A 122,681-nucleotide genomic window follows, 5' to 3' on the forward strand; every position below is an offset into this window, starting at 1 on the left:
AACAGATGCCTATACTACTGGTTATCAAAAAATTAAAATACACTTATAAAATCGTTGATGAAAATATTCATCAATTGACAGTTTCTGTCATTTTTTTCTTTGTAAGAATGCATGATGATTTTGAAAAATCAGAATTCAATGTACCAATAGGTTGGTCATGGTAAATAAACTGAACTTGAACTTGATAATAGCTTTTTCCATCATTTATATATTCAAACTTGAATAATTGCAGAAAAAAAGAATGATAAAATTATTGTTTTACATTTCTTCTGAGATCATTTACGTGTTTTTTTTTCTTCAAACAGATTTTATACAACCAACAACAAAACCGAACGAGTCATCTAAAAGCATTGCAAAAGGTTAGTGTCCATAGTGATTCATTAATTGAGTTATTAATTAAAAAAAACAAAGATGGCAAGAAAAACAATAATATATGTTCATAAACTCAAATGTTACTCGGGGTTCTAGAATTAATTATATGATATAATATTTAGAAGGTACCTATGAACACTGAAAAAAAAATTTAAATATGAATTGTAATGCTAAATTACAATGAAGAGACCCGATTGAAGTAAATGCTTTCAAAATGTTCAATATTTGGTATTATAATTTATTAAGAATTCAAAAGTTAGTGCTTAGAAATGCATAGTTGGTACATGCATTATAATTCATTAATTACCCAAATGAATGAAATAATTAAGGTGGAATGCCACACCAACTTTTTATTTTATAGATCTTTGAGTCATCCTTTCAAAAGAAGGGTTTCAGCATTGAAAGGTCGATATTAGCTCTTAATTATTTTATATGAATTTTTTTGTATTATTTCAAATAAACTGAAAAAAATTAATTAAATTCAACTAAGATGTTTTCGAGTTAAAAGTTTGCTGTAAATGAATGTATCATATTAATATCTAATACAATATGTGAAGAAAGGATTGTTAGACTTTTTAATTTTTTTTTTATATAAAAATATTTATGAAAATAAAACACATTATTTGTGAATATTTTTTAAACCTTTGATTAAAATCACTATAAAACTAGTCACAACTGAGGACAACATGTTTGTCAATCATATTTTTAAAAGAAATTGAAACGAAATTGAGAAATTTTAGAGAAATTATTTTTTTTTATATTTGGACCTAACCCGATCAAAATTATACCGATCCCGATCAAAATTAATATAAAATTAATAAAATGCTAATTTACTGTATTTACAATGAAGAAATCTATTTTATTGTCAGGTTCATTAATGTTTTAATCCTTATTACACTTAATCAGACTAGTGTTCTTGGGGAAATGTATTTATTTCCAATAAATATACAATTATGGTTGGGATCGGTTTAATTTTGATAGGGATCGGCCAAAATTAAAAAAAAATAATTTCTCTAAAATTCGGCCATTTCGTTTCAATTTCTTTTATAAATATAATTAATGAACATATTCTTCCCAGTTGTGACTGGTTTTAAGAAAATTTTAACCACAAATTTGAAAAATATTCACAAATTATGTATATTATTTTCATAAATATTTTCTTATTTTAAAAAATGTAATATCTATACAGCTTTTCTACACATATTTTATTAGATGTTATTGTGATGCATTAATTTACAGCAAAAAATATACAAGAAAACGTCTTATTTTGATGGAAATAATTTTTTTCATTTTCTTTGAAAAAATACAAAAAAAAATCATATAAAATAATTGAGAGCCAATGTTGGCCTTTCAATGCTGAAACCATTGTTTAAAAAGGTTGACTCACAGATCTATAAAATAAGAATTTGATGTGGCATTTCTCCTTAACTGCTGCCCACAAGTCAAAAACGAAGTATGAAATAGCTTAAATTTATTTTTGGTTTAAGTCAATTCGTTTGTCAGTATATTATTTTTAGATGGTGATTCTGGCAGTAATTATGTAGAGATTGTCTTTATTGTACTTGGGGTTGTGTTGGGATTCCGCTTGCCTGTCATCATTATAGTGTTTTATACCTGGAATCGTCGGTAAGTCATTGACTTTTTGATTCCTTTACAATAAGTATGTTATTGTGGCCATACACGTGCATTATTGTACTAAGTCTTGTCTATTTCTACTTATTTTAAACAATCTTCAACTTAATATCGTATTACCGGTATCAACAATACACAGGTACAAAACACATCGTTTTTTTTTAAATTTCATTTTTAAAATATAAAATTTGATTTATTTAAAAGTGAAATTTTCAAATAAGTTGCCGAAAAAATAATATGTCTCCATACTTTGTATAAATGAAACCTAAATCAGATTTAAATTAAATTAAATACAGTGTTTTATCTTTTTGGATTAATGTTTATTTTACCGCAGTTAATACGATCTTATTTAACTTGTTTTAAAATACCGGTATGTGGGCTACGACAAAAAATATTAATGTTTGAAGTTTCAATACAATTTTCTACAATAGGTTTCTTCCCTTCGAGCGACAAAATATACACATAAGAATGTTGCTTGTATTTTTTTCATTCAGAAAAAAGCAGTCAGGGTTGATTCATTACACAATAATCACTCAAATGAAGGAGAAAACTACTTGTCATCCACAGCATCTGAAAATGTTCACCAAACATCTGAAATCTCAAATGAAGGTGAAAATTCGCGATCCATAGCTTCTGAAAATGTTTCCCAAACACCGGAGATTCCATATTTGTCTCGAGATGAAATAGCCCTGTCAGTGGTTGATGTTTCCAGTAGCATATTAAATTTACCTAAATGCATTAAGCCTAGGAATCAAAGAATTCGGAAATCATCATTAAGAATAGAATCTGTGAATGAAAATACCATTTCCACTAACCAAGTGTAAATTCTTAATAAATGAATTCATGTGTGATATTTGTTTCGTTTCTCATGACTTCTTTCATCGCATATACTTTGCATCAATCCGTCGGTGTAGAAGAACAGACTCTTTGCAATTCAGACTACTGTTTTTGCTTGCAAAATTTAAAAATGCTGTCAATGTCAACTCATTCTGAAATTCACCATTTGAAGGCACTTAGAAAATCAAAAGGTCTAGAGAATCAGTGAAACTCGTAGATGAAGTATTACAGTATACAATTAAACTTTGTAAAATTAATTCCTGAAATCAAAATAACCCTTCATAATTAAAAGCTAACTTTGCTTAAATATTTTAAAAACTTCAGTAGCTTATATATATATGCATTTGAAAAAACAGAGAAAGAATTTCACAAACAAAATGTTACAACGCAAGACTGAGGCTAAAAATCAGAGATTTAGAAAAAATAATATGTATAGTAAAGAAAAAAATATTTAAAAAGTGTTGAAAATAGGTGTAAATTGCCATAAAAATCATACAAAAGAAAAACTGGGGGAAAAACTGGGATCAACAAATCCGAAAGAATACTGGGAAATAATAAAAACCAAGGCAAAAAAAAATTAAAAGAAATATAGGAAATATGCCGAAGAATTATATGAATTTGCTTTTAAAGATTTGAATGCAGAAAAAGATAAACGATAATGAAATACATGTACCTGACTATGTTTTAGGAAAAGAGGATCTAAATACTCTCTCTAATTTACAGTGTAATGAGTCTATAATTGAGCCAATGACTTGTGGTGAAATAATGCAAAGTATAAAAAGTTTTAAAAGAAACAAATCATATGGAAGTGATGACATATACAATGAAAATATTAAAGACTCGTGCAACATATTGGTACCCCTCTATCAAAAAATATTCAACAAAATGTTTAAATGTCTATGGTTGTTTACACTCCGAGTGATTCTGTCGTTATGTTTTAATATACAATTCCAATCTTAATTCTATTTATTGATTCCTTGTGTTTTGATTGGACGAGAACAAATTCAAGAAAAAGTTTACACATCGATGAATTTTTCAACCAGAACTACTTTCTTGACTGTTGTAAAAACAATGAAAACAGATACTTCTAGTCCGTTTTAGCTAAATTATGATTACAAGAAACTTATAATAAAAAATGAATGAATGAATGAATTATTGAATGAAAAGGGGATAAACAGAACTGACAGACGGGAATATTATGTTTATGTCACTGTCGGATCACGAATGTGAATTTTGGAAATCGCTGATCCATTTTCTCGACGTTTCATATCAGCTCAGTTGGAATCGTTGTGATAGGGAAAAGAAACGTACCTCAGACTCTTGCCTTTTCAGCATCAAATTCATATATTTACATCCTACAGATCCCATATTCTCCCTAAATCTTTGAAAGAACCAGAGCAAATTGAGGACGTCGTCGGTCTGCAACTTGACGTCAACATGGCCATGGTCAAAAAAAAAAACAAAAACAAAAAAAACAAAAAAAAACCCCAAAAAACATGGCCATGGTCAAGGACGAATTATTTTGGAGAATACGCGTATTTACGATATTTTTTGACTTAACCAACATTCAATGAGTTTTTATAAGTTTAATTATTGATTGTTTTGACACTTAAAGTTGGATTTTATCTATATTCATCTTGACTGTATACGTTTCTTTGCGGCATAAAGTATTCCTACGCCGTACAAAATAACGGATTGTATGGCGGCCTCAAAGAGAAATAATTTTAATAATTTTAAAAAAATTCGTAATTGGAATTATAAGAGTTAAACGTTCTTTTTTCAGAATTTATCGATGTGTAAACTCTGCCTTTTTACTCACAAACTTTACATAGTTCAGGGAGAGGTTTTTTTAAGTTGCAAGAACCAATCCCATTGTATAAATTATACAATAAAATATGTTCAAAACTTTACATAAAACTGCTTCGCACTTTTATTCAGTTTGTGAGTAAAAAGGCAGAATTAACACATCGATAAATTCTGAAAAAAGAACGTTTAATCCTATAAAAAACAAATGACATTTACAGGAATAAGTTCTGCTTACCAAAACTATTAACCAAATAACTTTCAAATCATTTATCTTTATCAGCATTCATAATGAAAAAAAGAAATATTCTACAAAAGATTTTAATTTTGATAAACATTGTACGCATGACTTATAAATAAAATGTCTACATTGATATTTAAACAATAGAATAGATGAATCATAAACGATAGATATCTCGTTCAATTAGAATCAATATTAATTTAAACCTCTAGTCTATATTCAATTTATTTCCAGAAAAGGAAGTAAATTGATAAGATTGAAAAAAAAATCATATGTATTCCTATGTAAAACTTTGATTTTTCGTTGTGGCCCCGCTCTATCCCCGGGGGTCATGATTTGCATAAATTGATTTTACACTACCTGATGCTTCAACATATGTTTTATTTTTTCTAGCCCAGAGGTTCTTTAAAAGAAGATTTAAAAATATTTTCCTATATATTCTTATGTAAAACGTTTCATTGTGGCCCCGCCCTAGCCCCAGGGTTTAGGATTTAAAGAAACTTGGATTGACACTACCTGAGGATGCTTCCATATAAGTTTTATCTTTCCTGCCCCAGTGGGTCTTGAAGATTTTTAAAAAAAATTCTATGCATGTTATTCTATGTTAGAATATGATCCCCAATTGTGGCCCCACTCTATCCCGGAGTTCATGTTGTGCAAACATAAATCTTCACTACCTGGGGATGCTTTCACATGAGTTTCCTTTTTCCTGGCCCCGTGGTTCTTGAGAAGAAGATCTTTAAAAGTTTCCATTATTTTTTTTCACTAATTCATGATTATCTCCCCTTGGAAGAATTCCTTTTACCTAAAGATACTTTGTGGCAAGATAAGTTGAAATTGGCCCAGTATTTCCTAAGAAAAAGATGAAAATATGAAAAATTTTAAACGACAACGACAGACAACTGACAAATTTTAAATAGAAAAGCTCACTTGAGCTTTCGGTTTTTTATTCGTGACCATTGTTTTCTGTGCATCCAACCCAGAATTATTTTGCTACCAGGATTCCTGGATTCTAGGAAATAATTCTGGGTTGGTTGCACAGAAAACAGTGCTTCATGAATATACAGATTTTAATTTGAATTTTCTCTGTCCTTACAGGTTAGTCTATTGAGGTCACTGCCCTCGCTGTTTTTGACGATATTAACGAATTAGATATCTAACAAAATTTTAGTTACATTTTTTCGTTAATTGAATACCTCTATTCTGTCTAAAAATGTCTGAGTATGTGGTTTAAGGAATCTCATTAGATTGTTTAGAATTGATAAATTAGTTATGGAATGGGTATTCGGGAAGTATTAATTTATGCTTCCTTATCAAGAAAACCATTTCCCTCGGCGACCCTCTGCCTCGTAAAATAGTTCCCTCCCTCAAGGAATCAAAATTTTTTATTTCCCTCATACCCATACGTATATCCGTATTTTATTAGCTTTGCGTCAGATTAATAAACCAATACTAAATGATGTCATATTCTTTTTCAAACCACTGAATCAATTGTTATTACAGTTATGACTGACAAATATACATTAATTCTTGAACAATATTTTTCTTTGCTATCTGATTATAATGTTTTATATGATAGGTCAATTCAAGAATTGTTGAGAGATGATGTCACACAGTAAAATAATCATAAAAAGAAAACTCACAGTTTCCAAATTTCATTCAAGCTTTCTGGATTGAATAATCCCTTTAGGTATACATCAACACAAGTGTCTTTTAGATTTAATATTAAACCTGGTTCTCTGAACTTTGTTATGGTCATTTGTGTATTTCTTTCTTGTTAAGTATAACTTTCCATGCATGTCCACCAAAACACACACTTGATTTTAAAATGTTCATAATTCCTGATAGTTTGATCATTGAAAATTACGATTAATAGAAATTATCCCTACCTAAGTGGTCTTAAATAGTCAGAAAAAGTTGAATAGATACAGGCATGGATAGACTTTTTCTTAATTTTTATTATTTTATTATAATTTTTTTTTTTTTTTTGCAATTTAACAAGTTATTAAGCCTCAAAGAAAACAGCAAAATAAAAGGGGGATATATAACAAATGATAAAACTCACGAGACAAGATCTGTTTGATATAAAAAAAATATTGTGTAGCTTGTATAATCTTCAAACAAACCTTATGAAACAGACCTTGCTGTGATTACTTGCAATTATAATCATTATTAACTATGTTTCCAGTTTAAATTATCGGTTCATAGTTATAATTTGTTTTAGATAATATATAAGAAGTATTTAAGAATTAAAAGAATTTTTATCGTTACAGAACATATTCTGATGGCTTTGGTAAAATCTACTTTACCTCTTAATCATAGTTGAAATTGATTTTTGCCGTGGTAATACAGTGTATGTCTTTTTTTTAATTAACAACTTTAACTTCCATATATTCCGTACGCTGGATAGATTATTGGTTTAATTACATCTACTTTTAAAAGAATTAGTTGAAATTCTGTCCGTCGGAAAGATATTTGGTCAAATTTCATTAGTTTATTAGTGAAACAAATGTCCACTATGCACAACAATAACCAAACTTTCAAATAAGTTTCAAATGATTAATCTTAATAAGTATTTATAATGTAAAAAGAAATATTTGACAATCGATCTAAACTATGTACATTTATTTATGCACATGACTCGTTGAATGTCTATATTGATTTTTAAATAACAGAATTGATGTTTTATGAATGATAGGCATATTGTCTATCTAGTGACATAATTAAATGTAACCTCTGGTCTATATTCAGTCTAAAAGTATTCCAGAAAAGGAAGTAAAGTCGTCTAATAATATGACCAAGAAATGTAAATTCCAAGTTTCAGTATGTTTGTATGGATTTTCTTTGGATTAAATTTGCGTGCCTTTATATAACAACTTTCTATCCACTTGTATTTTGTAAGTAACACGTTGGTTTAATATATTTAACCTTAAATTTAAAAAGAAATTAAATAAAAAGGTTTTTTTTCGTAATTGGAGGAATGATTCAGACTTTCTTTTACAACCAAATCCTATTAATACTTTACCATAATACCATGAGTTAACAATAAGTATATTACAACAAGAAATGGAAAGGGGGGTCAGCCATTCAAAGACGATTCCCAATATTAACAAGTCAGAAAAAGAGCATTAAAAAAGTGTAGACAGTCCCTTTCGGTGCCCCAGTTATATATTTTTCAAAGTTCTGCTAAGGAGATTTGATACATAAATTAAGGTCTTTCCACCCTCACAATTCTATTGGTTCAAAGTACAAAAATTGCATCTATTTTCATTTATCATACTTTAAATTTTCTGAATATGGCAAAAATGTATAGGTTGCCATATTATTTAAGATGGGAGACATAAATAAACAGAAAGATATGTCAACATAAAAAATCGCACATTTTTTGTACACAATATTATGAAAAAATATGTAAAAACTGGTTAAAATGGATAATTCTGATGCTGAATGTTCCTAAATACTTCCTACTTATATATACTTTTGAATTGTGAATATCAGGGAAACTATTTTACATTAGAAGTACAATATAGCAAATGCCTGAATGAAGAGACGTGAGAAGGAGTTATTGCCCTTGTCAACATTTTTAAAGATTAAATAATTGATTAAATAAAGAAAATATGCATTTTATAAATTATTTCACTTTACTATATTTATCAGTACACCTATTGTAAAGCATTTTTCCAAAAGATATTGTTGTAGTAGGTATGAATTTAAACTAATAACAGTTTTTGCAAAAACCTATGACATCATAGGAGGGTGGAATTACCTTAATGCCATCTTTTCAATCATTAAAGCTAATCCTTGTACGAATTTTACCACTTTGTCGGGTGAAGTCAAGAGATCTTCCAACTACATTTTACCAATTGACTCAACTGCAATATGTGACAGTTTCCTGGAGGAGACATGGTACAGAATAAACAGCACAGTGGGTAACGACATCGTACAGACATGTCAAAGTATGACCCACTGTGGCACAATATACCCGTTGTGGATGAATGGTAAGTCAATTCATGTAAGGAAAGAATAGTTTATTGATAATTTAATTTTTGTGGTTTTCTTATTATGCCTGATATTATTTTAAATACAAGTTTTAGTGAATAACGTTAAACAGAATGCAATTCAAGTTTGAATCAAACTACTAGCATAGACATTTAACATTACCTATTTACAATTCAAGTAATATTTGAATTCTCTAAGGAATGCTTCCTCTTGATTCTGATGGTGAAGTGGATCGGATGGTATGTCAAAGTGGTATTCTTGGATGTTGTGAGATTTCACTTACTATCAAAGTGCGTAACTGTGGGACATTTTACGTTTACTTTCTCAAAAAACCGTCTGGATGTCCTGTTTCTTACTGTTTTGGTAATTAGCTTCCCGCTTTTTTTATGTACTGAGTGTTTACACTTTTGAGAATTTAGAGAAACAGCGAAATCAATTTAAAAAATTCTTTACAGGTACACAGCCTATAAACTCAACAGGTGTTACAGCTTCTAGTTCACAAACAACTGATGTAACAACTATACAAACAACAGATGAAACAACTACAGAAACAACAGAGGAAGCAACTAGACATACAACAGATACCTATACTACAGGTAACCATTACATTAAATAAATGAAATATCCCTAATGAATTAATAATGAGAATCTTTAACAATAGACTGTTTTCAGCAAAATTTATTTTTATAACTAAAAGATAAATGATTTTGAATAAAAATCAAAATTGATTGTTCATTTGCAGTTCTAGAATGGATCTTAACGTTTTATGTCCTTTAGATTTTTGAATACATGTATCTGTAAATGTAAAATACATTGAAAAAAATCCATATGTCTTATTTTTCTGCTGAGATCACTTCTGACTATTTTTAAACATATTTTATACCATCGACAACAAAACCAAACGAGTCATCTAAAAGCATTCTAAATGGTAAGTGTTCATAGTGATCCATTACCAGTAATTGAATGTTATTAATTAAAAAAAAACAAAGGCAGCAAGATAAACAATAAGTATATTCATAAACTCAGATGTAACTTGGGGGAATTCTACAATATTAAGAAGGTAGATATGAGCACTGAAATAGCACTAAAAATGTTAAGATGCTAAATTACAATGAAAAGACCTGATTGAAGTTTATGCTTAAAAAACTCAATATTTGGTGTTATACTAGAGTAATTTATCAAATTAAGAATGCAGTAATTAGTGCGCAGAGATGAATAACCAAAATGAAGGATATAACTATATCTGCAATACATATTAAGTCAAAATGAAGCATAAATTAACTTTATTATAGGTATGAGTCAGCTTTTTGACAATATATCATTTTTAGATGTTCATTCTGACATTATAGATGTAGAGGTTGTCGGTATTGTACTAGGAGTTGTGTTTGGAGTCCTCCTCCCTGGTATCATTATAGTGTTATACTGTAGTCATCAGTAAGTCATTGTTTTTTTTTTTAATTCTTGACAATATGTTTGCCATACTTTTCATACATGATTGTATCAATTCTTGTTTAATTTTACATATTTTTGTAACAATTTCCACTTAATGTCGTACCAATACACAGATACAACTGACAGCGCATTTTGAGTTCTTCCCTTCTGTATTTGTTTAAAATTTGATTATTTTAAAAAGTGAAACTTTCAAATCAGTTACAGATGCAATGTTTTGATTTTTAGCTATTAAACATTAATCACATTTAAATCAAATAGTGTTTAAACATTTTGGATTTAAAAGTATTTGAAAACAGTAAATGCGGTCTCATTAATTTGTTTTAAAAATGACCAAAAAAAAAAATCGGCAAAAAATGTTTATGCTAAAAGTCTTAATTTTATTTTCTACAATACGTTTATTTACACGACAAAATATATACATCATTATGAATATTAATGCTACTTGTATTTTTTTTTCAGAAAAAAGAAGTCGAGGGTGGGACCATCCGACGGTTATCAGCTAAATGATGTAGAAAACCAATTGTCACTAAACACATCTGAAAATGATTCCTCAACAACTGAGCTTCAAAATCCAGATTTGGGACAAACTCCAGCTGGGGACGATTCCACTAAATCTGAAATTCCAAATTCGGATGCGGAACAAAATCAGGATAGAGGGGATTCCATAACATCTGGAAATCCGGATTTGGTACAAAATAAGGGTAGAGAGGAAACAGTGTTGTCCATGAAGGATGTTTCCCCTAGCCTATTTCCTACCATAGAACCTATTAGAAAACGAATTCGGAACTAAGTACACTGTTCATGAAACTTCAGTTTGCTTTGATTTGTAAGAAGTTTTTTTTATTATTTTTTTATTGTGTCTTATATGTTTTATGACAAACATTTTGCATCTATAAGACGTCGCGCAAAGTATTTGGGCTGATTTTGTAACGTCAAAATATATATTTCTGACGTTGTTGCGTACGTCGTCTAAGCGTTAAAACGTTAAAAAATTAATGGCGTAACAAATCATACTAGACATCCAATTTTTACTCTCGTTTTCTTACAAGAATGATAGTCTATTAAAAGGTCCACTAGCATCTAGATGTGTATAGGGTTTAAAAAGCGCATTTCTTAATTCCATTCACAAGAAGATATTAAGCAAACAATTTTATTTTAAACAGATTTTTTTCTCTTTGAAATTAATTATAAGGCGAATCAAAATGCTTAATATATAAATCAGTTTAAATTCAACTTACTTATACGTACTCTTGAACTAAGTCATTTTTCATGATGAGGTACAGTTACTTATGATCAGGCGCTGAAATTGGTATTGGTATTTCTAAAAATCAATTTTGGTCTATCGTTTAGAGACCAGAAAATCTCATGTATGAGGTAGTGATGTTCATCCTTTTGTCTGTCTGTCTCCCATAGTTTAAATGTGAATTCAATAGAACTTGGCACGGGCACAAAAGTAGACAAGAGAACTCTAAAATGCTTAATTCTTTATATGGGTTTTTGATTTCAAGGAATAAAAAAATAATTCTGTAAAAAAAAACATTCAAAACGCTACTTCTTCTAAAGATTTGGTCTGATATTAAAATAACGACATGGAAGCAAATTACACACAAAAAATAAATCTTGCCAAGAAAGGAGACTGAACCAAGTTGAACAACCGTTATTCTATTTATTGATATGTCCAAGTTCTACGTTCTTTGGCGTGAAATGAATGCAGAATTACATGTGTACCTATCTTTGATATGAAAAATGAATACGATTCTGAATCAAGAGGTATATTAATATTAACTAGCGTTTAAAATTATCAGTTATGCACAAGATAATGCACTGATTATTGATAGATTAAGAAAGTTTTATTCTATTTGTAAATTTGTAACTTAATAGAAGAACTATTTAATGTGTAATAATAAAGAAACAAAATATCTATGTTCTCAATATTTATAGAGGATGAAAAGAAATAAAGAGAAGCTTATATCATAAAACTTGACGATTTTCTGGGGATTAAGATATCTAGATATTTATCACCCTTCCCTCAAAAATCGTAAAATTAATGGTGTGTGCACGCTAAAGCCTCTTTCAAATCTGTGGTTATTTTTATACCCCCCGCAAACGAAGTTGGGGGGGGGGGGTCATATAGGAATCACCTTGTCCGTCTGTCCGTCCGTCTGTCTGTGCAATCGTGTCCGTTCCATATCTTTCTTACAGAGAATCTACTACTCCACACTAAGATTGCTCATGACCTAAGGGTGTGTCATGACCTTGACCCAAGGTCATTTTGGGAAGTTCAAGGTCACTGGAAGAAAAATTTCATAATTCGTGTCCGGTTCATATCTTTCTTATGGATAAACTTGGTAGGTTCTCATTTCACACAAAGATTGCCCATGACCCAAGGGTGTGTCATGACCTTGACCCAAGGTCATTTGGGAAAGTTCAAGGTCACTCAAATAAAATTTCATAAATCATGTTTGATACATATCTTTTATGGATAAACTTGGTAGGTTCTCATTTCACACAAAGATTGCCCATGCCCAAGGATGTGTTATGACCTTGACCCAAGGTCTTTTGGGAAAGTTCAAGGTCACTAGAAGAAAATTTTCATTATTCCTGTCCGGTCCTTATCTTTCTTATGGATAAACTTGGTAGGTTCTCATTTCACTGAAAGATTGCCCATGACCCGAGGGTGTGTCATGACCTTGACCCAAGGTCATTTGGGGAAGTTCAAGGTCACTGGAATAAAAATTTCATAATTCAAGTCTGGTCCATATCTTTCTTATGGATAAACTTGGTAGGTTCTCATTTCACTGAAAGATTGCCCATGACCCAAGGATGTGTCATGACCTGACCCAATGTTATTTGGGGAAGTTCAAGGTCACTGGAATAAAAATTTCGTAATTAGTTTTTGATACATATCTTTATTATGGAAAAACTTACTTCTGAAAAACCCAGCGGGGGTATTTTGTCCTGTTTGGACAGTTCTAGTTTTATCTGCATTACATTGATTTTTCGATCAGTATTATTTTGCTTGACTCATTTTTTTATTTTGGAAAAATTTCCACAACAATTTAGACATATATTTATGTATATCAGTCTCAATTATTTACAACAACTGTTTGAACAATAAAACACCACTGTTTCCAAGTATTTGTATGATGGCAGAGATTCAGGAAATTATATTCATATAAATATTTTTTCATAATCAGGTTAGAAATTCATACAATTTTTATTTTTTCTATCTCGGTACTCTCTTTGTCCTTGTTGTTAGCAGGGGCGTTCTTCGGTTCTGGAATTGATTTCTTGTCCGTAGGAGATCTTTTCTTCTTATAGTGACTACTTCTTTGGCTGTCTGTTTTGCCTACTGTGGTTTTTTCCTCAGATTTCCCCTGATGAACAATTACACCACTGCCAGCTGCTGATTGAGGCGTGCTTCCTCTCCTCTCCGCCGTGGTCTGTTTTTCTCCCAGATCAAGACACGCAGGAATATCTTCCTATATTCAGTAGCCGATTACCCAGGTAAAGGGCCGGTGTAAAGACGAATAATGACCCCTATCGAATAATGACCGGGGGTCATTTTTCGACAGCGAAAAATGACCCCCGGTCATTATTCGCCGTAGAAAAATGACCCCCGGTCATTATTCGCCGTAGAAAAATGACCCTTTTGCCCGTAGAAAAAGTGTCACCACCCTAAAAATTTGCAGAGCCCACGTGAAGAAAAATGACCCCCTGTAGATTAAAGCTAAAATTCTTAGGGGGCAAAAAAATTAGATAAAGAAGCATATTGGCCAAAATGCTCACCTGAGCTAATTGGGAATAAATTGATGATATGTTGATCTCATAACATTATACAATTATAGCTATATTTTAAGGTAAATGCAATGATTCAGAATCTAAAGGAGTAAAAGATTTTTTAAGCCTTAAGGGTTAGGTAAACATTGTTTTTTGATTGTGGAAATCATCGAACTGACAGAAAAAATCAGCAGTATTATATATTATTATATCCTCCGCTTGAAAAGCGGGAGGGTATATAGTGATCGGGATGTCCGTCCGTCTGTTACGCTTTGAGGTATCCATCTCTTATCCGCAAATCCTCATATAAAAAAAGATGTGTTTGTGAAACAGCTATGCCCCTGTATGGCAACATAGCGAAGATTAAACTTTTCTTAAATGTAATTTAAATATATTGTTACCCAAAGTAGGGTCTTCTCACAAGAAATACAACTGCAAAATAGGAAAGCCCTAGCACCACTTATTCAAAAGTAATGGCTAAGGATAAGTTTTTGAAAGGTAGGTCAAACTCAAAGGTCAAAGTTGATGATTTCTTAAGAAAATGTTTAATGTAACAAGGATTACTTATGTGAAGTATGAATACCTTAGCCCTTACCGTTCAAAAGTTATGTCCAAGGTAAAAAAAATCATAAGTACGGAAATCTCCAAGGTCAGGGTCACAAGGTCAAAGTTTTTAGCATCCAATGAAAGGTAATGTCAAAAAACTACATATTTGAAGTATGAGAGTACTAGTATCTACCGTTTAAAAGTTATGGCCAAAGTAAAAATTTGGCATTTTTGTGTAAAATGGGACAAAATCCAAGGTAAAGGTCAAAAGGTCAAATTTGGTGGTACCCAAAGTAAGGTCTTGTCACAAGGAATACACATATTAAATATGAACGTCATAGCTCCAATAAATGAAAAGTTATGATCAAGGTTAAGGTTTTTGCTGACAAACAAACCGCCAGATAGACAGACGGACATACAGACGAACTCGATAAAACTATATACCTCGGAATCTTCGATTACGGGGACATAAAAAGAAATGGTCTTCAATAAACTTTTCATATTATGATACATTTAAAGAAGACGTTACAACAATGAAAATATTTGTTCTGATTTTCATATTAAATTCTCTGAAAAATATACTCAGAACTTCATGGCTTGAGTAAAACAGAACAGGCTGTGAAACTTGGTATGGTATTTACACACTGCGACTTCACATTTTCAAATATTTTTAAGGGGTACTTGTCATAAAGGGAATATGAAAAATCACAAAAATACTTCTTCAAACATCGTCGTTTATAAACTTTATTAACTGAATAATATTAAACAATATTTTATCAAGAACAATTTCTTTTTAATTCAATGAACATAAAAGATAAGTCCACCATTAAAAAAAATAGTCAAATGAACTATATTATTTTTAGTCAATTATGCACCCTACATTTGTAAATATTTTTTAAAAGTCTTTGTCACAATGTTTTCAATCTTTAATATGATGAAGAACATGGCCAAATGATTACAAAAAGTGATTAAAATATATACCTTTCCCCTCTAACTAATGAAAGATAGGCTATTTACCGATACTCATATTCTTGACCTTTTTGCACTTACATGGGATTTAATAATTAAATGATTGTTTGGGGTTACTTTCAGATTAAATATTTATCAGAAATTGTACTTTTACTTTAAAAAGATCATATTTAATAGAAAAATTGTAATCAAACACCAAGAGTATGAATAGGTAGCAAATAATTGTTAAAAGGAATGCACATCATTTCATTATACATATCACAAAAATGTACACACGATCAAACGATCTACAACACGTACATCTTTGACTTAGACACATTTCATCAAGATATTACACTATATAGCTGGCAACTAAAGATTTATTACGATTTATGCATTGCTTCAAAATGGTAACATACCATTCAAATTATTACGAAAGTTGTATATGTACATTGTAATTTCATTACACTAGATACTCAGTAGTCTTGGATTTGTCAACTTCAGGTCTAGATCTAGTAGATAAAAGGTGCCTACATATTTTCTCTTATTCCAGAAATATATTGCCATTAAGCATTTTAAACCAAAAATATATGAATTGAATTAAGATTATGTTGGCATGATTGAATTCTGCGAATTTCAAAATGCAGTATTTTCTACCATTTCTATTGAAGGTGTCAAGTACGGGAAAAAATGGCATTGAATTAATTATGACGTCTTAATGGGTTAGCACAGGTTAAACACATAAAGTTACCAGTTATGATGTCTAGGTTCTACGTTAAAAGAAATGTAATGAATACTGTGTGCTAAATCAAAAGTTTATGTCTACATGTATAGTTTTTGCACTAGAATGACTATGTATTTTACACTAGCCCATAGCTTTACAGAGCATATTTTTAGGTTTTATACTTACCCCACCCCCTTTCTTATTTAGGAGGAAGTCGATATTGAACAAAAGCAAAAAAAAAAAAACAAACAAACAAAACAAAACAAAAAACACCCTACCTTTATATTTCTATACGAAGGAATTAAAAATAAGCTTAAAATAATCTACTATTCTACTAATTTTTAACTGTTACTTTGCCACAATACTTTCAAGTATACCTCCACCTACATTTAAAGTATGCTTTAATCATGGCGAAGTAAATTATGATATGATAGTACTTGTGTGAAGGCTTAACTTCATTTCAATATTTTATCTAGAGCCTCTTTCAGATTTAATGGGGGGTATAGAGTTTTATTTATATTTTTGCTTTTCATTTATTATTATTATTTTTTTGTTTTGATTTAACGTAATGTTCTTTTTTTTGGAGGGGGGGGTCAAAATTTCCTCCTCTTTCATTGTCAAATAGGATTTGCCAAACTTAAACAAGCTATAAGTTGAAATGACAAAAAATTTAATTTTTCCTATAAAAGAGTATTTAAACCTGATTTTTGCATGGTTTGATTTCTAAAAACAAGTGGAATATCATTCTTTAAGCAAACATTATAAGGAGGAATATTAAAAAGAAATTTTATTTACTTGACAATAAAGAATCTCTTTTCAAACACAATTTTAGCATTGAAAGACTACGTGAATCTCTTAATTATTTCATACGACTTTTTGTATTTTTCTGGTTACAGAAAATGTAAAAATTAGCTTCGCTGTAAAAAAGATATCAAAGAGTGTATATTTTGTATCACTTTAAAGGGGGTCATTTTTCAATGGGGGTCATTATTTTATAGGACTAACATATAAAATAATGACCCCCTAGGACTCTTTTTCTACGAAAAATGATTTTTTTCTACGGGTGGGGGTCATTTTTTGTCGTTGAAAAATGACCCCCGGTCATTATTCGATGGGGGTCATTATTCGTCTTTACACCGGTCAACACACTCTCAGTTTACAAGTATCATTTTTTCATGCAGTTAGTTGTGATTAATTTGAAAGACTCTTTTGTCTACGTTCTTAGGATATCCCAGGTGAACTTGGCCCCCTTATGAAGTACTTGTACATACCAGCATACATCGATACAAGCTTTTAGATACTGTTCTAATCTCTTATTATCTTGAATCACAATTTTTCCTTTTCTGTTCTTTAATGAATCATAGGGAAATTTCTGGGGGGAAAATGAGAATAGGTTTTGGAATTAATGCACGTCGAACGTGTTTTAGTAGAATACCTATATAAATATATAACAGAGATCATCTTTATCCCCTATCCCAAGCATATCGTTTCTTTTAACATCTTAATGTCTTGTTTCTTGAGGAAGTATTTTATTGATAAATGAGTTTAAGGGGATTTAGAAAATTAAAAAGAAAATGATAAATGTAAACGCATATTAGATATATAAAATTATTAACCATTGCAGTCTCTGACTGAAACAAAAAAACACATTGATAATTTGATATATATTGAAATAAATAGGATAAAGCATTCAGAAAATCATAATTATTTTTTCTTGAATGTAAAAGTGTCTAAATCAATGATTTTATTCACAATAAACCCTTCACCTGAACTAAGTACTGTGTGACATCAGAATCCTCCTGAAAAACTCTTGCTGCTTCAGTCTGGTGTTCGGATAAATTGTTCATTCGCGCAAATATATATATACATATACATGTAATATACATAGGCGTCAGAACCGGGGGGCTTACCCCCCCCCTTCCCGACATTTTTTTGTAAAGATAGACATAATGTAGGCATTGAACAGGCGTGTTGCAGTTTAGGTCCAAAAAAGGTACATGTAAGTGGTAGTGTTTGAAAAAAAAATGAAAACTGGTACTGATAGAAGTTCTATCCTATCCCCCCCACGAAATAAGATTTTCGTGTTAAGAAAATGGACATATTTCCCTTTTTTCAAATTTCATTTTTTTGTGTGAAAGCTACTTTTCAATACTTTGAACTACATATGTATACACTCTTCAAAAAGAAGAAACGCATTGTAGAAGCGTTAAGCCCTGAAATATGTAAGATAGTTTTGTCATTCAATATTTTAGATGGATGCCAGTATATGATTTATTATAGCAAAATGTGTTTTTTTAGGCAATCGTTAACTGTACAGCCATTATTCAAATCTTACAGACAAATAGACCTGATTTTGCAAAAATTCTGAAAAAATCATTTCAATTTTCATTTGCTGGTTTCGGATGCAATTCCTTCTAGCACAAAGTACGTTCTCCACATTTTGTTTCTGGTTTTATCTGAAAATTGACGCTATCTAAAACTGCTGCATCTGAACGTTGCATAGCATAAAAAGGAAAATGGCCAACTGAAAGCATGTGTATCACAGTCTAAAATTGCGAAGGGTTTTAATGTTACGCAAAAAACCATTTTTAGCCTATAAAACATAAAGCATTAAGGTTTCGTCAAAGGTCAACATGTTCAAAAAATTATTTTTACAATAGCCCCAAAACTATGTGAGATATAAAGTTGAAACTTTTACAGTCTATAAAGTTTTCATCGCTTAATAGATGAAGTGTCGCTTAATAAATAAGATACCTGGAAAAAATATTGAGAAAAATTCTTCTTAAAAATGCGTATATTTTCAATAAATACACGTAATTAATTCCGTGCTTTTAGTGAAAACCATCATTGCAGAAATAAAATATGTTCATCAATGAAAGCCAAGTTGGACTTGGATAACCTCTGGAAAGTTGTTTTCCTTGTTTATTTTTTTAAGACTTGAAAGTGAAAGTACATTGCAAATGGTGGATTCTATAGGGTCTTGTCTTTATACATGTCATGCTTTCAATAACAGCCTTTCAGAGACCATTCACGTCCAACTTGCCCTTCAATGATAAATATATATTATTTTTGCAATGATGATTTTCACAAAAAGGACAGAACTATGCACATTTTCTGATAAAAATTTTTCTCGAAAAAAAATCTTTTTAAAATATTTGTTATCAAGTGATACTTTATCTATTAATCAATGATATATTTATAAACTGTAAACGTTTTGACTTTATACCACACATAGTTTTTGGAGCTATTGTAAAAATAATCTTTTAGACATGTTGACCTTTGACGAACAATGTTCGCAAAAAATACGGCAGACCACATGTGCCATCAGCAGCACAGGATCGCTGAATAGAGGATTACGTTAATTTCATGAATATTTCACAATGTCCTCATTTACAGCATTAGCTACATGTATCCCTGAACTGCACAAAACATCTAACAAGACTATGCAATAATTAAATTATTGCCAGAGGATTATCCATGCCATTGTTTCGACACCACAACACTCCAAATATCGACTTCAAAGATCTGAGATCAACAGAGCATAGCCACAGCAACACCGCTGAACATTTTGGTTTAGCTACTAGTCCATGATGTTTATTGCAAAACCTGTTAAAAAAGTTTAAAGGGACATGGACACAGTTTCAGCTAAAATGTTTCAAATTGATTTTTCCTTTTTTAATGTTTACAGTAGAAAATTGTGCCCATGTCTCTTTAAGAGTGCATAAGCTTCGTTATGACCGTTAGACAGAAAACTGTCTCCAGGACGTTGAAAGATTTGGTGGTGGCAGTGTAATGAAATTAAAAACGGTATTACATAGAAGTAAGACTGATTTGCTTCATATTCAAAGGACTTTGATGGAAAAACGTACTCTTAGGATGTTCTACCTACACAAACCTTTTCAAAGAACTTTATTCGGTACTAACCAATATTTGCCCCCAAAATCAAACTTTGATGGAGATATATTTAATTAAGTTCTTAAACAGAGGGGTATATGTCGACTTCAAAGCACTGAATTTATTCTTAAGTAATGACGTCATATGTACGTAATGACGTCACAAACATGACGTAAATTTCAGTTTTTCATGAATTCTACAGAAAAATGTATATTTTTCGTCGATATTTTGAGTAAAAGTCGCATGTGTGTTCAGGATCAATATTTTGATATAATGTGTCGAATGATAATATCAATGAAATATGTCAATATTGTTCCTGAACAAACATGCGCTCTATAAATTTTAAAGCTAATGTGGTTGAAATTTTGTCCATTTTGTCCTCTTTCCGAAAAAAACATAAAATCGGACTAGTTTATGACGTCATAAAAACAAAAATTGTGAATAAACTACTTTGAAACTATAATATGTTCTGCTAATTTGAATTTCTCATACAATTTATTGAATTCAGCACATTTCAGCAAGTTTTCAAAATTCTTTGTCATTTGTTTTTAAAATCCGACTTTAAATAAAAATTTCTGATTCTGAATACCCAGTTTCTGTTGTTGATTACCGGTATATTCATTTTCACTGAGCATAAACAATGCATTTTAAGAGTTTCATTGTTATTAGATTCATGTGCATTTTAAATTTCCAATGGATTTCAAAAGAGAAAAAAAAATCACCGAATGTAAATTAATATAATATAATATTTTATTTGCCTTGGGGCTATATCTTAGTGCTCTACCCAGTTCTTTCTGTTGCCGATCATGTTCTTTACAGCAAAAGTCGAATGACGTCTGAAAAACAAGAAAAACATGTTACATTTCTTAACTTCAGAAAATTCATTAAATTACTCATGTTTAGAGGTCCGTGTCTGCTCTGCTCCGTATTGGTTTGGTTAAATGGACTTTTGGACTTAATTACTGTTCGTTACTGTATCTACATGTATGATATATGTCATTTAAAAAAAAATTAACACATTTTCTCATAATTTTTTTTATCTTTCATATTCCTTTATTTTACAGTAATAAATGTTTTTTTTATCAAATGAATAACAATCACAAATATTCAATTAAGCTATTTTAACTTTATTATAATCAAGAAATAAAAAATCAAGTTTCGGGATATAATATTACTTCAGCAATGTTTTTAAGGTAGTTGGACTCCTTTTCGGAGATAACGAAGGTGCCCGAGGTCTCAGTTTTATATATAATATCTATCAAAATATGTACGTTTTCGGAAATAAAATAAACATTATAGAGATTTTTCTTTCAAATGAAAAATATTCTAATATAATGACGAGTCAAGTTAAAACTACATATATCATTTTGAAAAATAATACTATAAGATAATATTTTCAACTAACCTATATAATATTGACCTTTAGATAGTTTTAAAAAATATACCTTTTTAGTTCATTGACGATCCCATCTGCAAAGGTGTGTAATCATCGAGGAAATGTGGTTTTAAGGAATTAGTTTCACCTTCACCCTGGCATTTAACCGTGAAAATTCAAAGTTCAACTGCTGAGGTTTCCTTTGACAAAGCTATTTAAAAGTTTTAAAATGATGAAAAAGTCTGTTTCAATAAGACAATATTGTTGAAAATATGTTGTGGTTTAATGAAATTGATTATTTTCTGTTTACTACACTCCTTTTAAATTGGTCATATTCAGTAAGTTCTCAATCAATAAATATTAACTTCCATAGTCGCGATTCATCTTAATGTTAAGATCGCATATTCAACGTTATTTTACTCGTCTCAATAAAACAAATGCCCTTTTTGCATATGACTGTTTTACTACTAGAAGTTAAATTTTATTATTATTATTTCGGTTAAATTTTCGACTATCTTTAAAATAAAGGTTGACGATTTTTTTTATTTTTAACAGAAAAAGAAAGTTTTAGAAAAGCGTTTTTTAAAACAATTTTTGACATCATTTTTTGGTAAAAAATAAAATGCTCATAATCTTATTGAACATATATATTCAAGACAATATTTATCATATTCCAAGATAAAAATTGGCCACAACTTCAATATTTCTGATATATATAGGGACATGAGGAACATGTTCAAGTACTTTCTCAAGAAAATGTGGTGATAAAATAAATAATAAATAAACCCCGAGATGGTTAAATGCCTAAGGTTTCATCTACAAACCAGTGAATAGGAAAAGGGGTCAAATGTATTGAAAATGTCTAGCTCATTGCCTCTTAGCTACATGTATATGATTTCTTCTAATTCATGTAAAGATGCATTTAGTATTCAATTTGGTATGCATTTGCTTACTATTGATCCTGTGTAATGTTTATTCCTCATTTTCAATTGACCCCTTATAAATTCGGAACAACTTTGATATACATTTTTAATAAAGATTAGTAAAAAAGAGTAAAATATTAAGAATACCAAGTGTGTGTTACATTTTATAAGTATCAAAATGAAAATTCTACAGGGTCAACAATTTATACAAATAATCACTATATCATTTTTTTTTCATAAGCGGGTTTTTTTTTTCAATTATCCAGTGATTCTTCATGCTTTGGTTTTCCTTTCCATCAATATTTTTGCCATGAAATTCTTCAAAAATGTCATTGTTGTATTATAACTTTCCTGAAAATAAATACACAAAATAAATAAATACATGTAAATGAATAAACATCCTTTGCTCGTTAGATGAACATTCACATATTTCAAACAATATTAATATCTTAATTTATAATTAAATTATAGTCAAGTTAATGGTTATTTTCAAAATTACAAAATTGACATCAGTCCTCCGATCTCATTTAAAATAACACGACGCTCTACTCCGGAAGTCACATCAAAAGCATGATCAAAAGGATATAATGTCAAATACAAAATTGTGTTAAGGCATGAAAACGGGTTTATCACGATATAAAAATTGTTGACAATTTTTACCCTTAAACGGTTTATTTTGTTTTCACGCTTGAGGTCTATGGATTCTTCAACATCTACACACGCATTGAAATCAATGTTAAACTTTTAAAGAAGAAATTGTTTTAAGGAGCTTTAATTATATCATAACTATGTTGTATATCATTATCTTACGCCAGATCGGGATATAGACAAAACAATGGACCATATTACATACAAGATTTAAATTCTACTTTGTTCTCTATAGAATTTTGAAAAACGATTTCCATAGAATTCAATATACACTGTAAAAATAAACGTTGACGATATGCAATATTTTTGCACCTTATACTTTTAGCTTACTCTTATTTTAGTAACGATCTTGTACTATAATTCTAAGTTTTAGGGTTTTATGAATATTATGTACAATGTAGTTTTTAACTACTTGTATATCAGAGACACTGTCTGTTCAGCGCCCTAGAGTAATTTATTTTAAATAGGGCGCTATATACATGTTATTATCATTATTACAATTGCAATGTAAACTTAAAATGGAAACTAAAATTTGTGTAAGCCCTTCGGTTATCTTCAGAAAAGCTTTTTAATATACAAATGTATTTAATGTACTTTGATAAAGCATAGAGCTATATTCCACGATTATGTTACCTGTCCAACAAAATCAGCATCCTCTTTGGTATAATCAAATGTAAGGGTTCCTATGTAATGCGAGTTCAAGCCAACTGTACGTGGGACATCTGAAGCCTATGATAATAAGTATACAATTCATAGGTATTCAATTTATGCTATATTTGTGCAGTATTATCTGTCAACCTCCATTTTGACAGGTGAAAAAGACAAAAGAAAGAGTACAAAGATTTATGAGAAAGGTGTAAAAACATACCGAGAAATGTCAATTACTGAATTAAAAAAATGTTTATAAAATTTGTGTGAAATACCTGTGTATGAATCACAAGGATTTGTCAGGTAGTCATATTTTATGAATTGCGTGTATTTATTTATTATGTCAAGTTTATAAGCAGCAAAAATATGGCTTTGCCAAAAATTTTATTTTATATTTCTATGCATAATTGTATGTGAAAAAGACATTGAAATCAATTTCATAGTTGGTTAAGTAGAAAAACACAACAAATGGAATTATTTGATATATTTATATATAAACACTATACAATAGTCTGTTTCTACAAAACTTTCGTTGAAAATATGTAGTGGTTTAGAGAAATAGAATATTTTCTTATATTAACTTACTCTGACTGAAATCCGTACAATATTCAGTGACATCGTATTGTAGAGGGTCTGTAGCAAAGAGAGAAGTGTATTCACTTGTTGTCTACCAAACCCTAGTCTTCTGTGAACCACCGAGATCCCTGTTTCTTCAATGAATGAAACCAACTCTTCATAACTGATCTATGGACAAAGAAAGAAAATACCTCCTTAATATCATGATATTGGATGAAAGATATGGAGATAACGAGCAGTATATAAGAAATGAAATACACAGAGAATTTTTTCTTCATAAAATGTATCACACGAACAACAAAAAAGAAATATACGAGGGTCATTCAAAAAGTTCGTAGACTCTTGTCATAACTTCTTTATTTAACGTCATATTTAAACCAAATTCGGTACATATATTTTAACAACAGATTCATATATATTGGGGAAAGAAATTGGAAAATATTTTGATTTTTATCACAACTAGCAAAGATTTAAGACAGCAAAAATGGGGTCACGGAGCAGGATCAGAAAATTAGCTATTTACTAATTTTACTCTTTTCATATCTATAGCCATACCTCTTTAAAATTGTCCTAAAACGAAATGAAATTTGAATTCAGTATTGTTTAATTACTTCAGAAGCTAAAAGTTAATGTAATACATTTCTCCGTTTAAAAGATATCAATTTCTAGAGACAGATAGTCTTGATTGAAAAAAAAGCAAAAAATCTTAACGTCGTAGGACGTCACGGAGCAGGGAGTAGCACTAAAATTATGTCTTGCATTTGGAAACTTCTAAAACAAACTACGAAAATGCTGATAAAACCAGGAATATATATATATATATATATATATATATATATATATATATATATATATATATATATATATATATATATATATATATATATATATATATATATATATATAATTAGCCGTGTATTTGTTGATAATGGAGCACACAATTTTTGAGTGGTAAAGACTTTGAATTGGACGATGAGCGGTCTGCAAAGAAACACATTATAGTTCAAAATCTTGTCAAAAGAGTTAGTAACGGCATGATGTGGGCTTCACTGTTGCAGAATTTGTGAAAGCAGAGTTACACGGTAAAGAATTTGAAAACATTGACAATCTTATTAAAGGTACTCGAATTATTGTTTGCATACAAGGTTTCAAGTGTTATGGATACATTTTTATGAATGAGGAATACGATATAACCCATGTATAAAATGAAAAAGCACAATGAGTTTGAGAAACTTTCTCGACGTTGTTTTTTGACGCAAGAATGTTTTTAACCGTGCTCCATGGTGACAATACATGTTGCTTTTAAAATTGGCTAACATGAGTTCTTTCAAATCAAATGGAATGAAACTTCACACGTCTATAAAATATATGTCTCTACATATAAAAATGTGCTGATATTTAACTTTGTAAACATAATGTAATGATGAGGTACATTGTCTACATATTTTTTGAATGACCCTCGTACGATTAAAAAAAAGTTTACCATTCTTCAGTTCTTTTATTAGCAGGAAATTCAAAATATATTGTTTGTAATCTTTTAATTATCAAACATATTTTCAAGAGCAGTACCATAATACTTCGAAAAATCCGTCGACATGACTTCCCTAATTTCAGTGCTACTGTAGCCAAGCGCAGCCATTGTCGCCGTTATAGAGCCGACGCTAGTACCGGCAAATCTTTTTATCTTTTTCAAAATACCAACTTCCTCTAATGCCTAAGAGATATATAAATAATTTTAATGAATTAGGTAAAAGAAAATATCAAATTATAACCGTTGATTCATTTGTGTGTTTATACTTCTGATCAGCTAATAAGTATATTATTCAACCATTTCAACAAGACAGCCTATAGCTGAAATAGACCAGCTTGGGTATATCAAACCTTATCACCCAAGCATTCCCACAGATGTTCAATGAGAAAAAAATTGGACTTTACGGAGACCAGTCAAGTGGGTAATTGTGATTATTTGCGATAAGGTCTTGACAAACCCTTGCTACATTCAGCCGGGTGTAAACACGCCAAAAATTAGGCAAACGACAAGCGCTATTGGAGAAGAATTTTCAAGCGACTGCACTGCAACCCGTTGATGCCTTTGCCCTATATAACCTAGGCAATGTAAAAGCCAGGCCCAATAGAACTTCCGTCTACAGTAACACGACAGCATGAAATTAATTTAAAAAATGTGTATATATCAAGTGCAATAAATGGTACAAAAAATCTTTGACAAATTTATCGTCATCAAGCGTTGTAGTTCATATACCTCGTGAATTTTCAAAAATCAAAACCATTTCTTATATTTACATTATTTATTGATGATTTGCCACAAAATGTATGTAATTCAACTGTCATTTTTAAAGCAAAAGAGTTTGCACTATAGTTTTGATGTCAAGTGCGGTATTATAATGTAACAATGAAAATACTCATGCTCATCCATGATAGTTCATGAAATAATGAACAGTCTTCCTACTTGCAAAGAATCTTAAGGAAAATAATTTTAAAATGTAAATATTGTCGAATATATCACCTTCAATGCACCAGGATATGCGATTCCTTTTGCTCCACCTCCCTCAAAAATGAGATTTTTAAATGGATACTGATCGAGATATTCTTTTGGGTCGATGGTTTGTGCAAGCTTGTCAGTATCACTTAATCCTTAAAAGATACAAAAAATAAATCAGAAAAAATGTACAGCTCTTATTCAGACACATAATCGTTTTAAATTTTGTTTGATTGAACCTCGATAATATAGTACATGTACATATATGTTTCCCGTTCTGTTACCTCCATCGAATTCATCGTATCCATCGGTCTCATCTTCCGTATCATCGACCTCCCGTTGCAGGACTTCATCAATATATTCACTTTTGGGGTCGACCCCGACTTGATCACTTCCCTCTTTGGATACTTCTGTTCCCATTCTTGAAACTGTAAGTTAAAGAAGCCATGCTTATAAATACTGAACGTACAAGCAAAACTATTTTTGAAATGATTCAATTATTTCTTTGCGATAACTCTTTCAAAAGACGTTTTCCAAACCAAATAATGGGGTATATATATTGGATTTTTGAGATTAGTAGGTGTAAGGGTTATCAATAGCCTAGCCCTAAGCTAAATGATGTTTCAATTGTATTTTTATTGCATATCAATGTTGTAAAAATTATTATTGTACTAGTATCTTTTAATCTATATGTACAGAGGTTTAAAACGGCACAAAATACTTTGATAATAAATACTTGAATCAATTACAATTGTTTTTAATATTCTTGCAAAACAGTCAATTGAAAAATAAGAAAAAATTATACTTACTTCAGCCAAATTATTTAAAATATAATGGATGAGTGTCTTGAATACATCAGATTAGGTAAATAATCTAATGTACAATAAAATTGAACACTTAAAATGATAAAATTTAGCGTTTTAAAATGGTTTACACTTATCATTCATAATTATCTCGCTCAAAGTTAGAAATGATAAACTTTGTCGCTGATTGTACATTTATGCAGAGACGCTTTAAAAAGCAGATAAGATAATAAATGTAAATCATATTTCCAATGGGGAGGGATGTCCTGTGTTATTTTTTAAAAAAAAAATTCTTCAATAACATGATTCTCCTTAATGTTTTTATCGAGAGGTCGGATGATATAAAGGGATCATTGATTCTCATTTCTTAACTTTACACGAAATTTAATAATGGAGGCACAAAAATGTTTCAGTAGGACTGTATGCCTCATTAAAAATAATTCTAATTTTAGCTTTATCAAGAGTATATAAAGAAAAGGAGCACTGATCGATCTACGAACTATCTACAAACAAAACAAATCTCTATAAATATAGCATAAAACACAGAGATCAGGAAATTCCTGAAGTGGGATTAGGCGCCTAGGAGGAGTATAAATGCCCTATTTGCCACTTATACTCGCCGTGAGCCTTATGTTTTGATCAGGTGACAGAACTTTTGTACAAAGTCAAGGGCCTAACGATTGGTATGAAACAAGTCAGCTAAAATACGACCCAGTGATCGGTTAAATTTGCTTTACTCAAGCCCTGATTTTGTAAACACTTTTCTTTGCTTTCATTTTCCCTGACATCCACGTATGCTTGGTTTATATATGCGTTTTATTTTTAGATAAAATAAGGTACATGTACATTTTTGTGAACAATAATAAACAATTTCAATGTAAGAAAATCAACAGAATATTCTAAAAATGGATCAATGCTCTATCAGGACTAGTATTTGCAAGAAAATGTAATCCATAATTTAATCTTAATTTCATACTTAGTTTCTATACATGCCTACAATGATTTTGTAAGTTGCCTTCAACTAAATGCTCTGAGCTGTATCAAGATGTGTCCTGTACATATATATCTTAAAGTAGTTCGTACCTCAGGTTCTGAAAATCAGGCATTGAGTAATTAAAAATGCTCACAAAGATGTCTCTGAATTCTCAATGTAATGTGTATTTACAATGTAGCCACGGTGTTTTTTAAAAATTCATCTTCAAAATAAATCATATTATATAGGGAAAAATAGTAAATCTCAAATAAAATTTAAGGAAATGCGAATAAAACTACTAAATGCATATTTTCTCTTTGAAAATTGATCGACAAATACATGTATATTTCAGGAACAAAAATCCAGGCTTTTGAAGAAAATTGCATGATTATAATACTTATTCCGTACTTTAATTTCTCCTATTTACTTCGATCATTTTATAATGCATAGTGTATAAATTGGTACCTACATATATATCATAGAAAACACCATAAATCACTTCTTATTTCAGATGATTAGTAACAAACATTGGTAACTAAGGCTACACGTAGATTTAAATAATTTCGATTTCATTAAATATGTAATTTTCACTTACTTTTTTAACCCTTTCTCTTCCGGCGCATTTTACGTGATTTTGGGGGCCTTTTGACATGGCATTATTAAATTATTTCTAACTTTTTTATCCAAGGGGAAAGCTAGGCATAATGCATACCATTTTGTAGGAAATTTCTTACAGATGATATTTTATGACTGTTTAGATACTCAACCACTGACCTTATTAGTAAAAATTGAGGTCAAAGGTCAATTAAGTGCAAAATTTTATGAGAATTTTATATACTTTTTCATCTTTAAGCTAAATATTAAGTATGATGCATGTTGAAATAGGAAATTTTGGATATACCCACAAAAGAGCATTATACTGTACTACATGAAACATATAAACTTTTTTTTCAATTCTGCATATAACTACTTAAAAGGGGTTGCTAAGCAACGCAGAATTCTTTAATTTTCGGGCAGAAATTTTCATTTTTTACTCATCCTAGACACATTTATGCATCCCAGCACATATAAAAGTTTGATGCAAGGTCATAAAATTACAAGGGACATACAACAGATAAATTGTCTTAAAGTTTGACCTCATTAGAACTATTTTTAGGTGGTCAAAGGTCAAATAAGTGCAAAAGTTTCATCAATTTTTTTCAACACTTTTCAATATTCTTGCCATAATTTTACACAATGAATGCTGAAATGGAAAATTCTGAATATACTCTCAAGAAGGGATCAGAACTGCAATATCCATGCATCATTTTAGTTCAATAACTGTTTAATGACCTTTAAGTGGTTGCTAAGCAACATCATTTTAAAGTTTTTGGCTATATACATGTTTGTTATTTCACATTCTGGACACATTCTAGACACTTTTTGTATATTTCATCATATTGTTTGTAAGATATGGGCCATAAAGATGAAAGAACATTTTTGTATTAAAAAATGACCTTGACACTCTTGTTCTTCAGGGGGTCAAGGTCATATCAGTACAGAATTCTGCTTTAAACTGTAAGTTAATATCAATTTTGAAATGCTTCAAACATGGATAAATCATCTAATAGTTGACGTAATAAAAATGGTGAACAACATAATTTGCAAGCAAAGAATTCTGGTCTTCTTACAAAGCCCTAGCAAAACATGTATACTATCTTTTTGTTAAACAAGAAATCCATTCTCTTGATGCCATTAAAAATAATCTTTATTTTCATGGATTTAATCAAACAAGAAAAAAAAAACTAAATGATTTCATTACAAGATTTTTCTGGTAAAACAGAGCTTAAGGGGTACAATAAAGACTTGACATGTTATCATGTTATCTTGGAGGGAAATAATAATAATAGAAAACATTGGCAATATTTAATGCAAAACTGTTTAGGCAATAAGTTGAAAATTTGACGCTTATATCCAAATATACAAATCCAGAAATATTGCAAGATGAATTCCAAATCAGACTGAAATGTTCAACAAAATGTTGAAGAGCACTTTTACTTTGTGTCCGCATTCTTTATCAGCTGTCATTTCTCTGTAAGACTGGAGGAAATTCTTTGACTTGTCCAAGACATTATTATTTGCTGTCAAGCACAAGTGATCAAGTGAGCTTCTATCCTGTAAAAGATTTAAGTATTTTGAAACAGATACATGTCATTGTGTATATAAATTTATATTTATAAATAAAATTAAGAATGCTAAAATTACTACATTTATTTGATTTTCCTTTTAAAATTAAAATTGTATTTATTATGTGATCAAAGTAGTTAAATGATATTGTTAAGTGGGTACCTGTAAAGTGCGAAATGAAATAGAAACGAAACGAAACCAAACAAACTGAAACGAAACGAAATCTGCTGAAACGAAACGAAATCTACTGAAACGAAACGAAACCTACCGAAACGAAACGAAATCAAGACGAAACGAAACGAAATCAAAACGAAACCTGCCGAAACGAAACGAAACAAAACTTTCAGAATGTTTATATGGTCTATTTTTACTTCATATGAAATTTATATAGTTCAAGCACCACAGGCAATTGTTTAATTCGCTTCAAGTTCCTACATAGGCGTCGGAAGGAAATTGAAAGTTGGGGGGGGCTTAACCAACAAAAAAGGTTAACCCAGTTTTCAATGCCTATGTAATATATATCTTTGCAAGAAAGTGGGGATAAAGGCTACCCCCCCCCCTCCCCGCCGCTTCCGACACCTATGTCATATTTTGTTAATATCCTACTAAATAATTTACCTACTTAAAAGTGACATCGTTCGCTTAGAGAGACTTTTTACTTGTCAGTTAAATCGTTTAAGACGTCTATGGTCGAGCCTCTTTATTGCAAACCACTCCTTTCTTCCTCCAAAATTACCTCGATAAAACTAGGACCGTATGTACGTGTAGAAAGGATACACAAGATTTTGGTTGGAGTTACATGTATAATCTGATTGAATAAAAAACCAGAGACCTTGGAATGGAATACTAAATACTCTAAGCCTCTGGTTTATCCTAGGTTTTAAGACATTCGCAATACAACAGTACAGTGACTTTATTTCGACCCGTACATAAACGAGCCTTTACATGTATAACACATCAATGTTGATAGATATGTTGAAACTAGATAAATAAGGCCTGAAAATAAGAGTAAGATATAAAAATTAGAAAATAATGCACATATTGATACTATACATGCATAGTACGCTCGTGTAAGGGAGCATAATTTATCGGTAATTAAATTTTATATTAACAAGTGCTTGAAACATATGCATTTTATTTGAAGTAAAAAAAAAAGTCCACATGTAGTTACACATTTATAATTATATACATGTACCTTGATTTACAAAAAAAAAAAAAAAAAAAATTTGATAGTTTTGTTTCGTTTCGTTTTGATTTCGTTTCGTCTTGATTTTGTTTCGTTTCGGTAGGTTTCGTTTCGTTTCGGTAGATTTCGTTTCGTTTCGTTTCAGTTCGTTTCGTTTCGTTTCGTTTCTATTTCGTTTCGCACTTTACAGGTACCCATTGTTAAGTCAATGTATCAGGACTGATAATTCAACAACCTTGTAGTAAACCATCATGGTAAAATTACTGAACTAAAACAAATAGCATATATGGCAATCTGACTAAAGCCAGACCTCTGTTTACGCTATCGCAACATGTAAAAAATCTGGCATTAGATTGCTACGAAAGCCAAGAAAGGACACGTAAATTTTTCAAAAAAGTAAAAAATGATAATGAATCAAATTAGACAATCCATCCCACGTATTACTAAATTGTTCCCTCGATTTATAATATGAGATCTCGAATTACAGAATCTGATCTTAAGGATTACTAATTCGCCCCCTTGATCCATAATTTGAGATCTCGAATTACTTAACGGTAATTTGTTTTCACAGATTGATAATTCAACATCTCGATTTGTTACAACGTCCGTCTTATGATTTTGGAAATCTGTGCTCTTGAATTTCATTACATATATGTACAGATACATCCAACCATTTTAATCAATGATTTATTTTGTTTCAGCAACCGGTCGTTTGCAACCACACTAATAAAAAAATAAAAGTACATTTATTTTATAAATATTATGATTACACAGGACCCATATTCACTTTTACTATCTAGGACTTTCAATTATTCTTATATACAAGTAACACAAAAACCTGTAAGATTTTTTGCTGTACAAATATCAGTACTAGCACATGGATTTGAAAATGTTCATGTATTTTTTCTCATTTTGGACCGTAACATGTAATAAATGTTAGGATGTAAAAATACTAAAATATTCTATTTTTAAACATGTATTACCATATCCGATAGGCCATAATAAAAAAATTCCTAGATTATCATTCCCGCCCGCCCCGATTTTATACCACCGCCTCAATTTTTTTTATTTCTGTTTTTCTTCGTCTTAATTCTAATCGGGATCGGTATTCATCTACCATTCTACTTTCGTTGTAAATCCCGCGAAAGTCGACATGATTTTGACAGCTGAAAAGATGGTAATTGCTGTCATACATGCGTATATATTTTAAATAAGGGTCACATTGGTTAAAAAAGATTGGTGATGATATCGATGTGAAGTAAGAGATAATTGAAACTTTACTATGACTTTTATTCGGGTATTGCAGATTACACCGATTGACCGATTGACAAGGTCAATAAAAATCAGCAGAATTGAAAAAAATTTTAAAAAAATAAAATAAAAGCCGCCCGCTCGCCTCGATTTTTAAAAAAATTCGGATGAGAATCTAGCAATTTTTTTATTAAGGCCATATGTACAGATAAATAATTTAAACGAAATCATGGGAAGGGTTTACATTCCGAGGGAATGAATTATTTAAACAAAGAGAATGAATTATACAATCTGAGATAACGGATTGTGTAATTTGAGGGAACGAATTGATAATCTGTGAGAATGAATTGGCAATTTGTTATAACAGATTGTCAATCCGAGAGAACGGATTGTATAAATCAAGAACTCGGTTTACTTTTATATTTACATACACTGAATATTTTCTCCTTTATTTCTTATGAAACCCCATTGCGTTCATCACTGCATAAACTACAGTAGGCAGGTCGCCTTGTACAGATTTCTTAATCAGTGGCTGTTCCATCAATGATACGTATACAGACGTTCGCATCATTAATACAATAATTAATCTTTTTAATCCTACTTTAATTGATTATTTAAACATATATAAATATAAACAATAAAATTTCTTTCTTTGTTTGTTGTTACTGGAATGAACGGTCGCAGCTATTGCAGAAAAAATTTACATAACCCGCTTACGCGGGTTATGTATTTTTTCTGCAACAGCTGCTTCCGTTCATTCCAGTAACAACAAACAAAGAAAGCATTTTATTGTTTAAATAAACTTTAAAAATTCTATGTCCCTTCATGGCTTTCATAGATTTCATACCTGCATGGCTGCCAGGGTTGTAAAAAGAAAGGAGACAATAGACTGCAATGTTACTTCAGGGCAAAATTCCTGGGGCAAGGCTGTATATATATATATGTTGATAAACCATCCAGTGAGTTTGACCACCCATGTATATGATGTACCATAATTGGAAAGTGTCTGAAAAATTGAGAAAATGGAAATGCTAACCACATACTTTATGCAGATTGGAAATACAACAGCAGTCTATAAAAACAGCTTGTTCCATATCTCGGCATTCATTCAGATAGATATTACATGTTTAAATAATGTGTCTGTATGAATAATCAAGCATCATAAGTATTATGTGTTTAAAACACTTATTTTTCAAAATATAAATCGAATGTTTATAAACTTGTATGAATGCGATATCATGAGACTTTATTTTTTTGAAATCTTAGAAATACAGAAATTTTCAATACCAAAACAAAAATTTACCTGTTCATTGGTGTCCTTACATACTAACTGACCTTCGTAGTTCATGGTGGGCTTAGAAAGTGGGTATTCAATGATGAAAGTATTGTTGCATATGGTGAAAGCACCCTAAAATTTCAATGTGAAAGTTGTACATGTACACACTGGTACATAGATACTGAAAACAACTATCCATTATTATGACAACTATGATTTTACTTTGAACTTACGAGTGATTGTCAAAAGCATCAAAGTTCAAAAACAATGCAAAATTGGCTGAACGATACGAAACACGCACACTGAAACATAAAGATCTAGTACATGTGTACATTTAGTTTTCTTTTGAACGTGAACTAATGCGTTTTAAACTTAAACTTTTCAGTCAATATACACGTATTCTCACCTGCTAATACCAAAGGCATGTCCGTATTATTTGATTCATTGATGTGAGGATCTTCATCGTGAAATAATCATGAAAATTGACGTTCAGATTTCGGATCATGTTTTTGTTTAGGCCGATGATATATACACGACCGTCGTGCGCATAGTGAATAAAGTCTATTTACACGACCGTCGTGCGAATAGCTAATGCAAATTGTTGAGATATTTACACGACCGTCGTGCACATACGTAAGACAAAAATCTATTTACACGACCGTCGTGCACATACGTAAGACAAAATCTATTTACACGACCGTCGTGCAAATAGCAATCGCACATTGCCAGAGATATGCACACGACGATAATAGCTATTGTATACTATTAGTTACACAGTCAGTTAGTGACCTAATACGGATTTATACAGGGTGTGAAATGGAAATCCGTATTGGGCGAGGCGAAGCCGAGTCGCAATACGGATTTCCAATTCACACCCTGTATGAATCCGTATTAGGTCACTAACTGACTGTGTAACGAATTTATCCCGTTGAAGACCTTTTTCAATATAAAAAAATATTCTACAAATTTGTGCATATTATGAAAATATTAGTTTTTATCCAATAACAATCAACATAAAATATCGTTACGGTAACAAGAAATTTAACTGAACTACCTACGTTTAACCGTTTCTTAGCCGCCATTTTTATTTACAATAACAACGCTTCGAACGGAATCGCGTGCCCGGTTTTCATATTACGCCTCGACGGAGACGTAATATGGAAATGGAGACGTAATACGGAAAATTTCAGGGCGTCACGTGATTAGCTTTTATCCAATCAGTAATCGACAAATTTGTCTGAAGCGGGATAAATATATTTATTTCCTATCTAGCTTGTAACACGAGCTTTGATTGGTTACAAAGTCGGGTGTAAATATCCGTGCACCCGACTTGAACCGGGTGTAAATAAAACGTGACGTCACAATGCATAGTTTTTCTATAATACAAAGCAAATCGATATGTTGAGACACACTCTAAAGCATTGTTATGGGTACAAAAGAAATAAATTCGTTATCCAGGTTCAATCAAGGGTGTACGGGGATTTACCCCGGGTTGTATTCCATACACCCTTCGGCCTCAGGGTGTATGGAATACAAATTTGGGTAAATCCCCGTACACCCTTGATTGAACCTGGATAACTAATAGTACACGAATCCGGGATTTTTCGGGCTGATTCTGTTTCGCACTAAGATGGTTCGCGCCCGCACTATTCGCCCCGATTTCAGCGAACATCTCACGTTATATTTAAATATATCACTTTAAAAAAAAATATTAACTCAATATGAATATATGTTGTATGCCTGCTCAACTTCATGACTTAATAATATGCACTTCCAAAAAATAACGGATCGTAACCATGGTAACCGCGGTCTAAGCACCAGTGGTCTTAAATATCAACAGTTTATCATCGTTTAGATACACACGTCAATATTTACTACATACTCCCTACATAAACTTGATGATTTTTATTAATAAATAGTGTATTTAGGGAACTATATTAACATTTAAATATCATTATCATGATTATTGTTTAATTTGAAATTTCATGTGTATAACACTATAAAACTAAGGTAAGTAAGGTTTTATGACAATCTTTTTTTGGTTAAAAAGTGTATTAAGAAATCAATACTAAAGTAGGCGAAATGCTTATCAGCCATTCTCCAGAAATGGTTCCATTTACAGGATAGCCAATGTTGAAAAATAAACTTTTGATTTTTGTCCTAAAATTGTTAAAATATTTTACTACAACCATTCTCGGACAATAATATGAAATTTTACTCACAGATGTTTTCTCATTTTTGAAAAATTTTAATTTGAAGACAGTACTTAAAATCATGTTACGGAAGTCAGAAGTAAATATATACCACTAGTCATAGGGCGAAACACTAAAAATAAACATCACAGAACACTTTATTTGATATTTTTCTGAAGACCAATTATAGTTGTGTCAAAATCTCCAAAAATTCAACTTCAAGACATATATTTTAGAAAAATACCCTTGTTTTACTAGAATCCTTCTTTTTACATCAAAAAAGACAAAAATGTATAAATTTTCATTTGAATTTGAACGCAATCTAGGAATAAAATCTTATATTTAGGTATTTTGAATATAACACCAAATCCATGGAACACTTATGCAGAGATTTTAAGAAAAAATTAATTCACACATATAAGTTTAGGGATCTTCAAAAATACTGACCATACAAGTTACGGATGTCAGCGTGTGAATATTTTCCAGGACTTTATGTTTTAGATAGATATTCAAACTGAATAATATTGGGAAAAAAATTAAATACAGGTTATTCATCATAGAAGTAATTGATTGCTTAATGTATTTTGAATTAGAAAATAAGCACATATTTTGATTTTGTCAGTAAACAGCAATCATGAAACAAATTAAAATTGAGAATTCTGGTTTGTTTGCTAAAAAATAGCGAAATAATTGAACAAAAAATACATGCTATGGTGAATCTACCACCTATAATTTTGTTAGTTTGAAAGATAATAATATATATCTATATTTTATTGAAAATGGAAAGCTTATATATGGCTCAAAACTCTGTTACGGACGTCAGACAGTCTCCTCTTGCAAATGATTACTCTGAAGATATCTAAAGTAGTCTTGAAATTTATGGTTAACATTTTCTTCAACTACGCCAACTTCCTTTTCTAGGTGAAAAAACTGGATAAAAAACAGGAAAGGGGGGAGGGGGTATCACCAAAAGATCAGATAAATACACTTTCACATTTTCCTTCTTTTCTCTCCATTTTTTCTGCCTTTCGCATTTGTCAATAACATTTTGTAAATAATGTATATGAATATATATTGCATTGGTTTAATCTAAATTTTTTCTAAATTAAATATTTTTTTTATTTATTTAAGAGAAGTCAATTAATATTAGAAAGATTGGTGATAGGTGTCAGGTATTGTAAAACCTGACATCCGTAACCAACATTATTTAGAATAAATGTCCTACAAGAGAGTTTTAAACAATTAACTCAATCGATACACAATGAAATTTGGACATGTGCATATCAATACAATAATTCAAGGGGTCAGATATATTTGTTCATATGATATTTTTTCAAATATGTCTGATACACAAATATCCGATCACATAATTTGTAAATCAATAAGTTTGGTGCTTGAATATATCAATGGAAAGAAACATCTAAAGCATTTTACGCATTAATAATTATCACTTTTTAGACATAAAAACATAAGCATGAATAATAACATTTAGAAAATACCTTTTAAGCGCTTAAAACTATATAGGTATGGAATCTGATTTTCCACCCTGACATACGTAACGCTACAGAAAATTTCTAAAAATAATGTCAAATGATTCATTGACTTAGGTGAAATGGTTTTAGTCTACAGCAGATATACTTCTTGCAAATGAGTATAAACTAACTCAAACAATTCCACACATATCCATTCGTATTTATTCACATTTTAACACACCTTTGTCATATTTTTCTCAAACATACGTTTTGCTTCATACATTTAATCACTTAAGTTAAGTAATTTTAAAGTTTCGTCACCTGCTAACTCGTGGTCTACTTCACTAAACCATCTTTATGTCAATAATGGGAAGCCGAGACCGATATTCTTTGTTTTAAAATACTGTTACGGATGTCACACGTTGCGCCGATCAGGGGTTTTAGTCATTTTCCCTCTCTACTTACCATGTTATCATCATAATCTTTTGAAGATTGGCATAAATAGCATAAGATCAATGTATTCTTCAAACACATAACAAGTAAGTTTGCCAAATATCATTAATTTAGTTGAAAATAGCGTTACGGAAGTCAGGCTCTGAAATGTGTCAAACTCAAAATTCGATTTTGAACCCAAAATTTTTTTTAAAACCGTACATTTTCGCCTTTCAAATGTATATATTTTCATTCTAGTGTACCTTCTACTTTTAATTACGATACTATCTATATATATATATTTCTTTATTCAATCACTTCCTTTCAAATCAATCACGCGTTACGGAAGTCAGGCCTATTTCAGCGACAATATATAAATCGGAATAAATAAAGGAAGAATGTCTAAAATCCGATTATGTCTTACTGACAAAACAGGCTTTGTGATACTAAAATAATAAATAAGTTGTAAATGATAATATCTTCAAGGATATGCCACTTAGTAATACATTAAAATTGGAATATGTACTTGCGACATGCTAAAAAATGAAGACAACTGTTTTTCATAGGAATATTTGGACATACTTTAACACTTCAAATGCATATTATTTGGTACCAAAATCTTCATTTTTTGCTGTAGATATATATTCAGCAAAGTTTTAGATGTGTACCTAAAGTAGGAAAAAATAATTTTGTTTTAAATACTTGCGACACCAGTTTTACGTATTTGGAACCATTTCTGGAGAATGGCTGTTATAAATGCGTCCTGGCTCTGGTGGATAGGGTAAACCCAGACCTACCAAAATAGTAAGCAGTGGCGGATTTAAGGGGGGCGCACCCGGCGCGCGCCCCTAAAATTGTCAAAATTTACGTAAATCACAGTTTCGTCTAGAAAATATAAATATGTATACTTGGTAGACCTCATTTTTACCCTACAAAATCTCTAGAATCCAGGAGCTTCCGGGGGCTTCGCCACCTGGGCCCCCACCAGGGCTTTGCTCTGGACCCACTTTAAGGCGGCCCCCAGACCCCTTGCCTACTTTTGGAAATGCTTTGAACTTCAATTCCTGGATCCGCGCCTGGTAAGCAACTATTTTATTAATTAAATACAAATACAAGGGTAGTTCTAATAGAAACAAATTTACATAACAACGACCTGCCCATTGGACCCAAATGTCAATTAATTATATAAATTAATATCACTAAAAAAAGTTTTTGCGATGTTTTCTTGCCAAAATGTCTTTTTGTACTTTAATTACTGCGTTCCGAACTTAACTGGGGACGAAAAACGAATGCCATAATAAGTGAAGGTATGAATAAATATATATAATGGTCGTGCGACCAGCTGATAAATATTATAATAAAAAACACGATGGTCGTGCAAATAGTCACTGAAAAATTAATATACACGACGGTCGTGCAAACAGCCACTGAAAAATTATGTACACGACGGTCGTGCGAATAACCGTTGAAAAGGTAAGTGCACGACGGTCGTGCATATAGACACTGCCTTTTGTTTACAGCTATCACAGCGGAAACACGTGTTTTTTTCCATTCGTATGAACTCATACAGTGTTGAGTCGTATTTATTTATAAATACGAGTTTTTGTATTGTTAAATATAGATCTAATTAAATTGCAAATTAATAAGTATACAGTATAACAAGATACAACAATGTTAAAAATCTGATTGATTTTTTTTTAGTAAAGATCGACGTTTTGGAAATCTACAATTTTTATCAATATTGTATAGGCCCTATCACTTCATGAAAAATACATCATTAGGGCCTACATGTAGATGAATAAATCAACATTCACTGAACACAAAAGGCAGAACGAAATTATAATTTGTTTTTTGAAATCTTTTTCTTTTGTATTATGCATTTATTTCAGTAAAAAATATATTTAAATTGTCAAAAAAGTCTTATAAATGAATTTGTTGTTTCGAGTAAGACGCAACAATATCGACCTTGACGTTATATGTAAATATTGACAGATTTTTCCATAAAAACTATGCGAAGGTCACAAATTCAAATTATCGTATTTAAGAAAATACAGAGCGTAAGAAGGCCTATAAGGGCTTGTTGGAAAGGAAATTTTCTCTACTTTTACCAGCTTTATTTTGTTTTCCCTATTTCAACACAAAAATAAACGTAAAACTGAGCTTTGTTTAAATATTACGAATAAAATCGAGAAAAAACACATCAGTGCAAGAAAATTCTTGTTTTTAAAATATACCTTACAGTAATAACAATAATTTTTACATATTTTAAAAGTAGAGAAAATATGCTTTAAGAATATACCATGCTTTCTTATAAAGTTAATCAAGAAAAAAATTGTCAATCGTCTGGAAAATCGGCAATCGCTTTGGAAAATTACGCCATTTTCAAAAAGTCTCGTTTGTCTTTACAACGTAAAATCGATTAAATACCGGGAATCAAGATATAATCTTTTTAGATATTTTAAAAGTAGAGAAAATTTCCAAAAAGATGATATATAGCTTATATACCTTCATGCTACCACAAAATAGATACGGAGATCTTATTTTCGCGAAGTCGTGTTTTAACGCGCCACCGGTCAATTTGACCGGTACGGAAGTGAAGGGGTTAATGAGGTATGAATATAAACTTTTTAAATACCGTTTCTAAGAACTTCAAAGAACATTGAATCACATTGATAGGCATACAATAACATTTTTTGCATAAAAAGATTTCAATTTTAAGCTTCTTTTTGATACTTTTTGAATTAAATTATAAATTAAAGAGTTTTCCTTCCTGGTTGACGATCGGATATCCTTACGGAAAAAGTTTTACCGGTAACTTGTATTTTGTGTGTGTTTCTTCCTGTCTAGGCCTACATGTAGGTGATTATGTAATAAGTCAAATTACGTACATGTATTTCACAGCAGGTAGAAATTTTTAAAAAGTTGGTGGAAAGGTCTGCGTAACGATAACGAAATTTTAAACTAAAAGAAAATATGCTTTGAGACAGGAATTTATCATAAGTTTCTACATCATTCATTATTTCTCATTGGACTAATTAGTAAATTAATTAAGTTTTAAGTATCAAAGTGTTGAGTAAATTTTAATCAACTGACTGCACCCTTATCCTTTCTATGTTTGATCAGCTTAGGCCCTCTTACTTCAGATCTGGATTTGCTCCTGTGTAATAATTCCCATATGCATTTTACTAAAAAAATTATTTCGACGATATACTTTTTCTCCTGCAAGGCCTTAACAAACAAGAGGCCCATGGGCCTTATAGGTCACCTGAGCATTATGCAACGACTTTCCAGTGATTGAATTTGATTCATATTTTAAGCCAGATGCTATGGCATTCACAATTTTGAAAGAGCTGGCGGTCCATTGGTCATCATAACTATACACTTAGCAGTTGCTTAGTTTGGTTAGTTAATACCCATAGGCAGGGTAGGGGAACAAAAACTGCATTTCAACTAATCAGTAATATTCAGCAATAATCAGTAGTGTCCCTTCCACACATGAACCCCTGACCCTTAGGCATAGATCCACACATTGCACAATTTTTTGTACAGGCATTCTTGCTTTTCAAAAATATTTGATTAATACCAAGGTGAAGGTTTCAAACAAATCATTATAAATTATATTTTCAGTATATACATACAGCCCTGCCCCCTCTAAGGAACCCCTGACCCTGGGGCCTTGAAATTCACAATTCTGGAAGATTATCATAACTACAATGTATATAGATAGTTCATCTGCTTCATACCCAGGAGCAAAGAAGAAAATTTTCAAAGATTTAATGTATTTGCACTATATAATCAATAGAGCCCCGCCCTAACACCAGAATCCCTGACCCTGGGGCCATAAAATTTATAATTTTTAAAGAGGCATTCTTGCTCACCTTAACTACATAGGTAGACCATCTGCTTAATACCCAGGAGCAAAGAAGAAATTTTTCAAAGATTTAATGTATTTTCACTATATAATCAAAAGAGCCCTGTCCTAACACCAGAACCCCTGACACTGGGGCCATAAAATTAATAATTTTGGTAGAGACACTCTTGCTCATCATAACTATGCACTTAGTAAGGTTATTTAATACCTTTGAGCAGAGAAGAAGATTTTCAAAGAATTCATGTATTTTCACTATATATAATAAATAGAGCCCCGTCCTAACACCAGAACCCCTGACCTGGGGCCGTAAAATTCACAATTTTGGTAGAGGCACTCTTGTTCATCATAACTATGCATTTAGTTAGTTTATTTAATACCCAGGAGCAGAGAAGAAGATTTTCAAAGAATTCATGTATTTTCACTAAATAATCAATTGAGCCCCGCCCTAACACCTGTCCCTGGGGCCATAAAATTCACAATTTTGGTAAAGGCACTCTTGTTTTATCATAACTATGCACTTAGTTAGTTTATTTAATACCCAGGAGAGAAGACGATTTTCAAAGAATTCATGTATTGTCACTACATAATCAATAGAGCCCCACCCTAACACCAGAATCCCTGACCCTGGGGCCATAGAATTCACAATTTTGGTAAAGGCACTCTTTCACATCATAACTATGCACTTAGTTAGTTTATTTTATACCTAGGAGCAGAGAAGAAGATTTTCAAAGAATTCATGTATTTTCCCTATATAATCAATAGAGCCCCGCCCTAACACCAGAACCCCTGACCCTGGGGCCATAAAATTCACAATTTTGATAGAGGCACTCTTGCTCATCATAACTATGTACTTAGTTAGTTTATTTAATGCCCAGGAGCAGAGAAGATGATTTTCAAAGAAATAATGCATTTTCACTATATACTTATTTATCCCCGCCCTAGCACTGGAACCCCTGACCCCAGGGCCATGAATTTCACAATTTTGGTATAAACCTAAATGCTGATTACAATCATGCAAACAGTTTGACTGCTTGATGTCCAGGAGTAAAGAAGAAGATTTTTAAAGATTACATTAATTTTATTGCTTTTGGCCCCATCCCTCAGGCCCCAGGGGGGCAGGGATAATGAAATTCACAATTTCTGCTCCCCTTCATCCATAGATGCTTTGTGCCAAATTTGGTTGAAATTGGTTCAGTGGTTGCAGAGAAGAAGCTGAAAATGTTCAAATGTTAACGCACAACGCACGACGCACGACGACGGACGAAAACGGATAGCAATAATATAACTCAAATTCAGACACCCCGCTTCAAGCTTGTATTTTGTTAATATATCAATTATAAACCTACTTTAAAATGACATCAGTCGCTGCCAGAGACTTTTTGTCTTTAAGTGACGAACAATTAAATTCAGTATTGCTTGTTTGACAAATCTTACGTATACGTTATCAAAATTAAGTGATTTTTTAGCACTTACCTTTACTTGGTTTTCCGTGCAAAAAAGATAAATAAAATCAACTAGTTTGTTCAGTTTTGATTCAGCATTAACACTTAATAGTGACCAGGAAATCCAAAGGATAACAAAATAAGTTTCTACATCATTCATTATTTCTCATTGGACTAATTAGTAAATTAATTAAGTTTTAAGTATCAAAGTGTTGAGTAAACTTTAATCAACTGACTGCACCCTTACCCTTTCTATGTTTGATCAGCTTAGGCCCCCATACTTCAAATCTGGATTTGCTCCTGTGTAATACTTCCCATATGCATTTTACTAAAAAAATTATTTCGACTATATATTTTTTCTCCTGCAAGGCCTTAACAAAAAATCAAACAACACATTTTATAATATAAAATCCAAGGCACTTGTTTCGTATACGAGACACCTCTATACATATTTTTACCACAAGTTACCTAACTCAAATTCAGACACCCCGCTTCAAGCTTGTATTTTGTTAATATACTAGTATCAATTATAAACCTACTTTAAAATGACATCTGTCGCTGCCATAGACTTTTTGTCAACTAAATCGTTTCAGACGTCTATGATCGAGCCTTTTTATTGTAAAAAAAAACTCATTTATTACTGGAAAATTACGTAAATACAAAATAAAACCGCGTATGAGATACATCAGTTTCCGATTGAGGTTATAGATGTAGGATGAAACCAGAGACCTCAGAATGGAATTCTCGGAAGTGTCTGGTTTTATCCGACCCCCAACCGGAAGTTCTATCCAATCTACAGTCATAAAATGTATATTGACGTAATTTTCGAGGAATAATTGATATATTTTAATAAAACAAAATACTAGCTTGAAGAGGGGGTGGCTTAAATTGTAGTTAGGTTCCTTGTGGTAAAAATAAGTTGGCGGTGCCCGTATACAAAACAAGTGCATACATGTGTATAAAAAAACAACACAAAAACAACCCAGCAATTTGTTCAATTGTTCAATAAAATCCATCCTTATTCTTGGAATAAAGAAATTCGATATTACGTTCTTTATTTTAAATTCCATTGCCAGATATATCTTCATTTTTCTACCAGTGTATAAAAGGGTTTATTGGAGCAATACATTTTAAATTGATAAAAGTCTCCGGTAAATTAAGTCACGAACAACTAAATTCAGTATTGCTTGTTTGACAAATCTTACGTATACGTTATCAAAATTAAGTGATTTTTTAGCACTTACCTTTACTTGGTTTTCAGTGCAAAAAAAGATAAATAAAATCAACTAGTTTGTTCAGTTTTGATTCAGCATTAACACTTAATAGTGACCAGGAAATCCAAAGGATAACAAAATAAATGCATCTGCATTAGATAACGGGTATGTAAGCCTTTACATTATCTAATCTACTCATGCTAGCACTAATGTTTGTTAAAATTTCATCAAGGTTATGTCATGTTGACCGGATTTTATAATATTATTTGTTGTATCTCAAGCAAAGCTTGGACAAATATATTTTAATTTAAAGGTACTTGGACACAGATTTGAAGTCAATATTTTCTCTATAATATTACGACTAATATATTTTAATATTAATTTTTTGGCGGGTTTGATTGACATACAACAAATCCTTGAAATTTCACAAATTTCAACCTTATTCTCAATCCTTAGGAAAAGTGGCAATCTTGTTGTGTATTAATGAGAAATATTAAAACTTTTATCCAGAAAAATAATTTTATTCAGAGTAGAAATGTTAGAAAGCAAAACTCCTTCACAAGTATCGTCATATTCCGAACTAAGAGTTGTGTACAGAGTTTAGCAAATCGAACACACTCGTGTTATGTACACAGTTTTTGTAGACAGGGCACGAGTTCTGTTATTGTTGGTGTTTACAATTCACCGGGTGCGTTCAATCGTCACAGTCTGCTTACCACAACTGCACGGATTGACAATAAATTGCGTGTTTGTCTTGCTTTCGAACATGTCTACTCTGAATTTTCTGGATTATAGTATTAATATTTTTCTTCATACACAACGAAATTGCCACTTTTCCTAAGGATTGAGAATAAAATTAATTTGTGAAAGTGCAAGGATGTGTCAATCAAACCTGCCAAAAAATTTAAAATTTTAATATCTTTTAATGCTTTTATATGAAATAAGATTTTTGATTAATTTTTGTGTGAAGTGCAATTAAAATATGTAAGTCGTAATATTATAGAGAAAATAATAACTTCAAATCTGTGTCCAAGTACCTTAAAGATTTACTTAATTTTTACCTTAAAAATTCTTAGAGAGAGAGAATATTAATTAGCATGTCTGGAACTCGTACTGAAACTAAGATACAATTGAGTATATGTATTCAAATGTGAATGATTTCTAGAATTACAAGTACATACCTTTATTCATGATTATATATACCCAGCTGTGGTATCACTCAATTTTAATGTAAAATTCACGCAGTTAGTCATTATAGACGTATAGAAGCGTATAGAATTCAGTAAGGAAGCGTATTAGTGCCACTTGGATACTTTTTTTCCTTAATTTCTTTATTTCTACACTTTAATCTGTAAATTTTTCACTGTAATCAGTAAATTTTACACTTTAATCTGTAAAATTTACACTTTAAAGTGTAAAATTTACACTTTAATATGTAAAATTTACACATTTATCTGTAAAACTTACACTTTAAATTTTAATCTGTAAATTTTACACTTTAAAGTGTAAAATGTACACTTTAAAGTGTAAAAATTACACATTTATCTGTTCAATTCACATACTCATTAGTCAATTTGGCAACGTCATTCATCCTAAGTAACACATTTCAAAGCCAACAAACCATGAATCTTGCATGATATAATTTTGCTCTGAATTTTTATTTAACAATAAATGCAAATAATAAGCAAATTAGTATGGCTGATACAAGTAAGACTTTCATAGAATATTAGTGAAGAGCAAATCAATCACACATGCATATATTCTCAATGAATATAATATTGATATCATGATCTGCAAAATCGTTTAATGCGCTCAGTAGTTCAATTATTGAAAGCATTAATTGTATTACATTCTACATACATTACCGGCAACAATTGAATTACTTTACTTTTTGAATTGAATTTTTTTAAATAATCAATTAACATATTGATTAGTGAAGTATATACATAGATAAATAACTTGTATATGACTTTATATTAATTTTGGAACGGCAGAAATTTATATCCTTTGATTCAATGACGTTTCTTTATTGCTATGTTCAAAAATGGCCGTAATTTTAATGATACATTTTATATCATCATGATCATAGACCCATAAACTTGTAATATCAAACTGATCAGCAAATAAGAAAACAAATCTTAGAGATATATATTTTTACTGTTCGTCGCACTATATATAGTAAAACTAAAGATATATACTAGATTTATAGCAGATTCCCGATATTTTGTCCATTAGTAAATCGCCAATCCTTATTTATCAAATATACATGTACATGTAAAAAAAATTACGCAATTAATTGTGAACATCTCAGTTTATACTATTTTTCAAATGTCTTGGGTACTTGTATAACATCACGAAACGACCGTTTGATTTAACAGGTTACAGTAAAGGTTGTTCAGAATAAAGTTTAAATTTTACAGAATAAAGTTTAAATTTTACAGAATAAAGTTTAAGTTTTACAGATTAAAGTGTAAATTTTACAGATTAATGTGTAAATTTTACAGATCAAAGTGTAAATTTTACAGATTAAAGTGTAAATTTTACACTTTAAAGTGTAGAAGTTGAAAAAAATAAACTGCCCAAGTGGCATTAATGCGCTTCCGTTCGTTTTCTTATAGTAAATTTATTACCTTTAAAAAATCTGTTCTTTGAGTTCGTTGCCATGATACTAGTTAATCAATGACGTTTAAAATTTGAACAATAAAGAAAATTTAGCTACAGTCAAGGTTCTACTTGCTCAAACTCTGGCACAAAAGAGTTTTGTTTAACAACCAACTTCGTTATCTACAATCCAATACGTACTTTCTCTGGTACAGTCAAATACCAGGTACACGTTGTAAATGTAAAGAAATATATTTAGATTTATTAGCAAAATTTATTATCAAACATCCAATGCAGATGAGACATTTTATTAAATTAAATATAAACTAACTAAGATATATCAAGTATCAAAATAAACCTACTTGTTTTAAACACATCATATATAGTATTAACATTTTATTTGCATGTTTCATCCATTGTATCAGCAGCAGCGGAGTGAATTTCTTACAAAAGTTACACACGAAGAACCGTGACCCATGGGCTCTTTTTAAAAAAACAAAACAAAACAAAAAAATACAAACAAATTCCATTTCTGCAATTGGATTGTCAGTTTTTGCGTCTATTTCTGCCAAAAGACGCATTTACAGTACCTAAACGGGGATGTGACTGTGTAAGATTTGGAAAATCGTTTAATAACAATCAATAGTAAACAGGAAGATAGCTTTTTAAAAATGATGATCAATTTTATGTTAAGGTATTTTGTAATCACGCATTTCAGATCCTGGTATATAGATCGTTCTTGTTAAACTCCGGATTGACACTAATTTTAATAACCACTTGTCATGTGAAAGTTTCACAGAGGTTTTACAGTCGTATGTATATTAATTAAATGAGAAATTTGCGTGATAAATGTACGTAAAATACTTCAATCGAAATAAATTCACTTTTATCACGAACTACAAACAACAGATTTCAAATATATAAAGCATTAATCAAACTTCTTATATTGCTTAAAACATTGCTGAGTAAGAGTTAAGGTTAGTGTTCTGTGGTTGTAGTTATAGTATCTTTACTGTAGATTGTTTTCCATTGAGGTGATTTAAAGCAATATGAGCTGCATATTCGAGAATTTTATTTTGCGGGTAAAATATGCTATTATGATTAATTTGTGTGTAATTTAAACCCTTATGACCAATAAGCCCAAAATGTATCTTAAAAATGTTTCGGAAGAAATATTTCTGTACGACCTAATATACAGTATTATATAAGAAATCATTATTGTACAGGACGACAATAATTCAATTTTGCTTCAATCAAAGCTTATTAAAAAAAATTGACATCATAAATATGAACAAAAGAAGTTTATAAATATTTTATTTTTCTTTCATTGAAATATTTAATGACAAATTTTCAACAAAATTTTCTGATGTCATACATGCAGCCCATATTGCTTTAAGCAAGAGTCATTCCCCATGGCCGCCAATTGTAGGTCAACATTCCCAGATCCCTTCATCATTCAACCAAGTTCAATTTGTTATACTGGTTACTGAGGTAAAGATAAAACTATTTTTCTTATGAATATACGTTTGTTAAGGACTCAAATTTCAATTTTAAGATTGTAAATATCCCCCCCCCACATATTTTTCTGGCATGCATGTTTAAAATTGGTTGCTCAAAGAGGAAAATTCAATGCTTTGCCCTACAATTTAAGATGGTGGCTAAGGGAAGTAACTCTGATGCAAAATATGTCATGGGAAAAACATCTATTATATAAATTTTCCCCGACACACTTTGCTAAACCTTCATTAATAAGTATTTTATTTGATAGGAACAACGAAAAATGTATCGAGTAACATTCACCTCCAGCATTTTGTTTGCTTTTGTTGTGTTGTCTCGTTGTCATAGCAACTGTCAAAATTATCTTGGCGATTTTGAAAGTTGTGTTGGAACACATTTACATTTCTTGAAGAGTAGAATTGTAGCTCTGGATGAACAGATTGGAAGACTGTCGTCTACGAACCGTAAGTTAAAAACATTCTTACCTTGAATATTTATGAATAATACTAACAATGTGTGATACGAAAGAATAGATTTTCTTGGGAATTTTAGTCCAAATGATAACGTTAATAATGTCTAATTTCTAGAATCGAAAAGCTTCACAGCTTTCCAGGCTCAGCTCAGCTCTGACAGAATCTTCAATGGTGGTTCAATATGGAAATATGACCAAGTTCTGACAAATGTGGGAGGTTGCTACAATCCGGTCACGGGGAAGTTTATTGTGCCTAGAAATGGCGTCTACTTATTCACGTGGTACAGTCTCAGTGCCCCAGGAAAATTTGCACATCCGGGATTATTTGTGGATGGGGTTATTAAAGGGAGACAGGCGTCATATAATAAAGGTGGAGGAAATAAGTGGATAACGACTGGAAGCACTTTGATTCTAAAATTGAGAAAGGGAAATGTCGTATATATCATGGATGCTCATGGTTCGAATTCGCAAGTGTCGGGTGGATGGACAGCTTTTGGTGGTGTGCAAGTTAGTTAAAAACAGTAATAAAATTGATGTTTTTAATATCGTTGAATCAATTAAAATAAAAAAAACAATAACCAATAAGGAGTATTTCATGACAGACATTTCCATCTGTTTGGCAAAAAAGTATTCTTGGTATTTGATATCATATTCCCACTATCTTATCGTGCTTCCGATAAACCATGGGACTCTTTACATGTACATATCTTGCATATCGGAAGATTATGTCGTAAGCGACGGTATGTTCACCAAATTTATTGGTGTGTTAAACGGAAATTGTGGAGAGAGAAAGAGAGAAAAAAAGAAAAAAAACTACCCTGTGTACTCAATAAAAATTTTCATATAATAATTTATTACGATCATCGTGTATTTTTCTTGTTATAACTTGGTTTCCATGCATGTCCATCAAACATATTTTTGATATGAGAAAAGTATCCCCATATTTGTTGTCTTTGATAAGGGTGAAAAGATACAGGTTTTGACAGAGTGTATATTATATATATAGTAATTCAAAATAAGTTTTGTTTTGCATTTTTACAATTTATTATGCCTTAATGAAGGCATCTAAGACAGAAAAGGAAGCCAAAAGGACTATTGGGATATTAATGTTTTTTTTTTATTATTCACACTAAGGTTCAAGCTTGTTTATAGCTGGGTTTCACTCATTATATTATCAGATATCTGATGGAACATATAAAAAGCAACAAATAAAGACCTTAAAGATGTCGCATGAAAAATAACATTCCTTTTAAAAAGATATAAAATATTTTCTATTTATTATAAATTAGAAAGTTATTAGCAGGATTAAATTTTTGTCATGGTCCTGAGTTCTTTTGTAAAACGGGGCTCAAGTTCTGATGGTTGTGGTTATGTCTACTACATGCATATCGTGCACTTAATCATATTTAAAATTAATTTCCCGAGTGATGTTTTTTTTTTTTAAGAAAACATTACTGTTTTTTTCAGTATATTTTTTAAGCTTGAAATATTGGTTTGATTAATTCTGCTTTTAAACTAATAATTTTTTGAAATTCTTTCTATTTGGAAGACAGGTCATCAAATTCAATTAATTTATGACAGGAACTTGTATCTGTTGATGCACACTTATCCACTGGTTGTGAGTGGGATAGCTCTTTTATCAAACACGCGACACGGAACTATTCCCCGAAGGCTCGCTTGGGGGTAATAGTTCCTGTCAAGGGTTTGATGAAAGAGCTATCCCACTCACAATATGTGGATAAGTGTTTTATTATACTGATGTATTATAATATCATAATTTGTGAGGGTTGAATCTTCTTGGAATAAGATACTACTGCAAGAATGAGCTCAAATCATGATAACTTCACAATGCTACTGATGTCATTATGACATCATAAGACTATAGATGTATCGCTAGAAATCAAAATTGGCGGCAAAAATTGCATGGATGGAAATTTTACGAGGGGTGGGTAGCAAAAACTAAACCCGGGATACATAACTCTCTATATATACATGGAAATTTTCAGATTATGAAAAATAGCTATTTTATCTTCTTAATTTTATTTAGGAAACTTTTAACAGAAGTATAATAAAATTTCCTATAAACCAAGTCATTGTCAAATAATTAATCTTAATTAGCATTCTTAATGTAAAAAGAAATATTATACACAAAAGACTTGAACTAATACATACATTGTACACACTACTTGTTTTAAATGTCTAAATTGATATTTAAATAACAGAATGGATGATCTTTTAGTGATAGACATCTCGTTTATCTAGAGTCCTAAATTATTTAAACACCACTAGTCTATATTCAATCTAAAAGAATTCCAGAAAAGGAAGTAATTTCATCAAACAATATGACCAAGAATCATAAAATAAAGTTTCAGTATATGTACATGGATTTTCTCTGGATTGTATTTGTTTGCCTTTACCTAACAACTTTCTATCCAGTTGTATTCTGTAAGTTATTCGTTTGTATGCATGTTACCTAAAATTATAAAAGCAAAAACAAACATATCTAAAGTCGAATTTTGTATTGGGAAGGGCAGTTCCTTCTTTCTCCAAATCCTATTAATACTGTACCAAATTACCATGAGTAAACAATATTTATTCAACAACAAAATTGGAAAGAGGAACCAACCATTCAAAGACCATTACCAATCGGGAAAACTTAGAAAAAGTGCATCTGAACAATTGGCGGCCGGTCTTACTGCCCCCTACTTCGCACCGGTTATATATTCTTATTTGAAAAGCGGGAGGATGTATAGTAATCGAAAGGTCCGTCCGTCTGTTCGTCTGTTACGCTTTGGGGTACCCATCTTTTATCCGCAACTCCTCTCATACCACTGAGTTATATTTGAAGAGAATTTCAAAGAATCCTTTTTACATGTACATATTGCCATTGTTCACTTTCTATTTTACTTTTTGATCCGACACTTTTTTGGGTTACCCATAGCAAAACATGGACACTGTCATTATATTCATAAGTGAGGTGGAGGGTATCATTTAGAGAGCTCATTGTTCATAGTACCACTAGTTTTCACTGTTTAGGTTTGTTAAAGTTAATAGATACATGTGTATGCATAAATGACATCGTTTCAATCATTAAAGCTAATCCATGTTCGACGTACGACACTCTATCGGGTGAAATCAGGAGATCTTCTGCCTACGTTCTACAAAACGACATTACAGTGCCTGCAATATGTGACAATTTCCTGGAGGAGAAATGGTACAGAATAAACAGTACTGTGGGTAACGACATCGTACAGACATGTCCAAATATCACCCACTGTGGCACAATGTTCCCGTTATGGATGAATGGTAAGTGAATTCATGTAATGATAGAACTGACAATTGCATTAATAACTTTGTAATTTACTTATCATGTAAATTATTTTAAAACTTTTTTTTTAAAGTTGTGTCTACATAGTTATAAAAACAGAATGTAATTCAAATCAGAATTGAAATGGACATTTAACGTCACTTATTTTCAATAAAAGTAAATCTTCGATTCTCTTAGGAACGCTGCCTCTTGTGTCTGATGGTGAAGTTGATCGCATGGTATGTCAAAGTGGTTTTTCTGGCTGTTGTGAGACTTCACTTACCATCAAAGTTCGTAATTGTGGGACATTTACTTTCTCAGAAAACCGTCTGCATGTCCTGTTTCTTACTATTTTGGTAATTATGCAATTTTATAGTTAAATACCATCATTCTACAAGCTTTCTCGGTTTCTTCTTCTTTGAGTTACTAAAAATCATATATTTTCGCGAGGTCAAATTATCAAGGTTGGGGGAAGAATATTGGTTTGTGGAGACTTGATTTTGTGTTTGAAGAATGTTTAGTATGTAGTAATGAATAAGATATTATAAATATTGTGGTTGTCATTAATTCCTGTGTCTCTCCATACATCGAAAACAACAACATCGAAATCAACAAAAATGAGACTCTCACAGAAATTAATGATTTCACAGTATTTACACTTTTGAGAATTTAAAGAAACAGCGAATTCAATTTAAAAAATTCTTTACAGGTACCCAGCCTATAAACTCAACAGGTGTAACAACTAGTACTAGTTTACGAACAACAGATGAAACAACTATACAAACAACAGATGAAACAACAATACAAAAAACAGATAAAACAACTATACAAACAACAGATGGTACAACTATACAAACAACAGATGGAACAACTATTCATATAACAGATACCTTTACTAATGGTAAACATACAATTAGATTAATGAAATATACCTAATAAATTAATAATGAAAATCAAATGTATCTGTAAATTAAATAATTATTTGTCTTTTTATTCTGCTGAGATTACTGGTGATAAAACAAAACGAGTAATTTAAAAGCATTTTCAATGGTAAGACAGTGTTCATAGTGATTCATTAATTAATGGTATTAATTTAAACAAAAAGACAAAAAGAACAAAGATGACAAGATAAACAATAAATATATTCATAAACTCAAATGTAACTTAAAATTATATTTTATAATATTAAGAAGGTATATATGAGCACTGAAAAACTTATAGCATTAAAAAATGAATTTAGATGCTAAATTACAATGAAAAGACTTGATTGCAGTAAGTGCTTAAAAGAATGCTTGTTATTTTGGTGTAATAATTTATCAAATTAAGAATGCAGTAGTTAGTGCTCAGAAATGCATTGCATGGTAAATGAAGTATAAAATAGCTTTTTTTGGTTTAAGTCAACTCTTTGACGATATATCATTTTTTAGATGTTCATTCTGACATTATAGATCTAGTGATTATCGGCATAGTACTTGGAGTTGTGTTTGGAGCCCTCCTACTTGTCATCATTATAACGTTTTGTATCTGTAGGCATCAGTAAGTCACTGATTTTTTTTGCTTCTTTTCAATTTTTTTTCAATACTGTGCATACATGATTTTATCGTCTTGTTTAATTTTACATATTTTCATAACAAAGTAAACTTAATGTCGTACCAATACACAGAAACAACTAACAGTGCATTTTGAGTTCTTCCCTTCTGTTTTTTTTTTAAATATGATTAATTTTAAAAGTAAAACTCTCAAATCAGTTACTAAAATACTACGCAATGTTTCACAATTTAGCAATTAAATTATAAAACATTAATCAGAGTTATATTATATACAGTTTAATTAACATTTTGGACTTAAAAGTATTTGAAAACAACTTGTTTAAAATGACAAACTAAATTAGGCTAAAGGTCTTAATACTATTTCATACAGAACGTTTATTCAAATGACAAAATGCACACCTAAGAATATTAATCCTGCTTGTAATTTTTTCAGAAAAAAGAAATTAATGGCTGGATCATCAGAAGGTATTCAGGTAAAAGATGTAAAAAAAAAATCAAGCTCTACTAAATACACCATCTAAAAATGATTCCTTAACACCTAAGCCTGGGATTCAAAATCAAGATCGGGAACAAAATCCAGCTGGAAAAGATTCCACAACATCAGAATTTCAGAAGCCGAATACGGTACAAAATAAGGATGATTCCCCTTTCAAATTTCCTGCCATAAAACTTAGGGGGAAAAAACAACGAATTCGGAACTAAGTACATTGGACCTGAAGCTTCATTTCATAGGCTTGGATTTGTGAGAATTTATTTTTTAATGTTACATGAAATGATCTTGAATAAAATCTGTGAATGAAAATGCCCTATCTATGAACAAAGTTTATAAATGAATTTATAAATTGTTATTTTATTTTTTAATGATATTGTATTAGAAGTTCAGTGTGAAACTGATACCATCACTGCAAATTCTGCAAAATGCCCTTTCTATGAACAAAGTTAATAAATGAATTTATTAATTGTTATTTTATTTTTTTAATGATATTGTATTAGAAGTTCAGTGTGAAACTGATACCATCACTGCGAATTCTGGAAATATATATATATATATAGGGAAAATGTTGTAGAAGTCCATGGTATAGGTTAAGTTATAAATCAAAATTAAATCCAAGATAAACAAACAAGTTTACGTTTAATTTTTTACACTAAGCGCTTTCGCCGTTACGGCTCTTCAGAGTGTAACAATGATAAACATTGTTACACTCTGAAGAGCCGTAACGGCGAAAGCGCTTAGTGTAAAAAATTAAACGTAAACTTCTTTGTTTATCTTGGATTTAATTTTGATTTATATATATATATATATATATATATATATATATATATATATATATATATATATATATATATATATATATATATATATATATATATATATATATATATATATATATATATATATATATATATATATAAATGTTGTATTGATTTTAAATGTTCCATTTGATACATTTCTCCCAAATCTCATCTTAGTTTAAATATTATAACTGAATTTGAAAATGTTAGCAGATAAATTGATAGATGTTGAAGATTAGTTTGCCTTAATTTTGTTCTGTTTTTGGATTAGCCAAATATTTTCTTGAGGTATTAATACCCATTCTCTGTAACCACTTAAATTTCGTTGCCACGCATGGTCACCGATTTTGATGAAACTTCACCCATGCTTAGTACTTGACACCAGAAACAAATATCAAACAAAATTTCGTTGCTATGTGTCTCGGTTGCTATGGCAACAGCCGGAAAAGTTTGAAAAATCGAAATTTTCAGCCAATTTAAATCTTGACTGTGGCTTAATAAAAAATAGAAAAAGAAAACAAATCATTCTCACAAAAACATGACACCTTGATGTCACTCATACTGTAAAGAAACTGTTTAGAATATATCTCTAAGTAAGTGGTATCCAAGGGTACATTTGGAATACATTTAATATGCTAAAATGTGCTGACAAACACTCCGTATTCACTAATGGTAGGTGTTACATGCTCAAACTCAATCAACGACTTAAGAAAACCAATGAAAATTTTTGACCTTAAGTATATAAGTATAAGCAATATTATTCTATAAATAACTTTTATGGTTGCCATGGTAACACAGTGTAACCATGCAAAACCAGTAACTAAGATTGGGTTAATGCTACTGTCTTGAGGAAAAACATGAAAATTCAAGACTGGCAAATATGCATCCTTAGGACCTTGCAACACCAAAACCATAAGAAAAATTGGGTATAATTGCTACTTTGTAGTGTTACCATGGAAACAAAGTACCAGTACTTAAAAGTGAATTATTTTTCGCTGCATTAAAAATTAAATTGCCATTTAATCAAGAAACAAATTAAAGGACTCAGCTAGAATAGTACTCATCTGTTAGAACTGAAGTTAAATATCATATATTGATAAAATTTGATGAATAAAACAACACTGTTGCTATGGTTACCAAGAAGGGAAAATGTTCAATTTTGTGAACTTTATATCAATATTAAACCCTGTGTGCCAACTCCTTGCATCCACTTAGAGATTGGATGATAGTCAAAATTAAAAGTCAAGTTAGCTGTTAATAAATATCAATCATAAAAGTTTTGGGAATCTACATTTAAGGGTACGTATCCAAGGAAAGAAAATATTTTTCAGGTGTTTAAGCATATATTTTCTGCTTATTTCCATAGCAACGCTATATTTAAAGAATCTGTTCTGAATTTTTTCAAATGGGAAAACTTGAAGCACACCAACATTTTATAAAATTGATCATTAGTTGTGAGGACATGTGCTTTTTTTAAAAGATAGGATCAGATTTAAACATGCATAGTGTTACTTTGAAGGCTCTCTATGGTATAAAAACCTTGGCAACCATTGCCAACCAAAATGAAATATCATATTTTGTTCTTGGTATATGTTTCAAGGCTTTTTTTCTATTATTTGGTCACATTTCATCCTATAATTGCTTTTTATTTTTACGTGTATGACTATATAAAATTCAATGAAAATTGTTTTTTACTTTTGAATACTTTCTTACCATAGCAACGTAATAGTTGATTTACCAAACATGTTTATCATGCATTTGAGACATCTGACCTTCAACTTTTGGAGACAGTCATTGCCAATTGTTTGCTTTTCCGCAAATGTTAACTATGGGGCTCTAAACATGTTAAAAAAATGCCATTTTTCGAACTTTAAGACATGTTGCCATGGTAACTATAAAACATAGCAACCAATTTTTGCCTGATTTAGGTTTAGGGTATCAATGACTTTTATCATAGAGAGTTTGGAGAAATTCTGAGACTATGCGTGCCACTGCTCCTATATAAAAGTTCAAATCATCACAGAGAATGGCTCTTAATATTTTAAGATGAGAATTTTTTGGCTTTTACATTACACTTGTACATAGCATGTTATTCTAATGATTCAAATGCAAAAAAAACATGAACAATAATCTAACTTTCACCATTAAATATTTGTGATAGGAGTGAATCGACGAAAATCAACCAATCAGCAATTGTTTTTTGTAAATGACAAAATCTGCTTTCGGGGACATGTTTTGACTCTTTACTATAGGCAATGAAAAATGCAAGTTAACAACAATCACATACAAGTAAGTATGCTGTATTAATTATTTTATCCACAAGAACGGAAGGATCCTCAGAAGTTGAACCATACCCAGATCAACCAAAGGCTGAAGGAAGTCAATATTTGGAGGAAAGGGAAACGCAGGATATGTCAGGAAAAAATTAAACAGAAAACATTGACGAATGTTTCAGCTAGTGTGTCTACTACAGAAAACCACGATAAAAACGTACTAATAAAGTAATAAGAAACTTTTTCTTCATCCTTTTTTTCTTGGTTTTGTTCTGCTCCAAATACATAAATTGTATGTTTGTTTTAAGAATAAAAAATGTGAACAAGTTTATATATATATTCATGAAGTTTATCAGAAAAGTTGGTAACATTTTGGTATATAGAGATTTGCATGGCTTTGATCATAGTTATGTTCAGCTTATTGTTTAGTCAAAATTACGTGGCTGAAGTAATATTTTAAGATGTGACATAAAACGAGGGTATTTACGCCTAATAATCAGGTATGGTTCGAATAAAGGATAGAGACAAACAAAATAAAGTGTTTAAAAATCACCATCTCTACACATAAATTAACAGGATATCAACTAACAGTCAACTAACATCTCTTTGAAATACGTCACATCGCCTTACGCCCAAGATCTTTAAGTGGTTGCTTCGTGTATCCTAAGATCACAAAGTAAAAACAATTGTAAATTAAACATTTTTAGTGCATGAACCTGATTTTTGAGTTCTTATCACTAAATAAAACGATTTAAACAAACATATATCATTGTTCAAATTAAAGGACAAAATGAATCACCCGTAAATCTATTTTTCCAACACCACTCGTCCACTCGTATATAAATTAGTAATTTATTTATTCATTGTGATATGTATATAATTACAGATAATTTAAAACTGATTCAAACAAGCAGACCATCATATTATATCTATATGCCGTTAAATACAACTTACTAATACAATATATAAAGAAAAGAAAAAGATCAAAGTTAAGAGGTAAAAAAAGATCAAAGTTATGAGATAAGGAAAAACGTAAATGATCAAAATACATAATACAGTAAGTGTACATATTTTGGAGCATTTGAAATTTAGCCTTCGAGGAATCTCGACATAATCTTCACATATATATGATCCATACGATGTAATTGACTCTCATGCAAGAAAAAACAGTACTTGAGAATTCCAAGCCCCATTTTTTATCTGTATGTCCCCCAAAGAAACCCTTTTCCGGGTAAAATCTCCCCTTTCAGAGGCTTTTAGAATGTTACGTCTGTATATATATATATATATATATATATATATATACACGTTATTTGATTCGCTCCCTATAATATGCCTTAAGCTAGTTATAAGACAGAATTCGCCATATATTTTATTTCCTTAAATCATTGGTAATTTTAATTACCGAATACTAAAACATGATTAAAATCAGTCTTATACAGGTATTGACGTTAACGTGTACAACGTCAAACTTATTTGATTTGCGAAGTGAATAACATGAATATACCGTAAGATTGATCCCCAAGAAAATAAGGAACTTCCGAGGGATCAATATCCTAAACAATGGGCATACAGGAAAACTTACTTGTCAACTTGAAAACTTGTCGGTAACGTAATGTTATTTTCTGGTACTTATTGTCAAAATGGGTTGGACTTAAATGTTTCTAGCCCTGGATCTTATAACTAGTGGTTTCCACTGTTTTGTTTAATATAGGATAAGCCATAAAATTAAATTGACTCTATGATTTGAAATCCATAGGCTTACATCATGCTTATCAAGTTTAGATGTCTGATATAATACTAAATTTATTTAGGTCCAAGAAAAATGTCATTGTGAAATGCATCGCATCTATTGGTGAAATCTTTGTATATTCAAGCAGGTGGACCTAATGTAGTAATGAAATCAATTCCAAAAATTTAAGTCCTTTACATATTTGCCTCTTGTTTATCAATAATTGACTGCTGAACAAAGATATATGTTTTAGTCATTTAAATAAGAAGACTACATGTACGATCAGTTTAAATTTGTGTGTACTTGACTTGATAACCTTAGTCAATGTATTATGCAAATAATAAATCTTACTGAATTGATCCAAATTTTGTTATACTCCTAAGTCTTGATCAATAGCCTCATATACAACTCATTCTAGTAAGTGTATAATACACTCTTTCTACTGAAATCCCTATCCGATTTATATTTTTTCTTAAAGAATTTATTATTTCCAACTTAAGAGCCAGACCCAAATAACAATAATCCCCCACCCCCCCAAAAAAAAATTGAATGAATGGCATGTCTCTCCCCTATCTATGAGTTATGAATTTGAATGACCAAAGTTAATTTCAGTAATATTTTTAACCCTGATGGTTTTGAATTCTCATCTGATGTAAATATTCCATGAACTTTATTCTCTAACCAATAAAATAAATTTATCAAGAATAGCTTTTATGAATATCAATTATTTTTAGTAAAACTACTAGCTTAAAACAATGTAATCCACCGATGAACTCAAAATTCAGGTATGCGTAAAGCTTAAAGCAGAGAAAATTTTCAATAAACACGAGTGAAAAGCTGGAATATTTTTTCCATTATATTTTGTGAATTGTAAAGTATATCCTTCTTATTTAAAACCTTATTAAATTGACCTTGTCAGTAGTTGAAAATGAATATTAATCAATATTACATGATTCACGATCAGTTACTATTTTAGAGCTAATAACTTTAAATACTTACCAAAGCTAAAAGAAGAGAATTTCTAATTTAAGCAACTGGTTATAGCATACAGCTGATTATGTTCTTTAACTTGCATTGAGCATTAATTTGTCATTTTCCTTAATTTACCAGTCTAACCCTTTTTTACCCAAAACACAGGTAAATAAAATAATCAATTCCTTCATTTCTAATGGTTATAGCCTTAGAAGTGCAGAATGCATGAGCAAGAGGTACATCAATCAAAATCCCCATCCCTAAAATGCTGAAGCAAATATCTTTGTGTCAGATTGTATTGTCAAATTTATTGTACGACTCATTAAATAAGTAAAAATAATTAGCATGGCTCTAATGGGTAAGTGAGCGAACCTTTGATTGCCAATGAATTTGATAAAATTTATGTAATTGCCAAAGGAACCATGGGGCAATATTTCACACTTGAGAATCTCTGAATTTAATTTCAAGAGTACATCAGATTTTAAGTTTGAATAATTAAGCATTGGCTTTTCTTGGTTGATTGTGTTGTTTAATATACATGATATAGGGGGCATAAATTTAGCCAAATATGAATTAAGTTCCTATTGCATGATAATAACTTATAGCCTGATTTATTCTGAACATTACCCTTACAATATTTCAAGTTTAACTGTTAATCCTCAGATCTGGAAAAGGTATAACTTTGCTTTTGGGGTTTTTAGTTTGTTTGATTTTTGTTTTCCTATTGCAAGGTGCATTAAGATCCCCCAATTGCATCACTTGAGAATGTTCAATTGAATAAATGTTTCGAAAAATGATAAACCCTGATTATAATGTTTTGATCATATTACTTTATTATGCCCCCCCCCCCCCACCCCCGATTTCTAATTGATAATGCCCGATATATATTAATATATTTAATGCATAATTAAAAAATATTCTTCAATCTAATATATATTTGCTCGTAAACTAAAGCGTTAACAAGTTTTAACACAACTTATGCCACATGTATGCTGAAAAAATTTCAATCCTTGCCAATCTCGCATTTTTTCAAAAAAGAATGATCCATCCATGCATCTAATCATCAAATCCGATATTTGTCTATACTATTTTATGAAATTATTTAAGAAGCAATCGTGATTGAAAGCATATTTTTTGAAAATTCTGTCTGCTACAAAATTCGTATACCTTTCGTTTTTAGGATCCAGGGCAAAGAGGGGGAATTTGAGTTATCCCGAACCCGATCTAATTCATAGCTAACCCAACTCAAATAGCAGCAACAAAATTTTCCTAATAAAATAAAGGCATCTATTCTTTAAATTAATAGATGCTATTATTTTCTGGTACTTATTGTCAAAATAACTATGACGTCAACCTATATCGACTTGCAATGTCAAAACCATGGTGGATGTATATCAAAATGTTGATCAGGGTAATTCTTTAAAATATCTGAGAATTTTTCAAATATTTTTTTTTAAATATGAATAGATGTTTTACGGTGCCACCGTTGAAGAGAGTGCAGTTGAAGTTGCATACCATAAAACTCTTTCATGGCTTTCACTTTTAACTTTGATCCACCCTTTCAAACTTCAAACCGCAGTCAACGTATAACGGCATATGCAGCATACGGCATAATTCATAAGCTACTTTTTTTAATACCCAAAAATTACAAGCAAGTGGCAGCGAAAGAAATGTCAAAGTTTAGAAAATTTCATACAAAGACTTTTCGGACATACCCCCCCCCCCCCTTAAGTATTTCTTTCAAACCACTGAATCAATTGTCCCTACACTTATGACAAATATATATTAATTCTTGAACAATATCTACCTTTGTTATCTGATGATGTTTGGTATGATAGGTAAATTTAAAAGTAGTCGAGAAATGATATCACACAATTGAAAATAATCACAAAAAGCAAACTAAATTTTCCAAATTTCATCCAGCACAATCGCTTTTTGGATTTTATAAACCGTCTCCATGCGTACATCAACACCGGTCTAGATTTAATGATAAACCTGGGGTTTATGGTCATTCGTGGTTTTTTCTTGCTAAGAATTACTTTGTCACCCAAACATGCCGCTCTTGATTCATGTTAATTCCCTGTGACAGTCTTATCATTGATAATTGGGATTTATAGAAATCCTTCCTATATTTTTTGGTCTTGAATAGTCTGAAAAAGTTGGAGAAATATAGGCGTGGACAGATTATATTATCCACAAGTAGTTTTCATTACATTTTAAAAAGTTATCATGCCTCAAAGTGGACCTTTTGAACAGCAGAATAAAAGGAGGGTAAAAAAGGTGACACTCAAGAGACAAGATCTTCAAGATGTTTGTGTATCATATATAGTAAGACAACTGCTAAGACTGTCTGATATTCATTAATTTTTTATTAGTCCTCAACCAGTGAAACCTGGGGTGACTGTAGGTTTCCTCTGTCTGAGTATGTCCGTCTTCCGTCTATCTGTCTGTCCCTCTGTCAGTCTGTTCCACTTCGTTTTCCGCATTAGCTCTTTTTTTCTAAACCCATCTAGATATAGAGCTGATTTTAGTATGTGAGTGTATCTTGATGATTTACAGATCAAGTTTGCATTTTGTTCTGCTTCATTGCAATTGATTTTTGACAGATTTATACAACTTTTCAATTTCCAGGGTTTTCCACAGTTTTTTTTCACCAAAAGAAATTGAATGGCATCAGCAGTTGAACAAAGAATTAATAGAAGCAAGGGACAAACATTGTTATGATCTTCATGATCAGAGACCTTATGAATTAGACTTGTGATGTGATGACTTGAAAATGTTATATGTTTCAAGTTTACATTATTGGTTCATAGTTATAATTTCTTTTTAGATGATACATAAGAGGTATTTTAGAATAAGAAGAATTTCTCTTTACGGAACAGGTTCTGAAGACCTTGGTACATTGGTAAATCTACTTTACCGTGCATTTAATCATTTTTTAAATTGATTTTTACTGCGGTTCTACAGTGTATGTCTTTTTTATAATAAAAAAAAGACATTTGTAACTTTAATATGTTCCATACGCTGGAAAGATAATTGGTTCAGTTACATGTGCTTTGAAAATAATTAATCGAAATTCTATCTGATGGAAAGATAATGATTTGTTATAAAATTCTGAAAGAAGAGTCTGCTTTCCAACACTATATCCAAATCACTTTCAGATAATTTATCTTAATTAGCATTTATAATGTAAAAAGAAATATTGAATAAACGATTTAAACTGTTACATATAATGAACATACGACTTGCTAGATGCTTTTATTGATATTTAAATCCCAGACCTGCTGATTCATGAATAATCGATATGCATGTCCTCTATCTAGCGCCATAATTAATTAAACCTCTGTTCTAAATTCAGTCCAAAAGAATTCCAGAAAAGGAAGTAAAAAATCATCTAATTATATGACCAATAAATGTAAAATCCAAGTTTCAGTATGTCTGCATGGATTTTCTCTGGATTGTATTTGTGAGTCTTTTCTTAACGACTTTCTATCCAGTTATATATTGTAAGTAACTCGTTTGTATGTATATGTATTTAACCTTACATTTGAAAAGCAAAAACCAAATTCCAAAATTTGAGGTCTACTTGGTAATGGGAGGAATTATTCAGACTTTCTTTCACATCTTAAGCCTTTTAATACTTTACCAAATTACCATAAGTTAACAATGTACTTTTGCGAGAAGCACTGACTTTTACACTTGACAATTTACTTTGACATTTAAAACCTGATTTAGGTACGGGGGTACAGAATCGATAAAAGATAAGAAAACATTTCTAGTTGTTACCGGTTATATACTATGACAAATAATTTTTGATTTGGGATTATACTTTTTATCCTAATCAGAGCATGTTTGAGAGGTGCTGTATAGTTTTAATCAAATGCAAATTTTGTCATATACTCGGCACTCAGGGACATTGAGCAGGGAAGTTATACAGTATTATCCGAACGACCGGTCTTTACGTCCCACAGCGGGATTCCAATATGTATACATGTATAGCAACAAAAAATTGGAAGGGGGAACCTGCCGTTCAAAGACGACTCCCAATAGTAATGTTTGAAAAACTGCATTGAAAAAGTGGGGACAGTCCCTTACTGCCCCCTTTCACATTCTTTGCGACAGTTATATTTTTTTCATTGTTTTGTTAAGGAAATTTGATGCATAAATTAATGCCATCCTTTCAATCATTAAAGCAAATCCTTGTACGAATTACACCACTTTGTCGGGTGAAGTCAAGAGATCTTCTAACTACATTTTACCGACTGACTCAACTGCCATCTGTGATAATTTCCTGGAGGAGAAATGGTACAGAATAAACAGCACAGTGGGCAACGACATCGTAGAGACATGTCAAAGCATGACCCACTGTGGCACAATATACCCGTTATGGATGAATGGTAATTAAGTCAATTCATGTAATGATACAATTAATTACTTCGTAATTTACCTATCATGTCATTACTTTTTTTTTTAAAGTTGTGTCTACATAGTTATAAAAACAATGTAATTCAAATCAGAATTGAACTGGACATTTAACATCACCTTTTTACAATTAAAGTAATATTTGAATTCTCTTAGGAACGCTGCCTCTTGTGTCTGATGGTGAAGTGGATCGGATGGTATGTCAAAGTGGTATTCTTGGATGTTGTGAGGCTTCACTTACCATAAAAGTTCGTAATTGTGGGACATTTTATGTTTACTATCTCAGAAAACCGTCTGGATGTCCTGTTGCTTACTGTTTCGGTAATTATGCAATTTTATAGGAAAATAGAATGATTATCATTATTTTGGATTTACTCATATTTTGCAAATTTTAATAGAACATTGAAATCTTGTGAAGACTTGACTTCGTGATTGAAGCATGTTTAGTAGTAACGAAGAAGAAATTATAATTTTTGTGGTGGTCATTACTTCCTAGGTCTCTCCATGCCTCGAAAACAACGATAATTAGACCTCCACAAAAATTAATGATTTCACAGTATTTGAACTTGTAAGAATTTAAAGAAGCAATGAAATCATTTTATAAAACTCTTTACAGGTACACAGCCTATAAACTCAACAGAAGTAACAACTTCTAGTTTACAAACAACAGATGGAACAACTATAGAGACAACAGATGAAACAACTATACATACAATATATGCCTATACTACTGGTAACTATGAAATAAGATAAAATTCAAGTTCAGTTTATTTACGCAAATCAATTAATCGTACATGAGATTATATGTACAATATATTCTAAAACAATATACAGGATACTCTTTAAATAGCTCATCTTCTATTTGTCATTACATATTGCAAAGTCTCTCATTTTTTGGAAATTCCAAACCTTCTCCCATTCTCAACTGGGAGACGCTGATTCGCTGTATGAGTTCCTAATTTAATTAAATAAAATTATTCTAAATACTTTAGGTAGTAATTCTAAATATTTTCCAAATCCAAATTCTGTTTTGAAAATGTTATACATAAGAACTTTAGAGGAATTGCGCATAGCACTGCCATTTTTGTATGTACTGATCTTTACGACATTTTTTTGTTGTTGAATGAAATATACACAATAACAAAGAAATATATAATGATTCTAAAAATAAGAATTAAATGTTCATCTGCACTTCTAAAATTGATTCTAGCATCTTACATGCACGACCTTTAGTTATTTGAATATCTGTAAAAGTAAAATACGTTCATCATTGTCTTAGACCACTTATAAGCATTTAAAATTATTTTCCTTATTTAACAGATCTTATACCATCAACAACAAGACCGAACGAGACATCAAAGAGCATTGTAGGGGGTGAGTGTCCATAGTGATACGATGATTGTCAGTCATTTAAACACAAAATGGACAAAAGTGACACGATAAGAAGTAGATATATTCACAAAATAAGATGTTAATTAGAAGAATACTATGTAAACAAAACTGATAAATAGAAAGATTTTTTATCTCACAAGAAAATTAAAAATATGTGGTAAATATGAAAATAATGTTAACCATCGTACCTATCTAATTCTCATTAGAAAACATAATGAAGCGTTGCTTTTTAAACAGAATATCAAATTGTTTTCTATTCTTGTAAAATAATATGCATCCATCAACAAGAGGTTTTTTTTCCATTATCGCCCTTGAATTTTTTTAGTGAAACAAACTATTAATCAAATGATTTTAAACAATTCTACATCTGAAATTCTCTAACAATTAAAAAACATATACTTTTAGAAATAGATATATCAATCTACACAGTTTAAAGAACTGAGCATAAATGTTTTAAGTAAACTATTATAAGCAAATAATAAAAATATTGGCAATAGATACTAGAAAGCAATGTCTGTGCAATAGATCAGTTTTGATTGAGTAGACTATAACACAGTTCTCATAAATAAATTCTGTAAATTCTGACGAGATCATCTATTGAATTTCATGGGAAAACGTTCTCAGAAAGTTATCTCTCTTATCAGAAGGATATAACACCTTAAGTCAATTCTTTTGACCACTACCTACATTTTTAGATGTAGATTCTGAAAGCAAAGACCTAGAGACTGTCGACATAGTACTTGTTGTACTTGGTGTTGTGATCGGAGTCCTCATACTTGTCATCGTTCCACTTAAAGCGTTTCATATTTGGAGTCGTCAGTAAGTCATTGACGTCTTGACAATGTGTTTGCCATAGTTGTCACATAATTATATTGAGTCTTGATAAATGTTAGATATTTATTGTAATAAACTTAAACGCAATATCGTATCGATACACATTTACAACGGACGTATTCTATTTTTTAAATTTGATTTATTTCCATGTGAAACTTTCAAATCAGTTACTAAAATTTTTATACATTATTTTTTCACTTTCAACAATAAAACATTGATCAAATTAAATTTTGGATTTAAGGAAATACTGTCTTCTTAACTTGTTAAAAGTGTTTAAGCTAGAGATCTGAATACCGTTTCCTACTATACTTATATTCAAACGACAAAATATACACACATAGAAATATTAATGCTACTTGTATTTTTTTTCAGAAGAAAGAAGTTGAGGGTTGAACCATCAAACAATTATCAGCTAAATGATGTAAAAAACCAAGCGTCACCAGAGCCACCATCTGAAAATGATTCCTTAGCACCTAAGATTAAAATTACGGATTTGAAACAAAATCAAGCTGGTGAAAATTCCATAAAATATGAAATCAAAAAATCGGACTCGGATCAGTATAAAAATAGAGAGAAAAAAGTGTCGTTCATTAGGGATAATTCACCAAACGAATTTCCTCTCATGACACCTAGAACAAAACGCCGAATTCAGGACTAAATACACTGTTCATGAAGCTTCAACTTATGAATCAAAATACCATTTCCTTGAATGAACCCATTTATGAATATTTTATTGTTTCTTATATGTTTTCATGACATTCAAATTGTATCTACGAGACAGAATAAACCCGTCGGTTTTGAGGATCGGAGTAGTGTAAAAGGATACTTTCTATGAGGGATTAAGAGCTCAAGTTAAAAAATATGAAATGCAGGGTATGTTTACATTATTTATACTTTTCTATGCCGACGACACAGCTTTACTATCTGAAAACCCAGATGATTTTCAAAGAGCGTTGAACATTTTCTCTGATTATTGTGACCACTGGAAACTTCAAGTAAATACAGACAAGACTAAGATAGTTATCTTTTCTAGAGGAAGAATTCTCAAAAAATATTTTTGTACAGAGAAGCACCAGTTGAAATTGTGAACGAATTTAAATACTTGGATGTTATCATGTCCCTTAGTGGTTCTTTTCAAAACTTAACAAGCTTCAAAAGCAATGAATGGAGTACTTAGAAAGATAAGGTATTTCAATTTGCCAGTAGATTGTCAAGTAGATCTTTTTGACAGAGTTATAAGCCCAATGTGTTGAATGGGTGTGAAGTTTTGGGCTATGCGAAAACTTAATAAATATATCTTTGAAAAGTTACACTTAAAATTTTTGAAATTTGTTTTGCATGTTAAGTCTACTACCCCAAAAGGTATGGTGTATGGGGAAACTGGGCTATATCCTTTAATAATACTATAAAGGCACATATGAATACTTAGTGGGCTAAACTTTTAATGTCACATGAGAGTAATTGCTTTCTTTATAAACTCTTTTCTGAAAGATTTTTATGCACCCATGTTGAAATGTATAAGAGATATTTTGAATTCCTGTGGTCTGTCTTATGTTTGGATGAATCAAAATTCCATTAGTATTACATGTACATGGGTTAGATCTGTTGTAAAAATAACGCTGTTAAATCAATTTTTACAAGACTGGCATATGAGCACAGCAAATTCATCTAAATGTTTAAATTACAGGATTTTCAAAAACAATTTTGGACGTCAAACTCCCAAAAGACTTAATAATTGTATTAACAAAATTTAGAACTTGTAACCACAAACTTCCAGTCGAAGCTGGTAGATGGACTAATACTGATAGATCTTTAAGAATATGTAATTTATGTAACAAAAATACTTTGGGTGATGAATTTCATTATGTAATGGAATGTCCATATTTTTCGTCTTTACGTGTAAAACTTATTGATTCTCATTCATGAGAAAAATATATACATCACAAATGTTGACTTGCTGTTAAAACTGTCTTTGTTTGCTAAAAAGATATTGGTCTGCTTTCAGTAACTATTTTCTTATTTGACACTACTCTTCCTTACTTGACTTTTTTTTGTATATACATGTATAAATGTAAATATGTTCCTGTACCTCATATACCATTGTATGGTCTGCGAGTAAAATAAACAAACAAATGTAACGCATGTGACTGTATTTTGTGTACTTGTAGTGTGTGTCAAATCTTGAGAAAAATAGCACCGGTAAATGCACTCAAAATAGGCCGAGATTCATGCAGCAATTTGTGTTGTGAACTATTATACAATTATGCATCATTCAATTAATACATAAAAAGGTGTTACATTTGTATTTGATAAAAATTGTGTTTGCTCAAATATTATGGTAAAACCTGACTTTTTTTAGATTTACTTACTGGTGTTTACTTGAATTGAACATATTTTATTGACAAAGCCAAAAGGATAAGATACATGTTCTACAACAACTTCTCCTGATACATAAACAAAATACACGATAACTGTCTTGAAATATAAGCTATATTTGGGCTCGTGTCGAAAAAGTAAGAGGGCTCGGCAAGTCTCGCCGTCTATCACGTTTTCTTACCCTCGCCCAAAATATCGCTTATTTTTCAAAACAGTAACCATGTATTTTATATTTATTGCAGTTACGTGTATTTTTATTTGTATACTGCGCTAACCTGTGCAACTATTGCAAGTTTCTTTGGTATCTTACTAACTGATAAAATAATAAATTTTTGTCTCTACCGAGTGCTGTGACCGGATAAAGCTTTGGTTTATTAGGTTACCTTTATTAGGTCAATACAAGGGGTAGTTGCAGGATAAAACATTTTATAACATTGCCATGATAAAGTACAATAATTTTCAGTAACAAATCAATTAGTAGTGTCAAAGACTTTAGCTCTGAAGACCGGAAAGCTACAGTACTACCCATTGAAAAAAATTTATATTTATTAGATAAAATAAGGTTAAGAAAGGAATATACTGTGTTAGAATCTTATAGCACAATCATATATTTTACAATTTCCCTTAACTTAACCATTATATATTTGTGATTAAAATCTCAACAATCAATGCAAGACTTTAATTGTCGTTTTCAAAACAATGTTTTATGTTACATGTAGATAAGATAGGAATAGATAAATAAATTGGTTATAGCAATGATTATCACGTTTCAAAATACTATAATATATAAGACCGCGGAACATTAACTGGCAAGATTGAAAATATGCAGCATACAATGTACGTCATTTCCATCTGTTGCAGACAAAACAATTAATGATAGATATTCAATGAAATGGGCGGGTACAATTCGACGCGGACGGCCAAGAATACATTAGATTGAAATTCTATTTTGAAATGCATTTTCAATCCACCTCAGCTACTCTAGAAGGCATATTTTATTGAACTATTATATACACTGTACATACATGTAGGACTTGTTTTAAATGTCTATATGTATAATGATACTTAGATAACAGAATGGATGATTGATAAATTTTAGACATGTGGTCTTTCTAGAGTCATTATTAAATATACTTCAGGTCTTTATTCAGTCCAAAAGATTTCCAGAGAAGAAAGTAATAAAAATCATCGAATAATATGACCAATAAATGTAAAATCCAAGTTTCAGTATGTTTACATGGATTTTCTCTGGATTGTATTTGTGAGCCTTTACCTAGCAACTTTTTATCCATTTGTATTTAGTAAGTAACTCTTTTATATGTATTAAGCCTTAAAAAGCAAACAACAAATTTCAAAATTTGGTAATGGGAGGAATTATTCAAACTTTCTTTCACATCTTTAGCTTATAGATACTTTACCAAATAACCATAAGTTAACAATGAACTTTTGCAAGAAGCACTGACTTTTACACTTGCCAATTTACTTTGACATTTAAAACCTGATTTAGGTATGGAGGTACAGCATTGGTAAAAGATAAGAAAACATTTCAAGTTGTTATAGGTATGGTGTTAGGGGCATTACCCTGTGAAGACTATGAGTTGATGGTCGGGTGGTTGATGTTTTCTTCAAGGGGACCTTATTTGTGTTTTGAAATACAGGTCACATATCATTTTTGTTTAATGAAATTTAATCAGTTTAATCAGCTAAATATTGATATCATAAAAGAGCTTCCGTACATAGCCCCAATGAAAAAGTAAGCTGTCAAGTGTAAAAGTCAGCGCTCCTTGCAAAAGTCCAGTATGTTTGTTTGAATGTTGTTTCATGTCCCTTTCGAGAAATTCTCACTCATATGGAGACGTCACCAATTGCCTTTGGAGATCTGCTAATTTTGTCATATACTCGGCACTCAGGGACTTTGAGCAGGGAGGTTATACAGTATTATCCGAAGGACCGGTCTTGCCGTCCCACAGCGGGATTCCAATATGTATACATGTATAGCAACAAAAAATTGGAAGGAATGGCAAATCCGCCAAAAAATTTGAAATTTTAATATCTTTTATATGAGGTAAGATTTTTAATTAATTTTTGTGTGAAATGCTAATAAAATATATAAGTTGTAATATTAGAGAGAAGATTATAACTTCAAATCTGTGTCTAAGTACCTTTAAGGAAATTTGATACATAAATCAAAGCCATTCTTTCAATCATTAAAGCTAATCCTTGTACGAATTATACCACTTTGTCGGGTGAAGTCAAGAGATCTTCTAACTACATTTTACCAACTGACTCAACTGCAATATGTGACAGTTTCCTGGAGGAGACATTTTACAGAATAAATAGCACAGTGGGTAACGACATCGTACAGACATGGCAAAGTATGACCCACTGTGGCACAGTATATCCTTTATGGATGAATGGTAATTAAGTCAATTCCTGTAATGATACAATTAATTACTTTGTTATTTACCTATCATGCCATTACTTTTTTTAAAAAAAAAGTTGCGTCTACATAGTTATAAAAACCGAATATACAGTGATTCAAATCAGAAATGAACTGGACATTTAATAATTAACATCATTTATTTTCAATAAAAGTAAAACTTCGATTCTCTTAGGAACGCTGCCTCTTGTGTCTGATGGTGAAGTGGACCGGGTGGTTTGTCAAAGTGGTATTTCTGGCTGTTGTGAGACTTCACTTACCATAAAACTTCGTAATTGCGGGACATTTTATGTTTACTTTCTTAGAAAACCGTCAGGATGTCCTGTTTCTTACTGTTTCGGTAATTATGCAATTTTATAGTAAAATAGAATGATTCCATTGCTTTGGATATACTTATATTTTGCATATTCTAATAGAACAATGAAATCTTGTGAGGACTTGACTTCGTGATTGAAGAATGTTTAGTAGTAACGAATAAGAAATTATAATTTTTGTGGTTGTCATTAATTCCTAGGTCTCTCCATGCCTCGAAAACAACGATAATTAGAACCCCATAAAAATTAATTATTTCACAGTATTTACACTTATGAGAATTTAAAGAAACAAAAAATATTTTTTTATCTTTCCAGGTACACAGCCTATAAACTCAACAGATGTAACAACTTCTAGTTTACAAACAACAGATGTAACAACTTCTAGTTTACAAACAACAGATGAAACAACTATACATACAACAGATGCCTATAATACTGGTAAACATGAAATTAGATAAATAAACTATATCTAATAAATTAACAATGGAATCTTTATCATTAGACTGATTTCATCAAAATTTAATTTCATAATAAAAAAATGATTTTGAAAAAAAAAACAGAATTGATTGCCCATTTGTAGTTCTTTACAATGGATCCTAGCGTCTTACGTCCTTTAGACTTTTTAGTAAATGTAAATATAAAATACATTGAAAAAAAATCATTATTTGTCTTATTTTTCTGCCGAGATCACTTGTTAATATTTTTAACAGATTCTACACCATCGACAACAAAACCAAACGAGTCATCCAAAAGCATTTTAAATGGTAAGACAGTGTTCATAGTGATCCATTAATGATGATTGATTTAAGCAAAAAGAACAAACGTTACAAAATAAACAAGTATTTATAAATTCATAACTTCAAATATAACATGGTGGATTTGTATTTTATATTCAGAAGGTACATATAAACACTGTAACAGCATTAAAACATATGAATTGAGACGCTAAATTACAATGAAAAGACCTGATTGAAGTTAATGCTTTAAAAACGCTGAATATTTGGTTTTATAAATTATTAAGTAACAATTAAATAGTTAGTGCGTAGAAATGGTATAATACAGTATATATTCTATTTGTATTACAATTTTTTAATTACTCAAATGAAGGATATAATTATATCTGCTATTCATAAAATCAAAATGAAGTAGCTATTTATTCTGGGATTAAGTCAATTATTTGACGATATATCATTTTTAGATGTTCATTCTGATATTATAGATGTAGAGATTATCGGTATCGTACTTGGAGTTGTGTTTGGAGTCCTCCTCCCTGGCATCATTATAGTGTTATACAGTAGTCATCAGTAAGTCATTGATTTTTTGAATTCTTGACAATATGTTTGCCATATACTGTTCATACATGATCGTATCAATTCTAATTCTATGTATTTTGTAACAATTTCAACTTAATGTCGTATCAATACACAGATACAATTGACAGCGCATTTTGAGTTCTTCCCTTCTGTATTTTTTTTTAAAATTTGGTTATTTTAAAAAGTGAAACTTTCAAATCAGTTCCTAAAATGCCATGCAATGTTTTAATTTTTAGCTATTAAACATTAATCACATTTAAATCAAATAGTGTTATAATATTTTGGATTTTAAAGTATTTGAAAACAGTAAATGCAATCTCATTAACTTGTTTTAAAAATGACAACAAAAAAAAACAGACAAACAAAACAAAAAAAAAAAAAAAAAAAACGGCAAAAAGTATTTATGCTAAAGGTATGAATTTTATTTTCTACAATAGGTTTATTTAAACGACAAAATATATAATTATGAATATTAATGCTACTTGTATTTTTTTCAGAAAAAAGAAGTCGAGGGTTTGGCCATCCGACGGTTATCAGCTAAATGATGTAGAAAACCAATTGTCACTAAACACAACATCTGAGATTCAAAATCCAGATTTGGAACAAACTCCAGCATGGGAAGATTCCACTAAATCTGAAATTGTAAATCCAGATGCAGAACAACATCCGGATAGAGGGGATTCCATAACATCTGAAAATCCGGATTTGGTACAAAATAAGGATAGAGAGGAAACAGTGTTGTCCATAAAGGGTGTTTCCCCTAGCCTATTTCCTACCATAAAACCTAGTAGAAAACGAATTCGGAACTAATTACATTGTTCATGAAGCTTCAGTTTGCTTTCATTTGTAAGAAGTTATTTTTTGTTGTAATATGTAACAATCTTGAATAAAATTAAAATCTATGAATAAAAATCCCATTTCTATTAACTTAATAAATAAATAAATTCATATATGATTTTTTTTATTGTTTCTTATATGTTTTATGACATACAACTTGTATCTATAAGGTAAAATAAAACCGCTGATTTTAAGGATCGGATTAGTTTAGAAAGATACATTTTCTATGCAAAGCAGGTGACTGTCTTTTGCATATGTGTGTCAAAAAGTGGGTCAAACTCCATGGTCAAGGTCAAAAGGTCAAATTTGGTGGCGCCTAAAGAAAGGTCTTGTCACAAGGAATACACAGGTGAAATATGAAAGTCATAGGTCCACTAAATCAAAAGTTATTGGCAAGGTTAAAGTTTTTGTGATGGACTGACAGACTGACGGACAGACGAATGAGATTTAATGTCCCCTCGCTTTCGCGAAAGCGGGGTACAACAAGGTGAAGAATACTTAAATACTTATCAAAATGATATCCTGTCACAGTGTGATGAATATCAGAAGTGCGGGAAAACTCTCGATTTCCCTTCCCATAACGAAGATTGTAAAAAAATCTTCCTTGACCTAATGTAAGATAGATGAAAATAAATCACTCTGACAGAGAATAAAACTGTTCAAATTACCAAAAATATGTTGCTAAATCCATGTTTACAGTGTTTTCACCTCAGATAGCTATGACGTCTCAACCGCTCAACTATGACGTCACGAGCCTATGACTGTATAACAAAATGACAGAGGCAAAGGAAAAAATCAAAGAATTTTATTTTTAAAATGTAATAAACAGAAAATTCAATGTTTTCAAGTTGAATATGGAATTTTTTTCACTCGTGAGACAGGATTTTTGATATTTTCACTCGTGCTTCGCACTCGTGAAAATATCAAAAATCCTGTCCCACTCGTGAAATAAATTCCATATTCAACTACAAAACATTGAATATCTTCTATATATTTGGACATTGATAACCATTCCATATTTGTTTTTGATTAAAATCTCAACAAGTATTATTTAGAAAACGAAACGGGTTCTGTATCGTAGATACAAATTTGTATCTACGATACAGAACCTGTCGAGTTCTCTAAATGATTTGTGACACGATCAATCAAAAATAGCTCTGCCCACTTCGTAACTTTGCAGCATCCAAACTTCCGCTCGAGTTCTGTAGATGAGTCCCCGACGGGGAGTACGCATCCGCACTATATATATTTCAACGGAAAACGTAAAATTCGGTCAGATTAGTTTTGACAATTTAACGGGATATACGTAGTCTAGTGATAGTCAGTCTTAATGGATAAATTGGAGGATTTAACCGATTGTTGTGATCTATTATTAATAGATTGATATTTATCGTAATTTATTTCAGGGGTCTCAAAATCCCGGTTTAACTAGATTTACAGAAACAGGATTTACAGAAATATCTTCGATGGACCTTGATGTCACAGATTTTTATTTTCAATTAAGGAATTTTTTTTTAGTTTTGTGTGAGTTATTGGTGTGTGAATCACCTAGGCATATTTCATGAAGCGCGCTAGCACTTCATGAAAAATATGCCTACGTGCAAGTCTGTGTGATTAACACACCAATAATTCACACTAAACTGAAAAACATTCTTTATATTTACATTTTACATGTTTGGAAGCAACTAAAATATGCTAAATATTTGAATTTCTCGCTGACCTATATCGTTGCATTTTTACTAACGTCGCAGCGCCTTATTGTGACGTCACGTTAACGCACGTTTCTCCGTGTATATTTCTACGCGTGAGTATACACGAAAATTGTTTTCAAATCAATTTCACAGTTGGCTTACTAGAAAAACAACGAATGTAAATATATTGAATTGCTACATTAAAAGCGAAGTGAAAGACGTGTGGCTCAGCGAGATGGATTTTAAACCGGAAGTCTCTGTCGAGACTGAAGCTCTACTGGTCTGTACTTATAGCAAAGGAAGAGAAAAGTTCTTAAGCAGTTATATTGAAATCAGACCAAAACTGTAGGAGGAGTAGCATTTTGAAAAATTGTTTACAGACAGACAGACAGACGGAAGGACGACGGACGCATTGCTATCGCATAAGCTCGCCTGGTCTCTGACCAGGCCCCAGGATCAAGAAACAAACTTAGACTTCAGTCAAATTTTCGATCAACTGTAAAATGTTTATTAATTACTGTATTAATCTCAAAATTTGCAAAGAACAGCACATTTGTGAATAAGTATTGAAACTTATTTTAATTTTGATCCACTTGACTTCCACCACAATAAAGTACAATATGAAGATTTTTGCTTAAGCTTAAGATGCTTCATGATTCTGGGACCAGTAGAGCGAAAAATAAAAACACGGAACTTGAATGATTTTGCACGAGCAGAGTGGATGTTTTCCGTTATAGCGAATTTTCCGTTTCGCGTGGATCGAAATTATGTATACAGAGGATGTTTTCCGTTATTGCGATTTTTCCATTTACTTTCGATCAAAATTACGTGTAGATTCTGTGTGGAATAAGTTTGTAAAAGGTGATTGAGAAATTTTGACATTCTACATTCTCAGAAAAATACCGGGTATTTCTTAAAATTTAATAATAGGAAAACATCAGCATTTATTATGTGTACGTGCTAGTTTTGCTAAATTGAATCAGATTTATTTTTAGACCGTGTTGTATTTTAGATACAGAATAGTTTGCAAATACAATACTGTATACAAGGCTAATACAGAACGGAAAGTAGCTCCGCCCACCGTAGTCCCGTTCTGTATTGCTAATACAGAACAGTAAACTTCAAAGAAAAACACCGTTATCGTGTCACAACAAGCAATGCAAAACTTTGATTTTCCGTCTTTTATACAATATAAGAATGTTTTATGTTAAATAAGATATATGTACAGATAAATCCTTACTGGTGTTATAACAATTATAATCACGTTTCAAATATTGCAATTATTATATTCTAATGCCCTGTTCACACGGAGAGTTTAATTCGAATTAAACGTAAGTTTACTGCGAATTAGCTTCGCTTAGCGTTCACACGGAGAATTTAATGCGAATTAGTTTAATTCGAATTAGTTTACTGCGCATTAAATTACTTCGCATTAGCTCCGTGTGAACGCTAAGCGAAGCTAATTCGAATTAGATTCTGACGCATGCGTAATGGCAAAATTTAGTCAAATGCCTCTTGACGGTGGTCAGCTATAGGTACTTGTGCTATTTTTGAGTGAAAAACTAAGGAAAATTTTGTTAATCATCAAAATGTGCATACAGACACTTTGCCATTATGTCAAATGGATCTGCTTCTGCAGAAGGTGACGTGATCTGCAAATGACGTCATAATAGCCGTGCTGACGCCGGGCTGCAGAAGTAAAATTTTAATTCGCATTAGTTTACTTCGAATTAGCTGTCGTTTGAACGCAATTTAATTCGCATTATTTTAATTCGCATTAGTTTACTTCGCATTAATTTACTGCGAATTAAACTCTCCGTGTGAACAGGGCATAAGGTAGGTCCCTACCTCAATAGCTGTTCTTTAATGAAAATACATATATTAATCAATTAAAGAAAAACTGTATGCCCTCTTTTATAATGCTATTGTATTAGAAGTAGTGTAGTGTGAAATTGATTCCATTTCTAAAATTAATCTTAAACTTTACAAAATGATGTAATTTTTGTACATATTACAAAAGTTGAATCTACTGTTAATATTCATAAAGGTTACACAATTAAAACTTGTTTCATAAAAATTTAATGTATTTTAATGTAGTTTCCTGCAAATGAAGTCATTTAGCTTTTTTCCCCGAAGAAATCTTTAATTGATGGTTTTCATGTTTATGGTTGAATTATAGGGTACATAATGTTCTACAAATTGTAAGAAAAAAATTGTAAAGTACAACATCTATTATTGCTTTTAAAACATAAAGCTTTGTTATTTTAGATAGATACGGGTGTTTAACCATTAAGTTCTGCAAATATATACATAATTACGGAAGTCCAACAGTGCAAACCAAATTATTTTAATCAAGAAAGTAAATAAAGAAAACGAAATCGAATATGGAACTGACTTCAAAATAGATCTAAATATAGTACCCATTCATGATTTTTGAAGATTTTTTTTTATTTTATTCTTAATAATTTTTATCAATAATAAACATTATTTCAATTAAAATTATAGTCAAGTAATATGTAGTAATGTATAATTTATTTTGAGTTCCAGCATCATATAGCATATGTATTACTATTTAGGATAATTTAGTGAAATCATATCAACAAACATCACAGTAGACAATGTAATCTAATCTGCAAGGCACATACATGCAAGAACTATCAACTTCATACTACATGAAATTTTTAATAAATCAAATAAGGTAATAAGACAGAATAATGTATCTTTAAAAAAAAACCCTAAGAAATACACATAATAAATCATATTATACTTTCATGTAAATTACTTGAATCTGATTCGTCGAGAAACATTTGTTAAAAAAACACTATTACCCGCTGAATAATGAAGCCACGCCCTCCTGCGTAGCAACAGTCAACTTTGCTTGACGAGGGGTGTTATTACAAAAAAATAGCGACTGCGCGGAATTTATGCGCGCACGGTTCACTGTAATATGTATTTGTATAAAACATTCAGTATAATATAATAAATATTGCATGTAGTTGAGTGTAACATTGAAAATTTTCACCCCTCGAAAACCATTGTCAACCTCGGCTGCACCTCGGTTGACAATGGTGTTCTTGGGGTGAAAATTTTCAATGTTACACTCAACTACATGCAATATTTATATAATAATTCAGGGAACAAATTTCTATATGATAACAAACTTACAAGAATGATAGTCTATCAAAAGGTCCACTAGCATCTAGATGTGTTTAAAAAGTGCGTTTCTTAATTCCATTCCCGAGAAGATATTAAGCAAATAATTTTATTTTAAACAGATTTTTTCTCTTTGAAATTGATTATAAGGCAAATCAAAATGCTAAATATAGAAATCAATTTAAATTAAACTTACTTATACGTACTCTTGACCTAAGTCATTTTTCATGATGAGGTCCAGTTACTTATGACCAGGCGCTGAAATTGTTATTGGTATTTTTAAAAATCAATTTTGGTCTATTGTTTAGAGACCAGAAAATCTCATGCATGCGGTAGTGATGTTCGTCCTTTTGTCTGTCTGTCTCCCACAGTTTAAATGTGAATTCAATAGAACTTGGCATGGGCACAAAAGTAGACAAGAGAACACTATAATGTTTTGTTACATTGGTTTTTGATTTCAAAGCATAAAAAATAATTCTGAAAAAAAAACATTCAAAACGCTACTTTTTCTAAAAACTTGGTCTGATTTCAAAATAACGACATGGAATCAAAACATACACACACACACACACACACCCTCTCTCTCTCACACCCACCCTCTCTCTCTCTCTCTCTCACACACACACACACACCCTCCCTGTCACACACACACACAATAAATCTTGACAAAAAGGGAGACTGAACCAACTTACAATTGTTATAATTCTATTTATTGATGTATCTAAGTTCTCTGCTTTTGGCATGAAATGAATGAAGAATTTACCTATATTTGATCTGAAAGATGAATACAATTCTGAATCCTGTAGGTATATTAATATTAGCGTTTAAAATTATCAGTTATGCACATTATTAATAAATTAAAATGGTTTTATTCTATTTGTACCAGTATCTTAATAGAAGAACTATTTAATGAGTATTTATAAAGATTAACCATACGGTCCATACCTATGTTCTCAATTTATAGAGGATGAAAAGAAATAAACAGAAGGGGAGCACGACTCCCTAATGTAGATTTTCCAAAGGGTCTGTAAAAGTTTTGGAAATCCATGGAATTCCAATCATTTCCAAACATAACTCGAAAAGTGTGTCTGGAAGTTTTTGGAATATTTTGGAATTTGAAAGAAAAATTGGACTTAGACTTTTTATGGCTTGGAAAGTAGTGGAATTCTTTGGAAAAAATTGTAAAATGAGAAACTTAGTCATTTTCCGCGCTGGAAAACTATGGAAAATTACTTAGATTTTTTTTTAACTGTCGACCAATAGTACAATAACATCGGGATCGAAGTCGGGCTCGATGAACAATTAATTTTAACACGCCGAAATTCAAAAATATTGAATGCCATGTTGATGTTGCACAGAGTGACAGACGGAACGTTGGAACGAGAGTGTCACGAACATGGGGAACATGATATAATCCGATGATTAGCTTGGGATGGAAGAAGATAAAGGCATTTTAAAGACCGGTACGTACAATATTGTACAGTATTTTATGTGTCCTTGAATGAAGAATGCTTCTGCTACTTTTGATTAATCCGGGCACCATACATAAAATTCCCGATGGTGAAATCGTTAGGACAAGCACTATTTCTGTAATAATTATTTAACAAATCTAAACATATCATAAAGATCATGGATTTTAACCCGGATTTCCTTGTTTGGAATCGAATTGATGTAAAGAATTTTACCTGTACCTTCCTTTGTTCAAGATTACATTTACAGAGTATGATGTACATGATATTGTGTAATGCAAGTTCATTACCATTTTCAGCTCTTATCTTGCATGTTTTTATTGTTTTAATAGTTGCTGCATAAAACACAGATGATTTTCACAGCCCTTTGATAAAAGTGGATATTACATACATGTATAGATGCTTAGCCAATCAGTCACTAGGCTTGTGAATATGGTGAGAACCAGCTCAAATTATCATTCAAAACAAATAAACTAACTTTGATTTTATTAATCCATGTCTTTTAGCATAAGATTAAAAAAAAATATTGCAACTATGCCAAGTAAACAACATTTAAAGGTTTATATTCTTAACATGCTTAATTTCCATATCCTAATAATTTATAACAATGAATTCTGAAAGGTAATATAAACATGCTAACTACACAGGTAATCGGGTATGTATAATTATTTTAAATCAAATAGCTATCATCCTCTATGAAGTATACATGCATTTTACAGGAATCCGGATGCTAACAAGATTTAAGACGAGCTGTATGAAAAAATCAAAGTACTGTGAGTACTGAAAGACGGTGGCATGAATGATTTTGTTTGTTTAACACCCCTTTCGAGAATAAAATTTTTAGCAGCGAAGGATATTTTTCTGGCTAGCAATTAGTGCGACACGGGATCTCAATCTGAATTAAGGGCCGATATCCATGTCACGCAGTGGAAGTGAACAGGTTAAAGTTGAACGTGCAGGTTTCCAAAGCAAACCCGCTACCTCAAATGGCGACTAGCAGTATATAAGAAAAAATGTTTTAAGATTTTGTAAAATGATATGGAAATTATAAAAGTTTATTTCAATTTTTCACAATATATCTACCTGTATTTTAATATATAAATATATATTTTTTGTACTAAAAAGTATAAAGTGTTATGAATTGTCACTGTTTTCTAAAATTGTTACAATCCTATTACAATTTTCATTAAAAAACATAGCAAACTTCAAATAGGTATATGCATAAATCAACAATTGCAAATTATCAGATTTCATTTAATGTGTTTTGTCGCCTTACACACACGGGTGATAATGATGTCAAAATGTTAAAGCAGCGTCAAGTTTCCTCTTTGCTAAAAACAAGTTGGATAATTCCAATTTAAATTAAGGAATTTCATTGATGCATATAGTTGAGTTTCCCCTAATTCTTCAAATAACAGCCAGAAACCAATCTCGCCTACAAATAGGACCTTGTGAAGATATAACAGGTACTAAAGTTATGGACAATATTTTTACTATCATTCAACTAAAGAACTTATATATATATATATTGGCTGTCAACATTGACAGCGATAGTATTCCTGTAGCTGTTTGTTCTACCCTTCGATTTGATTAAAACGATTTCACTTAGAAAACTCCCATTTCTCTAGTACACTAAAGAGGAACAAGCTAATTCAGGTTTATGAAATTTTAAAAATCGGCTCTATGGAATTTGTAGAATTATTAAATGTATACATGTATACACACAAATAAAATACATGTATGTCAATATGCATATAAAGATTTGATTGCTTATTCTTTATTAATAAAAGATTTTTTTATATGGAATGTTTATCACACTGTAATGATGATTTTATAACCTCATAAATTTTTAATCACATGCTGAATATATCGTGTGTAAAAAAAAAAAGTATTTAAAAAAAAAAAAGGACCGACAAAATTTAACCTGTCACCTTTAAGGGACAGACATAACCACTAGACCACGGAATCGCTTTACACAAAAGTATATGCAGAACTGAAGTCACATACATGTATATATTCATGTTTTCATTTTAAAATAATTTATTGAATTTTACACAATCCATGGTGTTTGATTTATTTAGCCTTTATTAAACAGTTCTAATAGATGTAATAAGAACATGCAAAATATAAGAGACCTGTTTTATACGCAATAACTCTCCTCATGCCCCTGCGCTAAAAATAGCGACATGTAATACTAAAATACTTATAAAACAAACGGGGCGGGGCACTTTGAGAGGGGTGATAGACGTCCTAGGGAGTTTTGGTATAAAATTACATTGCATAAGCTCAAAATCTTCTTGAAATAGCGGAAATGATAATATTACACACAGACAGAATGTATAAATTTACGACTTTGAACTTTGACCTTTTGACCTCAAAATCTATAGGGGTCTTTATTAAACAGGGAGTTTTATATAAAATTTCATTGCAATATAAATGGTTTTGATATGTGTGGAAACGAAAATGTTTTAACAGACAGAATTTGCTTATTTATGACCTTGACCTTTTGACCTCAAAATCAATAGGGGTCTTCTTTAGTCCATAGAAAGTTGCTATGCTAAATTTCATTGCAAAAGCTCAAAGGGTTCTCGAGATATCGTGTAGAAACGAAAGCGTTACAGACAGACAGAAAACAAATCCATTGAATCAAATTAATATCCCCCACTTTTCAATGACAAAAAACTGAACTGCTTTCAAGTGCGTAATGTCATCGAACGCCGCCGTTTTTCGTGTGTTGGATTTACCACTCTCCCATTTCGGATGTTTGATAAATTGATAAAATAATTAAGCAAATGTCCTATAAATTTTCCAAAAGACGACACAATAGATAGTGAATAAAATAGGAAAGTGTTTTCCAAATTACTATTTAATACTTTTATTTCGAAACAATACATGTATTATTTTTAAAACCTTTTTTTTTTTTCAAATGACTACATTGAAGCATGTTAAAAAATTAATTTTTTGTCTATATTTTATCAAAAGAATTCAGATACACTAAAATATGATAAATAAATACTTGCGAAAAATTTCAGTTTGCAGCGCCTACTATTTTTAAAAAACGCTGTTTGTACACGACAACCCTCGTATTGTCAAAAAAAGATAGAAAAAAAGAATAACAAAATATTTTTCTGTCTCTATTTTCCGTCGTCTAATAAATGTAATAAAGTGTATATATGCGCATGGAGCTTTCTCCAGAATGGGAGAGGATCGTACATTTTGGCTATGGTATGAATGATGGTATTTCTCATACGTAAATATTCTAATATTTATGCAATGACCCTGCAAATCATTGCGCAATACATATTTACTGCTTTGTGAGCACACCAGAAGACTGACCTAAATTTAGCCCACTAAAATCGCATAAAATCCTAATAATAGTATTATTTCATGCACATGTATTTGAGTATCTTTTTTGTACCCCTTTAAAGGGTAAATTTACTAGAGGCACGTAACTTAGATTTCTAAATAGGAATTAAATATATGGGTAAATTGTCCGTTATAGTCTTTGTAATTATAGCTTTGACAAATTTTTATCCGTTGAGTCGTTTTTTTGTCCGAGATAATCAGACAAAGTCTTATTTCTAATTACTAGAATGGTAATAAACTTAGCAAATTTTATGGCATCATATATACCTCCAACAACCATTTTATTAACTGATTAAGATGTAGTCATCTTTTTTCTTCTTTCCTAAAATACATATGTTCGTTTTACTAATATAGCATTGTAAACAGATATAAGAAATTCAAACAAAAAGACAAAGTTTGTTAAATTTCAATAAACTATTTTTAAGTTTTATTGTAAAAAAAAATTCACAAAACAGTATTCAAGAAACAGCCGTGTGTTGTTTAGCAATTACTAGTATTTGATTTCGGAGTTAGATAGTGAAACAATCATACAATGAAATCTTCAAATATTTTTCAACAATTAATTGGTAATTTTAAAGAAACACAATGTGCGTACCAAACGGATTTTTGAACATGTGAGAAAAAACGAAAAAAAAAAATGTACAATTGACATCTGTAGTTTGCATACGAATATACTGAGTCGGTTGGTGTACGATTTTTAGTTCGACGTAACTCAATGAATATTCATGAGGCGAGAAATATTGATAACGGCAAATATCAGGAATTAGGCTTTGTATCCATCAACGAAATGTCTTTGAAATAACTTGAAAGTATTTGTTAACTGTGTACATTTTATTTTCAAACATCGAAATAAAAACTTTCATTATTTTCACTCTGCAAAAATCGCCGCTAGGGTCCCCGTGTGTTTACACAGACCAGCAGCAATAGCCTGTGGCTATATATAGCCACCGTCTAAAAATGGTAAGATTTCTTCATTATCTTCTTAATCAATAAAATCAATGTTAGTCAGGCATTGAGCTTCAGCTCTAGCCTTTTCATTTTAGCTCACCTGAGCCATTTTAAGGCCTAAGTGAGTTTTTTGATCAGTGTCACAGTCTGGTGTTTGTCTGTTGTCAATAAACTTTTCACATTTTTACATTTATCAGAATTAATCTTAATTTGAAAAAAATTGCAAGATAGTGAATTCATATTCTACAGTAAACTGATCTGCCAGGTAGAAAGAACCAATTGTTTTGTAGAGCTTTAGTTTATTATTTGTCATATATTTATATGGATATCAATAATGATACATCTTAATGGTCATCTCCTCTTTCAGCAATTGTGCAAGGAAAGTTTGAAGTGTTTGTTGGAATGATCAACATCGAAATTGCTGAGCCTTCGTTCTAAAAGTGAATCCGTTCATGACGCCAATTATCTGTCAACCCTCTATTGCAAATTTCATGGGATATCTGTGAGGAAGTGATTCTAGCAACATGTCAGAAGTTTTGGATCTTCCACAATTGTGATCTTTGGCACGTACATTGGGGAAAAATAGCAACTGTTAATTTTATGGGATCTTTGTATCAATGTAGTTATGTGGTACATATATTTTTGCATTTACTACATGTGTTTGTCACTCTAGTCACTAACTTTGTACAGTAAATTTATATGGGCCACTGGCAGTTTATTGTAAATGTATATCCTGTTGAGGTTTCAATGACCTCTCCCAATCCTTGGCCAATGTCATTTAATGAATCTTACCTCTTATTTTTTTTTTTAAAACTGCAGACTTTACTTTACTACATACATGTACCGGTATATCATAACTTGATTATCATTAATTTAACCAAGGCAATCCTCCAGTAATCATATTTTTTCTTGGATATTTTTGTTAATAACCTTTGATGTAAAATACTTTGAAGTTTCAGTGGATTACATGCATTTAAAAAGTCACTGACTTGCTTATATTGTACGTCTGAGAGGTATATGCTATTATATTTGTCTCAAAAAACATTGTAAAAGAAACAGGGATTTTTTTATTTTGCAAATATAGATTTGATCTATGAAAAACTGTTATGTTATCAAGTTTTTTTTTTGTAAGTATTTGGTACTAATACAGTTTCCATTGTATTTTCCTGGAATTCCACGGATTTCCATGGAATTCCTTAAATTTACAAATAATCTGGAATTCCACAGATTTCCTCCGCAAATTTCTTTTCTGGCATTGTTCCGCTCTTTTCCAGGCTAGATTTAAAATTCCATACCATTCCGGAAAAAGTTCCGTCCCAACACTCTCCAGAATTCTGTGTAATTCTGCGGAACAAAATTTACGTGGAATTCCACGGATCTTGCGGAAAATCTACATTGGGGACTATCATAAAATTTACGATTTTATGGGGGGGGGATTAAGATATCTGGATATTTACACCCATACCCCCCAAATTAGTAAAATTTATACGTGCACACAAAAGCCTCTTTCACATTTGTGGTTAATTTTTATGACTATATTACATTGACAGATACCTGGAAAACATTGTGACGTTGCGCACGGTGTTGGTGTCAGTTTCGGTAACATCAAAAAAGTTATTTTACGCGAAGTCCTAGAAAATTAATTTGACGTTGCTTTTTCTCTATTTTTTTTACGGAAAAAAAAATAAAAACCCAGTTATACCGCCAATTACATGTATATAGTGCAATTCATTGAAAAAACATGTAATTAAACTCTCATAAGAATTTAATGTAGATATATAATACAGCAAATAAATTATTCTGTTATCTTATTCTTTCAATATTTGTTGGATGGGTCTCGTGTAAATTAAGAGAAAATAGTTTTCATGATTTTATAAACTTGGCTTTATTTAATATTTATATGAGTTAATCTTAATTGATCCCGGGATTAAATGAAATTCTCTTCTGGTCGGGTAATATCATGGACTGTCTGACAGAGTATCAAATGTATTTTACTGATGTTTCTCCTCATATAGTCTATATAAAAAAATGATTAACATGTGTCTCTTTCAATCTGCGAGAAAAGGGCGCTTAGTTTCAGAAAAATCCAAAAGGGAAATACATACATGTATTATACGAGGCCGTACTTTGATGCAGATATTTCAGATCTAAACTTTCTCTGTCCTTTTGCGTGCATGTTGCGGGTGGAAAATATATCATTTAAATAGACACACTTTAATGTCAGGTTATTCAAATTTGAAATCGTATCCTAACATAAATTTTGGTTTGTGTGATTTTTTTCGCATGTCTTAATTGGGACTCTGAATGGTACAAGGATATATACTTATACAGCGTTCTACAGTATACATTACGCATGTTTTACTGTGATATATATAAATACAACTTTCTAAACCTAAAGTTATTCTTAAAATTAATCATTATTGGTACATTTTTCTTGTATCCATATCAGGCTCATCGGCAATAAGAGTTAGTTTATTTGGGATATCTGATTACGTTTTATGCATTGAACGTAATAACGTCAAAACGCCAAATTTTTACGTGTGTGACATTTATGTTGACATTTATATCTTATGATTTTGTCACCATTGCATTGAAAATTATTTTGGAATATACTAATAACTTTTTGAAAAGATGCACATTTCATAAAAATCTTCTAATTTTCAATATGTTAATTTTTAATGACTATATATATGATTTATATTACCACATTTATACAATTATAGTTAGATTTAGTACTTTTGGACAATGTGTGACATTTATGTTGACTTTGTAAAAAGCCTGTAAAACACATACTGCTTTATAGAATCAATTCAGTTTCCTATCTTAATAAAGTTTTGATTTTGCACATTTTGTATTAAATGTCGTTTGGTGCCAAATCAGAAAAATGAATTCTTAAAATGAAGGTAATTTCTGGAGTTAGCATTTAAATGTGACGTTTTTGCCGTCAAATTCAATTGTGACACATAGTTCATGAAGTACATATATGTGAAACAGCAGTTATTATTAAAATTTAAGACACCGCAAGTTAAATTTCTGTCTCGAGATCTTTTCCTTAATAACATGGCAGCATTTTGTAGAATTTAAATAATTTTCAACATTGATTTTTCACCCAGCATTACAAAATTTACCATTTTACGAGTCTTAAAAACTTTGTGACATTGAAACTCCAAACTTTGTGACACACCATCTTATTAAACATCCTCACAATAAATCGGCTTAATTTAAGAAATCCAACATACATATCAACCCAAAATAACAGTCTTTTATAAAATATAGTTCTCAACACACAAAAAGGATAATTGAGATGTAATTTCAAAATAAATTTAGTTATGTTCTTATTCGGTTCCACTCAAACGAACATAAATAATTTATAAAATAAATAACAACACGTATATAGGTAGGTACAGAAGCGCTCTCGTAAGTGCAGTTTAATTACACACAATAATACAAATACAACTTTACTTTTCCTCAACTCTTAAATCTACAAAACAAAAACGTATAATTAATAAAACAAACATGATACTTGTGAGGGTGGGTGGGCGGGGCAATGTCTGACTGCACTGAGAAAGAGCCTTCGAATGGCATTTAAATTTTACACACGCTAAAGCGTGCGTGCTTTAACAGAATACCTGTGGAACAGGTATTCTATAAATACTTTAACCAATCAGACCGACACTCTTCATATACACTAGATTAACACGTGTCCGATTGATACACGTGTTATGATAACTTCAATAAATACATTTATGTTCTTATTCATTTCCACTCAAACGAACATAAATAATTTATAAAATAAATAACAACACGTATATAGGTAGGTACAGAAGCGCTCTCGTAAGTGCAGTTTCGACCATAAAGAAAGAAAAGAGATAAAGATTATAAACCCAACTGTTTTATCAATACAGAACGTTTTGATTGTACATTTTCGTGTTCATAACTTTGCATTTTACGACTTCCATGCTTCATGTTTCCTAAGAAGACGATCACTGACACTGGCTGCAGCAGTATCACCACCCGACCTCAAACTATTTTCCCAACATTTTATATATAATTTTATAAAAAAAAAATATCCAAGTTGCATATTAACCGGACGAGTATCAGAATTCGTACGTGATCATATACACAAAAGGCGCCTTGCTTTTAAACATCAGTTTTTATACCCCCCGCAAACGAAGTTTGGGGGGGTATATAGGAATCACCTTGTCCGTCTGTCCGTCCGTCCGTCTGTCCGTCTGTCTGTGCATTCGTGTCCGGTCCATATCTTTCTTACAGAGGGACATTAGAATCTACTACTCCACAATAAGATTGCTCATGACCTAAGGGTGTGTCATGACCTTGACCCAAGGTCATTCGGGAAAGTTCAAGGTCACTGGAAGAAAAATTTCATAATTCGTGTCCGGTCCATATCTTTCATATGGATAAACTTGGTAGGTTCTCATTTCACACAAAGATTGCCCATGACCAAGGTCATTTGGGAAAGTTCAAGGTCACTGGAAGAAAATTTTTATAAATCATGTTTGATACATATCTTTTATAGATAAACTTGGTAGGTTCTCATTTCACACAAAGATTGCCTATGACCCAAGGGTGTGTCATGACCTTCACCCAAGGTCATTTGGGAATGTTCAAGGTCACTGGAAGAATTTTTTTTATATTCCCTGTCCGGTCCATATTTTTTTTATGGATAAACTTGGTAGGTTCTCATTTCACACAAAGATTGCCCATGACCCAAGGGTGTGTCATGACCTTGACCCAAGGTCATTCGGGGAAGTTCAAGGTCACTGGTAGAAAAATTTCATAATTTGTGTTCAGTCCATATCTTTCTTATGCATAAACTTGGTAGGTTCTCATTTCACACAAAGATTGCCCATGACCCAAGGGTGTGTCATGACCTTGACCAAAGGTCATTCGGGGAAGTTCAAGGTCACGGTAGAAAAATTTCATAATTCGTGTCCGGTCCATATCTTTCTTATGCATAAACTTGGTAGGTTCTCATTTCACACAAAGATTGCCCATGACCCAAGGGTGTGTCATGACCTTGACCCAAGGTCATTTGGGGAAGTTCAAGGTCACTGGAAGAAAAATTTCATAATTTGTGTCCAGTCCATATCTTTCTTATGGATAAACTTGGTAGGTTCTCATTTCACTGAAAGATTGCCCATGACCCAAGGGTGTGTCATGACCTTGACCCAAGGTTATTTGGGGAAGTTCAAGGTCACTGGAATAAAAATTTCATAATTTGTTTTTGATACATATCTTTATTATTGAAAAACTTACTTCTGAAAAACCAAGCGGGGGGTATTTTGTCCCGTTTGGACAGTTCTAGTTATCTTTGCAATGAATAACTTAGGATGAAATTCATAAAAAGAAATATGCGACCTTAGAAATAATATCAACAATTTTAGAAAAACGTTAAAACCTATATATTCTTATGGAAAATACAAGTACACAATTCATTACATATAATGATTCATTATTTCGACAACACTTTTTTCACTTACAGCTGATAAAATTAAAAGGTTTCTTTTGACATTGTTCTCTTCTAGATCTCTTTTATACAACCTTCTTGTACGAGCTTGTCAGAGTCGGATAATCCCGACACATTGTGGACTCAGGATACCCCATGAGTAGCTTCAAAAAAAGAAAACTTGAAAGATAAGTCAAATACATTGTGACACAGACATCACTTACAAAATTGTTGAAGGCATACCTGTACATCGTTTTGTATTTCATGCTTTTGGTTTCAGGTAGTAGTTGGGTAAGGGCTCCGCAAAATGATGGAGCCTAAGTGCTGTTAAACAAAGATGTTCACCCACCAACCAAAAACAATTCTGCAAAACGTACTCAGTAAATAAATTCAAAACAAGAATGTTAATACAAGACAACAGTGTAAATCTGCGTGTATCAGGGCCTTGTCACTGCAATACACAACTTGATGAACTCTGTTTGATAAACATGAATTGAATTTCCAAAGCTGAGAAAACAACATTCAAACATCTGCAGTACAATAATGTTCCAGGGTCATTAACAATGGCTTTATTGTATATGTTTTGAAAACTTTCGACATCTGCAATACATTAGTGTACTAGGGCCTTAAACAGTGACTTTATATTAATATATTTCGAATTATTCATTTTGAAAACATTAATTTTCGACATCTGCAGTACAAAAGTGTACCAGGGCCTTTAACAGTGAATTTACTTTTCTACCACTGTATTATTCACTTTGAAAATTTTGAATTTTCTACATCTGCAGTACAAATGTGTACCAGGGCCTTAAACAGTGAATTCATTTCATACAGTTTTATTATTCATTTTGAAAATTTTAATTTTCGACATCTGCAGTACAAATGTGTACCAGGGCCTTAAACAGTGAATTCATTTCATACCATTGTATTATTCATTTTGAAAACTTTAATTTTCGACATCTGCAGTACAAATGTGTACCAGGGCCTTAAACAGTGAAATCATTTTATATCATAGTATTGTTCATTTTGAAAACTTTTATTTTCGACGTCTGCAGTACAAAAGTGTACCAGGGCCTTAAACACTGATTCATTTTAAACCATTATAGTATTCATTTTGAGAATTTTAATTTTCGACGTCTGCAGTACAAATGTGTACCAGGGCCTTAAACAGTGAATCCATTTCATACCATTGTATTATTCATTTTGAAAACTTTAATTTTCGACATCTGCAGTACAAATGTGTACCAGGGCCTTAAACAGTGATTCATTTTACACCATTGTATTATTCATTTTGAAATCTTTAATTTTCGACATCTGCAATACAAATGTGTACCAGGGCCTTAAACAGTGATTCATTTTACATCATTGTATTATTCATTTTGAAATCTTAAATTTTCGACATCTGCTGTACAAAAGTGTACCAGGGCCTTTAACAGTGAATTTACTTTTCTACCATTGTATTATTCACTTTGAAAATTTTGAATTTTCTACATCTGCAGTACAAATGTGTACCAGGGCCTTAAACAGTGATTCATTTTGAATCATCGTATTATTCATTTTGAAATCTTTAATTTTCGACATCTGCTGTACAAAAGTGTACCAGGGCCTACAACAGTGAATTCATTTTAAACCATTGTATTTTTTATTTTGAAAATATTAATTTTCGACATCTGCAGTACAATGGTGTACCAGGGCTTTTAAAAGTGAATTCATTTTATATCATTGTATCCTTCATTTTGAAACTTTAATTGTCGACGTCTGCTGTACAAAAATTACATGTACCAGGGCATTAAACATTAACTACTTTATAATATTTTGTATTTAAAAACCTTTTTTTTTTGAAATATGCAGAACAATAGTGTATCAGGGCCTGAAACAATGGCTTTATTTAAATATATTTTGAAAACTTTAATTTTCAACATCAGTAGTACAAAATTGTACCAGGGTCTTAAACAACAGCTTTATTTAAATATGTTTTGGATACTACATTCTCAACACTTCAAATTTTTACATCTGCAGTACATTAGTATACCAGGGCCATAATGTAAACAATGACTTTATTTAAATATATTTTTGATAATTCATTTTGAAAACTTTATAATTTTGACATCAACAGTACAATAGTGTAGTAAGTGTACCAGGGCGATAAACAACGAATGGGGAATCCGTTTTATACATCTGCACTACCACGGTACTGGGTCCCATAACACCTAAATGTGCACCAGGACCCACATCAACTGCAGTGCACATATCACATCAACGCACATCTACCAATGACACAGTGCCTCATATTATGCTTCCAGTACTTATAATCATCACTTATATGTGCACCAGGACCCACATCAACTGCAGTGCAAATATCACATCAACGCACATCTACCAATGACACAGTGCCTAATATCATGCTTCCAGTACTTATAATCATCACGACATATTGTTAATTGCATAAAATCTTATTTCTTATACTGGAAAAAAGAACCAGATCAAACCAAAAACAATGTTTTAACTTTCTCTTTTGAGCATGTACATACATGTACAGGTAGATTCAGACACATCTTGTATTTCAATATATCTGTGAAATATTAATGAGTTGAAACTTTGTCTTTATACACTAAAGTCCAAAAAGAAACCAATTTCCATTTTGCATAGTTATTGCCCTTATACCCCAGCACCTACTGCGCTAGCAACTGAATCTACCAATGTACTTTCTCTTTGTATAATCTTACGTTCTCTTTCACAAAAGTTTCGGATATATGATAAACAAATTTTCAACCATATCTTCTTAATTGAAATCTTAAAATAAAGTGTACCGTCCCAAAATGTTTGTAAAGCATATAGAAACATTTTCCTAACAACCTACACAAACGTTACCCATAATGACATTATTTTCTGACGACTAGCAGAAGTCTTAGATTAATCTGAAGAAATAGAACAATATTTGTCTTTTGAATTCTTCTTTCTGGGATGGAAGCTTTGAATGCTCATGAATTCCATCTGATACCCGACCATTTTAAATCTTGCACTGTACTGAAAATCGATTTTTTAAATCTTACCTCGTCTAAGGATAACTTGATAATTAAACCTTAAAATTCTCTGACACACTCTTCAAATGACTCTCACATTTCAATGCCATCGTAACTAAAATCAAACACTTCTTTATCCTCTTTTCTGTTACGCTCAAATGTATTTTTTAACACAACCTGAAATGATAACATCTCCAATGCTTTCTGAAATAAACGAAAAGTTCTATAGAGTAGATTTTGTATACTAATTCTAAATGGGCTATTTGCTAAATGAATATAAAGTCGTTTACATCTCAGAATATTTCCCAGGAATCATAATGATTTCACAATTAAACTATTATTCATTTATTTTAAGATCCATATGAAAATTTTATTGATAAAAACCTGCAATGTTCAATCGTTATCTTATCAAACATATCTACTGATAATATATACTTATCAATTTCACTTCAAATGGATTGGAGTTTCTACCGCTGATGTATTGATTGTTGAGGTGCCAACCCTGGCCGTCTGCAAGCACTTGTAGCACGAGTCCCTGGACTGAGGTGTTGCAATGTAAGCGCTGAATTCGAAAGCAACAACAGCAAGGGAAAAAGGTTCACCATAGGATTGGAAGAAAAGCAATTTACTCTCTTTACTAAGATTCATTATAATGATACTTTCATGCCGTCTCCACCCTGCTGGAGAACTGCCTGTATTTCTATTATACTTATGTCTTGTTTGTTTTTTTTTTACGATGGTATCTTAAGAGCTTTGTTATTACAAACATAAAATACCTTGAATTAATATCAAGTAGCTCTTAATAATTCCTTGTTAAACAAATGTTATACCTTGTTTCCCTCGTATTTCATTTAACCCGCTACGTTTTCGGGTTTAAATAGCAGCAAAAATGCAAATGAATTAGACGTGGACTGTGACTTTTCTGACTCAAGTAACAAAGGAATTCCTCCATGTGTTTCGTCAGACATAGAAATATGCCGCTCATAATCCATGGGGACACTGAATAGATGCGTCTGACTGCACTGAGAAAGAGCCTTCGAATGGCATTTAAATTTTACACACGCTAAAGCGTGCGTGCTTTAACAGAATACCTGTAGAACAGGTATTCTATAAATACATGTACTTTAACCAATCAGACCGACACTCTTCATATACACTAGATTAACACGTGTCCGATTGATACACGTGTTATGATAACTTCAATAAATACATCTCATGTAATTATTCTTTTAAGTAACCGAAGACTTTTTATGTGTATCCCATATTTCGTCGATTAACGCTTGTCTAAACATCAATCTTGGATTTTGAGCGACGCGTTCAGAGCATACAGATTAAATGACATTACAATTTTAATAATTTACATCATCTACATCGTATTTTGAATTTTTCTGCCAAATTTTATGTTTGTATTTTTTGTTTTAAGGCAGTTATCAACATTTTGTAATTGCGTGTGCGACGCTCCTGTTACCGATCTACATGCATTTTTCACGTAATTGACGGAATAGTCGAATTAATTATTTGATAATTGGAATTTTTTTATTAATATTTTTGTTAAAATGATTTAAGTATACAATTAACGACCGAATGATAAATAGTTTTTATATAGTGAATTGTTTTAAAATTATGAAAATAGCGCAAATGCCGCCGCAATAGTATTTTTTAACCTTTTGACACTAACACCGTGCGCGACGTCTATACATTTATTGAGTGAGTTCGAGGGCAACATTCATGCGTTTTGTCGGACCCAAGAACCAAACTGTTTGCCGGAGGCCGTTAGACAGTATTGTTCGAAGGTCGACAAAACGCATTTTTCCCGAGAACACAGTCAATAAATGTTTTGTTATACCTATTATTTTAATTTTTTTGACATTCATGTACATGTATCTTGTAATGTCTTCTGTGATGTAACCCCAGCTCCGTCACTGTTGTATAACGTAGGCGGTCCAACATCTTCTCGACAGATCCAACATCTCACTCAGTGGTCAAAAATCGATTTATTTGAGAGAGAACGATCATAGGCATTTATGCCTGCTGTTCAATCCATTTCTATGAATAAAATATATTTTATACTCAAAATTTATTTATTATGCGCGCTCAGTAAAACATTACACATGTTAGACTTTTTCCGTATATATTTATATATAAACACATGTTAAAGATATAACAATAATTATCAAGACCCTGATAATCTTCATTACTTCGCAGATCATGATGAAAAATTTACATTAATTTTCAATATTCAAAAAAATTAAATTTCTATTTGATAAACATTTTTTTTTCAATAAACCTACAAAACTTTCTTCGATCAGTATTATTTTGCCTGACTCAATTATTTTATTTTGGAAAAAAAAATCCACAACAATATATATGGACATATATTTATGAATATCAGTATCAATTATTTATAACAACTGTTTGTACAATTTAACACCATTGTTTCCAAGTAAAACTTGTATGATACCAGAGGTTAAGGTGGATCCTATTTAATAATAAAGTTAGAAATCTAAACAGTTTTTGCTTTTTTCATCTCGATACTGTCTTTGTCCTTGTTGTTAGATGGACCGCTCTTCGGTTCTGGAGTTGATTTCCCGTCCCTAGGAGATCGTTTCTTTTAATAGGGACTATCTCTCTTACTTTCTGTATTGGCCTCTTTGGTATTTTCCCCAGATTTCTCCTGATTCACACCGCTGCCAGCAGCTGATTGGGGCGTGCTTCCTCTCCTCTCTGCTGTTGTCTGCTTTTCTCCTGGATCATAACTACCGAGAGTACAAGACACGCAGGAATATTTTCCTTTATTCAATACCCGATTATCCAGGCAGAGGGCTGGTCTATTCACTCGCAGTTTACATGTGTCACTTTCCTTGCAGTTAGTTGTGATTAATTTGAAAGTCTCTTTTGGCTGCTTTCTTGGGATATCCCAGACGAACTTGCCCCCCTTATGATGTACTTGTACATACCAGCATACATCGACACAAGCTTTTAGATACCGCTGTATTCTCTCATTATTTTGAAGCACGATCTTTCCTTCTCTGTCTTTTAACACATCATGGGTGCACTTCTGGGAAAAATAGTGAATAGACTTTAGAATTAATGGTGCCCGCATGTCGATGAAACGTATTTTAGTTGTATATATACCGGTATATAACACAGATAATCTTTATCCTCTATCTCAGGCATATCTTTTCATTTAATACCAGATAAAAGTCTTGTTAATTTCTTGTGGAAGTATTTGTTAAAGATAGGAGTTTAAAATATGATAAAATAGTGTAAACACTTGTTAAATAAATAAAATCATTGACAAATGCAATCTCTGATTGAAACAAAAAACAAGAGGCACAGGGGCCACATCGCTCACCTGAGCACATCGACAAGGAAAAAGCACAGATCAGATAAGAACTGAAAAGTTTACTGAGGGGGGGGGGGCTACCCTTTCTACCAAAAAGGGCCATGATTTGAACAAATTTAAATCTTCAATACATGAGGATGCTTACATGTCAATGAGACTTACATACATAGCTTTTCTGTTCTTGGGATTTTTCCTTTATTTTTCTATGAAAAAATTTGATCGACCTTTGGGCCCCACCCTATCCCTGGGGTCATGATTTGAACAAACTAAAGTCTACACTACCTGAGGATGATTCCACATGAGTTTCATCTTTCCCGGCCCAGTGGTTCTTAAGTAGAAGAATTTTAAAGATTTTTCCTATATATTTCTATGTAAAAGTTTGATTCCCCATTGTGGCCCACTTTGATCGGCCATTGTGGCCCCATCCTACCCTGGGGGCCATAATTTGAACAAATTTGAATCTACACTACCTGAGGATGATTCCACATGAGTTTTAATTTTTCCTGCCCCAGTGGTTCTTGGGAAGAAGATTTTTAAAGATTTTTCCTTTATATTCCTTTGTAAAACCTTTATTGGCCATTATGGCCCCGCCCTACCCCCGGGGGTCATGATTTGAAGAAATTTGAGTCTACACTACTTGAAGATGATTCCACATGAGTTTCATCTTTCCTGGCCTAGTGGTTCTTGAGAAGAAGATTTTTAAAGATTTTTCCTATATATTCCTACATGTATGTAAAACTTTTATTGGCCCCAGTGGTTCTTGAGAAGAAGATTTTTTAAGATTTTTCCGATATACTCCTATGTAAATATTTGATTGGCTATTGTGGTCCCATCCTACCCCTGGGGTCATGATTTGAAGAAATTTGAATCTACACTATCTGAAGATGATTCCACATGAGTTTCATCTTTCCTGGCCCAGTGGTTCTTGAGAAGAAGATTTTTAAAAAATGCCATTAATTTTTCACTTATTCAGAATTATCTCCCCTTGGAAGAGGACATGGCCCTTCATTTGTACAAACTTGAATCCCCTTCACCCAAAGATACTTTGTGGAAAGTTTGGTTGAAATTTGCCCAGTGGGTCTTGAGAAGAAGATGAAAATGTGAAAAGTTTACGACGACAACAACGACAACGACAGACAACGGACAAATTTTGATCAGAAAAGCTCACTTGAGCCTTCGGCTCAGGTGAGCTAAAAAAACATCGGTAAATATAAATTGACATAAATACGATAATATAGTATTCAAATAATAATAAATATTGTTAAAGTCATCTTAAAGTTTCTAAATCAATTTTATTTACAATAAAGAAACCCCCTTTACCTGAACTAAGTACTGTGTGACGTCAGATTCCAATTCCTCCTGAAACAGTCTTGCTGCTTCAGTCTGGTCTTCGGATATATTGTTCGCCTGCGCAAAGATGTAAAAAAAAAAGGCAACACTTGTTAAAACGTAGGCGCTTTCATTGATTTCTTCAGACGTTTTAAACAATTTAAACTTGTCTTCAAACGTTTTAAACAATTTAAACCACATACATTGAGAGAGACTTTACAACTCTTACATGTAATTAATCATAAAGAAAAATTAAGACAGAAAGCACAGCCAATTCAATTGTGAAATATTTTCTGTTTTGATGTTGTTTTTGAGCTTTTAAATGAATCTCAACGTACGGCGAAAAAAAAAAACTAATATAAAACTAAGATAATATACTAGTTTATTTACCTTTGGATGATAGCTCAATGCTCTTACCAACTCTTTCTGTTGCTGATCATGTTCTTTGCAACAAAATTCGAATGCCGACTGAAAAACAAAAAACATGTTACCGTCACTTACCAACATTTCTTTCCTTAAGAAAATTCACTATATTTCTCATGTTTTAGAGGTCCATGTCTGCCCTGCCCTGATTCGTTTGATTAAATTGACTTCTGTATATGATATACATTTAATTTTAAAAAACTGATGACATATTTCCTCATAAAAATTCCATCTATAGTTCTTTTAATCAACAGTGGTATTTTTTAAATCAAATTGGTATTAATATGAATACAATGTATCTAATTTTAGCTTATTTTTTACTTTATAATAATCAAGAAACAATCAAATTTCGGGATGTAAAATTACATCAGCGATGTTTCTGAGGTAGTTGGACTCTTCTTCAGGGATAACGGCGGTGTCTGGGGGCTCAGTTTTTTCGGGTTTAGGTTGTAACTCGCCCACTGCTGCGGTTCTTCTGAGGTCAAACTCTCTCCAGAGTTTATCTGCGGTGCTGCCATCTGTCGGAACAGAGTTACCCGGTCCACTGTTGCTTGTATTATTTTGTAGACTCTTCAATCTAAAGGCATATCGGACAAAAATCGTTTATATTATCGGTGATAGAAATTAAAAAGTTTTAGATACTTTTTTAGTGGGTGTGTTTTCTAAATTTCCATTACCGCTACATAGTCATTACCGCTACAAAAAACGTTACATTACCGCTACATAATATTATAAAAGTATAAATTACCGCTACATTGCCATTGTCGTTAGCCAGTCACTTATGTGTGTACAGATTGATTTTAAGTACAAAATATACAAGTATAAATTCTCCTGCTAACCACATGGAGGTTTTTTTTTAAAAATTATTTTTATTTAAAATCTATTTTATTTCATGAAACAATTTAAAAAGTTGAAAAATAAAATCAAGCATTGTTTATGGATAAAACCGACAGTCTTCACATTCTTTTGATCAGAATTCAAATCAAAATTGTTAAATTTCTTCACTACATAGTGCGTGAGTTCTGCTGATTGGAACTCATATTCGTACCATACAGTGTACCTGGCTATAGTTCAATATGAAGCGGTAATTAGTTGTTTTCGACCCAAAAAAATGTAGCAGTATTGATCGGTCGAAAATTGGGGAAAACAAGCTAATTCAGAGAATTTGTGTCCCCCGCTTAGGGAAAAAGTAAACAATGCAGAGTTCGGGGGAGGGGGGAGTCGGATCCCCCTGACTGAATTTGTAGAATTATTAAATGTATACATGTATATACTGAAGCAAATAAAATATGGCAATAAAGATTTGATTGCTTATTCTTTATTATGTGTATAGAAGATTCTTTTTATTTGGAATATTTAACACACTGTAATGATGATCTTATGAGTTTGTACAAGCCACACCTCATAATTTTTTCATTTCACATGCTAAATACTATCATTTAGTAAAAAAAAAAAAAGTATTTCGGGGAAAAAAAATAATGCATCGTCTCGGAATCGAGCCCGGGACCTCTCACATGTGAATCGGGAGACATACCACGAGACCACGGGGCCGCTCTACAAAGAGGCAAATTATGAAGTCACATATATGTATATATTCATGTTCGGTATTGTCAAAATTTTACACAATTCACGGTGTTTGTTTTATTCAGCCTTAATTAAACAGTTCTAATAGATGTCATAAGAACATAACGTCCGCCGAGAACCTGTTTCATACGCAATAACTCTCCTCATGCCTCTGTGCTAAAAATAGCGACATGTAATACTATAAATATACTGATAAAACAAAGGGGGCGGGGTACTTTGAGAGGGGTGAGAGAGGTCCTAGGGAGTTTTGATATAGAATTACATTGCATAAGCTCAAAATCTTCTTGAAATATCGTCCAGAAATGATAGTGTTACACACACACAGAATGTATAAATTTAGGACCTTGAACTTTGACCTTTTGACCTAAAAATTAATAGGAGTCTTCATTAGGCTACAGGGAGTTGTTATGTAAAATTTCATTGCAATAGCTCAAATGGTTCTTGAGATATCGTGTGGAAACGAAAGTGTTATAACAGACAGAATTTGCTTATTTATGACCTTGACCTTTGACCTTTTGACCTCAAAATCGATAGGGGTCTTCTTTAGTCCATAGGGAGTTGCTATGCTAAATTTCATTGCAAAAGCTCAAAGGGTTCTCGAGATATCGTGTGGAAACGAAAGCGTTACAGACAGACAGAAAGACGGACGGACGGACAAACCCAAATTAATATCCCCCACTTTTCAAGCGGGGGACAAAAATGTAGCGGTAATGAGTTGAAATTTTTGGCAATGTAGCGATAACATTGACTCCCTTTCAAAAAAATATTATCACTATGATAAGTAGTGGATAGTATTAACCCTAATTATTTGCAAGCAATCAAGAAAAAAATATATTTAGTAATAAGTGAAAAGAAAAATAAGCATGCACAATGTATCAAGCTTTTATTACAATGCATAAATAATTTTGATGAAAATTATATAAATGATTATAAATTAAGTGGAATACACAATATTTCACACATTAAATTATTTTTATAAAAGGTACATCCTCTTTTAAACAGTTTAAAACGTATTTTAAATTTAATGCAAACCATTATATTTGCTGACTTTAAAGGTGTATTTGTTTCTGAGTCATGTTTTAATATATAAAATATATCAGATGGAGGACTATAATCAATTTAATTATAAGAATGGAAGAAATGCATATACTATTTGAAAATGCATGGAATTGTACTATACTAAGCAGGAATATTGGGAACTGCATGGAACATTGTCAATCTAATTTATGTTGATAAAAATTATTAAGTAGCTAAAGGATAAATTTTTCAAACCTTTCCTGTACTTTTTTCACATGTGAATCTTCCTGTTCTATTTTCCGTTGAACTTCTGTCTTTTCTCTGTCCTTATGTTGAGAAATAATAATAATAATAAATAATAAAATTAACTGATTTTCATAATCATCACTGAATCTATGCAATATTAGTTTGAGTATGTCTGCATTTATTTTTTTATTATTTGAACATTTTATTTTTTTAATGAATTAAATGAACAGAAATCCAGTTCTAACAACTTTATTAGTTCCTCTCCTTATACATGCATGTTAAAAGATGTAGTTGCAAAATATCGCATTGAAATGTAAAGTTTTAACAAATGGTATTAATATATAATGAAAATTCTGATTAATGACATAGCAAATTAAAATCTATAAATTATGCATTTTCATGTCACCCCATTAATAATAAATTTGTGTCAAATGTGGTCAATTCGTTCAGTGAAAATACGACTCAATCGAGTCAATGGAGAAGAGTTTTGTCGTCCTCATGGGACAAAGAGAAAGTATAAATTGTATATAATGATTATTGATATACGTATGTGCAGTGTACATACATGTACATGTATACTGAGTATACGAAATACAATATACATGCATGCACGGAAGAGAGAAAGAGTTGCGTGATTGTTAAGAAAGACACACTAACAGGAGGAATTTATACATACACATAGTGACATACATGTACATTATAATGGATTGTTAGGGGAGTTAGCTCAACTAAGCTATAGAATGGACAACACAAACAAAAGGTTTACGACACAATCAGGAATTCACACTTGTTTGCGAGTAACCCTGACAAGGTTAACAATTTAACAAAATATATATACATGTACTTACCAGTATTTGCGTTATAAGATTTCTTATTTGTGTCAATTTTTCATCTGAGTGTATACCAGGTTGATTAAATTGGTCTAATACCTGCTTGAGTGTCCCCATTTTTATTTTTTACTTTCGATTTGCACAGTATTAAATCCCCGGAAAATGCTATGCTTATCGACAACTCTGACACAATTTTTAAATTTAATCGACACCTAAGTGAGTGCGGATCCAATTTTTTCAAAGGGATTCGGAAAAAAGAAGGAGGTGTCTATACATACCACGGATTAAGAGAAAAAACAATATAAATCCAAATACACTTCTATGTAATTTATTTTTAAGATGATTTTTTTTTTTAAATAATGGTAATAAAAATAATAACCCCATCAGAGAGAGAGAGAGAGAGAGAGAGAGCGAGAGAGATGATGATGATGATGATGATGATGATGATGATGATGAATATCTATATTTTAGGCTAAGAGAGTGAAAAGAAATGTACATGTGTGTTCCCAGGCGCCATAAGCCGTGCAATATACTAAAAAAAATTTATATAATTGATTGGATTTTAAAATAAATCACAGAGTAGTTCTTTTGATTTAAAAAAAATGTCCTTGAATTCACCAAATTCTATTTAAATTTCATTATGCCTCTGACGACCATTTATTAATTTATAATAAAAAAACATGAAAACATGCATATACCACCTAAGTGATTATGATTGAATGTTTGGATTTTAAAATAAATCACAAAGTAGTTATCACGAAAAACATGCATATCACCTAAGTGCATGATTGAATATACATGTTGAGAAATAGAAAAATTGGATAAAAGGAAGAAGAATATACAAAACAAATTTTTAAAACGACTTTTTAATTTTTTGTTATAACTGTTAGTTGTAATTTGTCCATTTATTAATTTAATCACAATTTATTATAGATTTTTTAAATATTTGATTATCAAGAGAAATATAATTAACTGCTTTGATTGATTTGTACAATTACATGTAATTTAATACATTTAATTTATTTGTGTAAATTACAATATTTTATTTAAAGTATCTGATGTGTATTTACGAGTACATGTAATATACAAACTGATTCTTCAATGTTAATTTTTAGCTTCCATGTACGTTCTGCTTTTACTCCAGCCCACAGTCGCTTGAGGACAGGACCCCCCCCCCCCCACCCCCAACCCCAAATATAGACCCTCGGGCCTGTTCGACTTTTTTCACATAAATTATATATGGATGACACATTTGTGGTAGAATCTATCCTATCAATTCAGAAAATTTGTTTGAACTTACATTTTATAAAAATATCTACCCTCTCTATAGATATATCAGAGATATATCTAGAGAATGAAGGGTAGATTTAAAAGAACGTTTGTTTTAGGTAATTTTTTGATTTGCTGGAATAGATCTTATCACAAATATGGCAATGAAAGATTTTTTATGAGAAAAAAATCGAAAAAGCCCAGGGGTCTATATCGAAGGGGGGGGGGGGGGGGGGGTCCTGTCCTCAAGCACCTGTGCTCCAGCCTGGATCAATTATTCATCTCTGCTAATGGTAAGCTGGAGCACCTTAATTAAATATATTTGTTAGAGGGATCTTAAATTCGATTCCACAGCTAGTTGATAGGATGTCATGAAATAATATTTGTTTTCTTTTAATACAAAAATCCCTACTACAGATGTGGCCTTTTTCAGCGCTAAGCGCGCATGCGCAAGCGATTTATAGGGTGTCTTCAGATTTTCACGATCTTTTATTCAACGCCCTCTACCGACCGCATATATCATGGCTGCACTCAATACCATAGTTCCTAGTAAACTTACACGTAGTTTAATATATGCTGCATACCCAGTTGTTTTGAAAAGACAGCTCGTCTACCCATAAGATGTTAAAATAAATTCTATTATACAATCATTACATTTATAACTGATGTATGGAAAAAGCATGCAAAAATTGAATGTGTACGTGTCACGAGACTTTACGATTAGATATAGAACATTCCTTCAGTTAGTATACCGGTATATACAGCATGTCGCGTGATGCAAAGTGTTATCCAAGTAGGATTACAGGATTTCAAACTTAGTATAAATATTTATAATGTATATTATTTACATGGCTGCTATTCTTGTTCAAATTTGGTATCTGTACCTAATATCCATCTAGCACTAAGATTTTGAACGCACCCCTGACCCGCCCTCTATAAATAATGACAAGAAAACATTGATGTAGCCATCAATTTTCGCCCGGGAAATATATAAAGTAAACAATGGAAATGAGTCTTGATCATCAAACCGCTTCGATATGTGTGAAAAGGCATGCGTCTAATTGATGGAGAGGATACTCGCGAATATTTTGAAAACTTAAAGTCGGATAAAAAATCAAACAAAAACGATAACATTTTAAACTTGATTAATTCTTCAAATAAATGTTGGCTGCATAAAATATAAATTGAAGTTAGACGCATGCAACACCTAGGCCTATATTCAAAAATATATCAATTTTCAATTTTAGAATATAAAGCACGAACTGTGCAGAGTACGTTTTTATGCGAGAAGTAAAATTCAATGTTCTAAAAAAAGGGATCTGTCATTTTTTCGATAGTAAATGATAAGCAACTTTATATATGAAATATGAAAAACATATATATTTTTACAGATTCACTTTATTGAAGTAAATATATTATGCATCTCGTAATTTATAAATGTAAAAAAAACATTCTGATTAACAATCTTTTCAATGTTTAGAAAACCGTTAATTCTGAATAACTTCTCCCACCTCAATCCCCATACACCAACACTTAAACTTGTATGTATAGAGCAGCCCGGTCCTCCGGGCTGCAATAATTATGTAAACAAATGGGTTCTAAAATGCCTTTGCAAGGGCTACTATTGTTGACCTAATTTATCTCCGTGGTGTAATATGGTTCCTTTTAAAGTTGATTATATATAAATTATATATTTTAATGTTGTATATTATATGTTCTCAAAATGACGAACTATATATATTACGCGGAGTGATATATAATATAGCGCCGCTGAGCAAGTTATGTAACTTTACTGAGCCGTCTAACAATCCCCGACCCTCTGTACGCTACTTAAGTTTAGTGTAGGAGTTATCATAATAGGTGTTAATTGGTACAGTCGATATTAATATGTACGGAAATCCTGCGGTAGGGGATAAGGGCGGTTCTTATCTCTGAACAATATGGTGCGTTAGTATACTGGCAAACACTCATTATGTCACAAATGTACATGTAATCTCTGTAGTGGTAATTCGAAAAACTAATGACCATACATGTTTATATATTAATACAAGTACCGAAAAAAGATTTATGCGCACATGTATTTAAGTCTCATAAAGCTTAAAATATCAATGAGTATTAAAAAATCAAATTGGAATTAAATCTTTTAGAAGCATAATTCCATAAAAAATTATTTATTAAACTATATCTAATTTGTATCTTCATTTTGTCGTTTCGTTACATAATTTGTCACGCCCTCTTCTGCACAAGCCTTTATTTCAAACAATGTAAATTTTATACAAACGAGGATTTTTATTATCACACTTGCATTACAAGTGTGTTCCCATATCGCCTTTACTGTGAAATCCAGGTAAGAAAAAGTTAAAAAGTACTAAGGCGAAATGGGAATTTTAGCATTTGTAAATATTACTGGGTTGATATAAAAATTTAAATGATAATTTTTTTAGATTGAATTTAACAGTTAATGGGAATTTATGAATACAATGAATGAAATGATAAATGTAATACCCAAAAATACTTGATGCTAAATATATATATTCAATCTTCATCACATTATTTCACCTGAGAGCTTACTAAGGCGAAATGTGAATGCTAAATTTTACAGCTAAGGCGAGATGGGAACAAACCGCATTACACAGAGGGCAATCAATATAATGATTTCACAGCATCAAATTATCTTTTAGCAGTACAAACTTGAACGCATTTATATAGAGTTTATACTTGTTTTGTAGTTTTTATCTGTAACAAAATATTTTGATGCAAAAAAATCCATTTCACTGAACGATTGGTTGTTAAAAAACTGAAGCATTTTTTAAAAAGTATTTTCGCCAAAATGAGTTCAAGAAATATACGAACGAATTTCAATGTGATATTTTTTTTCTAAATAGAAGAGTATGTGATTTCACATTTTTATTTTAAAAAGAAATATTGTCAATTCTGCTTCAAATATAACACGAGAAACAGAATTGCCAAGCTTTTTTTTTTTTAAATTTCGGTAAAAATGAATTATAATTCATGTGTGAGAGAGTCAGAGATGAAGGATAACGGGTACTTGCGGACAGGAATCCCCCTTCATATTGTAGACATGAGGAATAAGTGTAATAAATATAATTTGTTTAAAAAAATGTCCAACAAGCCCTGGGGTTGAATATATCGAGGGGGGGGGGGGGGGGGGGGGGGGGGGGGGGGGGGGGGGGGGGGGGGGGGGGGGGGGGGGGGGGGGGGGTGTCCACAATTATAAAGTCTTCGGGGATTTTTGTTACATGATGATAGTTTTACAGGTTTATTTCGTCCGTCTACTACTGATTCTGGTTCAACCGTGAGCTTTCCTCTTATTGTTGAACCCAGATTCTTTTAAACCTCAAGACACAAACACGAGTTACAAATTTTGTACTTTTAATTTATATAGAATTAGCAAGGAATATACTTTTGCATGAGCTTGGGAACTATCAGCACCGAAGGTCTGATTCCAACTGACTATAATTCTTCACAACAAAACATACATACTGAACAAAGACAAAGTTAAATAAAAGGATTAACAAAAGTAATATAGTAATATAGAAAGAAAAGATAGAAAATGTGAAATATGTATGTCAGGTGAGATAGAGGACGAATTTCATTTTGTATTAAAATGTCCTCGTTATGAAGAACTTAGAATTAAATATATTAAGTGTTATTATTTTAAAAAACCATCAGTATTTAAATTAGCACAGCTACTGAGTTCTACAAATACTAAAGAACTATGTAACCTGGACAAATATTTGTATTTTTCTCATCAATTAAGAAATGATGTTCTAAATAATAATTAAATGATATTGTTGTGTAATTAATACATGTATATTGTATATAACCTGTACAAATCTTATGTATGAATATTGTATACCTATGAGATGTAATGTCTCCGGTTCAAATAAAATACAAAAATACAAAAAGGTATATAGAAATCAAGTATCAAACAATTATTGAGCGAATAGTGACATTTTAGCAGTATGTATTTAATAGAATTAAAGATGAAAGATTAAGTGACAATAAATATAAACAGATGTCATTTAAGGAATTAACTGTCCAATCTCTGACTATGCCTCAGGTGGGATTAAGGCTGTGCGGAATTTATATAATTGATCACATTTGCCGAAATATAAGAAAAGTTTTGACAATAATTTACACAAAGTCCCAAAAGTTAATTTACACTGTAATTTAAAATAAGTCCAAAAAAGTTGTTTTTTACACCGTAACAATAGCAACATGCTGCACGAGGTTGGATTGGTATCAAAATAAATGTGAAATATTGAAAAAATATTATTATCATATTATTCAAGTGTAGCATATTCAAAACAAAATTTAAAAGTTCAATTCATTATTTATATACCCAGAAACTAAGTCTTATAATGATTGTGTGTATATATTACAAGGTCCTATGCTAGGAATTTTTATTTTGTAAAACCTTATTTATATAAATTTTAACTTTATAAATATTTATGAGGAGGATTAAATATTAAAATATGCTAAAAACAGTTCAAACAAAATATTATGCCATTTTAAAAATCGTTAATTCATAATCCTAATATATTTTATCATTAAAGATGGAATAAATAAAAAATAATAACTCATTTCTCCCTGTACACTTTCAAACACAATAGACAGATCACCCCTGCGGCCGATGATAACAATTAAAGTCGCCGACAGCCAATTTTGAATTTTAGTACGAAAAATATTCTTCATATTCTTGAGAGTAGAATTATACATTGTTCAAAATTTCATTCAAAGGTTTTGTGTTCTCTACTTTACATTCAAGAGAAGGATATCAGCAACATTTTTTTGTATTCAAAATTTTTCACACACACCCCCCCCCCCAAAAAAAAAGAAAACAACAACAAAGAAAACTTTCCAGCTAATGCAGAGTTTTATACCTAATCTGAAATGAGGTAAGTCAGAAGAAAAAAATCGGACTGTAATATTGATATAAATTCAATTTTATCGCAGAAACCTGGATCCAAAATGCAACACTTAGTTAATTTTTTTTTTTCATTTTTTAGACTTTATTAAAGTAACAAAACTTACACTCAGTTTTATTTAACGTAGCAGTCAAGGCAATCAAGAGGCGGGTTTAGTTGAACCATGCTTAGCGCTTCCCAGTACTTTCAGTACTTTGATTTTCTCTACCCACAGAAAAGGCACAGATGACTATAAGGCCTGAGCTAGCTGCAATAATGTAGCCCTCTCCGATTTTTTTTTATCTGATTTCGGAGAGGGCTACATTATTGCAGCTAGGCCTGAGCCACCTATACATGTACCTCTCACCGACAATTCGTTCTGGACGTAATGGTATTTAATTCTAATTGCCAGAGACTCTCTGTACATTCATTTCTTTCTTGTCTTCTTTCATAAATTATTCTTCATATATGCCACAATGGATTCCATATGGAAAAACAAAACTATATTCGGTGGATGGAATATGTATCAAGGAACGACTTGATTTTCGTTGTACGACTTGTCTAATATCTATTATGTTTTGATTTTCATTCCACACCGCACACGTGGTCACGTGTAAAAAGGTAAATAGAGAATTTACAAACTAAAAACTGTTTCTTTTACGATAATTTTTTTAGTAAAATATATTGGAAGTTAGGGGTTTTATCATGAATAAAACACGGCTTTGAATTTTATGTTAAAGTTGACATAAATATGTGCGGACTACACTGTATCTGTGACCGAATTTACTCATCCCATTAGAATAGATAATACATCATACATACCTAAATTGTCAAATTATTTATGGACATTTTAATAAATACGTTTATTTACAGTTAAATTATGAAAGTGGATACGAAAGTATGCAATGAATACAAATATTTTTTTGGTTGATAATAACTTAATTGTCAACTTATAGTTTACATGTATTTCTAATACAGAATACAGATATATTAAATAAAATATACATCAGCAATAACGCAACAGGCGTGTGGAATTTCTAGATAGTTGTACTCAAGTACATATGAAGTCTGAAAAACTAATGAATTCTCCAAATTGTGCTATAAAAAATGTTTGTGTTTTATTAAGACATTATCTATGTGGTCTATTAAAGCCATTTATATAAAAAAAAATATGAATCTAATTTACTTGATAAATAGCATGGCGTGTCGTTACTCGTATAGACATACTTTGTAAATATATTCAGGGATTAATCTAGGGCATATTTACTACTGATATTAGGTGTTTTTCCCCTAAAGAAAATTTCACCTGAAGATCTAATTTTCCCCTCTTGATGAATAAAATATTTCCTTTATAATAATAAAAACCTCAAATATTTTTTTCCTTCATAAAAACTGAAAATTTAAAGTAAAATTTTTCAGTATATGAGAAATGTGGTTTTACTTTGTTACTTTAAGCGCTTTAAATGGTCATAAAAATGCTGAAATTCAAATGTCGCCCAAGCAGGGCTTGCCCTGCACTCACTTGAGTGGTTCTCAGACTTTCCCAATTTCTCAGAAAGGGTAGTTTCCCCAAAAACCTAGACTAATCCCTGATATTTTTGCCTGGCAGGTTACAGCAGGTCTATTTTAGTATGTAGTCCCATTAAGGGCGAAACGATTACACGTGTAAACGGCGACGTTTCGATTAAATGCTCTAAACGTTTACAAATTGAGTAAACGTTTACACGAAGGTTATTAATTAATGTCTATCAGAAAAAAAACCTTTTATCCAAACAAGTTGTTTTATTTCATATTTACTAAAGAAAACACACTCTGTGTCTGTTACAAACATTTTTTTTTTGTTATAATCGATGCCGGAAACGTAATATTAAAGAAAACTTCTAGAAACCATATTTAATTCCGATTTCCGAGTAGTGAAAACTAGCGATGTATTATTTTATTTTTCCAAGAATATGTTCTAAAATAAATAACCTTTGTTGTTGCTTTTTATTGATAAGAAAATAAAAAGTATCATGCTTATAACGGTATAATGTTGAATATAGAGCTTTGAAAAGTTAAACGTAAACCGGAACCCTCATTGTTATCGTATTATATTTTTATATTGCTATCTTAGTTTTTTTGACACTTCCTTATCTTTCGTCATAAAAACCAACAAATAAACAGTAATGACAACTCACACTTACATTATAGTGATAAAATGGTTTATTAAATTAGTGTTTTATGAGTAAGTAGCCATAAAAATTCAACCATAAAAATCTCCCGTTTAAACGGTACCGTTTCGTTTACTGCTGCTCGTTTAAACGTTTACAAAATTCAGTAAACGTTTCACCCTTAAGTCCCATTACAATACCACAATGAGTGGGACTCTCCAGTTTTTCAAGCTAAATAAATAATTGAAGAAAAATCTATAGTATAATAACCAAAGCCATACATAAGACCGCAGAACATTAACTGGCAAAATTGGAAATATACAGCTTACGTCATTTCTATCTGTTACAATCAAAACATTCAGTGATAGACAGCGTATATGAGCGGGTACAATTCGACGCGGACGTTTGGAAAACATCTGATTGAAATTGCAGATCGAAATTCATTTTCAATCCACCTCAGCTACGCTACAATTCGACGTGGACATGTGGAAAACATCGGATTGAAATTGCAGATCGAAATTCATTTTCATTCCACCTGAACTGTTTTCAAAGCTAAGAGTGAATATATGATCCAAAAATCAACTAATTTCAACTCCCGAATACATATTGTTTGAAGTTCACATTAATACGAGTTTTAGCTTATAATTTTAGGGACTCGAAAGATCATAGAAGACAAAGGTTATTTTTCAGGAGATATTTGATTCTAGATGGGGGGGGGGTAAAAAATTGTCGAGTCAGGTAATGACTTACATGTAACATGACAATATATTTTATTTCTAGGGCTATAAGAGTGCATTAGTTTTATACTTATTCTCTCTGAAAAATATTGGACAACTTTATTTAAAATTGTTAAGCCCCTCCCCCCCCCCCCCCCCCCTCTCCTAACACAAACATATATTTACCAAAGAGAAATGAAATATTTGTCCCTTAATATTTTTTTTAAAAACACTGGACAAAAAAATTCAAACTGTACCAAAATTGAAATTATACTGTCTTTTGGGTCAATCAGTAATGTGCCTTCTAGCGTAGCTGAGGTGGATTGAAAATTAATTTTGATCTGCAATTTCAATCCGATGTTTTCCAAACGTCCGCTTCGAATTGTACCCGCCCATTACGCTGTCTATCTTTGAATGTTTTGATTGTAAAAGATAGAAATGACGTAAGCTGTATATTTCCAATTTTGCCAGTTAAAGTTCCGCGGTCTTATTATATTCTCAATCAATATTACAGCATTGAGCAACAGCACAGCTGTAAAAGCAATTTACCTTCTTCCTCTTCCCAAATCTAAGGAATATTGCTCAGACTAATGGATACTACAAAATCAGATGGTGTGGTGAAAGAAGGGATTGATGGTGAAATATCCAAGTTGGGCAAAGAAAACTCTAACCAAACGAAAAAGTCCATAAAAAAATTTCGTAAAAAACTTATTAAAGACTTTCAAAAAAGGAAGGCCCAGTTTAAGCAGCGAAAGGAGAAGAGGAAACAAAGAAAGGATGGGACCTGTGAAGAACAGCGAACAGAATCTAAAGACATCAGTGACAACAAACAACCATCAGATAAACTGAGAGACAAACAACTGTCAAATAAAGTGAGAGATGAGCAACCATCAGATACAGTCAGATACAAACAACCAACAGAGAAAGTGAAAAACAAACTGAAAAGTAAAGTACAGAAAGATGGACCTCATAAAGATGTTAAAAGACTTCAACACGGCCCAAGGAAGGACTCTAAAGCATCCAAAAAAGACAGCAATGTGAATAAGAAATCACACAAAGGACCTAGAGAATTTAGAAAAGTATGACTTATAAATGTCATTTGCAAGTTTGCATGAATAAAACTTCGGGAAAATGAAATAATAGGCTACAAACTTCTGTAAAAATATTTTCAGAGACTTTTCAATTGCATGTATCATGATGTATATATCATATTCATTCTAAACTATTTAGCTTAGTTTAGTTAATTTCATGTATAATGTTTTATTTTATATGTGCACTTTTTGTTTGATTAATTTCTTTTTTAAAAATATATACTGTGAGTATAATAATTTATCTTTATACAGGATGAATACCCAGGAGATGCACCTGTATCCAAAAAGTTAATGTCAAAATATCAGAGAGGAAAACAGATGCAAACAGTAAATCTATTTACAGATCCTTTACAACATCAACTTAATAATTTATTAATTTTATCAAAGCTATAAAAAAGACATATCTATATGAATGTATCAGAAAAAATTAACCAAATTTTTATTTAAAAAACAATAACTTGTCAATTTAGAAAGGAACACGTACCTTCCATGGACATGTTAAACTGGTTCAAAATGAAAAGAAGTTAAAAATGGCAGTAAAACAGGCAGCTCGATCAGAACGCCTCTTACAAGAAGAGCCCGGGTAAGTTTTTACATAATCAGATTACCTTTTTTGTTTGGCTATAAGATTGTCTTTTGTAAATGCATCTTACAAAGAGAGCTACATGTACATGTATAGGGAAAGTTTTACATTCTGACAGAAATTATTTGTGATGAAGATTGTGATAGAAACGACTTGATTTAAACAGAGAGGATATTAATTAGGGCCCCGCAAGGATTTGCGGGTGCCCTATAGTAATCACTCTGTCTGTCCGTCTGTCTGTCTGTCTAACTGTCCGTCTGTCACTCTTCCGTCCACAAATTATCTGTTTTTTCCCAATAACTTTTTTTATGGTTGCCCAATTAAGTTCAAATTTGGTATGATAGGTCAGTAGGCAGAAAGACAAAATTTGATGCCAAGTTTGTTTCTGTATGTCCCCTGGTTTGGAGCTGGGTGGTGGGGTAGATTCCTTAACTTTATATAAGAATGCATTGGCAAAGAGAGATAACTGCTAAAGATGTTCCCATTGTAAGCTGAATGCTGCTATGAGTCCCTTGAGATTAATTAGCTTTCCTGCTGAAGAAAATCCAAAGCATTATCTTTATCTGTCAAATTGAGATGAATTACCACCTCTGTCTGCAAGTGAAGTTTGTTTTGAAGTTAAGTCAATTTGGAATGCTATGAACACTCAGAAATGTGGATTTAAATATAAATGTTCATACTTTATTTTTAGCTCTACTGGTCAGAGACCAGAAGAGCTTATGCGATAGTAATGCGTCCGGCGTCCGTCCGTCTGTCTGTCTGTCTGTAAACAATTTTTCAAAATGCTACTCCTCCTACAGTTTTGGTCTAATTTCAATATAACTTGGCACACAAGTAGACTACACTAAGATACATAATTCTGTGTATCGGTTTTTGATTTCGATGAACGGTGTTGCCGTGGTTACTAAAAATAGAAATTTCTGTGAAATTCTTTCAAAATGCTACTCCTCCTACAGTTTTGGTCTGATTTCAGTATAACTTGGCACACAAGTAGACTACACTAAGATACATAAATCTGTGTATCGGTTTTTGATTTCGATGAACGATGTTGCCGTGGTTACTAAAAATAGAAATTTCTGTGAAGTTCTTTCAAAATGCTACTCCTCCTACAGTTTTGGTCTGATTTCAGTATAACTTGGCACACAAGTAGAATACACTAAGAAACATAATTCTGTGTATCGGTTTTTGATTTCGATGAACGGTGTTGCCGTGGTTACTAAAAATAGAAATTTCTGTGAAGTTCTTTCAAAATGCTACTCCTCCTACAGTTTTGGTCTGATTTCCCTATAGTAATCACTCTGTCTGTCCGTCTGTCTGTCTGTCTAACTGTCCGTCTGTCACTCTTCCGTCCACAAATTATCTGTTTTTTCCCAATAACTTTTTTTTATGGTTGCCCAATTAAGATCAAATTTGGTATGGTAGTTTAATAGGCAGAAAGACATATTTTGATGCTAAGTTTGTTTCTGTATGTCCCCTGGTTTGGAGCTGGGTGGTGGGGTAGATTCCTTAACTTTATATAAGAATGCATTGGCAAAGAGAGATAACTGCTAAAGATGTTCCCATTGTAAGCTGAATGCTGCTATGAGTCCCTTGAGATTAATTAGCTTTCCTGCTGAAGAAAATCCAAAGCATTATCTTTATCTGTCAAATTGAGATGAATTACCACCTCTGTCTGCAAGTGAAGTTTGTTTTGAAGTTAAGTCAATTTGGAATGCTATGAACACTCAGAAATGTGGATTTAAATATAAATGTTCATACTTTATTTTTAGCTCTACTGGTCAGAGACCAGAAGAGCTTATGCGATAGTAATGCGTCCGGCGTCCGTCCGTCTGTCTGTCTGTAAACAATTTTTCAAAATGCTACTCCTCCTACAGTTTTGGTCTGATTTCAGTATAACTTGGCACACAAGTAGAATACACTAAGAAACATAATTCTGTGTATCGGTTTTTGATTTCGATGAACGGTGTTGCCGTGGTTACTAAAAATAGAAATTTCTGTGAAGTTCTTTCAAAATGCTACTCCTCCTACAGTTTTGGTCTGATTTCAGTATAACTTGGCACACAAGTAGAATACACTAAGAAACATAATTCTGTGTATCGGTTTTTGATTTCGATGAACGGTGTTGCCGTGGTTACTAAAAATAGAAATTTCTGTGAAATTCTTTCAAAATGCTACTCCTCCTACAGTTTTGGTCTGATTTCAGTATAACTTGGCACACAAGTAGACTACACTAAGATACATAATTCTGTGTATCGGTTTTTGATTTCGATGAACGGTGTTGCCGTGGTTACTAAAAATAGAAATTTCTGTGAAATTCTTTCAAAATGCTACTCCTCCTACAGTTTTGGTCTGATTTCAGTATAATTTGGCACACAAGTAGAATACACTAAGATACATAAATCTGTGTATCGGTTTTTGATTTCGATGAACGGTGTTGCCGTGGTTACTAAAAATAGAAATATCTGTAAAATTGTTTCAAAATGCTACTCCTCCTACAGTTTTGGTCTGATTTCAGTATAACTTGGCACACAAGTAGAATACACGAAGATACATAATTCTGTTTATCAAATTTTAATTTTGATGAACTGTGTTGCCGTGGTTACTAAAAATAGAAATGTCTGTAAAATTGTTTCAAAATGCTACTCCTCCTACAGTTTTGGTCTGATTTCAGTATAACTTGGCACACAAGTAGACTACACTAAGAACATAAAGAGACTTTATCAACGATCATTATTCTATATATTGCTGTTGTAAAGTTTCAAATCCCAGCTGCTTAAGTACTCTTCTCTTCCTTTGCTATAAGTTCAAACCAGTAGAGCTTCAGTCTCGACAGAGACTTCTGGTTGTTAAAATAGATATGATTTCATTGAATTCTAAAAACAAGAAATAGATTAAAGAAGATTTATTTTTTATTTTTACTTTTTTCCCCTTTTTGTAAATTCAAGAATATTATAAATTTTTAAGGTAGTTGCATAAAAACCCCATTCTATCATTATAAATACTGAAAAAGTTCTTATACATGTTATTGTAACTTTAGAATAAAAGGATGAGAGAGGTACAGTTAATCCCTTGGGATTAATTATCTAGCCTGCTGCAGAAAATTTAGTAGTAGGCTTATCTTTATCTGTCATTTTAAGATTAATGAAAACCTTAAATTGTCTGCAAATGCTGTTTGTTTTGAAGTTAAGGTCAAGTCTTCATGATATTTGCATTCATTGAAGGCTGGCGTTTTATATAACATAAGCTTCATTATTGTTTAAATATACATCCAATATTAAGTTTTTCTTTACTGCCTAATGTAAATACAAGGGTATTATTTACAGGTTTTTGAATATTCATGAATTATCTTGAAATTTTAAGAATACAGTTGCTGTTGCTTATTCTTCGTACATTTTTTAATCATTCCATAAGCTGCACCCTTATAATTCTACCCCATGGCGGGGCCCTTGCTGACTGGTCAATTTTCTAGTTTACAGTAAGAATAATGATAACTTTTTTTCTTTCAGTTTTCTGATACCGGAGGATGGAGAGAGCACCACTAATGTCAGTCAGTCTGACATTGTCCAGTCAGTAGACATAACAACAGCTCAGAAAGTCAGTATACACTGTAGTAACTTAATTAATGTCTTCATTTTATTGATCTAAATTTCTGTGATACTAGAACTACTGGTATGCAGTAGATTAACAGAAAAACCTGTCTAATCAAAATTTGTTCAATCCGCCGCACTGTGACTTCTGATGTTAAATTTCTTTCCCATTTTACTTTTTTCCATGATTATTTACACTTCACAATTCGACACCTAGTCTATTTTGACATAAAATTCATCTCCCAGTTTATGTTGGATAGGACATATTAATTCATGTCCACCCTAAAAAAGTAAAATTTCAATGACTACTAATCAATTCTGTTTTAATATAAACATTCTGTAGATTGGTTAATAAAATAGTTTACTTTAAATTTACTTTTCTGTTTAATAGCAATAATCTTTGTCAGTGTGTATAAACATTTTTGTTTACATTGCCTATATATGTGCTGCTTCATTTATTTAGCATTTCAATCTGGACCTTCCACAATTTGGCCCATACAAGTTGCAGTACACCAGGAATGGGAAATATCTATTAATAGCTGGGAGCAAAGGTCATGTAGCAGCTATGGATTGGCTGACAAAGAGATTGCTGTGTGAAGTTAATGTCATGGAAACAGTCAGAGACATAAGGTTCATAAAACAAACTTTTACTTTGAGAAAAATCTCTTTCTTATTCCTTAAGTGAAATCTTTTTTCACAAATGTTAAATGTGAAACCTAAAATGCAGAAAACTCTCAACCATACTTCACAATTATAGTCATTGATGATGAAGTCAAGTTTGTAGGAGACATTGTGTCATGAAAGAAATGCATTGACCATAGGAACTTTCAGAAAGCTCAGCAGCACTAGACATATGTACAGTCTTCGCAAAATCTTATTTTTAGCACATGCCCTTTGGGCAAGTTTAACCACCAATTACACTAGCCTGAAAAAATATTTACATGACCAAAAATTTATCAAGTTATTTTATTCTGACATGTATTTGCCATTTCATGCCAAGGAAATGATCCGAATTCCATTCTATGGATCTATTGTCTTGACATTAATATTTTTTCAACCTGTACACTCTTTGTGTCTCTTTTGAAAAAAAAGACTTAAAGGCCCTTGGAAATCATGGTAGAATAAACTGTCATTAAAATTTTATTTGCTTCACTTTAGTTGGAGAATCAAAGACTTTTAATTCTGTATAATGTTATTGGTCTTATTTAAGGCTTATGCCTCAGAATTTACATGCCCTTTGGGCTTATAAGTGATAAGTGTGTAATTTCCACATGCTTCCTTCCAATTGTACCAGGTCCCGGGCTTCTGACTCATGGGGTTAGTCAAAGACTGTACTGTATGTATTTATGTACTGTATTATTTTTCAGCACTTTCAATTCACAGAATAATGCCCATATTCCTGCATATATGTGTCATATATTTATAGATGGAATACCCAAATTCATACTTATTGATGTCATTTGTTTACAGGTGGCTTCATCAGGAGACAATGTTTGCTGTTGCCCAGAAGGAGTGGACCTATGTGTATGACAATCAGGGGATAGAGTTACACTGTCTGAAGCAGCTACATGAGGTTCTCAGGCTGGAGTTTCTCCCCTACCACTTCCTCCTGGCCAGCTCGGTAAGATTTCTTATGTTGTTTTCTTTGTTGAAGATGTTTAAATGTTCTCATTTGGAAATTCAGGCTTTTGAAATAAAAAAGTATTTAAGACATATGGGTATTTGAATATTAAGTTGAAATTAATTGCGCCAATCAAGATGCAAGTAATTAGAAAATAGCAGTGAGACATCTGGGTATTTGAATATTAAATTGAAATTAATTGCGCAAATCAAGATGCAAGTAATTAGAAAATAGCAGGGAGTTAAGTAAATACAACTTAAAAGATTTTACTCATAAAATTATACAGAAAATACTGGTATTTAGATTCATACAAACCCTACCCCTCCTAATCTCACAATCACCAGATATCTTGAAATAAAAAAGTTGTGATTTATTGATGCTATCTCTCCAGAATGTCAATGGTTACCTGTACTGGTTGGATGTCTCGGTGGGTCAGAAGGTCGCCGGACACAGCACTGGTCTGGGCAGGCTGGACGTCATGTGTCAGAATCCTCACAATGCCATCATCTGCCTCGGACATCCCGGAGGTAAGTCTCTGTACAGGGAAAATTAATTGTTGTTTCAAAGACAAATTCAGGACTTAATTCTGAAAATATTATTGGAGCATTGCATTTGAACTGGCTTAGGGCAGTGTTACATGTATCATTCAATGATGTAATCAATAGATCAATGTAGGTAGATGTACAAATTGCACACAAGAGGGTTTACCATACACAGAAGAGCCAGCCATTAGTATGAACCAAATATTCTTTTTATTAATAATGAGTTTCTTCATTACTGCTTATAGGAAGTGTGACGATGTGGTCGCCTAATGTTAATGAGCCTCTGGTGAAGATGCTTTGTCACGGTGCTGCAGTCAGATCCATAGCTGTGGATTCTAGTGGAATGTGAGCCTATACAGAAATACCATAAAGATCTTATAGCAAACTTCCATTTTTCCCTTTATATTACTAAGCAATGTTGTTTTAACATCCACAGTCTGTAAAATGTGCATTTATTATCAGTAAAACATAATATACCCAGAAAGCTCCCTTACCTATCCTGTTTGTACTGTTAAATTACGTTGTTTGATACCAAAGAATATGAAGAGAAACATCCAGCTTAGATGCATTTTATATATACCGTAAATCTGGAAATTTTTACGTCGATTTTATTTTGCGAATCTGGGTCAAAATGCTGTTGATTAATTTTTATGTTTCAAAATTTTGCGAATTACTACTATTTTTAGCTCACCTGAGCCGAAGGCTCAAGTGAGCTTTTCTGATCACATTTTGTCCGGCGTCCGTCTGTCTGTCCGTCTGTCTGTCTGTCTGTAAACTTTTCACATTTTCCACTTCTTCTCCAGAACCGCTGGGCCAATTTCAACCAAACTTGCCACAAAGTATCCTTGGGTGAAGGGGATTCAAGTTTGTTCAAATGAAGGGTCACGCCCTCATTCAAGGGGAGATAATTGGGAATTAATGAAAATTTGGTGGCATATTTTAAAAATCTTCTTCTCAAGAACCACTGTGCCAGGAAAGATGAAACTTATGGGGAAACATCCTCAGGTAGTGTAGATTCAAGTTTGTTCAAATCATGACCCCCGGGGGTAGGGCGGGGCCAAAATGGCCGACCAAAGTTTTACATAGAAATATATAGGAAAATTCTTTAAAAATCTTCTTCTAAAGAATGACAAAGCCATTATTCATCAAATTTGTATGGGAGCATGCTCAGGTAGTGTAGATTCAAGTTTGTTCAAATCATGACCCCAGGGGGTAGGGCGGGGCCAAAATGGCCGTCCAAAGTTTTACATAGAAATATATAGGAAAATTCTTTAAAAATCTTCTTCTCAAAAATGACAAAGCCATAATTCATCATATTTATATGGGAGCATCCGCAGGTAGTGTAGATTCAAGTTTGTTCAAATCATGACTCCCGGGGGTAGGGAGGGGCCAAAATGGCCGACCAAAGTTTTACATAGAAATATATAGGAAAATTCTTTAAAAATCTTCTTCTAAAGAATGACAAAGCCATAATTCATCAAATTTATATGGGAGCATGCTCAGGTAGTGTAGATTCAAGTTTGTTCAAATCATGACCCCCGGGGGTAGGGCGGGGCCAAAATGGCCGACCAAAGTTTTACATAGAAATATATAGGAAAATTCATTCATCATATTTATATGGGAGCATCCTCAGGTAGTGTAGATTCAAGTTTGTTCAAATCATGACCCCTGGGGGTAGGGCGGGGCCAAAGTGGCCGACCAAAGTTTTACATAGAAATATATAGGAAAATTCTTTAAAAATCTTCTCAAAAATGACAAAGCCATAATTCATCATATTTATATGGGAGCATACTCAGGAAATGTAGATTCAAGTTTGTTCAAATCATGACCCCCGTGGGTAGGGCGGGGCCAAAATGGCCGACCAAAGTTTTACATAGAAATATATAGGAAAATTCTTTAAAAATCTTCTTCTAAAGAATGACAAAGCCATAATTCATCAAATTTATATGGGAGCATGCTCAGGTAGTGTAGATTCAAGTTTGTTCAAATCATGACCCCAGGGGGTAGGGCGGGGCCAAAATGGCCGACCAAAGTTTTAAATAGAAATATATAGGAAAATTCTTTAAAAATCTTCTTCTCAAAAATGACAAAGCCATAATTCATCATATTTATATGGGAGCATGCTCAGGTAATGTAGATTCAAGTTTGTTCAAATCATGACCCCCGGGGGTAGGGCGGGGCCAAAATGGCCGTCCAAAGTTTTACATAGAAATATATAGGAAAATTCTTTAGAAATCTTCTTCTCAAGAATAGCAAAGCCATAATTGATCATATTTATATGGAAGCATCCTCAGGTAGTGTGGATTCAAGTTTGTTCACATCATGACCCCCAGGGGTAGGGCGGGGCCGAAATGGCCGACCAAATTTTTACATAGAAAATTCTTCTTCTCAAGAATAGCATAGCCATAATTGATCATATTTATATGGAAGCATCCTCAGGTAGTGTAGATTCAAGTTTGTTCAAATCATGACCCCCAGGGGTAGGGCAGGGCCAAAATGGCCGACAAAAGTTTTACATAGAAATGTATAGGAAAATTCTTTAAAAATCTTCTTCTCAAGAATAGCAAAGCCATAATTGATCATATTTATATGGAAGCATCCTCAGGTAGTGTAGATTCAAGTTTGTTTAAATCATGACCCCCAGGGGTAGGGCGGGGCCAAAATGGCCGACCAAAGTTTTACATAGAAATTTGTAGGAAAATTCTTTAGAAATCTTCTTCTCAAGAATAGCAAAGCCATAATTGATCATATTTATATGGAAGCATCCTCAGGTAGTGTAGATTCAAGTTTGCTCAAATCATGACCCCCAAGGGTATGGTGGGGCTTAAATGGCCGACCAAATTTTTACATAGAAATGTATAGGAAAATTCTTTAAAAATCTTCTTCTCATGAATAGCAAAGCCATGATTGGTCTTTGGACTACTTTTGGATTTAAGCTTTTCAAGTATAAACCAATTCTGCTTTTTCCTAGCCACAGTGCTCAGGTGAGCGATGAGGCCCATGGGCCTCTTGTGTTTACATTTTCTTATTGTTGTTTTGTTTTTAAGAAAAATATTTCTGCGAATGCAAGGAACTCGCAAATTTGCTAAAAATTTATCTACAGCAAAAATTTCCAGATTTACGGTACTTTTAAACACCAGAGGCCTGTTCAACAGAGCGAACCTTCACAAGCACTCATAAAAATTTCCTACACCTCCAATAGAAATGTTCGCAAGTGCTTGCTCTATTGAGCAGGCCTCTGATTGTTTTATTTCAATTATGTTAACATGCAGGGTCACTTAGGCCAAAATAGAATTATAGTTTGTTTGGAATTGCCTCCCGCCTCATTGAAATGCCCCCTCCTGAAAAAATTTTATTGACCAAAAGTAGGAAGATTTTTTTTTATTTAATCAATTTTTTTTTGCCCATTACATGCATCACATGCACCATACAAAACACTAAAATAAAGTGTCAGATCTATGTAAAATTAGGTTTTCAATTAAAAAAAATAATAATTTCCCT

At 31.7% G+C, this 122,681-nt stretch overlaps 6 protein-coding genes and 3 long non-coding RNA genes across 10 annotated transcripts; 5 read left to right on the plus strand and 4 right to left on the minus strand.

Moving 5' to 3' along the window:
• Positions 1-22,761: 22,761 nt before the first annotated feature.
• LOC134255533 (uncharacterized) lies at positions 22,762-24,562 on the minus strand. Its single transcript, XR_009989574.1, has 3 exons — positions 24,408-24,562; positions 23,808-23,903; positions 22,762-22,877 (listed from the first exon to the last, which is right to left on the minus strand). It is a non-coding gene; the product is annotated as an uncharacterized LOC134255533 (long non-coding RNA).
• A 1,373-nt stretch (positions 24,563-25,935) lies between these two features.
• On the minus strand, positions 25,936-45,314 carry LOC134255531 (uncharacterized). Its single transcript, XM_062738062.1, has 5 exons — positions 45,210-45,314; positions 44,207-44,287; positions 27,180-27,323; positions 26,923-27,050; positions 25,936-26,112 (listed from the first exon to the last, which is right to left on the minus strand). The coding sequence occupies exons 3-5, from the start codon at positions 27,313-27,315 to the stop codon at positions 25,936-25,938; spliced, it is 441 nt and encodes a 146-aa protein (XP_062594046.1). The 5' UTR covers positions 27,316-27,323; positions 44,207-44,287; positions 45,210-45,314.
• LOC134255530 (uncharacterized) lies at positions 30,535-35,065 on the minus strand. Of its 2 annotated transcripts, none has more exons than XR_009989572.1 (4): positions 34,957-35,065; positions 34,578-34,682; positions 34,122-34,280; positions 30,535-30,820 (listed from the first exon to the last, which is right to left on the minus strand). It is a non-coding gene; the product is annotated as an uncharacterized LOC134255530 (long non-coding RNA). The 2 variants fall into 2 exon arrangements; XR_009989571.1 differs by having other exon boundaries at positions 34,784-35,056.
• A 4,210-nt stretch (positions 45,315-49,524) lies between the features above and the next one.
• On the plus strand, positions 49,525-50,268 carry LOC134255534 (complement C1q-like protein 3). Its single transcript, XM_062738064.1, has 2 exons — positions 49,525-49,735; positions 49,859-50,268. The coding sequence occupies exons 1-2, from the start codon at positions 49,555-49,557 to the stop codon at positions 50,257-50,259; spliced, it is 582 nt and encodes a 193-aa protein (XP_062594048.1). The 5' UTR covers positions 49,525-49,554; the 3' UTR covers positions 50,260-50,268.
• A 10,947-nt stretch (positions 50,269-61,215) lies between these two features.
• Positions 61,216-66,680, plus strand: LOC134255535 (oncoprotein-induced transcript 3 protein-like). Its single transcript, XM_062738065.1, has 5 exons — positions 61,216-61,228; positions 65,064-65,267; positions 65,449-65,613; positions 65,909-66,025; positions 66,613-66,680. Exons 1-5 carry the CDS (start codon positions 61,216-61,218, stop codon positions 66,678-66,680), a joined length of 567 nt encoding a protein of 188 aa, XP_062594049.1.
• Positions 66,681-72,261: 5,581 nt separating this feature from the next.
• LOC134255536 (uncharacterized) lies at positions 72,262-74,771 on the plus strand. The gene is made up of 6 exons (XM_062738066.1): positions 72,262-72,311; positions 72,490-72,674; positions 72,964-73,086; positions 73,359-73,412; positions 73,847-73,952; positions 74,459-74,771. The coding sequence occupies exons 1-6, from the start codon at positions 72,262-72,264 to the stop codon at positions 74,769-74,771; spliced, it is 831 nt and encodes a 276-aa protein (XP_062594050.1).
• Positions 74,772-81,477: 6,706 nt separating this feature from the next.
• LOC134255532 (uncharacterized) lies at positions 81,478-86,230 on the plus strand. The gene is made up of 3 exons (XR_009989573.1): positions 81,478-81,546; positions 81,831-81,879; positions 85,793-86,230. It is a non-coding gene; the product is annotated as an uncharacterized LOC134255532 (long non-coding RNA).
• A 10,089-nt stretch (positions 86,231-96,319) lies between these two features.
• LOC134255529 (uncharacterized) lies at positions 96,320-102,835 on the minus strand. The gene is made up of 6 exons (XM_062738061.1): positions 102,709-102,835; positions 101,870-101,940; positions 99,380-99,590; positions 98,981-99,058; positions 98,582-98,668; positions 96,320-96,973 (listed from the first exon to the last, which is right to left on the minus strand). Exons 1-6 carry the CDS (start codon positions 102,805-102,807, stop codon positions 96,527-96,529), a joined length of 993 nt encoding a protein of 330 aa, XP_062594045.1. The 5' UTR covers positions 102,808-102,835; the 3' UTR covers positions 96,320-96,526.
• A 9,442-nt stretch (positions 102,836-112,277) lies between these two features.
• On the plus strand, positions 112,278-119,529 carry LOC134255537 (WD repeat-containing protein 46-like). Its single transcript, XM_062738067.1, has 8 exons — positions 112,278-112,835; positions 113,100-113,174; positions 113,318-113,430; positions 116,937-117,024; positions 117,481-117,647; positions 118,488-118,638; positions 119,030-119,165; positions 119,426-119,529. Exons 1-8 carry the CDS (start codon positions 112,347-112,349, stop codon positions 119,527-119,529), a joined length of 1,323 nt encoding a protein of 440 aa, XP_062594051.1. The 5' UTR covers positions 112,278-112,346.
• The last annotated feature ends 3,152 nt before the right edge of the window (positions 119,530-122,681 follow it).

The sequence above is a fragment of the Saccostrea cucullata genome, unplaced genomic scaffold (assembly GCF_032062105.1).
Source record: "Saccostrea cucullata isolate Sc308-1 unplaced genomic scaffold, CSIRO_AGI_Scuc_v1 ctg2663, whole genome shotgun sequence".
Lineage (NCBI taxonomy): Eukaryota > Metazoa > Mollusca > Bivalvia > Ostreida > Ostreidae > Saccostrea > Saccostrea cuccullata.

Bases quoted from the DNA above. Each gene is read 5' to 3' on its own strand.
- LOC134255536 (XM_062738066.1), top strand. From the start codon at position 72,262: ATGGCAAAGTATGACCCACTGTGGCACAGTATATCCTTTATGGATGAA. The intron at 72,312-72,489 runs GTAATTAAGTCA...TTTCAATAAAAG, and splicing joins ATATCCTTTATGGATGAATG to TAAAACTTCGATTCTCTTAG. The intron at 72,675-72,963 runs GTAATTATGCAA...TTATCTTTCCAG, and splicing joins TCCTGTTTCTTACTGTTTCG to GTACACAGCCTATAAACTCA.
- LOC134255534 (XM_062738064.1), top strand. From the start codon at position 49,555: ATGTATCGAGTAACATTCACCTCCAGCATTTTGTTTGCTTTTGTTGTG. The intron at 49,736-49,858 runs GTAAGTTAAAAA...TCTAATTTCTAG, and splicing joins AAGACTGTCGTCTACGAACC to AATCGAAAAGCTTCACAGCT.
- LOC134255531 (XM_062738062.1), bottom strand. From the start codon at position 27,315: ATGGGAACAGAAGTATCCAAAGAGGGAAGTGATCAAGTCGGGGTCGAC. The intron at 27,051-27,179 runs GTAACAGAACGG...GTATCTTTTAAG, and splicing joins ATACGATGAATTCGATGGAG to GATTAAGTGATACTGACAAG. The intron at 26,113-26,922 runs GTGATATATTCG...TATATCTCTTAG, and splicing joins CATATCCTGGTGCATTGAAG to GCATTAGAGGAAGTTGGTAT.
- LOC134255535 (XM_062738065.1), top strand. The intron at 65,614-65,908 runs GTAATTATGCAA...AACTCTTTACAG, and splicing joins TCCTGTTGCTTACTGTTTCG to GTACACAGCCTATAAACTCA. The intron at 66,026-66,612 runs GTAACTATGAAA...CTTATTTAACAG, and splicing joins AATATATGCCTATACTACTG to ATCTTATACCATCAACAACA.
- LOC134255537 (XM_062738067.1), top strand. From the start codon at position 112,347: ATGGATACTACAAAATCAGATGGTGTGGTGAAAGAAGGGATTGATGGT. The intron at 113,175-113,317 runs GTAAATCTATTT...TTGTCAATTTAG, and splicing joins GAGGAAAACAGATGCAAACA to AAAGGAACACGTACCTTCCA. The intron at 118,639-119,029 runs GTAAGATTTCTT...CTATCTCTCCAG, and splicing joins ACTTCCTCCTGGCCAGCTCG to AATGTCAATGGTTACCTGTA.
- LOC134255529 (XM_062738061.1), bottom strand. From the start codon at position 102,807: ATGGGGACACTCAAGCAGGTATTAGACCAATTTAATCAACCTGGTATA. The intron at 99,591-101,869 runs GTTTGAAAAATT...ATATGCCTTTAG, and splicing joins GTGAAAAAAGTACAGGAAAG to ATTGAAGAGTCTACAAAATA. The intron at 99,059-99,379 runs GTAATTTTACAT...TTTGTTTTTCAG, and splicing joins ACCTCAGAAACATCGCTGAT to TCGGCATTCGAATTTTGTTG.